Genomic DNA, 144,179 nt, shown 5'->3' on the forward strand with positions numbered 1-144,179 from the left:
TATATACAATGTCTCAATGCAGATGGTTGATGATCGGTTCAGTAAATCGATGCAACAAATCCTGCAGAAAGGAATTTTGTTGGATGCACTTACAAAGTATACGACGAGGAAGTCTAGGACCAATACCATGTCTGCGGTGTGGTACTGGAGTGCGAGGAAAAACAGAATTATGTGGAAAGTGCGGTGGAAAACGGTTCAGAGAACTTGAAAGATATTATGACAAAAAAAATAATAATGGTGAAAGCGCTATAAAATCCGTGGAGGATTATATATCAAGATTTCAGACAAACAATGATTCAAACAAATAATATTATTGTATATATGGAGCAAAATAAATTTGTCCCACATCCCACAATAACAAACTATGAATCAGATATTAATGGTGTCATCAGACACTGCAGGTTAAAAAAACCAGTTGGTTATATTAATAATCATGGTTATCTAATGTTCACATACTAGGGAGGAAAGAAACATTATCTGTGTCATCGATTCACGTATGAATGTCATAATGGGATGATCAATGACGGTCTTGTTATTGATCATATTGATGGGGATCCTCAAAACAATAATTTATCCAACCTTCGTGTTGTCACGCAAAGCGTGAACTCTGCATGTGGTAATACAGGAAGATGTAAAACAATCGGAAAGAGGGCGGTAAATTCCACAAACACAGAAACTGGCGAAGTAATTATATTTCGTTCGATGCATTCAGCTGCGAAATATTTTGATATTAACCCGCATTCAGTACAAAAAGTAGCAGAAAATATATATAAAACCGCTTTCTCGAAAAAATATAAACAGAGAATCACCTTCCGATATCAATAATTATCATTACCACCTCGAATTAATTTTTTTAATTTATGTCACAGAATTTCCCCCATACACTACTTATTTTTTGACTCATGAAAGGGAGGTAATTTTATGATCCTCGGTATATGGTCATAATTATCTACGATTTCTAACTTACAAAAATATGCAGTTCGTGTATTTTTCTGTTCTATTCGTGAAACATTTAGAACAACACAGCACATAGACAGCATATACGTTACATCTAAACTACAGAAAACCGACATTTATATTCCAGCTTACTGAGTGTAGAATCCAGCGTCTAGTCTGTATCGATTGTGGCGGGTTAATTTTAGATCTACAGTACAGGGATCCTGCATGTATTTACTCGATTACAGAAATACGTGTATATAGTGTTTGGAATTAAAAATCAGTTGCATTTTCCTTGTTCAGAGCAAAATATATTTGTGTATGTATTTGTGTGCGTATGTGTGGTTACTTTTTTATTGAGGAATATTAACAACTAAATACTCCCTTGACCATGTTTATGGATACAGATTTACGAGTGGGAAATATCGTAATATATATTTCTCCATAGAACAGATATAGAGAGGACTGAAAATCTCGTAATAGTCATAGGAAGGATGAAAACATCTAACAGTTATGTTATAGGAAGGATGAAAACATCTAACAGTTAGATGTTCTATCATAGATGGCGTGGTATAGTAAATAGGAAATTCCTTAATCCAGCTTTATAAATCTAACTTGTTTGGTGAAAACGTATTTCTTGAATTCAGAATTGTATTTTGAGCAAGTATATTTGAAATTAATTCCTTAGCTATATATTAACTTCCGAAACATATGTTTGTAACAAGATTCGATGGCTCAATCAGTATCGTATTGGACTGTGACGCTCGCGGTCCAGGATCGAACCCCCATGGCTGACAACTTGTCGGTGGTGCGCATAATTGCGATTTTTATAATAATTGGGGAACCGCAAAACCCCCGCTCAGCAAAATTCAACCATCATATCGACCGGTGGTTGATACATATTTTCGTATCACCCACGGGATTGATTATTGTGGGTGGGATTTTGCTGAGCGTATATGTTTGTACTGTCCTTGCATATATTCATTGTATATATCCATTTCATTGTATATATACATTTCCTTAATTAAGTTATATGTTTGTGCCGTCCAATGCATAATCTGAGCTCGCTAATACACTCGATAGGGGCTCTTCATTCATAATCTGAGCTCGCTAATACACTCGATAGGGGCTCTTCATTCATTGTATATGTTGTACTGTCCTTGAAACATCCCGACGAACTCGCTAAAGACTCGATAGGGGTTCTATAGGGATAAAAAAATTTATTTTAAAGATTTATATATTACATAATGAACCATGAAAATATCAATGATGTAATTGTTGCTATTAAAAAATTGAAAAAAGATGGAATTAATATATCCGATGAACTAAATCCTGAAAAAATAGTTTCTGATTTTGAGATTTTACAAGAACGTAAAAACCAAGGAACACACACACTATCATCTGAATACAAGCTCATGAAACGGATTCAGGCGGCAATGTTTCAGTCGCTAGCTACCGTAGAAGATAATCAGGTGAAGGAATTCGTTCCTCTCTCTGCCGCAGTAGAAAGAATTAGATCGCTGTTATCCCACGAGTACGTGGAAAAGAAAACAATTAGTACTCGCATAAGACTATTAAGAAAAATTATGTTAGCGAGTAACCCCGTTACTGGTGAAACGATCCAAAGTAATAATTCTGGTGAAAATGAAAATGAAAGTTTTGGTAACTGGGGTCCCTGTCAACGCTGACCACGTGCAGATCTTTGATCAGAAATTGATGGGCTGGAATTATGTAAAATGATCAAATTTTCAGAAGAAAAAAAAAATAAAATATTTCTGAATAAAAACATATTTCAGAATAATTTTTTTTGCAAGGCTGATTAATTTGTACCAAACACACAATCTGATTATTTTGTACCAATCACCATATCAGTAATAAAAAAATATTTTATTTATTTTGAAATATTATTTTTTTTTAAGTTGATCGAATTTAATACAGCAGTGAGTCTGATCTCTGTTACAAATGTTCTCGACGGAGCTCATCTAACTGTTAAGAAATCCTCGTGTCCGTGTTCATCAATAACTAAATTGATCCGTGTTTTCAAGTACTTCTTTGTCATGTATAAAAACCCTCACGTGTGGTACATTACATAATATTTAAGATTTCACATACAGATTTATCACAAGTTCTTCTCCACGTATGTCAATTAAGCGATTAAGGTGGTCTGTGAGCTTAACATTTATTCGTGTTAACATATTATTGTGACACCGCAGATACACAGGATTAGTTGGTTCCTGCACGATTAAACTCCCGGTGGAAACTTGTGGTGTAAATGTATATAAAATATATCCTTGTTGAGCCTGATTTGATCTTCCGAGATCTATTTGATAGCTGCCATCGACTACGTCACAAACCAGATTGACCACGATTGTCGATGTTATATCAACGATTCCAGGAGATACGTGTCTGCCGCCGCCATGTGGATCATTATCATATCTAAGAATAAACTCCGGTGGAGTTATTTTTTTCCATGCATCGATTATTTTAGGAAAGTTTTCGTTGATAAGATCCTTGAGTGATTTTGTCAAGTCGTCGGTGGCAAATCCTGGTAGTATAAAATCTAATAAATCCGCTTCAGTTATTTTATAATGATCAAGATAGGTTTGTCTAGTACTTTTACCCGTCTTAAGCGGAAGAATGCTTTCATTTATAACATCAATAAAATATCGATTAACGTATTTAAGATCTAATATAATTTGATTCAGATGTTGTATTTTTTCAATAATTTTTTCTTTCAGATTGTTATTAGGATACTCCAGGATATAATTTTTAAACAACTGTGTTAATGTCGTTAATGTATTTGTAAACTCGGCCTTAATTTCGTCGGATATAATCCTGACATATTTTTCACCAACAGTTGTGGTTGAAGCTGTCACATCAACAACAACAAAATGAGGAAATATTGATGTAATAAGTTTTCCACCACCAGCAGCAACAGAATCTCTCCATGCTGGATACTGGCGAGAAAATCGATATCCTGGAACTGTTATAAGTTTTGCTTCGTCCGTGAGAAATTCACCTAACTTCGGTTCTGATGGTCCATGATATTCTGGCGTAATATCAGGCCAACCTAGTACGGATCTTATCGTGGACTGATAAATATCAACGACGTAATCAGGCGAGTTTATTTCGATTGTAGAAGACAGGGTCGGTTCAAGAACATTAATTGATATTTTTGCTTCTTTTCCGGTTATTGATTTTATTCTACGCTGAAATTCCTCATTGATTTGTTCGACCTCATAACTGCCAGTTGGTATTCCAACAACAACCCAGTCAGGTGTTCCATCGGGTTTATTTTTATTAGCAAATACAAGCGAATTATTTGCTGGTGTACCATGAAATGATTTTGATCTGATATTTGGCCAGCTGTAATATACCCGTAATTGCGCTAGTGCTATTTCTTTTACTGGAAGTGCAGTAGGAAAGTTAACACTAAATTCAGGATTAGACGAACTTACCGAGATCATCGTTATCTTTGTCGGAGTTGTGTTGGTCACGATCTGCTGGAGTAATTCTGTCATTATTAATACTTGTATCTTTAATACCGATACCTTCGTCGTATATTTTAGTCATCATTGAAAACTCGAAATCAGATATAATTCCATCACTGAGACTCGCTGATAACAACGAGGATAATTTCGAGTATGCTACCGTCGCTGTGTGTAATTTTATTATGTAATCGGATAATTTTTCGTTCGTGCAAGTACATATTTTTTTTGCGATGATATTAAGCACACCTGCAATAGTTGTTGCTGCTGAAATACAAATAGTTACAGCTGCTGGTGCCATCATTGTCACCGCTGATAATATTACACCGGTTCCAGCAACAACAGCGGATACTGAATAAACAATTACATCAACGATAACTAATCGTCGTCGATATTTTTTTACTTTTACTGTATATTGATCGACTTGATCTTTTAGCGCCGCCTGCCATTCACGCGCTTGATTGTACCTGTATTGTGCACCATCCATATATTTTTATGCAGTAACCAATTGAGGTGTTTCAGCTACAAATTCCAAACACCACCAGTAAGATGTTGCGATTAATTTCTCATCAGCTACTTCCAGGATAAATATTTCTTCGGTTCCCTATTTAATATAACAGATACAACCCCGGAAAACCTATTCGTTGAATGACGCCATAGAAACGTTGTAAATATTTCAAATTTTGCAGCACTGAACACGGACAACCTGTACACGCCAGTGACTGTTGCGGTATATTTGATAGTTTTATTTTGCTGAGACCATGTTGCGAATCCGGATGATACAGTGTATACGATGTTTGTGATATGCCCGGGAGTTATTCCAGCTGGAATTTTAATCAAATTGGTTTTGTTGACGATCTCAGGAATTCCCGCTACGATGTCTTGCTGTGTTTGTTTGATCGTGTCTAGGTTAGTTTTGATATCAACGAGTTTTATGTCAATGGTGTGCGGAGTGCCGAAGAATTCTTCTGCGGTTTTTTGAAAATTTCTTCGAAATCTTGCAAAAGAGCCCACGTGAACATCATACTCGGCCCGCAGCGTGGATAGTTTTCCATCCACGTTGTCGACGTATTTTTTTGTTGCTGCGTCTTCGTCAGATGTTGGATCTCTTAAAACTACTATTTTATTTCCGTTCATGCTGAGTTCACCCGTCATTGTGTCGCCGGTGTTTTTCACGCGATTAGCAACGTTTCTTGCAATTTCATTTCTAATTGTTGCAAATGATACACTTGAATCTCTGATTCTACCACCGTCAGTGAACACGGGAATATTATCCGTAACTGCACCGAGTACTCGTCGAACTATATCATTCCATCTGATATTGCTCGTTTTTAGTTTACCATATCGATCTTGAAAAATAACAACCTCATCTGGGTCAACTCCAGCCAGGTTCATGATATCAGCAAGTTCATCTTTAGTCGCATACTTCGACAGATCAACGTCATCGAACTTTTTCTTAACGCGTGAGGATCTTCTTCCGTAAATATCAACCGTTATAATAAGACCTGTTGTTTAAAACGCTTTACGCGCAACGAATCGGTTACTTGTATAATCATGCACAACTTTATGTGGTGGTTTGGATGATTTTGATATAGCGTCGAGTACATTAATTACTTCACGGCCACATATTGGCGGATCTGTCATTGTTTGTGTGGGTAGCGTTGAATACCAAACTTTATAACCAGAGGTTCTTGCGTGAAGTGGTGCAACATACTTGATAAATTCAACGGGTGGAGCTAACCCGTACGAATCAAAATAAACGATTCCACGTGGATCAACCGCGTATGATACCCAATGAGTACCGGGTCCTGAATTCGAGTCTAGATTAATAATACCTGTTTCAAGTTTGTTTGGTTGTTTCGGTAATTGATCTCGCATAAAAACACCTCTAAAGGCTTTTATTTTTAATTTTTTAGCAGCATCAAGTAAATCAAAATTTGATGCTGGAACGTCTAACGTGGAAGCCTTAGGCCTCTCCCCCAACGAGATCCTGGCAATCTTCAGCTGCGTCCCTTTATTTTGTATCCATTTCCTGTTGCTTTCTTTAGAGCCATTCCAGCAGCTGTTCCAACAGCACCTAACGCGGCTGCTTTTGCTACGGCTGGAGCAGCAGCTATTAACGCTGGAATAGCCGCAAGAAGTGGAAATATACCACCTATTTTAACCATGTCTTTGATGGCGCTCGGGGAAAGATGAAATTGAACTCCAGTTTTTGATTCCAGGGCTTTATTGAAATGTTTAATCTGATTATTTGTCAACGATAATTTGTTTCGACCACCACTAATCTGATCTCGTTTTAGTGATATTTTAGTTCCGCATTTGTTGGCGGTTTTTGATTGATGCTTTTTTACCTGACCAGGAGTCAGAGTAACATTAACATGACTATACGACATTTTTATATAAATAATATTTTTCTGAATAATTAAAGATTTTCCACTGGTGCATCAACGACTCTCATTCGACCACTACCACCTTCAAGTAACATGGCTTTATCGCTGAGTATGACCGCGATTGCTCTGTAGAAGCCTCGAACAAGTGGTGGACCAGCTATATCAGGAGGAGGTCTAGTAACACGAGCTCGAAAGTGTATATCAACGACAGATTGCTTGGACAAATCAAGATGCTCCAGCGAAAAATAATAAATCGGATATAAACCTGTAAAATCTAATTGTGATATTTGCAAACCAGTATCTATATTTTGATCACGTCCCATGAATGACATCAAACGATGATATGCACGCGCTACATGATTTTGTTCAAAATTTAACAATATATCCTCAGCCGGTTCTTGATGTCATTTATCCGCAAGGAAACTTCATTAACTCCAAGGTTATCAAATATCATATGTGAATGTCTTTGTTTATTCATCCGAGCATTATCTTGCAGCGCAATAAAAATATGTCCTGGTGAAGAAACACCCTGTTGTGATGCTATATGCCATGTAAATAAACCATTAACATTGCTTTGAGCAGCATCTGTGGTTACTGTTAACCATGATATCAATGATTTACCGCCTTGACCCATAAAAGATAGTAATTTTTGTTCTTCAGTAATTGATGGTGTTATTACTGGCATCCACAATGAAAGTTTTGTTATATTTACTTTACCAGCATCAACATCAGCAGCAACACCAGCACCTCGCCAGATTGCATCATTATCATCACTTTTTCTTGCGAGCACAATTGTGTGTTTAGCTCCAAAGATTACCTTTCTAACATTTCTGCAAAATCCAAAGATGTGAGATAATGGAATTGCACATGAGAAATTTCTACTATTTCCCGACAACGCTGCTCAGCGTGTTGCAAATCCTAGGTTGAAAGTCGGGGCAATACCCTTTATAATTTCAAAATCACCATCTGGTCTAGTTTCACGATCGGGGTTGGCATTTTCTGCCTGATCAGCAACAGAAGTATTCCGTGGTGTGAGTAACTTGATATACTGATTATGGTTGGCGTTGTCGGTGGTATCCTTAGCAAACATCATTGTTGGACCGGCCGATCTTATAAAGTCGTCAGAATATCTCGCTAGACCAATTATTGTTGTAGCAACATCAACATCCTTCTGAACTGATTCAATATTTTTTCCATCAATCATGTATGTGGCGCTATCAAATAGTGCCATAATTCCGTTGTTGACAAAACCAACTCGTGCATTGGCAGCATATGCCGTATTATCCCCCCTTATAAGTTCACCTTCTACTTCAATAAACGCCTCAGCGGGTAAAAAATATCTACTTGTATCATGAACCTGTAATTCGATTCTCCCCCGCTGATCTGGTTGTTTTGCGTCATAGGAATAAAATTGATAATCAAGTACCGATTCATCTTTGAGGACCGGTGTATCCATGTCAAATGCTGGGTCGGATATGCGTTTAAACATTTTATTGTAATTATCATTTTTCCAAATGATGATCATCGTCGACGAAGACCACTTCCTGCCATTAAATTTGCTGTTATATTTTTTTCTGCTTCTTCAGATAATTCCGCTAGTTTTTGATTTGCAGCCTGATTTATTATTTTACTGACATTTGCTGGCATAACCTCAGTACTTGCCAGTTTCACTGGTGGTTGTTGTTTTCGTCGCAGTAATCGTGCTAGTCTTTCTTTGATCGCCGAGAACGCCTTACCAGCAACATTGACAATTGCACCAGGAGCTTTATCACGAACAGCCTCAATAGCCTTCATACCTAATTGTTTTGCAATCGGTATTGCTTTTGGAGCCATCCTTCTAAATAGACCCTGAATAACATCACCAAGTCCATCTTCGTAAATAACCCTGTGGATTGGTAATCGTGAGTTTACCGCTCTGACCTGTACAGGTTTGCGATGATTATTATGTATGATCATCTTATTTTTATTTACCATTTATCTAACAACTAGTCATCAGCAAGTTCATCGATAAGTTCTCGGTAAACGCCGATATCCATGATACCACCTTGAAATAATCGCCGACAAATATCAGATGCTTCATTAATTATTTCTGGTGAATTATTTCCGGCTCGTTTTCCTCCTATGAGAACTTCTAACCGTGACACGTCATTAATGATATTATCAGGACATAAACCAGATCCTGTTTTAGGTTCCTTTTGAGGTGTTTTAAATACTGGTGGTTGCATTACCGGAGCAAGCACTTCAGTGATGACCGGGTGTGTGTCAGGTAAGTCACTTCTTCGAAGTCCAGGTGGTGTATCTACCGGTGTAAATGTCATTTCCGGCGCAGGAATTTTTTTAAGTTGTAAAGGTGCAGGAAGTTTCCGCTGGGAGGGTTGTACTAGTCTCTCTCTGCGAAGTATTTCTACTTTTTTATAAAGATTTATATAATCCGAATCTTTATTTCCAGCTTGTCCTTTATTTGCATATATGCGATATATCCATTTAATAAAATTATCATCTTTTGTTCTTTCATGAGGGAAGTTTGAAACAGTAGATTTGTCAGATATATAATCTAATATTTTTTCGGGTAATTTTTCTACTTTAGTATCTCTAATATCTTCAACAACCCCCTCTTTGAATTTTACAATCAATTTTGGATTTGCTTCTACTAGTTTGGGTTTAGATACATGTTTTTTTCGCACGTCGGCGAGTTCAGTACGAAGTTCTCCAATTTCTTTAAGTATTTTCTCACCAACAGATGGAGGCTGAGCCGCAGCTATTCCCCTGGCTATGCCAGGTGGAAGATCTCGTAAAATCTCCCTTGTCTGTATAGTTCTTCTTGCTATCTCCTTAGTCTGCGCTGCAGTTTGTTTTGATACCGGAAGATCTTCTTTGATGACAGTTGTAACTTTCTCAGTAGCTGCAGTGACGGGTTTAAACAGTTTTTTAGTGTCCTCTTCGTATTCAACTTGTGCTTCTTGCTGCGCTTGTAGATTTTTCTGAATGAGTCTCTGACAGGAAGAAATTTTTTAATTGCTTCTAATCGTTCTCGAGCTATTCTTGCAGTATGATATTCCGAATGTACCATTTTATTATAACATAATGATTTAATTAATATCAGCAGAAGGGGTGTAAATTTAATTAAAAAGATATCATTCATATAATGAACAACTGTGCGTGGCTGCGTCAAGGAACCACTAACAAATGCAACAAAAAATGCCGTGGAGAATATTGCAAAAAACATAATTATCTTATAAAGAAAAATCCTCATGCTGGTCCACGAAGTTGTGTTGGTTGTAACAGCGGCGTTAGAGGATTATATCAGATTTGCAAAAATTGCGGTGGAGATCGATACAGAAGTTTGATGATATATTATAAACACAGAAAGAACATAAATCCAAAAATAGAAAAACCACCATCAGAACTTGAATATTACTTGAAACATAGAACAAATAAAGATGAAACAGATGAGGAGAAACGACAGCGAGAACGCGTTGAGAAATATTCATCAAACTTGGTATGGTGGTAAATTTACATAAATTAATAGCAGCAGAGAGGGTATCTACCAACGTTGGTCGTCAAAAAAATAAACAAAAAAAATAAATAAACACGTAGAGTACTTTATTTTTTCAGCTACTATTTCGAACTGAGGTTTTATTAGTATAATCGGCCATTACAGAAATAAAACATCTCAAGGAAACGTTAATTTGTAAAAATCTGGACCTTTCTACGAGATGATTTTATTTGTTTGTTTTATTTTGTTTTGTCGGAATTCTATGGTCTGTTCACCCTCTCTGCTGCTGTTCGTGTCCTGACCGATATTGTAATCAGATGTTTTATTTTACTTTGCATTTGCATTTGCATCCTATACTGTAATCACTTGTATTATTTTACTTTGTATTTGTGTCCTGTCCGATATTGTAATCACTGTTCGATATTGTAATCACATGTATTATTGTAGTTTCTATTTGTGTCTTGTCCGATATTGTAATCACATGTATTATTTACTTTATATTTGTGTCCTGTCTGTTACTGTAATAAAATGATTAAGATTAAATGTATCTGTGTTCATTTATAACTACAGGAAGCATGAGTATGTTATTTTTTTTTTAATATGACGGAAACGGTAATTATCATTTATCATACTATTGGCTGTGTTCGTATTTCAAAATGCACTGTCAGAATAAAATATTCTATGGGACTCTCTCCTTATGTGCTTGTACTTGCGATGCATACAAAATAAAATGTTCTTAAACTTAAAATGGGACCTGCTGTGTGGGTATTGGAAATATACAATACTTCTGCAGTCATTTTGAACTAGATGTCCGCTCCATACAGATCATATTTTTCAGAAATAAATATCAATCCAAGAAATGCAAGCAGACATTCTCGGAATTGTGAGAGTTGTGGAACAAACTTGTCACTGTGCCTTTCCTTTATCAGCGGTTCCCAAACATTGGAGTGGAAACATATGCGAATGAATACAATACAAAAGAAGTGGATCCGGGGAAGTTTATTGGATCTCGCATCGTCAACTGGTTTTAGGTTTGTCTTTATGCTTATTTGTTAGAACAAATCTGATTGGACAAATCATTAAAATCCGGTGAATCCAAATGTTTGATACATGGATGACTAATTTATTTACTTCCAACATGGAGGTGTTGACGATGACCCAGCGAAGTACAAAGTTTGCAGTTATTGCACTGGTTATTATATCCATTTTTGCAGAACATTGTGTGCATACGAAAATACACAAATTGAAAATTGAGGTAAAGAGTCACAAAGTGTTTCTTTCTTTCTCACCTTTAGCTAAAATTGCGAGTGTAACCGTGAACCTTGTGGCTTTGGACCCTGATTTCGATAACAACCATTACAAACAGATGGGTGGATAGTATAGGACTCGAGACAATATTAATAATATGGAACAAGGAAACTCTGTCTAGAAATGGGTGAACACAAAATATATATGGTTTTGGCTTGCCAGGATTGGTTGGTAATGACGGTGACAATTTAGTGAAGGGTCTTTGAATTTTTCCAAGTTGGAACAGGACAAAAATAGACAATGTTTTATTGATGGAATTTCAGTCCGTTTACAGACTTGATTTCGGAAATCTCATTACTGAAATCAGCACATGACTGTCTGGTATGGAATCGAAAACATGTTTCAGACTCTTGTTGATCAGAAAATGCAGCAGTTTATGTGGTTTTCTTTATGTGGTTGTGGCAAAGACCTGATCTGATAACTTACAATGGAGCAAACAGTACTAGAACAAAACTATTGTTAAAAACAAAAAAATGACTAGTTAAAATCTCCTTCCTATTATGAGTAAGTTTTTTATGAGTAAGTTGGCTAGTGATAAAGTTATTAAACTTATATTAAACTTAAATTATGATGGAATGTTTATACCTAGTCGACCATGATAAGCAGTAATTCTGGTACATGAGGAATATTTAATTTCTTTCAGTATATGTGAGGAACATGTTAAAAAAATTCTGTAATTGGCTGAAAAATGCCTGGTGTGATTCATACCTAGCTGCTTCATAGGCTTTTGTTAGTATCCATGAAGAAGCTGTCATCAAGGATGAGTCTCTGCTAATTTTTTGGTTTGATATGAGCATTCAGAAATGTAAGGTTACTGAATTTTTAATATAATGGCATTTGCATAGGTTTGCTATGTGAGTTGAATTAGTAAAGTTAGTAATTTTTACAGGTAATGATACCTCCCCTCCCTCAGAAAACTCAGAAAAGAATAAAAAACAACAAATACACTAAGACAAGATGCCAGGTTTTTAATTTTGGTTACATTTATTAATGCTCATAATGTTCCATAGATCAGCAGATAGTTTTACTTTGTTTTCTATGCTGGTCGATGACTGAGGTGCATTTCAGTGTGGTCATGTGTGTGCATTTACTCATTTAACGTAATAAAATTAAATATTTATTTTTCTAATATGTAATAATACTGTGGTTTAGCCAAAGTCTGTGATTTTCAAGGCAATTCAGTTTGAACTACACTGGGTAAAGTGACAATGAAAAGACCAAACTGAAGTTTTATGTATTTTATGTTTATCAAAAAGTAAACCACAAACTGAACTGTTCAGACAAAAGACTTAAATTGTAACTCTTTATTTCTGTGTTAGAATGAAACTAATGTACTGCATTTTATTCATTTTTCCAACTGTATTTTAATTATGTAATTAAATAATATTAACAGGGCTGAGCAAATTTTTTTTTAACGACTAGTCCAGGACAAGTGGTTTCAGAAAATTCACTAGTCCAACCTTTCTCTTCACTAGTCCCACCTTACTTTTCACTAGTCCCACCTTACTTTTCACTGGTCCCAAAATGGTAATTACTTGCCGAGATTTGATGAGACGTATGTACTTAATCCATAGAAGAAAAAAATAATAATAACATACAACATAATTATTTCTTAAAAGAATTTAATTTTTCAAAAACATTGGTTGTTAAAAATTTGGCTTCTTTAGGTTCATGTATATATGTTTTAGCTGATGGATTTGAAAATATGTCCATGTATATGTCTGCCACCTGCACCAGTACTAAGCCAGCAGTTGATAGTCGTCAAACTCTGGTTCATTTGCAGAAATGTTCATTAACATTTGTAAACTCTTTTGGTTTAAGGAATTTCTTAAAGAAGTCTTGATTAAGTTCATTGAACTAAATCCTTGTTCACACTCAGAAATAGCTACCGCACATTCGGTATCCGTCTTACGTTTTATCTCTCCATTTTCAAACAAATTTACCTTTGTCGAATTGCCATTGTTACCTTCCTTGCGAAAATAATTTAGCAAACTCATTTTATCCACAGAGTAAGTATCAGCTTGCTTGACAACTACTTCTAAAGAGATCATAACATAAATTTTCTCTTTTAAATACGAACTGAAACAGCTCATTAATTAGCGTAATTGTTTCGCTTCAAACACAATATTGCACGTGGAAGTTAATCATCTGTATAATCAATTATAAATTAAAGAATCATTACTGTCATTTAATCAGTTCATAAAGGAAACCAGCACTGATGTCGGTAAAGTACCTTTCATTAATTTAATTCCACTGACTCGCTGGATTAAAATCATAGTGAGCCGCTTGTTATGATCTAGATTGAGTAAACTTGTTGCAACAAAACCGCATACAACACTGCTAATTGATCATACTGGCTTTCTTTTATTTGACGTGTTTTGATTTGCCGATAATTTGGTTGCTTAGTCCAATATGCAGTCAAGCGGTAACAGGATGTAAATGTATACACGAAGAGGGGTAGAATCAAGTATTCAGTATGCCCAGAGGGCATGATTGGCCAAATAAAGGCAGATATAGTGATTAAAGCACGAAAATAAGGACTAGCCTGACATTTTTAAAAAGCACTTGTCCCGGTCTAGTGACTTGGAAAATTTTACTTGTCTGACTTCAAAAATGACTACCGGGTAGTCCGGGACGTCGGGCTATGGGATTTACTCAGCCCTGATTTTAAGTAATTTTTTGCAGTTTGCAGTCATTTTATTTCAATAAATTTTACAGTAATCTGTAATTTTTCTTAAATCAATATATTGCAATAATATTTCAATATTTCACTTAATATTGTAATGTAATGCAGCATGATTTTTAATAAAGTACCCACCCCTACCCATTACTAAAATAGTTGATACTGAATTACTATATGACTTGTTGCAGTTTCTATGTTTTATTTTTTTAAATTACACAGTAGTATTGTCACTCATGCACATGACATGGATTATAACTTGTATTTGAATGGTCTGATGTATTGGTATGTTGTCAGTTTGACCTATATGTTGGCAGTGTGACCTATATGTTGGCAGTTTAGTCTCTGATTTGACCGATTCATAAAATATTGCAATACTAAATATGTACTGTTTCTTAGGTTATGATAAGACCAAGTGGCCTTTTGGCAGCAGTATTGCATTTAGTTTTGATGTTTTATTACCTGTAACTCCATGTGAATTTTAATCTTTTTTTCAAATTATTGGTTAATTTAAAATAATGAAAACTCACTTTTAGCTTGATTTGAATGCATTAGGTGGGTATTGCATAAAGGTTGTTCCAGTAAAACATACATGGGACCGAGGGAAGCAGCAGAGAGGGCGAATTCCACAAACTATTTCGCTTAACAGAGCCTTCTATTGAGAACATTTTAGATCGAGTGGTTCTTTTCACAAAATAAACCCTCAAGTCAGTAAACATGACAAAATAGGCTTTCTCTGCTGACTTGAAGGGTTATCTCATGAAAATATCTACCTATACAACTATTTCTGCTAATACAAGGGTCTATCTTGCGAAAACACTCGGTATTGTTCAGCCCTCTCTGCTGCTCTGTGTTACATAAATCACGTCTGTGTCTGCCTCTGGAAAATATCCTGGCATGGTTTGCCTGTTGTGGCCCTTCTCTGCTGCTGTGAATTAAAAATTTAAGTTAACAATAATGGCCAACATTGGAGAAGCACATTCCGCTAGATTAGCTCGAGAGCGACTAGAAGCAATAAAAAAATTTTTTCCTGTGAGAGATTCTGTAAGACAAAAACTTCAAGAACGTCAGCAAGCACAAGTTGAATTTGCAACAGGTGCAGAAGAATTATTTAAACCCGTTACAACAGCTACTGAGAAAGCTGCGGAGATCACAGAAAGAGCTTTATTGGGAGATGAAAAGGGTATTCTTCCAGTGCTAAAACAAACCGCCGAGCAGACTGAAAAAATTGCTAGAAGAACCAAACAAACAAAAAAACTTTCACGAGATCTTCCAACTGATAGCTCAACCTCCACCCACCGCTGAAGAAGGCACTGAAGTCGCTGAAGCTACTGCACCCAAAGCCGTAAAAGAAAGTGTTGAACTGACTGCAAAATTTGATCCGGGTTTTATTAAACTCCTTAAGAGCGCACCAGAAGAAAAATTACCTGAATTGATATTAGCGAGTTTATATAACAAAGATAAAGTTTTAAACCCGAAATATATTTCCGTGACTGATGACAGTTTTGTTAGATGGGCGTATCGTGTATACTACAACAAAAAAGCGGTCAAATCTGATGATCTAAAATTTGCAAAACTTATAAAGGCAATGCAGGAGATTGACAAAGGTAAACAACCACAAGGGCCTCCACCTCCCTATTCACCATCTGAGCAAACTTCATCGATGCGGCAACGGCCCACACCTGTAGGATTTCTTACTCGTAAAGCTCTTAATGTTTTTACTGACGGGATAAATTACTCGATATTGCTGCACATGGTTATGATTCTAGAAAAAATTATCTAAACCCTCAATACGTTAAAAAAATAAAATCCGAAGACTGGGTCCCTTTATTATATTTTGCTTCTAAAAATTTACCTGTTGATGCAGAAGATCCCGGGTATAAAAAATTTGCAAAAGATATAGAAACCAAAAAACGACCACAATCTCCAGAAGAATTTTACGATGCCCCCGACATCAGCGCAACTGGCAGTGGTCTGGGGGGGGGCGATTTTATTCCCTGCCCTGATAATATCATCAATGACGTATCGCGGTTAGAAGTTCTCTTAGGAGGAGCGCGGGCTGGAAATAACTCACCAGAAATAATTAATGAAGCGGCTGATATCTGTCAGCGATTATTTCGCAGCGGCATCATGGATGCTCACATCTACCGAAAACTTATTGATGAACTCACAGACAGCGATTAGAGAAATAACTAATTAAATAAAATGATCGTACACAATTCCCATCATAGACCAGTTATGGTCAGGGTTGTAAATTCACGAGTACCCGTATACAGGATGACTTATGGAAATGGATTCAGCGATGTTGTTCGGGGTTTATTTGCGAGGATGGCTCCTAAAGCAATACCGATCGCAAAACAATTATCAATAAAAGCTATTGATGTTATCAAAGATAAAGCTACCGGCGCTGTTGGTAGCGCTGCCAGTAAAGCATTCTTGGCAATCAAGGATAGACTAGCGTGATTAATACACAGAAAACCTCCACCAGTAAAATTACAGCCACCGCAGACATGCCCGCAAATGTTAGTAAAGTAATAAATGAAGCTGCAAATCAAAAACTAGCAGCGCTGATAAATCCTGAACAAATAAACACAAGTTTGGTGGTGGGAAGTGGTCTTCGTTTTAGACGATAACTTCTATAATAAAATGTTTAAATGGGAATCCAACCCAGCATTCGACACAGACGAACCGGTCCTTAAAAATGAATCAGTGCGTGATGATCAGTATTATTCTTATGACGCACGAGAACCAAATAAACGAGGACGAATTGAATTGCAAGTTCAAGATACAGGTAGATATTTCCTGCCCGCTGAAGCATTTATTGAAGTAGAAGGTGAAATTATAAAAACAGATGATACAGTATACGGGGATGCGGTTAAAATTGGTTTTGTCAATAACGGAATTATGGCCTTGTTTGATAGTGCTATCTGCATGATTGATGGAAAAAATATTGAATCAATTCAGAGGGATGTCGATGTTGCTACAACAATAATTGGTCTAGCAAGATATTCTGATGATTATACAAGATCAGCTGGTCCATCAATGATGTTTGCTAAGGACACTTCTAATTTTCCTAACAGTGATCAGTACAATATTAGACAACCAAGAAACTTTGCCAACGCAGCTGATGCTGATGTGTGGCCGGTGGTTCATGGTGCTAATGAAGAATTTAATTTAGGTTTCGCTGCACGTAGACAAATGTTGAAAGGTAATCGCAGAAATTTTTCATGTGCCATTCCACTGTCGCACATCTTTGGATTTTGCAGAGGTGTCAAAAAGGTAATATTTGGAGCAAAACATACGGTCGTGCTTGTTAGAAAAGCCAACGACAATGATGCTATATGGCGACCTCTAGGTGACGAGGGTAAGGTAAACATAACAAAACTATCACTGTGGATGCCGGTAATGACTCCTGCAATTACTGAAGAACAGCGACTGCTTTCTTTTATGGATCAAGGTGGTAAAGTGTTGTTATCATGGCTTACAACAGCCACAGATAGTATTCAAAATACCAATAATGGTTTATTTACATGGCACATAGCATCACAGCAGGGAGTTTCCGCACCGCGACATATTTTTATTGCTCTTCAGGATGTTGCACGGGTGGGTAATGAAACACGTTCGCATATGATATTTGATCAACTTGGTATCACTGACGTTTCTCTGAGAATAAACGGACATCAAGAACCGTCTGAGAACATACTGTTAAATTTTGGTAATAATCATGTTGCACGTGCATATCAACGATTGACGAAATATCTAGCGCGTGATCTAAATATCGATACTGGCTTGCAAATATCACAATTGGATTTTATATCTCATTATCCAATCTATTACTTCTCGTTAGAGCATCTTGATTTAACCAGACAGTCTGTCGTTGATAAGCACTTTCGGGCTACCGTGAATAGACCCCTAGTAGGAGCAGGCGTTATAGATAATTACAGAGCAGTTGCTGTTATACTTTCTGATAAAACAATGTTACTTGAAGGTGCTGGCGGCCGAATGAGATTCGTTGATGCACCAGTGGAAAACGTAGTTTTCCGACATTGTTAAAACAATGTGTAGACAATTAGATCAATCGCAAAATTATAAGAAATGTCATACAGTCACGTTAGTGTCACTCTGACTCCTGGTCAGGTGAAAAAATTACAATCGAGAAACGCGAGCACATGTGGGACAACGATAACGCTAAAATATGATCAGCTAATGGGCAGTCCAAACGAACTGTCATTAACTAAAACCCAACTAAAACATTTCAATAAAGCAAAGCAGGCGAAAACTGGAACTCAACTTGATTTCTCTCCAGCCGCGGTCAAAGATATGGTTAAAACCGGCGGTATATTTCCTCTTCTTGCAGCAATACCGGCACTGATAGCTGCTGCTGCCCCAGCTGTTGCTAAAGCCACCATATTAGGAGCTGTTGGAACCGCTGCTGGAATGGCACTAAAGAAAACCACAGGGAAAGGATACAAAAAAAAGGGGAGATCCGCTTGCGGATCAGGTCTAAGACTTCCAGGAACTCCGGCGTCATGGTACCCAAAACGGTTCTAAAAAATGCTAGTATTTTCACACCAATGTCAAATTTTGATTTGCTCGATGCTGTTAAACAATTAAATATAAAAAATTTCAGAGGCGTCTTTATGCAAGATCAATTACCACAACAACCGAATAATCCAGAAGCCGGAATTATTAATCTTGATACCAGCGAACGCCCTGGAACTCACTGGGTTGCTTACGTGATCGATCCACGTGGAATTATCTATTTTGATTTGTATGGGTTAGCACCACCAGTTGAATTTCTCCGATATACAAAAAACATCTCCCTGTCAAAGACAACGACAAGAGTTTGGTACTCAACACTGCCAACACAAACACTGACCGATCCTCCGATATGTGGCAGTGAAGTATTGAATGTTCTTGATGCGATATCAGCGTCAACCAAACCACCTCACAAAGTCATGCACGAGTATACCATGGGTCGATTTAAACAGTTTCCTATCAAATAATGGTTGATATTTATGGAAGATCTCTTCTCGACAGAAAAGTGAAGCACGCCGATGTGGATTTATCAAAATATGCGACCAAAGATGAAATCGACAATCTTTTAAGTCTGACCAGAATAGACCCAGATGAGGTTGTTATTTTTCAGGACCGACACGGAAAACTAAAAACCAGCGATATCGAATGGCATGAAATAATTTGTAGGGTTATTGGAGCTACTCCGAATAACATCCCTATGTTCACTGAAAGAGGAAAAATCAGATTCGCTGATATCAATCGCGGCGTTGCGAGATGATACGCAAAAAGCTGCAGGGGAACGTGTAAAAAAGACCGGTGATACAATGACAGGTGAACTCAATCTCAACGGTAACAAAATAACTATGTTAGCGGATCCAACATCGTTGGAAGATGCTGCAAATAAACAATATGTTGACACAGGCACTAGCGCCATTGATGGTAAACTAACCATGTTGCGGGCCAAGTATGATGTTCATGTAAATGCGTTTACAAGATTTCGCAGAAACTTTCAAAAAACCGATGATGCCACGGATAAGTTCTTTGGAACCCCTCCCGTCATCGACATAAAACTTTCTGATATCAAGACCAACATTGACACAATCAAACAAACACAGCAAAACATTGTAGCGGGGATTCCTGAGATCATTAACAAAACCAGTTTGGTTAAAATACCATCTGGAGTTACTCCTGGGCATATCACCAACATAGTATACACGGTATCATCTGGATTTGCAACACGGTCTCGACAACATAATACTATTAAATATACAGCAACAGCCGCTGGAGTGTACAGGCTGTCTGTGTTCAGTGCCGCTAAATTTGAAATCTTCACAACATATCCCTGGAGACATTCCACCGACAAGTATTCCGGGGTTGTGACTATCATATTAAATAGCAGAACTGAAGAAACATTTATACTGGAATCCGCCGACAAGAAATTAACTGCAACATCTTACTGGTGGTGTTTGGAATTTGTAGCTGAAACGCCTCAATTGGTTACTGCGTAAAATAATAAAATGGCCTCATTGACGAAGTCAACGACGAAATCAACAGCGCAACAATACAGATATGATCAAGTACGCGAATGGCAGTCAGAGTTAAAAAATACTATTAACAAATACACAGCAAAGGTAAAAATATACAAGCAGCGTGTAACCGTGTTAGACACAATAGTATATTCGGTATCCGCGATAGTTGCATCTACGGGAGTATTATTATCAGCGCTGACACCAGTGACAACTGCAATCGCAGCTACAGCTGTGGCCGCAATTACAGTTTCAACATCAATGACAATTGCAGGAGTTGATAATATTATCGCGAAAAAAATATCCTCGTGTACGCTAACAAAATTGCACTTGTATGAAAAGTTAAACAGCGCAGCCACGAGCACCTACACGAAATTGTCGGCGCTGATATCATCCAGTCTTGACGATACAACAATATCAGATTCCGAATTCGCGCAAATGGCAAAGGTGTACAACGACTATACTCAGAGTACAAAGTACTTCGATTTGAAACAACAGCAGATAAATAACAACAATGTCATCGGAATTACTTCAGCAGATAGTCGCAAATACAAACCCGGCGCGAACATCTTTGTTAACAGTAACCTCAACTAAACCAAAATTTAGTATTAATTTTCCAACTGCGATTCCAGTAAACGAGATTGCGTTAGCACAATTACGAGTATATCACAGTTGGCCCAATATCAGATCAGTGTCGTTTGGTGGATTACCAGCAAATAATTCGTTTGTGTTTGCATACAAAAATAAACCCGATGGCACACCAGATTGAATGTCATTGGGTTACCAACCGGGTCTTATCAAATCGAAGAAATCAATGAGGAATTACAACATCGAATAAAAAACATCACAACAAAGGAATCAAAGATAACAATAACTGTTCATGAGCCAAGGCTGTCATCCGCGATCGAAATAAACACTCCAGACTATGCCATGGATATATACAATAGTTCGATCAGAACAGTGTTAGGATGGCCTGAAGTTGCTCCACCGATGCCACCAATACCACCAACACCTAAAAAGTCCGACTATGTCACTGATAGTAAGTCATATCTTGAAATTACCCCGTCATATATACACCATTTAAATGCTATAAAAAGTGCAGCATTGGGTAGCAGAATTGGCTTATACAGTGCGGACAATATTCGGTGGGATTTTAATTATGAACGAAGTCCTGGAAGGGCTAGATTCTATCCTATTGAGCTAAAAGATATTATTGAATTTTTTAGAACCATTAATCAAGAACATAAAACACAACTAATGCAGCTATGGCGGCTCTTCCAAGAACATCTTTTTTATATAACAAGTTCATGCAGCGAAATTATTATGTGGATTGAAATATTACGAGTTTGCCGCCGACATGGAATATATTAACCAGCGAGTAATTCAGGCAACAATTGATTTTACTGATGGCATAAATCATTATAAGCAACAATTTCTAGACCATTATTCACTGACGGAAGCCACATTGCCGGATTTTAAATTTCCTGGGTATAATGTTCCTGAGTTGAAAAAATCCGTCACTGACCTCATCAATGAGTCCTTCGACGACATACTCACACAACACAGGTGATCACTACTGGAGCCAACTGTCCTCAGACACAACAATAACCCCGAAGGGCAAGGCCGGCATGTATCCCCGGGCATCGTAAACATAACTGAAGTGGTCGCGGTCAATCTTGTGTGTGATGTCATTGATGGCAGTTACAGCACGGACACAACAGTATCAAATCAAGCCCAGCAAGGATTTATTCTTTATTCATTTACTCGAAAGAACCACCTGGATTTCTGATTGTGCAAGAGCCGATCAATCTGGTCTATCTACGATGTCATAATCCATGGCTGACCAGAATAAATTTCGCACTGACAGACCAACGTGGGAATCCTCTTGATTTGTGGAATGAAACACTACATTTTAGTCTGCTTGTGAAATCCTAGAAGTCTAAGACTTCCATAATTTTCCAGTAAAAATATGTTATTTTATATATATTTTCTGCAACACTGACAAATTCACTGAAATTTAGAGGGTATTTACTAGTAAAATTCACAGAAATCGTCCGATTTCTCAATTTGGAAAGGTAATTTACTAGTAAAAATCACAGAAATCGTCCAATTTGCTAATTTTGATAGGGTATTTACTAGTAAAAATCATAGAAATTAGTAAAAAAGTAAAATAAATATATATATTTTATTGAAATCTGCAGAAAAATATATTTCACAATTAATCATATAAGTATTATATTATGTATCACTGCGTGAAATGTTTCATACATAATAAAGAACTTCTTGCTGAAGCTGTCAAAACCGGAAAAGTTACCCCGGAAAAAATAATTGTTGATATATACGGTAATGACGATTTTATACTGACTGATGTGCAACTACGGCGACTAACAAAAGATCATGTTGTGATCGCGCATTGCGGTATACATCAAATCCTTGAATATATATGCGTATTTTGATCTTAGATCAATTTATATAAATCTATAAATCTCAAATATGTACCACCACACAGATGTTTTCATGTATGACAAACAAGTGCTCGAGCAAGCAGTTAAGGCTGCATTTACCCAAGAAGAAATTAAAGTTAAATTCATTATTGACGAATACAGAGACAAAGATTTCTTACTAACACAGCAACAGTTAGATAATCTCAGACGAGAGCATATTATTTCAATTGTATGCGACAGAGATTAAATTCTCAATTATGCACACTCCTGCATTAAACCCCACCAACTAAGGAAACTACTATCGTGCTGACGAGGAAGTAAAAAAAAGTGATATATTTTTTTACTTTCGATTTCATTTCCAAGTAAGTAAATCAAGGTGAGGTATTTACTTCCTTGGCAGCGCTGACTTCGTCATTGACTTTGTCATCCTTGACTTCGTCCTTGATTTCATCGTTGATTTCATCAGCGGACATACAATTTTTCAACTTTCTTACACGAGTATTTATTATCTTTTTCATTTCATACTCTTGAGCCAATGCCAACCTAATCTTTTCAATTGCACGAGACAATGAAACAAATTCATTTATTTGTGCTTCTTCTACTGTAGCCAGCGATTTATACAAATTATTTTGAATTTTTTTTATGAATTGATATTGAGCAGGAAGAATATAACGCCCTACGCATTTAGCTTCATGTAGTGATTCAAAATCAGACATAATTGTTTCAGAATTTAGTGATATATTAAATCCGCGCTCTTCTAATTTTTTAATAGCAACAATCACATTATTGATATTTTTGTAATTCATATTTATATATATAAATAAATATTATATATTTAAAAGAAAAAAATGTGGGTCGTTTGACCCTGAAGCATTGTATTTACACTATTTACAGTAGGACGGCACAGACATATAGTATTTACACTATTTACAATTCCATATATAACTTAATTCTAACTTATCCTAGGACGGTACAGACATATAGTATTTATAGTATTTACAGTAGGACGGTACAGTACATATAGAAGCATATTTACAGCATTGTATTTACACTATTTACAATCCCATACATGACTTAATTCTAACTTATCCTAGGACGATACAGTACATATAGAAGCATATTTACAGCATTGTATTTACACTATTTACAATCCCATATATAACTTATCCTAGGACGGTACAGACACATAGTATTTATAGTATTTATAGTAGGACGGTACAGTATTTACAGTAAGACGACTTATCCTAACGGAGTCATTTTCTACATTCAACAGCAGGTATACCATCCCCCCAAAATCAGCCCCTAGATGACGCAAAAAGCATCCGCCATGAGCGGATATGACGAGACGACATTGATTGCTGTTGAACTTTGAAGACTCCGTCTTCTAATAAGATCGTATCGTATTTAAGTTGACTGATACTTGGAAATTCAAAAATAGCTCACGCGAAGGGCGTGACTTGTTTAAAATGTTTTATTTGTTTTTTTCTTAAATATGATCGTGTGGAAAATACAGATGAACCATAAAACTGAACAAGTGTAATAAAATAAAGATTTTATCCACGAGAAAAATATTATACATCCGCCTGTGTTGACAGTTTTTGACAAAGTCACCTTGACGAAGTCACTTTGACTTTGCCAAAGGGGGAGTAATTGGAGATCGTGTTACCTGTACACGGAGAACCTTTTACCCGTCTGTAGTGTATATCGTTAACTGAACTAAATTTAAATTCTGATTTGAAAAATACCTGTATTTGTGAATGCGTAAGTGTTATAGACCAGCTGTAAAAAGTAATAATTGTATACCACTAAGTCGCGCTGGATAAATTTACCTGTAATGACATCTCAAGGAGTATTGCACAATCACATTGACAAAGGGAGTGAACTAATTGCATGATATATACTTAACGAAGTTATCTCCCATTAAAAATCCTCAGATTTTAGTGATAATGGAAAACAATCTTTTGTCCACGTGTTTTTGACAGAGCGGATTTGGTGATATTTTCTGCAACACGTTGGACTGACATTGGGTGAATACTGAAATACTTGGCAGCCGCGGCCATTGACCGAAAAATTCTCTCTTCACAGGTACTTATGTTGAAAGATCTAACAGCTCTGGGAATTTTTACAAATTTACCAGTACCACCTTGTGCAGAATTTTCGCTCTGTGTGATGGCCTTTAAATTTTGAAGAGAGTTATTAAGTTTTTGTCCATCAAGGTGACCAATTACAAGATCGTCTTTGATCTCTCCAAAGAAACACTCGAACACAAACCTGTGATTATGATAATTCTTTTTCCCAGTATTGAATCTAAGATAACCAGTATTACTAACAACACCAACTGGTTTTTTTCAACCTGCAATGTCTGACTATTCCCTCGCGATTCGCTTCATAATTTTTAATGGTTGGATGTGGGACAAATTCTTGGCTCATTTATATAATAATATATTTGTCTAATTTATGATTTGTCTGAAAACTTAGTTATATAATCACGCTTGGATTTCAGCGCAACGTCGTTATTTTTGTTGTTGTAATATCACTTGAGTTCACGGTATCGTTTTCCTCTGCAAATTGCACATAACTGTGTTTTACCCCTGACCCCAACACCACATCGCAGGCATGGTATTGGCCCTAAACTTCCCCTTCGGATGCTTTGGGAATGTGTCCCGCAGAATTCTTTTCTGCAGGATTTATTACAAGGAATTACGGACCCAACTTGAAGCCACTTGCATTTGTTCATTCTATATATAATATTTCTTATTTAAATATTTGTCTTAAATATAATATGGAGGAGTTTGAAAGATTATCTACCATTGACACCGGGAGATTCGATCTTGACAGATTGACCCCTGACTCGCGGAGACGGGCCCTGACTGATCTGTTTGATATTATCAGGAATGCCAAAAAAGAATTTATGTGTGGTCGTCATTTAAAATTATATGCGACACCAAAGGTGTCAATGTTGACTCTGTCATCGATGCTACAATGAATGATGCATGAGCAAAAACAGTTATTGATTACCTCTTTGATGAACATCAAGGCAGTCGGAAATATTTTTTCAGAATAAAATTTATTGTGCAAGCAGATTCTGATACATGGATTATCCATGACAAACTCGACCCTGTCCTTGCTAACAGAAAGACCATTCTGTTAAGTAAAAATTCCAAACCAGGAATGCTGACTGGGATTGATAAACCATATTACGCTCGAGCATATCCTGTGACCCCGGTCATTTATGGAATTTATCCGATAAAAAACCAAAAATTTATAAACTCACCCCGATGAGGACAACTTCGTCAATGACTACGTCATTGGGGCTGAATTGTGTAGCCGAGCGAGTAATGGAACATTTTAAAAATGTGATGCGGGGAAACGGTCTGACTGCGTTAAGACAGTCCAAGATAACAGCGTGGGCTGAGCGGGTCAAACACACAGGAGCATCAATAAGCGATGTTGCAGAGCTAGAAAAAGCATTAAGATTTCCCATAACCATAACAACGATAACAGAGGAAGTATTATACAAATCGAAATATAATCGATACGGAGCTCCAATAAATATCATTGATCATAATGCTTACGCTTGGACTAACACAGTTACGATATTTCAGCGGGATCGTGTTGTGAAATATTATCGTGGGAATATATTTGATTTTATTAAACAGATAAGTAAAACCGACCCTGTGTCAGTGTGGTTGTTTAAAAGTTCCGAAGATGGCAAGTATGATCAATTTGTAAAACCTAACGGCGACTTATACCGGACGGAATCTCTGCAACAACAAATGAAAAAACTCGCAGAGAAATATGTGAAATCGAAGAAAACACCGAGCATATATTAACTAATTGTGTTACAGTTCCGAGTGTTGTCGCCCACGCTGCAAGAGAAAGAAATTCATGGAGACCAACCCGAACTGAGTTTCTCTTGGATATACAATTGAGTTGTGTCGAGTATGGACATGACGGGTTGTAGAATACCTGGTTTGACTACCGGGGTATGATTTCCGTGGATATGATTGCATGCTATCCGGGAAGCTTCTCGGGATGGGTGAGTGTAACGAATATTTTAAGCGATTTGGACATCCCACGAACTCGATGACAGGAGTTGCTATAAATGGTCCGTTACCTGATTTTTCCCTGACAGGATTTGCTCGTGTGATTTCGTTTGAGTTCGTGGAAAAGCTTCATCCGTGCTGTTATGTTTGGTTTGGCAGACACTTTAGTGAAAGGCGTTGGGCACCAATAGTGTTATTGCGCTATATGCTTGACAGCCGAATACTGGTATCGTTGACGGTCAGTGCAGCAATCATATCATATCGACCGCAGACTTCAGTTTGGTTGCCAACTCCGGAGCGTATCAGTCTTGATTGATGTCATTGAAGAGTATACACAAGAGAGTCCAAATACTCCCATGGATGTCATTGTCGGTGAAGCTCCAAAAGTTCTCGAGATCAAACTCGGCAATAGTGAAAAAACAGCAAAAGATCTCGGACGAAGAATAATCGGTAAATTTACTCAAGGTGGCACATATGATCATAAACTACATCACTCGCGGCTGATTATCGATGACGCTGAATTGGATTTTATAATTGCTGACGCCGTTGCGAGAAATATATTTTGTAATCGGGAGGACGCGCGCTTGTCCGACGGGGAAAAGTTGGGCACAATTGTAAGTTATATTAGCGGAGAATCACCTCAATACACACATTTAAGATCTTCGATGCTGGCTTATGTTTCTATAAATTTGCTATCAATGATAAATAGATTTCCTGACACGGCAGTTAGAGTTGCAACAGATTCATTTTATATCAATAGAAAATATTTAGAATCACTGGCTCATTTTACAAGCAACAATGAATCATGGAGTTCGTGGAGAATAAAAGCGGAGATGTTACATGGATATTGTGAATCCGCTGATGTTATGATTAAGGATGATTATTGTAAATCAGAATTATCAGAAATGTCGAACGCACCATCTGTGTATGATCCAATCACTAGACACAAAACTGTTTATTTGAACGGACCCGGCGGGTCAGGTAAGACAACTTGAGCGATTGAATTATTTCGTGGAAAATCGAAGATTTTCGATTCAGATATGATTGTGCTAACACCTACACACAGGCTCGCCAGGGAGATGAAACAGTGAGGAGTCAATTCTTGTACTTATCACAGCTCTTTCAACTACAGCGGTGGTGTATGGACTCCAGATCGAATGGGAACAAAATATATTCCCGGGGAAAATAATTTGAGATGCGATATGTATGTTACCGTTAGATATATTAAAATTATTCCTGGATTGGCTGCTAACAGCGAATACTGCAGTGATAATGTGTGGCGATCACTAGGGCTGTCAAAAATCATGAAAAACCAACCTGGGTACCCGTTGCGAAATTTAACGGGTACCCGGCTACCGGTTAGCACATGAATGATATTATTTTGGAATTATAATTCTTAAGATAGTTATGACAAAAACGTAGTAGTATCGAAAGTAGAAATATCGGTATATGTATGATGGCTAACTTTCAAAATTAGCAGCGCTAGTCGACTAGAAAAACAACGAGCTGCTCAAAGATTACTTTGAGGCATTACGAAGATTTCAAGGTGTCTAGGTGATAATTGTTCATAATATAAATTGTGGGATTTCTTCGACATGTGTGTTCGGAAATCAAAGGTATCCATCTGGATTTCATTAAAAGAGCACGCAATGTACCGATCATTTAGCACCCACAATCAATAGTTATCATCTACAAAGAGGTTTATTACCTGTAGAACAATGCTATGTTTTAACCTTGGTATATAATGCCTCGGGGATAACGGTTTGTCCTGTTGCACAATGCCAATGAATTTTATTAATCCAAATAGACTCTCTGATGTATTGTTTATTTATATTAAGCAGGGATCTGGTTTCTAATTAAAGCCATAGCTGTCACACCTGTTTGAAGTGGTTGGCGAGTGTGGCGATTTTTTTTTATGGGTACCCGTGTTTACGTTTCAATACCCGGGTTTTTCAATACGGTCGGGTACCCGAGTACCCGTTGACAGCCCTAGCGATCACCGTCAGCCACTTCAGCTTGTTGGTCCATCTCCACATGATTGGTTAAAAGATTTTGTTGATTATTATGAAGAAGTGTCTGATGATCATAGAGCACTTGATGCAACATTGAAGGAATTTAAAACATTAATCAGATTACAACAGAATAAAATTCAGTGCGAAATTATGCGCGAGATGATTCCTGAAACTTCAATAAGCGACTTTTGGAAAACATGGAAACCAGACGATTTGATAGTGGCAAGTAAAAAGATAGTTAGAGACACACTTCAACAGCAGCTATTTCAATTACAACAAGAAAAGTTTCCAATGTTGCCAGTGCCGTTATGTTACAGACCAGCTGATATGCGGTTACAGAATATAGATGTTGATATTCCTGGGACAGAGTCAAGGAAACAGAATTTAGTATTAAATGATATTGTGCTAGTTGACATTGATGCTGTCAAAGACGCACTAAAAATTAACAAATCCCCGTGGACGCTAGGATACGCAATGACAATTCATTCATCTCAACGACTGACTATCAGTGATACAACTGTCTGGATTGTTGATGATCGAATCGAATATTCAAACTTTGTTTACTTAGCTGTGTCCAGAGTCAGAAGAATATCTCAACTGCGAAGAATTGTCTTGGAAGAGTCAAACGCAGACATTGAAAACAACAGCGACATAATAAAAAGAAAACTAGCCGGTTACAAACAGAGTGACAAAAAAAATAATGGCGATTTTAACCTCGACACTGATTTTATCAGCGCGTTAAAACAGCAGCAGAATAATCATTGCGCAGGTTGTAATTGTATAATGCTGTGGAGGTATTCGAATAAAAATTCAAGACAATTTACCATAGATAGAAAAGATAACAGTCGCGGTCATACACGCGAAAATGTGATGTTGACCTGTCTTGAATGTAATTGACGTAGAGGTGCCAGCGCCTTGGGTGCAGGCACCCTTGGTGCTAGTTAAGTGATCGGGGTGGTAATTGTGTGTCCTCGGGAATTACTTGTAATTGCTCACGTGTGAATCCACGTTGAGGAGCAGTCGAATCCAGCCTGTAGATTGCTAGTCTACCAGTGGATCTTGTTATGTTAGAAATCTTATGTGTAGTAACACTCCAGATAGGATCAGTCGCTCTCGCGCTACCACCTTCAGGTTCACCTGGTTCATATAAATATCTCACAGTGACATCACCCAGTATTGGCTGCGCTGAAGAATCACGTTGTACAGGTACATATGTTTTTGTGATCGCGATGGCAGGTTTCATGTTGGTTGTTCGAGTTATTTCATTATTTAGCGCAGCTATCACATTTGGTAATCTTGCAACCCATTCGCGCAATCTTTTATCTTGAATAAATTCCTTCGCATACTGATATCCAAATAACCGCTCAGCAAGTGTTCGATTAAATTGCTCAACAATTGCCTGATCACGATGAATTTCAGTATGCCCTTGTCTGATGGTAACGTTATGTTGTTTCATCAGTGATGATACTGCACCCTGAAATTCTTTGCCAGGATCAACTTGTAATAGATTTGGCCATCGCAGACCACTTTGTGGTCCACCACCTCGTTGATAAATTCATTCAAAAGCAGAAGCAACCTCAGATGCTGTTTTAGTCGCTAACGGCTCCACATCTTTGTATCTACTTGCAACATCAACTACAGTTAACGCGTACTTGTATGTGTTTTGACGTCTTCAGATTTTAATAGTATCGTGTGGCAGAAATAATATATCGGCTTCGTGAACTTCATTTGGTACACTAACATTAAAATGTGCAAAGTGAATTTGTTTAGGACGCGGTAGGTAAATTTGCCATGTTGCTTGTTTGGATAACCAATTTTTAGCAATAACTCGCGTAACTTTTGCTGCTTCAGCGAGTTTACTAATTGCTGCGCTACCTCTCCAATATCCTTTTGGGGAATAATAAATCGACTCCATTATAATTAATTACCAGTGGGAAGTTCCACTTCCAAATACAAGTTTAGATTTCATTGCAGATTTTATTAACCAGCTAGCTAACTTTTCTTTGAAAGATTTATCAGTGATGGCATTTAACGCGTGAATTAATTTCACATCCGCGAGATGGCGCTGTTGCAAATCCTTACTTCGGTAAGCTACATCATGCGCATGACACGCCTTATCGATAGCATTTATCGGATACTCACCTGGATTGGGCTGATCTAAGGCATCAAGTCTGATATCAAGTCGGGTTCCAGTACCACAGTAATTATATCCTGGAAGATGTTTTTCTCCTGGGTATTTAGCCCACGGAGCTCCTGGTAATTTTATGCAATATCACCTCCTTTTTTTTTTACCTGACGGAATAAATTTAAACTTTTTTGTGCCGCAACGTTCACACTTGCCTGTAAGCGCTTGTCGATTATTTTTTGTTGTAGTGGTTGTCATGTCCGCAGTTGGGGTACGTGTTCTACATTTCACACAATATAAATCCATATTATTTTATAATATATCTAATGGAGATCACTGACTTTTCTGCTACAAAACGACGAGAGCCAATCAAACATAACTCAGTGCTACCAAATTCAATTCGAATGATAATTATAGGCCCATCTGGGAGCGGTAAGACACAGTTGTTTCTTAATTTAATAATGAAGTGGGATAAGTTGTATTTGGTAGCTCCATCTGTGGACGATCAGCGATGCTACAGCGTATTAAAAGATTTTAATGAAAGTGTAAAGTTGCTAAACGATGGTGATGATGTTGTTGAATTTATTACTAGTATTGATGAATCACCAAGTATCAATGATATTGATGGGAGAATTAACAATTTAGTTGTGTACGATGATGTGATGTTGGACAAACAATCAAACCCTGCCAGGATATTTTCACGCGGCAGACATAAAAACGTGGATGTGATTTATGTAACTCAGTGATATACACAAATCCCGAAAGTGATCAGGGACAACTGTAACATTCTTGCGTTGTTTAACGGCATTGACACACACACGTTACGAAATATACATCAGACTTGGTGCAGCCGCGATATGGATATAAATAAGATTAAACATTTCTTTAGTCGTGCTCAGGCAAAACCACACGGATTTGTAACGATAAATTTACATGATCCTCGAACACGATATCGAGTTGGGTTAGATACAATTTTTAACTAGAGAGCAGCAGAGAAGGGCAACAACAGGCAAACCATGCCAGGATATTTTCCAGAGGCAGACACAGACGTGATTTATGTAACACAGAGCAGCAGAGAGGGCTGAACAATACTGAGTGTTTTCGCAAGATAGACCCTTGTATTAGCAGAAATAGTTGTATAGGTAGATATTTTCATGAGATAACCCTTCAAGTCAGCAGAGAAAGCCTATTTTTTCATGTTTACTGACTTGAGGGTTTATTTTGTGAAAAGAATCACTCTATCTAAAATGTTCTCGATAGAAGGCTCTGTTAAGCGAAATAGTTTGTGGGATTCACCCTCTCTGCTGCTAGGGAAGGCACTTTTAATATGTTAATGTGGGGTACTCATTTTAATAGGAACTCTTTGAAATCAAAGTACCCTGGCATATAGTTTTAAAGAACAGCCTTCTCTGTATACCATATATGTTTAAATGGAACAGCCCTAAGCATATACATGTAGGTGAAGCATACCTTTTAGGGGTAAAAATTGAACATTGCTCATTAAACATAAAACGTATTTGACAGCCTATAAGCTGATGTAGGGTAGAAGTCAAATTAGCTACTTTTCTAAATTTTCCATATTTCATCCATATATAATTTGATGCAGAGTATAATACAAAGCCTGATCATTTCACTGGTAACTTCCAGTTTCATGAATATTAATGGTATCACATTGTGCTATCTCAGATTACTGGAAATTGGGAAATTGCATCACTGATGCTAATATGTTAAATTTTTTCACAGTTTTGTTTTGAAGATCATATGATTGTTGATTCTTTTATTCAGCTATCAAATGATTGATTAGCCTGTAGTGATATCATTCACCCACATGCTCATTCAGTAAAATAACATCTTTTCATGTTTTCTTGAATCCTTTTTGATAGTTACCACTTTTAGGGTCTGCTCTAGACCTGAAAAGTAATGGGGTTGAATTTACTCCTCAATTTGAAAACAAAAAAGGGAAGAGTTTTATGAATATTGGATGGATTTAATGAAGAGTTAAAAGTAGGTAAAGATTTTCATGCATTTTGTTCATTTCAGCACAGAATTTTTAGAAATGGGTGCATACCCTTGCATGTTGGAGAAGTTAACACATAGGTGAAAAAGAAACATTGGGGAGATGCTTTTATGCTATAGGGTTATCAGCTGTTGCATTAGCATTCATCTTGATTGGAAAAAATAAAATAAAAACATGTTTGTTACTTTATAAGTGCAGTGATATAGGTAACTTGGTGTCCTGCCATGCATACTTGCTATCTCTGAGTGAAACTCTTTAACACATGTTTGCTGGGGTCTTAGATGGTAAACCATGGTGATCAATGGATGCATATCTGTGAGAAAGTATGTGGTGCATAGCAGTCTTTGTGTAAATTCGGTCAGGATGCATGTGGAGATGAAGAAATGACTTATTTTTCTTCTTCATTTTCTCCATACTCTCTCTGTACCCACTATGATGCATAAAGAAAAGAAACAGTTCTTAGCTGTACTGTATGTGTGTGTGTGCCTATACATACATATTTTATGTGTAAAACATTAAAAGAATTTTCAGGATGATATACTTTTTCTGTTTCAGCAAGATGCCAGGCAACAGTTTATATTGAGCACTTTCGGATTTCTGAAGGATGGTTGGTTAAATATCAACATAACTGAGTTTTCGGTTGTTTCCCACCAACTTTTTAACTATGCAGAAAATACGGTAAGTAAATATATGCACAGCATTTGATGCTTTCATCTGAAATAATAAGTGTTTGGAATTATTAGGAGTCCTTAAAAGTAGACCTGAATGCTGTATACTGTGGTTGGGAATCTTAATTTGACATATGGTATGCATTGTGAAGACTTGATGCTCATTCGTTCAGTGGATCAGGAGATGTGGCTGTTTAATTACCACTAAAATGTGATCTCTATGGACCATGACCCTGCCTTGAATTCATCTGTTGCTTTGGTTGTCTGTTTTTGGCTATTCTACATATTGGTCTCTACTGGTCTGTTTTTGGCTATTCTACATACAGGTCTCTACTGGTCATGTTGATAATCATCTTGTCATCACTACTAAACCTTGATGGATTTTCATACAAACATGTGGTTTTCACTAAAAGACTTTTTATAATCTCAGGTTGGCCTTAAATGAAAATGGTGCCAATCTGGTACCGATTATTGCTGTCATGCAGCCATCTTGAGAATCTTGTTATCACAACAGTCTGCTCCAGAATATAAAGTCATATTGACATTTGTTTTTCAACAGAGGAAGTTTTATGATGTCTGGTTGGTCCTAAATAAAATTGTACCCTGGCCAAAGCAAACGTGAAAGTTACTTTTAAAATCGCAGAATATGGCTGTCTTTGATAGAAAACAAATGTAACCTTGCAAATTTTAGAACTTGTCAGTTAGCTTAACTAGACAGTTTGTCAGTTTATTGTGAATGTCCAGATAGACTTCCCCCCTGTGAAGAAAACATCTTTTATTAGTCATTTTCTTATAAATGTATCCAACCTAATTTATTTTATATCATATAAAAATGAAAATGAGAAAAAGAGGTAAGTTCATATGCAGCTTTCTATTTATATGTGAAAATGAAATATTAAAATAAACTAGAGACAAACAGTCATACATATAATTATATTGTTATAAAGGATATGCAATATATCAATTTAAATTATACAATTTTATATAGTGCATTAGCATTAATTCCATTAGGATACAGAGTATCTAACTTATGAATCCAATAAGTTTCTTTTATGAGTCTATTCATGTCACCATGCACAATATCTATTGGCATGAAAGAAAAATCAAGTAGAGAGTGATTATTGGTGTTAAAGTGTGTTGAAACATAGAGGAAAACTGAGGATCTCTATAATTTTTTATATGAAAGCGATGATTATTCATTCTCTTAGAAAATTGTTGTAGTGTTTGTCCAACATATTGCATGCTACATTTTTTACAGGTTATTAAATAAATCACATCAGTTGATATGCAGTTAGTGTTATCGCGTAGAGAAAATACCTCTTTTGTATTAGCACTACTGAAAGAAGTACTTTCTGTTATGTTTGCACATTGAGAACACTGGTGTCTGTTACATTTAGATGACGAAAAGTGTATTTTTTATTTTCTGTCTGTTTAGTTTTGATTAAAAAATCTTGCAAATTCTTGGGTCTTCTATAAGCGAGAACTGGTTTAATTTTGAAAAGTGATTTGACGCTAGTTTTATTGGATAAATTTAGGAGACTATAATATTTATTAATTATACGACCTATATTAGGTAATGAAGGATTATATTGTATTGTGAAAGGAATTACATCTCTCTCTATTTTACATTCTGCTGTGTTTAAAGCCTCATGTTGAGTACGATTAAAGGCTTTGTTCATTGCAGAATCAATTATGTATGTAGGATAATTTCTATTTTGGAAATAAGTTCGTAATTTATTCAAAGAATTTTGTAATTGACAATCATCTGAAATAATGCGTTGGTATCTTTTAGCCTGGCTATATGGTATACCATTTTTACATGACATGGGATGACATGAAGAATATTCTACATATTGGTGGATATTGGTTTCTTTGATATGAATATTTGTAGAGATAGTGTTATCAATATTTTTTATTACATTTACATCTAAAAATGAAACATGCATACTTGATGCAACATAAGTAAATTTAATTGTCGGATGAAAATGATTCAGGCGATCAATAAATTTTTTTCAGTTCTTCATTTGAATGGTTCCAGATCATAAATATGTCATCTAAAAATCTAAACCAAACAGATGGATTAAACTTTTAGTTTTGAAGAAAATCTTTTTCTAATTTACCCATGAAAAGGGAAGCGTATGAAGGAGCCATGGGACTACCCATTGCTGTACCCATTATTTGTATGTAATTCATATTATTGAATTCAAAATAATTGTTTTCCAAGATAAGTTTTATTATTTTACATATATCTTCACTAGATAGTGTGCTGTTATTAAGATTGTTATCAATAAAATATTTACATGCTTCAATACCATCTGCATGCGGAATGTTGGTATATAGTGATGTTATGTCTAATGATACAAGGATTGAGTTATCAGATAGCTGTGGAATAGACTTCAACTTTTTAATGAAATCAGTGGTATCTTTAATGTATGAAGGAAGTGATTTCATTAAAGGTTGTAAAACACTATCAATAAATTTGGATATGTTTTCAGTATATGAATTATAGCCTGATATAATTGGTCGTCCTGGATAATTTAAAGGTAAATTATGGTCAGGATTTTTATGAGTTTTGGGTAATATGTAGAATTGAAGTGTACGTATGTTAAGAAGTATCAAATTCCTCAATTATGGAATTATTACTTTTAGCAATCTCATTAATGCATGTTGAAATATTTGATTTAATTTCTATTGACGGGTTTTTGTCAATATGTTTGTAGTATTTTTCATCATTTGACGTTCAACTTCTTTAACATAATCATCTTGATTCATAATAATAATAGTGTTTGATTTATCAGCCTTTTTAATAACTATACTGTCGTCATTCATTAGATTATATAAAGACTTAATTTTGTCCTTAGAAATATTACTATGATATTGCTTTTTATGATTATCAGTTAATATTTCTTTTGTGATCGCATCAATATAAAAATCTAAATATGAATCACGTCCACTAGCTGGTGTAAAAGATGATTTAATTGTGTTAAAATAACCCATTTTTTTAGAATGAAAAGAAATTGATTTACTGTCTGAATTCTTGTATGCTTTATCATAAAAAAATTCTTTTAATTTTAAGCGTCTAGAGAAATTAAAAATTTCTTCAGCTAATTTAATTTTATTGTGACATTTTGGTTTGGGACAAAATTTTAGCCCTTTGCCTAACAGTATATAGTCATTATCAGTTAATATTCTACATGAGAGGTTTAAGACTGTTTCTTTTCCTCTCTTAATTTGTTTTCTTCGCTTTGTTTCTTTTTTCCACTCTCTTCTACTTTTGAATCTGTGGAACCTCCTATTATTTTGTCTTGTGATGTCGTCTCTATAAGACCTTGTAAAATCTTTACCAGGTTTGTCAGTGTCTTTCTCATGGTCACTGTTTCTGATTCCCTCCGTTTTACGGCTTCTGCATATGTCTTCTTTGTTGTGCCCTGGGGAGTCAAGTTTTTTTCGCTGTTGTTCATCCTGTTGGTTCTTATTTGAATTTTCAAAATTCCTACTCATGTTGACTCTTTGGGTTACTGAAGTTTTGGGAGGTGCTATAGGAGTATTACACTCTTCCTTGCAGTAGTTTCTATGGGTTTAGAAAACTTCTTTTCTTGCTGTTTATTACTCTGTTGTTGTGTTGATTTGTTGTTTTTATGCTGCTGTTTATTCTTCTGTTGTGATAATTTGTTGTTTTTCTGCTGTGTTTTTTTCGGTTGTTAATGGATTATATGTTGTTCTCCACTTTTTTTGACTTTTTTATTTTTCTCTTCTTTACTCTTTTGTAAATTGTTCAGTTTTTCATTTTGCTTCAGAAGTATATCATTTTTCGTTGATTCTGTTTTTTGATATATTTCTTGGTCGAAACTGAAAAGTCTTTGCCCATCTATTTCCTTCCTCAGTTCATCCCTAACACTTTCCATCTGTTTTCCGATGTTTTGTGATATTTTTTGTTGTTCTTCTGCTAATCTCTCAACTATGTTTAGCGAGACTTTATGTAACAGTCTGTCGATAGAATCTTGGAAATCTTCATTTCTGCTTCCTATGTATATCTTCAGTTACAGTCATAAACCTGGTGGAACGATCCCCTCCTCAACACATTTGTTCGAGAAACTGCTGTGAAGGCTGCTTTTCATTTGTTTTTCAGATAGTTTCAATATTTGATATTTCAAAGACGTCATTACTCTCGGCGGATCATAATTTGATGCCATTATGTTGTTGAAAAATTTAAGAATTGTGATAAAAAAAAGACGTCATCCGTTACTTTCAAAACATTTCGTGCCTGAAGAAGCATACATTAAATGTGAAACTAGTTGCACAGAATTTTCGGCGTTTGTGTTGTTTTTTTATCACAATTATGTGAAAATGAGAAAAATAAGCAAGTACATTTTGCTGGTTGTAATATGTGCTACCAGTGATGTTGTTTTGGGCTTGATGCCATTTCTCAGTGCAAAATTGGCTATGCAGGGCCACCACTATAACTGGTGGATAAAAATCTTTGGGAAAACTCCAGTAAGATCCACATACCCACAGTAGCTGAGCCCAAGACTGAATCCATGTGGACTGAGGTGAGATGGCAGTGATTGCTGATGGCGAGCGTTTTAGTCCACTCTGATGCCTGGGGCACTGCTACCCATAATGAGAGATAACATTGCTAAAACAAAGCTACTACACTGATTGTTTACATTGTTTCACAGGAGAAAAGTTTGGTTAATTATCACCAATTCACATTATGTTCAGATTTTTTCTTCTTCAAAGTGCTGATGTATTTGTCCATGTCAATGACTTTTGACTTACAGGTAGTAAACAGTTTATACTGCTAAATCATCATCACTCAAAAACTCAGTTGTTTCGTGGTAATTACTTATTTCACAAACAGTGTCTTCATGGTCAAGCCAATTTTCATTTCAAATATTGGTATCACAGGTGCGACATTCTCACTATCAGAATTAAATAAAAATTAATCCATGAAATCAACATCCATCTTACCAGATGTCAGGGATCTTAGCAAGGGGAACATCATCAGCAGCATCACTCTCACCAGTAATGACATCTGTTTGTTTACTTAATCCTGCCTTTACAAAACACAAACAACAAATACAATGCCATTCATGATGAATGATATTGATTGCAGACAGTACATTTATTTCATGCTCAATTTGTCAAGACTTGCAGGGTATCTATGGGTACTTTGACTTCTGTTACTAATATTGTTTTTAATTTGTAGCTTCATTTGTAAAGAGACATTTTTAAAATCTTTTTTGGACATGATTTTTTGCCATTTTCACATTGGTCAGAATCCATATTACCACAAGAGATTTACTTTAAGCTGTACATAGTCAACATACATGTATAAAATGATAGCTAAAGGATATTTCTAACTTATTTAAACAAAAAAGTACAAAAACAGATAATTCTTTTCATTGCATTGAACCAGCAACCCATGATACCAAGATACTAATTATGAACAAGGTGTGATTATCATGCCCTTGTCATCTGACATGCTTGTAAGGCCTTTGTCATTTACTGATTATGAATGATTTAATTATTACTTTTTTGTTACCTGCTGCCTTTATTGTCAGACCAAGTTCATTTGAAAAATGGTCATTTTTTAAAAATCTGGTTAGCATGTTAGATAATAAAAACATTATATTTGAGGTAATCTTTTTCAGGTGGACCAGACAGATCAAACCAGTTAAACATTGCAACAAAGTAACATTATGATAAAACTATTGAAATACAGAGAAATTAGGAATTTGGCTAGGGAAATTAAAGTCATTCTTTTTAAGAGAGAAGATGTTATATCAAAGAATGTAATAAACAGTCATTACTATATTTGTCTTTAGTTTGTAGTAGTTTAGTAATGTGACTGTTTAAAAAAAAACACTTCAGAAATGACATATACTATTATCCCTTTGCTTTTACATGGGGCTGTTTTGATCCCATCTGTCTATTTTTCCACCTGCTCAGAATGCATTATTCTACTACACAGCTGGAAATTCCGAAAACTTCGTCCACAGGTTGCTCATGTAGTACTTATTGGTGTGAGTAATTTTTGTACCTTTCCCTTATGATCCTGGGGGGGGGGGGGGGTCAGGGGCCAAGTATGCAGAAAGTAATATTGTATTGATTCAGTCTGAAATGGAGGAGGGGATATGGAATAAAAAAGCATGGGGATTTACCCTGATGATCCATGAAAATAGCTCTAGTTATACTTTAGATGCAATCAGCAGCACTGTTAACTGATTCTCAATGATTTAAACATTTGTTTTTCTCTTTTTACAGTTTGGTTTTACGTTGGACAAAAGTGCAAGCTCTGGTATCACAGATTACATGGTAAGAGCAGACATTGAATGTGGGATCAAATCACATCCCATCCCCCCATCAAATAAGTAGTTGTGGTTCTTCCTCTTGATGTGATCAGTGCAAACAAAGGTACAGAATGCATCTGAAATAAAGCAGCTTTGGATTCAAGAGTTTCAGGGTCTGTAATTCAGTGAGTGATAGGAGATACATGTTTTGACTGCATTATTACAAAGCAAAACAATTTGTGTCACTCCTCCAGCTGGAGCCCTTGGGATGTTGAGTGACATCTCAGCCCTGTCTGTGTGCACAACAAGATCAACATCACTACTCCAGGGACTGTACGGTCAAAGTACAGAACTCTTTTGTGTTTGAGGATTTCTGCTTTTGTAAAACCAGCTATTGCTGTGCAGCTATAACTGATATGATCACCACATTCTGACACAGATACATGTATGATATCACCTGCTAGACTACATAAGCATATTCAGGCACAGTAAACTCAGGGATAGATCGGATGTAAAATACTATGGTTGCAGTTTCTTTCACATACTGTAATAATGAAATAAAAAAGAAAAACAGTTAAAGCAGTGATGTGAGAAAATGATAAAATCTTTGAAAAATATAAAAGATCTTTGGAAATCTTTAGTGATTAGTGACCTGGCATAATTGTCCATGATGGCTTTCTTGTCAGAAAAACAGATGCAATTTCAGTAATTGTTTCATGCTGAAAAATTCACCCATCAATATAGTTATCTTTGTGTGTTTGATAATAGGAGTATAAAATCTTCACCCTGTGCAAATTTGATAAATTATAAATTGCTTGTTCAGCTCTTTGTTTGCAGTGACCATTTCTTGGACTTACATGTAGTTGCTAAAGATTCAGTGTTTATACGTGTTAATGGCTTGGTTTAGTTTACTAACTGTATATGTTTATAAATTTGATAAACATGGAAATTAACATGCATGTGACTGTCAGTGACACAGTAATGACCTATTTCCACATCGCTGCTCAAGAGAATTGTTTTGAAGGATTTTGTGTATGTTCTCTAAAAGTATGAACGAGTTTGACATCAAATTATTGGATGACAGGATAAAATAAAAGCTGATGAGAATTGTTTGTAGTGCACATAACATTGATTGCTGAAAATGCTGATCAATATTTCTTTACAGTACATGTACATTTTAAACCAGTGTTAGTTAACAGCTGCTTCAAATTTATAAACCATAGTTTAGTTTCTTGGTCATTGTATTTTGGAGCCGAAAAGAAATCCAAAAGATATTTTACTAAAATTATCAATATATTCAACAACGATGTCATGAGGAAGTGAGATGAAGCGTGAGATCTTCTACTTCTTATGGTTTTTGGTTATCATTATGAGATGATTGACGACAGTGTTATTGCCTGGAGTGAGTAATTAATAATTATAGGTTACTGCATTTGTATGGGAAAATATGAATGAGTTTTGGGATGGAATACTGCATGACCTTGTTCATATTTTCCCATACAAATGCAGTAACCTTTTTATTATATGCTCATTTTTTTTATTCTACCTAAGGTTTAATTATATAAACACAATACACTACAAGAAACAACGTAAATGAATGTATGCTGCATTCCAAACTAAATACACAAGCGCATATTCATCATTACACAATTCAACATTATTACTGCGCACATAACTTAGTCGCGCGCTCAACATAACTTTCGAAAGAAAATGGCGTGTCCAGTTAAAATTGAAATTTGGAGTCATATTGTGAATGAATGTCCATTGCAACAACTTTTCCATTGATCTGGAATGAATAGATTTTGGTATTTTTCTCGATTCTAGGAAATTTCGTGATTATTGACTGGATTTGTATGTGACGATTCCACATGAAATACATGAGATTTAATAAGCTAGGGAGAAGTGTGTTGACATCTGCAAATGTGTTTCTGTTTCTGCCATTGAATGTTTGAAATCATAAAATGGGAAAAATATGAAGTCTTTCAATTGCAATTATCAAAAAGATGCTATGGAATTTAATGCTTATTTCATTTTGAGTGCAGTAAGGAGGATGCAGTTGCACTTATCATCGAAATTACAGCACAGTTTCTAAATGTGTAATCCAGATTGAAAACCTATGACATGGCTCATGTAATTCAGATTTGCAGAATTAAGAAAATACATTTTGAAGAAATTCAGGATGTAAAACTAAGTATATTTTATTTTGCCATTCTTATCAGCAGCTAAAGAAGAGAGTATATGACTTGTCACTTGTATGTTATTTGTAAGGACCTTATCTTGCGTCTGTTATATAATGTAGCTAGCCTAAATCCGTAACATTATCAATGCGGAATGTGCCAAAGCAGCTGGTATGTGGCAGTCCATGAAACATCTGTTTTAGTTCATTCAGAAACAAATTTAAACAACCACAACATAAAGAGCCTCTTACGCGAGTGTACATGATTTGTGTACAAATCAAAAGTGCTGGCGTTTGCGTCCATTGTTTGTTTACAATAGAAAGTAGTTCCTTTATGCACGTGAATGCTATATGTGTATTATCGTGCAAGTTCAGTATCAGGTAATACTGAAAAATTCTGACAATGTAAAGTTAACAGGGAAAAAAGGAGCACATAATAACATAAAATATGAAATTAATGGATGGAATAACAGAGATCTGTGCAGAGATATAGATCAGAACAAAAGAAGCCCCGATATATAAAATATAACAATTTAATCAGTTACATAAACAAAATGAACTCAGTCCTGACATTTAAATGGTTCTTTTTCTCCTTTATATAGTTATTAAAATTTATGCAAAATTCATTTAGCCTTTCTGTTATACTGATAGAACAGATTTCATCATATAATGAGTCACTGATTGAAATCAACTGCCAGCATGTGAGCACCACCTGGTGCTTCTGGTCTTTTCCAAATCACTGTTGGTGATAGGTAGGCATTTCTCTTTCTTTTCTTCTCTTGCTCTCTTCTTCTGCCTCTTTGGGTCATTAATCTCTTTTTGCAGACTGTGTTTTTCTCCCACTGTGCCACCAGTAGGGAGCTTTTTTTTATCCTTTGTGCCTTCCTGAACTATTGCTTGCTTATCATGAGAGAATTCGCTTCATCCCTTCTCTGGTTTCGGGTCTCTCAAATTCTCCCAGACCCCCTCGCATGGTTTAGATATGAGATAAATTAGTCATTAATTTTCCTCAGAGGCCCATCAGACTTTACCCCTCAGCAGATAGACTTGAACTGACTAAAACTTTGTTGTATAATACTTAAACCATAAAATTTAGTCTGTGGAACACACACCCTTATCTAAGTTTGCCAATCAGGATTACTTCTTCACCCGCCAAAAATTGTATTACTCCATCAAAGTCAGAGTACTCCTCTCTAGTCTGTCCTTATTAATAACCATTCTGGAAAATATCATTTCATGGCACCTGTTTCAAATGGCCCACAACTTCCCAAAATTTTCACTAGTTTGTCTCAACTATTGTACTAACATTTTACTCTGTTTCTAGCAGTTAACTGAGCAAGTCCTAATTAAAATTCAATTCATGCCCCAAACAGAGCAGATTCCCTCCTTCTCAGTCAACAATTTATTGCTAGACTAGCCATATGTCTAACTAAATGGGTATGTGTCACACCGACCCCGACAAAATGAACTGTGAAATTATCTCTACAAAATTTTGCACCATTACAAAAGACTTTTCTTAAAAACTTCATCCTCTCATAATAAGAAGTAAAAGAAATACCAGTATATTAAACAACCACAAACTAGGTGAGGTTCAGCATATAATAAAAATGAGTTGTTCATTGAGCCTGATTGGTTGAGTTTTCATTATTGTAAACCATATACATGTTCCGAGAGTTTGCATCCTTAATAGATGTGCTATAAGCTATACATTTTTATGTTATTTTGGGTTGCTAGCCCTCCTAAACTACTTAGAGAATTGCTACGAAACTTCACACACACATTCATTCCAAGGTCTAGTTGGTCCCAGCTGAAAATAGTATTGCTTAGTAATCCAATGTGGCCGCCAGAGCAGCCATTTTGAATGATTTTTATTGCTACCCTTTGTGAATGTTTGGTCATACCAATGTAGGGTTTTCACTGAAATACTTTTTGTGTCCAGTCTGTCCTAAAAGTAAATGTTGCCAATCTGATGTGTAAGATGCAGGCTATTGCATCCATTCTAAAGATCTTGTTATCACTAATAATTCTGAATGAACAAGTCATATCAACAATATGTTTTCACAAGAAGACTTCTTATGTTAGATTGGTCCTCAGTGCAAATGATTCAAATCTGACATTCAGTTTGACCACCAAAGTGGTCATATTCAAGCTCTTGTTATTGCTATACCTCCTTATATCCACATGAGGTTTTCACTAAAGGAGTATATATGGAGTCTAGTTGGGCCTAAATCAGAAGGGTGCCAATTGGATATACGGTATGACTACAGTGGTAGCCATCTTGAAAATCTTGTTATTGCTTCTCCTCCTGAGTGGAAAGATATAAAGTAAAACCTGTCTTGAAAAGCCACCCTTTTGGCCAAAAAAAATAATGATCTTTCAAGACAAATGGTCTCTTATCATATGTCACATTACCATGTTATCATCTCAAGACAGGTGGTCTCTCAGTACAGGTGTTATCTAATCTATCAAGGCAGGTTTTACAGTATTGACTTGGGGATTTCATAGGAAAACTTCTTTTGATGTCTAGTTGGTCCTAAATGAAAACATTTCTGTCTAGACATTCAGTATTGCCACCACAATGGCTGTCTTGAAAATTGTGTTATTGCTATTCCACCTGAATGGATGATCATATCAATATCAACCCTGCCAATCCTTATGATTTTGCATTAAGTCTTATGGACTTGTAGCATACAAGCAAAAACTACGGAAAAATGATTGTTGCCAAAAACGTTGAATAATTGGTTCATCGGTGTTTGATTTGGATCCGAGTTTCCTATTAGAATTAGTGAAATGAGTCAGGGAACCTGACTAACTTTACAGCAGCACCCCAGACGTTTTAAACTGCACCTATTTGTTCATGTGAAGCATCTGCATGATCAGACTGTTAATTATTGATTTTTTTTTAAATGGCGTCCAGAAAGCAATGCATGCTTAAGACAAATGGGAGAATAAGCTTCTAGAAAAATGTTAATAATCAACACAGAAATTAAGGAGTATTCGGATTCATGTGAATAAAAGCTGGACACAGTTACGTTTATGGGACATCATGTTCCAATTTGAGTATGTCTCGTGGCAGGAGATATGATTGCCATCATCATGTGAAATGGAAATAGAATTTCCAAGAATTACATCAAGTTGAGAGATAGCAACAAGCCATTGAGTTATGTAGGGTTTGGAACTAAAGTTTTTTCAACTGTACTAGTGGTAAATAAAGTCTACGTGTACTTAACAAACTTTTCAGTTGAACATAGTGTTAATTATGTTTTCCAGCTTTACAATAGCAGTTACATCAGTTCCATAAATGGACTTGCAAATTTGATTAAGCGTGCAGACCTGGGTCAGTTACATTAATGTAAATTATAGCTAAACATTTTGATGCAACTACAGCTATTGACTATGATTTCTCAAGGATTCTCAGATAGAAGGGAATTCTCTCTGGCATTTCCATATGATGCTTATATAAGATGGGTATCTGAATAGACCACTCATAATGTCAACACAGATGTAATTAACATGATAATACAAAGCAGATATACTTTTATTGATTAACAATACATCAAACATTTCTGCAAGCCTGGGATCAAACACTGTGTTGTTAATTAGGTCCTTATGTAATTGCTTTCAGGCATCACTTGGACATTTTTTGCATTTGAATATTTATAATGATTGCACTGAACAAAAATTTAAAGATCAAACTGAAATGCAAATTTCAGTGGACATTACTTACTTAATTAGTATTCATTTCTTAAAGTATTGCCATCAGTAGACATTACTGACATTTTAATTTAATTAGTATTCATTTCTTAAAATATTGCCACCAGTAGGCATTACTGACATTTTAATTTATTTTGACATATGTTGTTATTTCCAGTGTATTGATTTCATTTTGTTTGAAAAGTAAGATAGAATATATATCTTATTAAAAGTTAAACCTTTTTAGGCACTGACCACCATTTTTTATGGTAAAATGAGTGATACATCAGTTTCATGTACCAGTTTTGATCCTGATTTGGGGACCTATTTTAGGGATATTTTCTTTAATGAAAAATGGAATCTGCAGTTCGCTCGGCCTTAGAAGAGGATTTGCAACTTGTCCAGGCTAAAATTAGCAAACCGCCTTATAATCAATTACATGTACAAGATATAAATGATTTTACTATCACGTGATGAAATGGAATGTCTGCCTTAGAACAGGAACCAGGCCAAACAGTCCTAACACTGACCTCTTAATGCTGAGCACCAAGCAAGGCAGCTGCTGTTATGTATATTTGATTTAATTATATCTGATTTAATATATATTTATTTCAATTGAATTGTTTGTCAGTTTTATAAAAAAATATATTTTTCATTACATGATATTGTAATGTAAATTTATTAACTTGAGATGATACTTTCTTCTTAGGAAATAGTTTGACCTTGATTGTTAGTTTATAAACACCAGGTGTTGATCTAAATCCTGACCCTGTTTCAGAATTTGTAGCAACCTTCGTAATCAAGTTCTATTTTATGTTAAAATGATTGGTTGTTTCCAAGGTCATGACGGGACCTTGTTTTTAAGATTTAAACAATTTTTTAATTTTTTTTTATTTCTTAGAGTAAAAATGATTGGTTTTCATCAGGGTCACACTGGGTAAACGTGATCTGTAACAAGTATTTGCTTCTATAAACTTCCAGAAGATGATCATGTGACCCTTGTTTATGTTTTAGAAAGCCCATATAACCCATGTTTTGAGAAACAATCTCAGTAGAAACTGGGCTGTTAAACTGTTGTATGTTGTGCTGTTTGCAGTTATTTCAAATTGCTTGGTTTGGAGTTATTTCAAATTACTTGGATTCAAAATGATTAATTATGTTATTTTTCTGGAAAATACATGTGCTCATGTAATATTGTGGAACAAGCAGTTTTTTATATAAAAAATGTATTCAGCTATCAGAAACCGGAGTGATAATTCTTATTTCTACAAGGAACTGTAGACTTCAACACTACAGATTGCAGCATACGTTATCGTCTTCCATCTTGCATTCTTCGTTGGGATTCGAACATGAAATCAGTAGAACATTTTGTTACTAGGACTAGTTAAATTTTATTATCAGATTATTTTTGGATTCTAAAAAACTGCAAGTTCATATTTTTTTTAAATTTTTACAGAATTTTTCCAGGGAAATAAATTATTGTATTTTTAAAAGCTTGTTGTTTTCACTCTTTCTTGTGTTACTGTTTATTCAGGTCTAAACAAGTTTCATAAGACTGCTAGTACCATTTTTATAAGTCTTTGGTATAAATTAGTTGTGCTTCGAACCCATGACCTCCTGCAATGTTGTTGGTCTTTGGTAAGTCTAGTGAAACTCTCCCTTGGACTTTCAGTAATAGTTCATTTCAGCTGCACATGCTAGCATGTACACATGCAGATATTCAAAAACTGGATAACTTTAATGTTCTTTTTCAATAAACCATATTTCATAGGGTGCTTGTTGCACCTGTTATTGTCATAGTCGCAATTTAATTTCCATAATATTTTGAAGACCCTCTTTGAACAAATAATTGATAGCAGAGCTAGGTCAGTGAAGTTTAGAATCGGATCCCACTTTTAAGTAAGTACATGTACATAAAGAAATGCCCAATTTATGCGTATATTGTATTCCTGAGAAATTCATGTGACACAGATCCATCTGCACTTTATCTGTGTGGAGCCTATTCTTCATCTTGGTCGAACACATAAGATAATGGTAGTTCCTGCTTGTGAACCCATGCTGTATGTTTGTGTATATATGCGAATGATGCTCGTGTCTGGGTGTATTTTTCTGCTTGGATGTTAATATTGCATGTAATTCACATAATTCAGAGGTACTAGCAGCTGCCTCGCTTGGCCCTCAGCATTAAGAGGTTAGTGTTAGGACTGTTTGGCCTGGTTTCAGGATAATTTGACTGGGTGGGACATGATGCTACATATTTGCGGCGTGATGCCCCAGTGCTAGACATCACTGTAAACTGCCACACTGCAGACATTGTAGCGATATGACTTAAAAATTATTAAAGCTAAACTAAAAATCCATATCAGATGTATGTAATTGATTTGTTTTTTAATTTGCTATTATTACGTTTTTCTTATTTTCTTATTATTTCTAGTTTGGTCCTATTTCTTAAACATGGTCAAGATTAAAAAAACAATATAAAGGTTTTGAAAAAGTTAAGTTGCTGAAAGTTGAATGAGACATATTGATGCAATAATCAAAATGAACACTGACAGTATTTTATAACGACCCTTGAACTAATACCAGAAGTTCAAAATAAGCCAGAAATAATTCAGATTTACATTAATTGAAGTCAAATCTGTACCACATCTGGTTAAAATTGATAAATTTCACCAAAGGATACATATTTAAAAGCCATTTAAAAGTTTGAAGCTATATATTAAGAGTGATCGATGCTAGTGCAGTTAGAGATTGAATTGATTCAGGCTTAGTCATTTCAGGCAGTGACACCTCAAACACATTATAAGATGAATAAGATGATACATGAAATGTCCAAATGTTAGTGAAACCATGGTGCAGCAACTTGTTCCACATTACAGTGAATTGGAAATGGATTTACATGGGCTGGGGCCTTTCTCAAGTATAATAGCTATGATTTTGCCTTTATGGTCTTTGTACTGAATCCAAGAAGGTTACATTACAATGTCAATATATGCTATCACTATCACACGTAAATTCCCCTAACTTGAAAGATGAGAGTTGAGCACCCAAGATTACTAACAGTTCTCATTCTCAAACTAATTTAAGAATTATGGCATAATTATGTTAAATCACTCATCAATCAGATGTCTGAGTTTGAGTCAAGTCTTGGTGAATTAGAGGCAAGAGAATTTGAGAGTTTCACCTCCAAGAGCTATTAGCATTTTTGTGGTGGAGAGCATTAAAGTTCATTTATCTGCCTCAGAGTCTGTTACTTGTGTTTTTTATTTCCGTTTTAGGAGATGAATGATAGGACCTGCATTTTCAATCGCTCGGACAAAACAGATGAAGACAAACAGAAGACATTTTCCATTGTTTTCTTCAGATTTGACTTTAACAAAAATTTGTAAGTTGATTTGTGGTCATGTTTGACAATTTATAATCTATTACATTAAACCTGTTATGAGAGACCAACCCTTCAGCTAACAAAAAGTGGTCTCTCAAGACAGGTGGTCTCATAGCAGGTTTGTACAAAAAGACCAGTTTCCATGGTTCCATGTCAGAACAATTTCAAGAAAAATAACCACAATCACGGTACATACATTCTATTCTTTAAATAGTTCTTGCTAAAATATTGTATGCATTCATCTAAAAACAAAATTATATAGCAGTAAAGATATACTTCTATAATTAAACATGAAATCACATTTACATTTGAAGTCACATTTTAGCATATGAAATCATTTCTTATTTACTCCTTTTCATTTTTAACAGTCTAAATTTGTTTTACCGGTATTTAAACCGCTTTTTTGCGAGTGGTCTGCTCTTTATCAGTTCTTTTCGTTGCAGTAATTATTTTCTTCAGCCTTAAAATTTCTCTCTTTTTAGTTGGAGGTTCGTCCATTGTTATTAAGGTTCTGAGTGTTAAAATTATTAGTACTCAGTTGTAATATTGAATATAAAGAGAGTTTTGACTGGGCTGTGGGAAAATATGAAAAATCTATTCATGTACATTGCATATCTAACAATTAATAAATAAAAAGAAACAGTTATCTCATCCAGAAACAGAACCATTTACTCGGAGACAAAAGTCAACAGCTTCATTCAGAGATGATATATGGGGATTAACTCTAAAAGCAAAGTGTGTATCTTGGTCACACAAACTTGAATAGATGCTTATCTGTGATTGGGATGTAATCACTTAACATTGGGGGGAAAAACAACAAACATCACAAGTCTTGAACACTATCAATCAAATCCTGCAAACGATTCTCTCTTGCAGGTTTAATAGATGTTGACCTTATTCACCCCCAGCAATATGAATTAACTCTAAAGACAAATAATATACATGACCACTATGTCAACTTTGATGCTACAATGGCAATTTGTGACATGTACATTAGCCTGGATTACAGACTATAGCATCTATCACTGGTAGCAACAATCCCATTTTTTTAAATATTCCTTTTATGTTTGTTTTTGATCAGAACAATTGTTACTACTATATATATTTGCATATAAGCCGAATAAATGAGGGAAAAATAAAGGCCTGGTAGAAGGCGGGGGGGGGTGTCGGCTTTTCTACAGGCTAATGTCTAAGCTTGACAGTTTTTAGTCTTTTGTTGACTACTGTAATGGCTGTAAATCATGGGACACGAAACAAAAAAAAAATTTCTGTGTCCTATGACAGGCATGTAAAAGTAACTTTCAGTGATCCGACAATTATTAAACAGTGATAAAGTACTATGGCTGATTTTGTTATTATTTTGCATGTGTATATTTTCTGATTTCTCCAACACGAAGGTAAATAAAGGTAAATACAGACTTCATAATTTGCGGGCCGGTTGAGTTTACCAGGGAGACCATGCTGAACTATAATGTATAGTACTTACACAGTGCAAAGCATGCATAACATCACTTAAATCCTTTTTCCCAAACATATTAGATGCAGATTTTGCTTTATTCATTGTTTCGACCAAATTGCATTCTTCCAGATAACATTTCAGAACTCATTTGCTGTGTGGCATTTATTTGTATTCCTTCTTTTAATTTAACGGTGGTAAATAACATTGGTATATACGGTACAAAAATGCCAGGTGTTCACTCATGTAAGTTTCTTTCATGGGAATGGCGCAATAGCATATGGAGTTACAGCATTCGTAGTGATCATTCTTGGGGATTGAAATTAATTCTGGGCGATTTTATTATTATGGTTTACTTTTTTGTTCTGGTTTATTTATTTGTTTTTGTTTTATTGTAGAGGTAAAAAAAATCATTAAGTTACGTGAATAGTGTTTAAACTTAACATTCTATTTAGTGAAGAAGTGAATTCTTTATAGTAAAGTAATTATTTTGTCACAACAATAATTCACAGGTGATACAGCAGAACATATAGGACTTTTCTTGTTTAGAAGAAATAAAAATTGAAGACATAATGTAATAATCGGGAGTTCTCTGCAAAAGTGGAAAGATATTATGAAATGAGGAGGTAGGCGTGGATTTTTTTCTTCCTCCTGGCATGAAAGTTGACATGTATGGTGTAAGATTACTTACATTCAAGCAAACTACAACTCAGCTTTTACGGTATTAGCATCAAACCGTATGGTTTGTTCATTGCGTTGTCTTACTGGGATTTCATTTTATTGAGTTAGGTATTTACAATTTCAAAGCAAAGTAAAAACGTAATTGCCAGTACACTGATGTAAAATGTCTAATGCAATAATGCATAAGCAAATGAGACAGAAGGGAGAGGATAGTGTTACAGCAACTAGAGATTGCTAAATTCTTGTCATCGTTCGATCAAATTATATACAAATCTAAATTAGGCAGAAACATTAAGAAAATTAGATAAATTACTTTTCAAACAAGTTTATACCATTTCTTTTGAATAATCGTGCATGCCAACCTTGAGATAAGTATACATGTAATTTTATTTAATCTAAGTTTGTCTAAATAAACGCATTTAGAACTTACCTTATGCATCTTGAGATGTCTCAGAGTTGTAGGTCAGCTTATACCCGGGTCATGCACTTTTTAATCTTTATACCTGTTCAGTTTGGGGCTTGGCTTATATGTGAATGGGTTTATATGCGAATATATATGGTAATCAAGTGGTCATTATAGCAGTTGTTCACATATAGGTCACTGGTGTCTGTCTGTTCTGGCAATACGGTCATAGGGATGCTGGGTCCTACAATAATGCGGGTAAGCAGGATAAGTACGGTAATAATTAGTCTGGTTCCCAGAATTGTATGCTCCCTGCATTGCTTAGCCCTTTATGAATAGCGGAGAACAACACAGGGATCATACATAGCAGGGAACCAGACTAGGAAATAATCTACATATACTTTAGTCTGGTTTATGACACAAACTATAAAACACTAAAGCATAGCTAAAATAATTCAGACATTTGTAGCCCACCTATTTTTGTATAATTTTGTTTTTATTTAGAACGGTATGAGCAGTCGTTCTTACAGGGATTAAATAAAGGTCAGTGGAGTTTATCATCGTTTTTGTGATGCGGTCGTTCATAGCAGTGTTGAAATACATATTTTGCCAAGACATCATGGTTGCTGGCCACGTTCAGCAGGTGTTCGGTCATAACAGAGGGTGTATATAATAAAGACAATCTGTGCATTACGATTGTGGTTGGAAATGACAGGTGGTCGCTCATAGCATAGGTTGCTGATGGCAGTTTTTACTGCAATTGTTATGTTTACCTTGGAATGAACTCAGCATAGCGATTATTTTGGCATCTCTCAGTTTCTTTATGCCAGGCCTATGATTAACCTCTCTGCTTATTAATTTCTCTTTTATTTCAGTACCATTTATATGTTCTTTTGAGTTCTCTTTGGCAATTGATCTTATCATGATTTTCAAAAAATGAACATATTCTGAAATATAAATTAGCTGTGCAATCTTTTAGGCTTTATTGCCTTTCAAAACAAGTTTGGAAACCAGTACTCAACATCATCATGTATGCACATGTGATTTTTACAAAATGTCTTTCTGTCTAGTTGGTCCTAAAGGAAAATGGTGCTGATCTTTCATCAAGTATAGATGCCAGATTGTTTCAATACTTGGCTGTTAAATAAATAATCTATTCCTTGAAATCCTTTTAGGATGTTAGTCCCTTCTGGCACTTGATTTAAAGAGCCACTCTGGCTAAGTGGTTAGTGTACCTGACCTGCTATCAAAACGGTACAGTTTCAGTTCCTAACATCGGATCAGCCCAGTTTGGCTGCAGTGGTGTGTCACTAATCAAGGCACTTTAATTTTGCATTTTCCACAAAAAAATTATGAGAAAGGCACAATTATATCTCTAGTCAGGCAAACTATACAGCTTTCATCATGCTTCTGTGCAAGAAATTTTTATAGCCATGACAAAAGTGTGTATTATTAATGAGGTGCAAAATTATTTTTTTTACATATTTCAGAATTCTTATTGAAAGAAGAGGCAAGGATGTAAAAAATCTCATCATCACAAACCGAGTGGATGAACACAACAAAACCAAAAGAGATGCAGATCAAGATACATCCAGTATCACAAGTGATCAATACTTGTTTAACAGGGCTAGAAGAGCATTGGAAAAGCAAACTGCTGCAACTACAACTTCTGAGACAATGTCATCTTCCACAGCTATTCCTGGCACTAAAGCTTCCATTAGTACAACTTTACTACCTTTGATCATGCACACTTCAAATGGAAGCAGTAAAGCAGATGTTCCGAGCAATGAAACAGACAATAAGTTGCTGACATCCATACCTTTACTAAATAACAGTGGACATTACAGTGCTTATGTAAGACTAATCTAATTATGTTGTACACAGTATTGATTTCTTAGAAATGAATGAAGAGCTCAGTTATCTGTATTATTTGCAGTCTTTATTGTTTGAGGATATATTTCTTAATTGAGGGTTGCTCATATAATGTTGCAGGAATTTGAGGAAAATGCAAGCTATAATATTTAAGAACATTCATTGTTAAATTGGGTTATGTGTAAAGCAGGAATTTGAGGAAAATGCAAGATATAATATTTAAGAACATTCATTGTTAAATTGGGTTATGTGTAAAGTGCAAAATTATGTGAAGTTTTTTCTGTTTTTTTTTTTCTTTCAAAAACTGTCATCATTTTCTCACTGAATACTTTACCAGTCACATGAATATGATCAGGAAAATGAAGCTTGCTGCCTTATAACTGCAGTTTGTAAATTCGTTTGTTCTTCAAGGGTAAGTCACACATGTCAGCCATGCTTGAATGTGTATTTGTGATATCAAATAGTAGACACAGGAATTTATTCACATTTATCTGCAAGGTGTTTCTCTATACGAGGTTCACTTAGTTTGTGTTAATTTTTGCATTGTATTTTTTCTCTGCCTATTTTTTGAAGTGAAAAGGACATCCAAGTACAATGAGTGCAGAAATTTCAATGTCACTGAAGACATCACCCCCCCCCCCCCCACCACCACCAAAGATTCTACTTGAAATGATGGCTGTGGTCACTTCATGAACCATGGAAGTTGTTATTCTAGATACAGATAACTTGATGTTGGAGTCTCAGATGATCTGACTAATAGAACAGCATATATTATACTGCCTTCTGGTGAGTTGGTTTCAAGGTTGTCATCTGACTTTTTATAGGCAAGCTCAAGATCATGGGGAAAATATCCCTCCTTCTTGGCAATCCACTGGGTGTATGTCTCCCACATGACCATGCAGGGACATAATGACAGTAAGAAGACTGCATGGGTTACATAATATTGATGTGTCCCAGCCATCTTATGCCATAGGTTTGATTAGATATCAGTGCTGTTTAATGCTTGCATTGCAGTCCAGACACTAGAGCCATCTGAGTTGGCTGGAAATGGTTTCCTGACCACCCAGATCAGCTGTGCCAGCATGACATATCTTGTCTGCATTCCACATCATACTGGTTGAACACATTATGCCAGATGTCCCAGCTTGGTCGGCTACCTGATCTCAATCTGGTCCTTATTCCATTTTGGAGTCAACTTATCTAATAGGCAGGTTCCACAACACTTAAAGCATATGTGGCAGTGTCTTTTCCTTGTTTTATACTGTTCCCAACATGGATGGCTTAAAGGATGATAATAACACTCAGGTGAAGTCGGGGACAGCCTCTATTTAGTACCACACTCAGATCTAACAAATGGATGGTGTTGAAGCTCAAGGCAGCTAAAGGCTCCTGGTTCTCAACAGTTCCTGCTATTTACTAGTGACCTTTCTGTGTTCACCAGGCTTCTTCAGTTTTGGCAGACTTTGTTCCACATCTTTCTGCACAACGATTGTGTAATTGTTTCAGAGGGCTGCAGAACTCATTTGTGTAGCCTACACCCTTTTCAGGCAGTTGACCTCTTGCTCTCAAATTAGGTGGTGGAGATGATTTGGAAGCCAGCCTGGATTTTCACTCAAGTCTTTTTCAGGACTCTAAAAAGCAATGGCATACTGTGGCCAGGCTCTTTCAGGTCCTATTAACCAATGGCAGATTGAGGCCAGTGTCTTTCAGGTCCTATTTACCAATGACAGATTGAGGCCAGGGTCTTTCAAGTCCTAAAAGCCAATGGCAGACTGAGGCCAGGCTCTTTCAGGTCCTATAAACCAATGGCAGACTGAGGCCAGCCTCTTTCAGGTCCTAAAAACCAATGGCAGACTGAGGCTAGGCCCTTTCAGGTCCTAAAAACCAATGGCACACTTTCAACTTCTGCTCAGGTGTATCAGTTGGATAATTGATATATTGGAGTTGTTTTCCACACAGAATTTTATCTTTTGAAGAGTTTCTTCAAATCCTTGTCCTGCTCAGTGCGTTGGTGGACTTGGTTTGTCTCGGTGATCTCTATATGTCCCCAGCAGATGGCTCCTGGCACAGTGGTAACCTTTTGTGGGTCATAAGATCATCAGATTGTGATCTCTTTAAAAATTGGCAGCTTCAGGTGGCAAGATTGGGAATGGTTCATGGTGGGAATACCCTTGATACCTCTCTCCAATCCACTCCGGTCAGAGTTGAAATCAGTCTTAGTTTTTCAGGTTGGAGCTACCCACATTCTGTCCAACTTCATGACACCAATGAGTGGATGATAAAGTACTTCATATCAGTCTCTTGAAAATGAATGCAGTTTTCACACTTCTCATAATTGGAGAGACTGAACACATGGAAAGGCAGTTCTGATAATGTTGATCAGGTTCTGATAATGTTGGACATCATGTTAAGCATGGATGAAATCGCGAAATCAGTGTCATGATAGGGCAGTTACTATATATCTTTTAAAGTCTAGCACATTCAGGGCAGGCTGAACCTCCTTGTTGATCCTTTATCAAGGAGAAGTCAACTGCTTCATATGGATTAGATTCTCATGTCATCTGTCTTCATTTGGGTTTGCACCTTGTTGGACCACTCAGCTGCAAACTATAGACTTTTGTCACTCAATTCCTAGACCCAGAGGCATCTTAGTTTTCCTATCAGAGGAGAAGTTAGCACCTATTACTCTAATGGTTATCATTCTCTTTTTTCTGACATGTTCCAGAGATATTGGTCACAACAAAGATTGTTTTTACCTGTCCAGGCCCTGCTTGCTTGTATTGTTTACCAAAATGATCCACTTCTAGGTCTGGACATGACTTGGTTCACCCTAGTTTAAGCCCTTGTCTTCATTTTCTCTGCATTATAGTGCTTGATTCTCAGTGCATGGTCAGTGAGCTACATCCTTAGTCCATGAATCCGAATTAACCCCCAGTATATTCCAGCAGTTCAGTCACAATGAGGATGCAACCTGGTTTCACCTCCAAGAACAAGTTGACATCTACAGGCAATTAGAAAAGAAATTTTGCCATCTGTCTCTCTCAGTCTCTTTGATGCATCTTTCAGTAGAGGAGAGGTTGCAGGATCAGGTTGATGCATTTATATGCTATTGAGCTGTACTGAGAATGTCCACAGAGCCCACCAGTGTCTTTTTGCCTGATAAGACAGGAAAGCAGGATATAACCATTCAAGCACTGGCCTCGTGGCTCAGGTGGGTTCTTCGATCATCATATTATGAGCTCTCTTATGAAGATCTCAATTCAGGAAATTTGAGTGATTTTGACGGGTTTCACATTCGAATGTAATGTTTCCATTTGAGACATTATAGATTAATTTCAGTGGCATGTACAGTTTGCTTTCTTCAGCTTCAGTCTGCTTGAGATGGTGTCATAAACAGGAGAGTTAAATCTTATCTGTCCTTTGGTTGCTATCTACAAGATTTGCAGACCCCATGCAAAACTTCAGAATCTTTCATCCATGATGGGATTTGTAGCTCTCACTGGATTTACTAATTCAGCATTTTTTTTTTTTAGGATAGCATTAATGTTCAGCATCCCAAAGGGGATGTCTTGCACAGTACTAAGTTCATTCTTTTCTGGTTGTGCTGTTATCACATTAGGAGAAAGATCATCTTTTTTTAAGGGTGCAGGCATATTACTTCTGAGGGGTGATGATGATAGAGAATTTATGTTCTTGCATTTCCTTTACTTACCAATTTTCTAAATGTTAATGTGATTGGGTAATACATTCAATGAAGAATACATTGTTTTAGTACATTATGTTTGTCCAAGAACACATTGATCACATTACTTTCAGTTCGTCCCATCCTGCCCTACAGTGTGAGCATTCTGCTGTTTGCTTTGCCCAAACCTTAACTGAGATACATCTGGTTGTTGGGCAGTTACCTATGTTGGGTGAAGGCATTCGTTTGTTGGATCCAGTTGTGACAGCACAGCTTGTAGCCAAGTCATCTACCAGTTTGTGGTTGTGTACTCTCCTATTGTAAGAGTATCTGCATTGTTTTATCCATTTTCAGAGATGCTATTTGGATGCACAAATGTGTGAATTTTTTCATGTTTTGAAGTATGTAGGACTATTAAGGCTGTAAAGTGTTATTGGAAAAACCAGTGAGTGTTTCTGAGTCAAACAATGTTGAATGTGAGTCCAATCACAGCTCATATTGATGACAATTTACTGATATGGTATGTGTTTCCTTTATAGGTAAATTGTAAACAGTGGTATGAGCCCCTGTGGTCCAATATACTACTGGGATGGACAAAAACAGATGGGATGTTAGTCATCCCCCAAATTAGTTGGGTCGGGAAATTAAATGTAGAAAGACGGAATATCAAGTCTAAATAAAACACAGGCAGTTTGAAAGTAAATTGGTTTCCATTTCATTTTTCAAACAATTCAGCACTGAAGCATCTTGTGCAAAAAACTGTTTAGCACTCTAAAGGTTAAAATAAATTGAATAAATAAGTATTTAAAAAGAAATGTTAGGATATTTATTTGATTAAAATACCTATATCCGAACCAGACTATGGCATTGACTGTCGAAGAACCCTAATACATCATTCTGGAACAGATAAGAACATTGATCAAGTACATTTTTGTAAAAAAATAATCTTATTTTGTGGTAGAAGTATCCAAGAAATAATACGTACAGTTCTTGGCAAATTGTACATAACAGCCATAAACGACAGTTTCCAAACTTGTTCATGCTGGCTAAGTTAGCTATGTATGTGTACCCTCAGACTGTGAAAAGGGTTTACAACACAGAACAGTAGTCATACTCAGATAAGATTAACCTCAGAAACCATCAAGAGATTAATGCTTATACAACCAGAGGAGACATCTTTTGAGGATTTTGATTTCAGTAGAGCTTTTACAGATTGGAGCAGGCAGAAAAAGATGGATATTTGAGTGTTAAGTAAATATTGAACATTGACCACTTACTACTCCTGCTTTTTGTTCCTACTCCCCCTTAATTTGGTGACAAGGATGAGTTATCCCCTCCTTTGATGAAATCTTGGCACCATCTCTGCATTATTCATTTTGGGCCATCCTAACTGGTACATTCAGCAATGCAATAGTAACAGATAGTGTGTTTCTTTTATTAAAATGTACTCTTGTGGGCAGAGGATGGGTTGTAAACTAATTTTAATATGCATTACTTATCTGCTAATGTTGCAAACATTTCCTCCTTCTATATCCTGTGATGTTGGTCCAAGTCAAAAGAGGAAGGTATTCTGTATGTTGTTAGTTTTGCCCGTCACCCCTGCCGGGGTATAGGCTGCCCACAAAAGATCACCAGAGGCTTCTGTCCTGTGCCATCCCGTCAAGCTGACTCCAGGTGTGACCCATCTTAGTGATGTCCGCCTCAAGGTCGCGTCGCCAGGTGTTTCTTGGTCGTCCCCTTCTACGCTTGCCTTGAGGGTTCCATTTCAATGCCTGTCTGGTAATGTTGGTTGGCGGCTTACGTAGGGTGTGTCCTATCCAACCCCACCTTCTCTTCTTGATTTCGTCCTCTTCTGGAAGCTGGGAGGTTCTTTGCCACAGGTTGGTGTTGCTGATGGTGTCTGGCCAGCGGATCTGAAGAATTCTTCTTAGGCAGCTGTTGATGAAGGTCTGAACTCTCTTTACGGTCGACTTGGTGGTTCTCCAGGTCTCTGTTCCATACAGTAGGACTGACTTCACATTGGAGTTGAACAGTCTGATCTTGGTAGTTAAGGAAATTTCATTGGAACTCCAGATGTTCTTGAGCTGTATGAAAGCTGCTCTCGCCTTTCCGATCCTTGCCTTGACATCTGCATCTGTGCCACACTGCTGGTTGATAATGCTGCCCAGGTACGTGAAGGACTCCACCTCTTCCAGTGGACTTCCCTGCAGTGTGACTTTGAGGATGTTGAGGCCAATCTGTGCTGATGTGGCCACCAGTACGTCGGTCTTGTCCTGTCTTTGCTGCTTACTATGGGACAAGAGTGCTAGGTCATCAGCAAAATCCAGGTCCTCAAGTTGACTCCACAATGTCCACTGGATCCCATTTCTCCGCCCATTGGTGGGACGTCTTCATAATCCAGTCGATGGCGAGAAGGAAGAGAAACGGCGACAGCAAGAAGCCTTGCCTCATGCTAGTCTGCACTAGGAAGCTGTCTGTGTGCTGTCCTGCATGAATGACTCTGCAGGACATTCCATTGTAAGTGTTCTTGATCATGTTCACCAGCTTGGTTGGGATGCCATAGTGGCGAAGAAGTTTCCAGAGTGTCTCTCGGTCCACGCTGTCTAATGCCTTCTCATAATCGACAAAGTTGATGTAGAGTGAAGCATTCCACTCCAACGATTGCTTGACAATGATGCGAAGAGTAGCTATTTGGTCCATATACGATCTGTTCTGCCGGAAGCCCGCTTGCTCATCTCATAACTGTGGGTCAACAGCCTCCTTCATCCTCTCCAAGAGGAATCGGTTGAAGACTTTCCCTGGTACTGATAAAGAGTGTGATTCCTCTGTAATTGGAGCAGTTGCTGAGGTTGCCTTTCTTTGGGATCTTGATGAGGTGTCCCTCCTTCCAGTCAGTCGGTATTTCTTCTTCCTCCCAGATCTTCTCAAAGAGGTGGTATAGCAGTTCCACTGAAGCATCTAAGTCTGCTCTGAAGGCTTCTGCTGGGATGCCATCAGGTCCAGCTGCCTTGCCATTCTTCAGCTTGGTGATGGCTTTCCTGATCTCGTCACTGGTGGGATTGTCACAGCTTATGGGGAGATCTGCATTGGCCGGGGGGATTTAGTGGGGCTGGCCTGTTCAACAGTTCTTCAAAATGTTCTGCCCATCTCTTAATTTGGTGTTCTGTACTTGCTATGGTCTTTCCCTGCTTGTCCTTTATGGGTCTCTCTGTTTTGCTGTACTTGCCAGACAGCTTTTTGGTGATGTCGTACAGCTTCTTCATGTTTCCACTTCTTGTTGCTTCTTCTGCCTCTGCTGCCATTCCTTCAACATAGTTTCTCTTGTCTATCTTGATGCTTCTTTTGACTTCTCTGTGGGCATCAGTGTACTCTTTTTGTACCTTTACTTTTGTAGTTCTTGTCCTACTGCTATTTACTGCTGCTTTTTTCTATTTACGCTTCTGGATTTTGCACAATGTTTCAGCTGAAATCCATTCTTTCTGTTGGTGCTTCATGGAGCCTAGTACTTCTTGGCATGTTGATTTTATTGCCTCTTTAACTTTCTGCCATCTGTTGCTTGCATTGTCTTCCTCATCTTCAAGAAGTTCTTGTAGCACTTGGTACTTGTTGTTAAGTGTCAGTCTGTATTCTTCTTTAGTTTTTGCATCTTTCAACAGGCTGATGTTATACTTTGTTTTCTTCTCTTTTGTGCCCATCCACTTCTTCTTCAGCTTAAGTTACAGCCTTGCGACAACTAAGTGGTGGTCAGATGCCACATCTGCTCCCCTCTTCACCCTAACATCTTGCAGGGATCTTCTGAACTTCTTGACTATGCAGATGTGGTCAATCTGATTTTTTGTCACATGGTCTGGTGATGTCCATGTGTTCTTGTGGATTCTCTTGTGGGGAAAGATGGTACCCCCAATGACCAGGTTGTTCAGTGCACAAAGGTCTGCAAATCTCTCTCCATTTTCGTTAATCTTGCCCAGGCCGTGGATCCCCATGGTTTGTTCATACCCTGTGTTGTCTGACCCAACTTTGGCATTGAAGTCACCCATGAGGATGTTGATGTCTTTGTCTGGGAAGCTCTTTACTATATTCTGTAGTCTGTTGTACAATTGATCCTTATCTTTTTCTTCACTGTCATTTGTTGGGGCGTAGCACTGTATGATGTTCATCTTTATTTTCTCCTTCTTGGTCCTAAACTTTGCCGTGAGGATTCTGGGCCCATGTGGTTCCCATCCTATCAGTGCATTATATGTTTGCTTTGACAGCAAGAGCCCCACCCCCTGTGTATGAGGTGCATTATTTTCCTTATGTCCTGAATACAGTATCATCTCTCCAGTCATCAGTCTTCTTTGTCTGGATTGAGTCCATCTTGTCTGACTAATGCCCAGTAGGGATAGGTTGTAGTTCCTCATCTCTGCTGCTACCTGTGCTGTTTTTCCTGCCTCATACATTGTCCTCACATTCCATGTTGCGATGTTAATTCTCCTGTTTGATAGAAGGGTGGTCTGCTTTATGGCTTCGCAGGCTCGTGGCTTTCACCACATAGCATCATAAATCTTCCAGAAGACCCTTCCTCCCTCAGGCTTTCAGTTTCTGGTTTTTGTTTTGTTGGCGTTTTTGTAGCAAGTTGGGGTTTTACAGGGTCGGGTTGCTAGCCCCATGCCCAACCCTCCTCTTTTTACACCCGGGCTTGGGACCGGCCATGGCGGAGTTATTCTGTATGTTGGCCTAGACTAAAAAATCTGACTGAGATCATGTTCTTTTCAAGTCTGGGCCTCCAGTTACTAATTACTGTATGGAAGGGAAGTATTTAGCTTGGACTGGGACTTGCCACCTGGAAAATGGCATACGATAAAATATTATCAGGTATGTAATACAAAATTAAAATTAGTTTATCCCCCCTCCACCAAACTATATTTCTCTGATAATGCTTATCCAAACACATTGCTATCTATTCAACCCTCCCACCCATCCCCACAAATGGGAGTATCCTCATTGATGTATCACTCAGCTTATACTTTCTGGTAAATATCAAGTTGATGGCTAGTCACCTGCTTTGGGCTCAATTTTCTGAATCTAAGATGGATTTAATGAAGAGATTTAGGTATTGCACTCAATTTTCATTTATTTGGTTAATTCTCTGGCACAAGTTTTTCGAAATAAGAATGAACCCCATAAAAGTGCATTCAAGAAAAGACCCTGAATATTTTAAGATATCCATTTTATGATGGAAACCATGGTGTAAAGGGCAAATAGATGAAAATGTATGCTTACAGAAAACCTTACCCAGTTTCTTTACTTGGGTACACAAGTTATAGGAAGACTGCAAGTGGCACATGGCCTAAGGTCAGATATCCAGGTCATTTAGTAGAGTGACAGTAAATGTCGTCCAAAGCATAGGATTCATATTTTTGTTTTATAAAAAAATTTATTTCAGTTTTGGGTTTATATAAAGAGGGATGAAGAAGAAGGCATGTACAGCCTTTATTTTCACAATTGTCTTGGACAGAAGGAAGAGGAGGAATCATCAAGTATTAACCTAACTGTAAGTGTTCATTATTTGTGTATTGTGTGAGGGGTACATTTAACATACTTTATAGGTCATCTGCACTTGTGACATTCACTGGGTTTCAAAATGCTACTTGTTTTCCCATGACTACAGGGTTAAAAAGGTTAATGTGCCTATATTAATATTTTATATATGCATTGAATTGTTGAACCTCAAGACACTACAAATAATGTAAGTACAACACGTATGTCACGGGCATAGTGACCAAAGATTTGGAATATATTTCATAATAATTAAGAATATATTTCACAGTAGTTATCCTATGTTCTTTGGTTTTGTAGAATAAAATTGTTCTGTAGTTTCACATATATAAATATGTTTATGTATGTATCATATTGATGAACCTCCAAACACCTCATAAAATATAAGTATTACATGTAATGCATTTAAGAGTAATTTGGAATCTATTTCTGAGTAATTATCCTATGTTCTTTGGTTTTGTAGAATAAAATTAATATCTTTCATCATGTGGTAAATAATATACATTTCCAGGTGAAATTTATAAAGCATGATAATTTTATTTTGAAACGTGCACTCATGTATGATCATCTGAATTCTTGATGTGCAGTTGCTAATCTTTTCCTCTAATAGCACTGGGACATGGTTCCTGCAGTCATGGAAATCCTGGAAAAGTTTTTAAATTACAGAAAAGCAATTCAAGGGCCTTGAAAACTTTTGAAATTGTCATTAGTCATTAAAAGTCATGGAATTTGGTTATTTTGCATTTTTGTTTGATGATGCGAACGTTTTACCAACCTACCTACCTTCAGCAATGGATTTTGTTAGTTCCCCATAAGCTTCATTGTCAGACTATGTCCAGGGATCTTAACACAATTCAAATTCATTATACTCATGGCACTTAAAAGAGAATGTCCTATCCGATAGGATCAATATGCCCAAAGTCAGCAGTAAAATTTGTTTATGTGTTAAATTTAAGTGTTAGGTGAGTAATTTGAGGTCATACATTTACTTAGTAGGTACTCTTGAAATTGGTAAAACGGTCTTAGAAAAGTCTTGGAATTATATTTTTAAAGATTGCAGGAACCCTGCTGGGAATTGAACTTTGTATCATGGAGTTGATTTCAAGGTATTAATCCATTATTTGTCAGGATTATAATAGTTTTTGGCAGTTACAGTATAGCATAATACAAGGATAATACACACGTGTTTATGCCTCTGTGGAAGGATGACTGGTGTTGTTTTATTTCATGGATTTTTTTATCCTTATAACTGATATAATCCCCTAAAGGAATGTTTCTCCTTCAAATACGCTCCCCAATCAAAATACATTAGGAATGTTAGCCTGCTACCTTGCAAATCCAGCTCTAGTAAAAGACAAAAAATGTCTCATCTTGTCTATTGTTAGATAGACCGCTCTGGGGCCTAATGATTGGAGCATCCGCCTTGGATGCAGGAGGTTGCGGGTTCGAACCCCGACAGAGTCATACCAAAAACTTAATAACTTTGTACTAATAGCTGCTTCGCTTGGCACACAGTATTGAGGTTAGTGTTAGGACTGGTCTGTCTAGTATCAGGATAATATGACTGGGTGGGACATCGTGCTGCATGTCTTCGGCATGATACCCCAGTGCTACACATCACTATAAACTGCCACACTGCAGACGTTGTAGCGGTATGACTGAAAATTGTTAAAGCTACATTAAAAATTCAAATCACACACACACACACTATTGCTAGACAGACAAAGGGCAGTAACTCTTGCTCATTATATCCCCTTCATAGCACCAGGTGTCACCAGTTTTTAGCTTTGCTGTGGGCAGAGCACATGCAGTGCAATAGCCTCTGACAATCCAGCTCTTTTTCGTGTTCCTATGGGCCCATCCACGGTTCATTTTTGATTTATTGTGTGGATTTATTGATCTACTGCTAGTGATTTGTCACTTGGGTTTGAAAAGTACCATATATTGGCACAGACAGGTAATTCAGTTCCCATAGAGTGCAATGTTAAATCTTTGTCCAGATTGCTGTATTTTTATGGTAAGATTGGCAAATCACACAACTTACGAATGATCAGTCTAAGAAGAAAATTTTAAAACAATGAAAATGATATTAAGTCCAAGTAATAATTGACACAAACTCCCATGTAGATGCCCACTATAAATACTCAGCCTGGTTAGATCTCCCCATTTATATCCAGTAACTCCTGTGCAGCGACAGTTGTAAAATAAAAATTGATTTAGCTTGAAGCCTGCAAATGCACACAATTATGCATGTGCAGGATTCTCTTTCGACTTTGTTCTCTGGGTTATAAACCTGTTACATCCTGAATCCAGCCCCACTAAAAAGATGAAAATATGTCTTTTCTGTCTGTATCATATAGACAAAGGGCAATAACTTGGCCCATTACTTCCACCAAATGTCATTAGTTTCTAAACTTTGCTGTTGTACAGTATGAGTTCCCTTCTGTAAATCCATACCAATATCAGAGTGTAAAATACAATAAAATAACTATCTTTCCAGGAATTTGGATCTATATTGTGTATTGAACATTGCTGTGCAGGAGGCATACATTATTTTTTTAATATTTCTTCTGTCTTTTTGTGAATTTGTCACATTTTCAGACATTGTCTATTTGAACCATATGGTACAACATGTTGTGGTTCATGTTTATAGATGCATTGGGTGACATTGCTGGTACCTTCCTTGCCCCCTGCCCCATGCAACATACACAACCATCAACTAATATCACATCTGCAGATTTGGGAGCAAAACTCTGAAGTTTTGCTGCCACAGCTATCTATGCCATCCTTTGAATGACAGATGCATTGACTGGTATAGGAAACAATGATGCAGTTAGTAAGTTCTGATCAAATTTTTCCCCATTTATCCCTCTCTTATTTCCACAGGTAATTATAACTTAATAGGGGAGAGTCCCCCCTTCCCATCCTTAGGCAGCCTAGTGGGTGTAAGCCCTTCTCCCATCCTCTGCATATGAAAGCATGGCCTTTGGGCGGGTAAGTCCGTGTGCAAATTTTTTATGGATCCATACAAAATATTTTATTGCCATTTGGAGCCATCCACCCATCTCAGTCTTGGGGATCTGACTAATAGATCTGTCCATCTAGCCGTGCCTTCAGCTTCATCTCTCTACAGGTATGGGGATCCTAGTAACAGATGCATCCATCTAGCCGTGCCTTCAGCTTCATCTCTCTTCAGTATGGGGATCCTAGTGACAGATGCGTCCATCTAGCCAGGCTGATAGTGAAATACCTATCATGACATTGAATTTTGTGATCTTGTCTGTCCAGCCATATCACTGCTTTGGCTGATACTGGCCATACTGCCTGTCACATGACTTGTAGTTGTGCTGACCAGTATTCTGGCAAACCAGCTGTCCATGCTTTTATGTCAGATTAACCGCAGTTACCGTGGCTTATCAATGCTACCAGGGATGGTTTATCTGAATGTAGACACAGAACCTGAACAGGATCCTACACATAGTGTAGCAGACTCAAGTTCAGTTTTAAGGCTACCATTGAAGAGATATGTCAGGTATTGTAGGCTCTAGAATGCCCTCCACCATGTCCTCCACCTGTCATTAGGGACCAGTATGCTGTATTATTAGGGATCGGTATGCTATATTATTAGGGATTGTTATGCTATATTATTAGGGACCGGTATGCTATCATTACTGATCTGACCAATGCATACTTTCATGTCCCTTGGAGTCACACAAATTTCTTTGGTTTGTTTACTGTAACAAAGTTTACAGGTTTCAACTTCTTCCATTTGGACTAAACATCAGCCCTTGAGTCTTTACAAAATCGTGTTCAGTTGACTTCATCTACAGTGATGGAGGTGTACTTGGATGACATCCTTCAGAAAGGTATGGTGAGTTCTATTCTTCTCAAGGACAGAAATGATCTCCCTTTTGAATCATCTTGGTTTTCTGGTAAACTGGGAAAAGTTCAGTCTTTATCCATCCCAGTGTTTTGTTCATATTTATGTGAAGTTTATCACTGATCGCAATCTGTTATGGCTCACTCGTGTTCTGTAGTACATGTTATCATAGTCACAGTCTGTTTCTGACATTACTTAGATTTCATCAAAGTGAGTTCTTGCATCTCCTAGGGTTATTCATTCTGGCATCCCACTTTGAAGGCTTTTTATGCAGAGATGACTTTGCAGGTTCAGTGGTGCCCATTTTCTTGTCCATTCAATCAGGTCAGGATCTTTGAAGGAGGAAAGACCATCCATATGTCAGTGGCGCAACCATGGTTGACTCACGACAGGAATTCTTCAAGCAAAGCCCAATCCAGAAGTGACAATATGTACAGATGACTGTGTTGTGTGGGAGATAACCTGTAGCTGGGCTTTGATACAGTCAGAAGCACACATGGGGACAGGGGAACTGCCTCTCCACATCAACCCCTCAAAATGAAGGCTGTTATCAACACCTTTCAGTTCTGGAAGGACCAACTCTGGGAGAAAACAGTCTTCATTATGTCTGACAACTCTGTAGTAGTGACCTAGGGTGGAACCAAATCACCAGATCAGTGCATTCTGGCTTGGTAGTTTCTATGTTGGTGCTACCAATTTCATATCACTGTACTTATCAAATTCCTGGCAGATGTAATGTCCTTGCCAACACTCCAGAAAGTTTCAATTCATAGACTTTATAGTTGTGGAATCTTGTGAGCAAAAGGGTCCTCCACTCTGAAAGCATAATGAAAGTGGCTTCTTTGTAGGGACTGGTGCTGAGTCAATAAGATTGTCCTTTTGAGTGCTCCAGTCCCTCACCTGGTTGATTTATTTCCCTGACTTTACAAGGAGAAAACTTTGGCACAGTTATCATCAAAGGCTACTGATTCTTGGTATCTGACATACTCATGCATCATGGCAGAAGCATATCAGTCATGATAAAGATCTATGAGACATGCTCTTCAGTTTTTATTTTGATCAACCAGAATCCCTAGCCCTGTTTCCAAAACAGAATATGTCCTGGGTTTTAACATGGCTCAGTTAAAATAAATTTGAGTCTCTTGACCAAACCTCTTTGACTATCATACAGAACATAATTTCTTGATGCTTTAAGTTCAGCATGCCAGGTAAGTGACCCTACCAAACTGTAGTTCAGATTTTATGGTTAGGTTGTTTTCATGATGCAACCAGGCCCTTGTGGTCCAAAATATGTGGCTGTCTGGGGGCAATCAGCGAGTCATCACATGCTCCCTCTCTTTGATAGATGCATTGAGAGCTGCAGCCATGCAAGACCCTATCCATGCAGGGCCTTCCATGAGATTTAGACTTGAATTGCACAGAGACAAATTGTGGCATAAATGACTCTGTTACGCAGTGAAGGCCAGGTAACAGTATATTACCCCTTAAGCCCTATATTTGTGGCTAAAGTGGGTTATATGCTTGGTCGCAAAAGATCAGAGTAACTGCATGGGGATTTCGTCACATGAAAGTAAAATGCTCTTTGAAGCCTAGCGTTCAAATATAACATTTCCATCTGCATTCCCTCCTCCTATCACCTATTCTCATAACATTAACATGATCGGGAAATGTATTAGAAGGCAAGAGCAAATTTTTCAGTAAATTAAGTTTCTCTGATGTTACGAATCTATGCTCTTAAAATAAGTAACAAAAAAAGAGTGAAGACAACAAGTTTTGTAAAATTTAACAAATAATTTATTTCCCTAGAATACAAAATGGAAAAGGAGAAAAATGAACTTAAGGTTTTATGAAGTAAATCCAAAAATAATCCAAGAATTAAAAAACAAGTCCTTTCATTGTAAAGTTCTAAGTGAATCTCAGTTCAAATCCTCATGAAAATCCAAGATGGAAGGCGATGACATCAGTAATAACCTACAAAGTGCAGATGTGTCAACAGTCTCATTTTGAACCACAGAAAATATTATTCCAGTTTTGAATTCAGTATAAATTTCAATGAATGTCTTTGTCCAAGAATTATCAGAGCACTTTTTATTTCCAGGGAAAACAATCATTTGAATTTAATAATTAGAAGAAAATAAAAATTCAGCCCAAACTGTTCACAACATAATGCAACTTAATTTGTCAGATGTTAAAGCACAACTGATGGAATTCTTATCAAAATAACCAGTTATAGGTCTAACTAAGACGCAAAACAAATGCCCAGATGGGGGTCAAAAGTTCATCCTTCAGGAAAAAATAGACATTTGTTTACCATTTGACACGTGCTTTATATCACGTAGTACGGTTATGACCTTGAGTCAGTTTGATGATTCTTACTCTGAGAAAGATAAACAAATTTTTAAAAAAGTTGTTTACCAAAACTGTAACTGATTTTGAAGGTCAGCAACTAGTTACAATGCTTTACTTCTGGGCAATGTCAACTCCAGTAAACAGTTTTACATTACAATAGCATGTAATGGAATAAAAAAAAATTAAAATCTTACAAACAATTAATTTAAATATACATAACACCAAGAATACTTACCTGGTCATATTACTTAAAGGTCACCTGCCACCTATATTGTACAAACGTGTGATATTATTATAGTTATAAACAAAACACATTGGTTATGCATGCACACCATAAAAATGTTTAATTAGACTTAAAACTCTGCTTTATAAAATGAAAAAATTATTCAGCAATCTCCGTAAACAATCGGTAGTTTCCGCGTGCCAAAACGGAGATATGATGTACATTTATCCCTTCTATTCAACCTAGCCATTCAGGTGCTTAATTTCCCCATGTAAATGTCTATGTGATATAGCTTACGATCATGCCTTTGTACAGCAAATATGGTGCACAGTGTTGCAAATGGATGTAACCAAAAGAGTGATGATGGGAAAAAGCATTCTTTCTTTTTCCGAAAAACCATGTTTACCAGAAAAAGTATTTAATCTGTGGGATTGAATGGGGAGAGATGGGAAAGTTGTATCATTTATGCTGGATTATAGTGAATTTAGCCCAAAGATAATTTGGCCCAACTTGAAATACAATTCGGCCTAACTTACAATAGTTTGTATGTTCTTTTTCTTCAACAAAAAGTAGATGCTAGGTAAGATAGGTTTTAGGGGGGAAAAAACCTAAATTTAAACAAACTATTTTGATATTCTTTGAAAGAAAATAATCATACTTCATAATGTACATATTTATGAGAGAAAACACAAACTGACATATCTTGCTTGTTCTAATTAAAATATTTATATACATTTTTTATGCTAACAAATATATGCATCTGCACAATGACATTCTCAATTTAAGTCTTCCAGTCAAATTATCAATAATCATTTATAAAACAAAAATACGTAACAGATAATATTCTACATAATATGTATACATTTTGCTAAGGGTAGTGTACATGAGATATTATAACAAATATACATAATTTTAGGCTTCACGTTGTAACACAGCTGCATACAATACATACTAGATTACACATGAGAGAGAGAGAGAATAATGTTGTGCATTTTGTCAGTATTTAGTTGCTGCAATATGAAGCTCTTACCAGTTAATTTTATTGTTTTTATTTTTCAAGCTGTCTTAGTGTTTGCATGCGTAAATTGAAAGCTTGTCATTACTGGTAAATATCATCAATCATATTTGCTCCATTATTGCGTACAAATTAGAAAGGAAATAATTTTGTGTTTAATTTGTGCCCCCCCCCCAGTACAAAATAAATTGATAAACAAACGCTTGTTTGAAAATAAAATGAAACAAATTAACCTTGCATTGTTATCAGATATTCCTTCTTTGTTCATCATGCAAAAATTATTTTTGAAAAATATATATCCAAGAAACCCGTATATGTAGCGGATGCTGGCTTGCGTATGCATCCTTAGTGTAGTGTGTATCGCTTATGTCAAATAACAAAAGTGCAAATGAGACGAAAGTATCACCCGATTGCTTGAAGGCACCTGCCATTTACGCATAAGTTACTTATTGCAAACTGATCCAGATTGTATTGTATCCAGATTAACTTTAAGTAGGTATCTCGTGCAAAAAAAACCATTATTTTAAAATACATTCATTGTGAGTGCAAATGATAATCTTTTTGCTAGCATGGGTTACAGAAGTATTATTAAAGCAAGTTATTATTGTGTATAATATTTGCCCTTCAAACATCAATTATGATTACATTACATATGGCAAACAAGTAGAAGCCCAGGTGATAAACACAACTGGCATGGAGCAATAAACTCATTGTTTAAACTTACCGACAGGATATCAAATACATGGGTTATTTTATAACAATGCAAATCAACCCCGGAAAATTGACTTTGGTATCTTTTTAGTGTGTCGATTTGTTCTTCTGAAGTCAGCCGACAAAAGGAAGTCAGGTTTGGTTCCTTTTGATTCTTTAAGTGTTCTGATTTCTTTCATCTTTTTTTTTTATAAAGTCTGATGACACAGGGAAGCCAGCATTGATTCTTTTTACCTGTATTAATGGGAATTTTCAAAATAAATTGAAACAATGGAACAGTTTTGAAAGGGACACAATCTAGTGCGTCGTGCATGCATATCTATATAAGGCTGAACAGTAAATTAGTTTTCATTAGTTTCATCTAAAATATTACCTATCCATAGTTTATAGTGTTTTATTTTTCGTCAACAAGAAGCATGTACTTTGTCTTGTAGGGATAAATGTACGTCATTTCTGGTTGTGTCCTCTTTAGGTGGGAAATTGTTACTAAGGGGAAGTAACAGCATTGTTTACTTCTATTTCGACTAATTATTATTTCTTACACTTGATAAAAAAATTTATTTTTTTGTGTGCGAGTATAACTATTTTTAATCATGTAATGCAAATCTGATATAAATAGGAAAATGTTGGAGTATGGCCGGTGACCTTTAAAACACTTCCAGCCACCCCACCATGCAACATCATCATTGCTATATTGCTTAGCTCAAAAACTAGTGACACTTTGTAGTGGCAGTGGGAGGAAATGGGCAAAGAGCTATTGCCTTTTATCTATATGAATATATGATAATGATGGGCTGAATTTTGTCTTTTAATAGGGCTCGATTCAGGAAGTAACAGGTTTATATCCCTAAAGTTGATATGATCTGGGTAAGTATCCTTTGCGAAATATAACTTATCGAAAATGTTGCTTTTTTTCTCCTAAAAAATGCGTTGATTTTTTCCAGGAATTGTTTTCAGACAGATAGCAACCTTCATTCTTTAAGATGCATTATTTAATATGCCACCACAGATTGGCTGGTTCTCTAACATATAAAACAATTTGATTCTGTGACCATATTGCACTGAGTCAGTTAATGTAGATCCTTTGTAATGGATGATTAGTAAGCAAGCTAGTTAACAGATTTGATTTCACTTGTTCATAATTTGTTCCAGGTGAAACTTGTGGAGTACAACCCTGGAAATTTCCTTTCTGCAGGAGAGATGCCCATTCCGTATCTTTTCTTTGTCTTCACAGCTGTATATTTGGCAGCTGCTTTTCTGTGGGCATCTGTACTTCACAGATGCAGGCAAGTACTGAGGTCCTATTTAGGACAGTAATTTACCTGTGTTAATCAAAGGCTGGCAGAGGTTATATAATTACGCAAACTTTGTACTCTGCAGTTCTGCTTTATAGGCAGTTCCTTATAATTTTTACTCCTCCTATATTACTATTTGGGGCAGTTCATTAATCTTTACATACACAGTGATCTTCATTAAGTCTTGGACTTGAATAAAAAAAGATTGCTGCACCTTATGTATCTAATATTACTTTTTGAAATCCTTTGGCATTTCTCCATAACCATTGCGAGAATTGTCATTAAATGTAACATAATTAATTTTAACTCTGTTGTATTATTAAAACCCTGTTTTAGGGGTTCTGTGCATTATGGGTGCTGAATTGACTCTCCATTTTTTTTCCCAGGTTGACCCCCTCTCTTTCTGTTTTAGAACTTTAAGGGGGGACATTGTCCAGATTTGGTTGGTACAACATAGCCATAGCGTGCTGTAGTGTCACATATTACTTCTACATACATATTCTCCACATATGGTACTTTTTTACTGCATGTTATAGAACCTAAAAGGTATCGTGGAAAAGGATTAAGAATTTGTTCATTATTTGAGAGTTTGAATAGGATCAGATGTGTATAAATGTATGTTACATCCAGATCTCCAAAATAAGACCATTAGTAACACTGGGAATAACAGCAATTCTCAGTACATCTTGAATCTTTTGGAAATAGCATTCTGAGACCTATTAACCAAATTTCTTTACCAAAGCAAGTGTATTTTTTCTAGAGAAACAGTGCAAAAATACCAAAATAAATTCATTGTAAAATTTGATGAATAACATGATATTTAGACTACTGTCATTTTTGGATTTTGTTACTTTAAACACCTTAGAAGTATATTTGGCCATTGTTAACTAGTAAAGTTGAAATTATATTACCTTCTTTCTTCACAGGTTGATGAAACAGAAGTAATTTATATAAGTTATTTCAGCCTTTATTGTTAGTAATAAAAATGTGTAAGTGGTACAGTGTCTGAAAGTTGAGGTCTACAACAGACATTTTTTTAAAGACCTGTCATATGTTTTTAGCACTAACTCATCAGACCTTTATGATTTCTTGTTCCAGTAAAGTGAAGGAAATGTGCATTTTAATCCTTAAATATCTTAAAAGAGTCATACAAGTGCACTAATGCAAGTGGTCGATCAAAAGAGACTAATGATGCAAATTATTAAAAAATATGAGAAACATGTTTTGGTGTGACGTTTTATAGACTTGGAATCTCTTGATAGAAAAAAATGAACCCATGGGTGCCTGCACATAGGGGCAAAGAGGGGCACTTCCACCCCAACCTGATTTCACTTATAAACATGTTTTTGATTTACATCTATGAAATTTAATAGCTGACACATACGTCTTTTCCCCCCCCCCCCAATAATTCTGTTTGCTTCCCTGAATGTATCTCAAACAAGAAAAGATCCTAATAAAAATGAACTTCTGGATAAACACATTAGGCAGGATAAAATGTGTACCCATCATATATAAATTAAATGATCTACATATATCATTGATATCCTTACATACAGGGATTACGTTTTCTGAATTTTATAATTGTTTACACCATATTAAAAATTATTATTAAATAAAGTTATCTGCATATTTTTAGTACAGTAGATAAAAGGAAATATCTCACTGAATTTTTAACTCAATATTTTTTACTGCAAAAAGCTTTGATTTGTATCTCTATTCTGCATCAGTTTGATTAACCACTGCGTGGCCAAGTGGTCTAAAGCGCTGTCCGTTACGGATCGTTGCCATCTCACCTCTGTCTGCGTGAGTTCGAGTCTCCGATTCGGCCAGTGTGGCTATGTGAGAAAGCTTGCCATTAGCTTCTTGTGGGTTGGTGGTTCTTTCCGGGGTTTTTCCAGGTTCTTCCTCCACCATTAATACTAGCCGCCATGTATAGCCTATCGTGTGTTGAAAAATGGCATTAAACCCTACAACAACAACAATTAACCACTGCATTCTACACTGATAAAAAGAAATTCCAAAATTTTACAATAATTTTAAGGCATCAACTTTTTAAAAATGTAGACAGTAGATATAATCTTCATATTTTCTATTTTGTCAAATAAATCAATCTTTTCTTACTAAAATGAAGAGAGTTTTATTTTTGTTAACGTAATTTTTGCATGGATTGTTAGAGTGAACATTGCTTGGGTGGGGGTATTGTAGAAACATGACATGATGGTTCAACAGACTTAAGGATGTAACATCATTAAACATGATTTTAATTGTTGTAAGATTTATTTATTTTTATTTTTTTTTTCTGCAGTCAGATCAGAATTTTTGTATGTTTGCAAGCTTACAGTTTCTTGTGTAATAGATGCTGCACCCAAAAATTTTGACTGCTACTTTATTTCAGTTCGCAGTCAACACTAATCAATGCCTGATTTCTCCATTGTATTCCGACCTGATTATGATTGTGATTACAGTTAAAATTGTTACTTAACCAATTCTATTAATCTATGTAAACAAGAGTTTTTCTTAGAAATGTGTACTCTTTGTCATTGAGTGTAATGGGCTGTATGGGTGACACATAGTATCGAATAGCAACAGGTCATGTTAGTGACAATTTGCAAAATTCATGTGGAAGACTAATTATAAAAAAAGTTGATACATGAAGCCTGCTTTTTGTTATTTGGGTTTCATTTTTAAGGCATTTTTGATGGCCCCATTCTGATTGATTACATAAATTTATGCTAGAGGGTCAACAGTCTTGACACATTTTAAGATCTATTCATCCTGATGGGGAGAGAGAGAAGATGGGTGGGAGACAGAGAGAAAGAAAAGAAGTAGAAGAAAAGGCCTAAATATGGAAATACAGGTCAAAATAATACACAAGGGCAGATATATTTTCTAAAAATAAAATGAAAGTAGTTTGAAAATTGATACTGCTACTGTGGCCAGAAAACATAATTTTTCTATTAGTTACATATTTCAGTATTTTATCATGAAATATATAGTAAAGTGCAGACTCTGCCTAAATTGGTCCTATGATGACTAAAAAGTATTAAAAACACTACATTGAGTCAGATATGTAGTTTATCTTTATTTAAATGTATATTCTATAAGTAATATATGATATTTTTTCAAAGGTAATCAGACACATCCTTGTACTTCTCTCTCTCTGTCTCTCTGCTTATTTCAGGCAGTTTGCATATTATATTTAATAATAATTTTTACATGTACACAGTAGTATGTAAATTGACATAAAATCCAACTAACAATAACAAATAAATTTCCAACAGATTTTCAGACAAATCTTTCTGTTTCATATATACCCAAAATACATAAATTACATGAATATAAGAAAAAAACTTCTTTATCTATTCTATTTGGACACAGAATATTGGAATAAAATTTAAATGAGATTAAAGAAGAAGAACAAGGAAAAAGGACATATCAAACATTTTGTCCAGATATAGGTCATGGTTAGTGAAGATTTAAAAAAAACCTGACTGGGAAGATACTATCTTTTGCATAATTGAAGGTGTACATAAAGAAAAATTAAATGGACAAAAAGAGCATCATTTCATTTGTGTAAAGATGTACGTCAATATTTTAAAGTAAAGGTGTTAAGAAAAGGAGTAAAGGAGAAAAAAATATAATTTCTCTAATGAACCTATCACTTTTCTGATTTATTAAAGCAAAATGCATAACTTAGAATTACCTCAATAACTTTTGCATTATAATTTGCATAGATTTTATGATGGGTGTATTTATCTTGGTGGCTACTGCTTATCAGGGTACAAAAGTAGGCCATTGTGACCTACTTTTCCTGTTCAATAATTATGATAAGTTTTGGCATTCAGCTTGGTTTATCTCACATTGTTGTATGTAAAGTCGTGAAACTTACATGGTGTATTCAACATCTTGAGAAAATTATGTCACATTGATATTTTTTGTGTTCCTACATTTATCTTTTTACGTTTGAGCTCAGTCAGTTCCTGATGTAAAATTATGAAATTTTATTTTTGCATTCAAATTAGGAATATTAATCACATCACTGACCAATTGTTAAGTTCACTGTGATTTTCTTAAATCATCAGTGACTATGCAAGACTTCTTGGATTATGCCACCACAGAACATTCTGCCGAATTCTTGTTTTTGGTGTTTTTTAAAGCGAGGATGCTAAAAGTTAGGAAATGAAAGCGTTTGTGTTGTCTTAACTAAAATGGGATGTCTTCATATCAGTATGTGGATTTAGAAGTTTGTAAAATCAGGAAGTTTGGCAAAAATCACTTTAATAAATTTCACCAACTGCAAAGTTTTATTACCACTTCAGAAGAATGTAAGAAATCTTAGACATTTTAGATCTCATGATGCTTTCAAGTATATACATGTACATTTTGTATTCTTTGAGGTATATAGTTGTGTTTATTTTATATGTTAACATCATGATTCCTTAATTGTCAGTTGTTAATTTCATTGTTGATTGAAGTATTCATTACAATCATCTTATATTTCTAAAGGGAAGATGTGTACAAGATTCACTACCTGATGTTATCAGTGGTGGTTGTAAAGGTGCTGGCTTGCTTTTTTCATGCTGTAAGTTTTATGTAGCATTTTATTCTTTGTATCATGTTGTAAGTTTTATATAATATTTGTACTCTTGATATCATTTCCTTTTAACCACTTGCATAATTATTTTGCATACAGTCTCTGACTATAGTTATCTTTGGTATAAAATTTGCTAAAGGTGATGTTCTACAGTTTTGTATTTTTTTTACATATGCTTAGATATTTAAAAAAAAAATTCCCCCGTTTTTTTCACTTGTTATACTGGCTGTTTAAAAAAGACCTTGTATATCTTAGGTATTATGAAAAGAGCTTTTAATTCCCTTTATTTTGGTGTATGATTGATGGGTTTAATTTGGGCTATAGAGATACAGCTTGGACTTACTTCAAATGTGCACCTGTCAAAAAACTGCTATGCTATGCTTTCAGAAGCTGGTATTGTCTAGTCTGGCAAAATGTGTTTTCCCTATTTTAATAACTGCACAAGATAGTGTACTTTAGACTAATTCAGTCAGATTATTTGAGCACATGAGCAGTCACTTCGATTAGCTGTCTGCTTAGTTCGTGTACAGTTTCCACAAGTGCAATATCCAAAGACATTTAATCAACAGTACTTGAAAGTAACATAGAGGTATGCCAACATTCTCTCCACTGTGCATGTTGCAAATGTAAACATCACCTTACAGCTGTCACTCAGTCAGAAGTTCATAATATCTTTAGAGTGCCCCCAAATCAGTCTTACAGAAACTGACTTTTGCCTTCATCTGATTGTGTGTGTTTAATGTAATTTTTAAAAAATCCATGACATAATGAAGTTGCCAGTTGAGTCTGAAATCATCTTTTCTAGCCAGGTGTTTAATTACACAACATGCAGATATCAACAAGTTGTCATTCAGGTTTGGCATATTGGTATATACTGAATAATAATAACAGCTTTTCCATAATGTAGTCCATGTCCATTCCACATGCTGCAATAGGAGCAATAAACCATTTAACTGTTTTCTGTTTTAACAGTTTGAATTATCTTGAGTTGTGATGGTAATTTTGATTGGTATTACTCTCACAAGGATCAACTTCTACAGCTTCTTTGTTGGAAATCTTTCATTTCTTTTGCACAAGAACTTGATATAAATGTTTTGTGGTTGTTTTATGCTGTTCCTGTCACATGGTGTCATGTGGGTAGTAATGTAATTTTTTAAGTGAGTTTGTCTGAAATGAAGTGTGTACAATTCTTATTGCATGTGTAGATATTAAATACATTAAATACAATATTGTCAGGAGAAGAGGCAGTTCATTTCAACAAGCATTAGATGATATTGATAGTTTTCTTATTACATTAAAGAAAAGTGGCTTTTTGCTTGCGTATTTGACTGATTAATTGTGTTTGCATAGAATAATGAATGTTTTCAGATAATCATTTATAATTTTTTCAATAGGTTAACATGTATTACATTGGAAAAGATGGTCATCACGAGGAAGCTTGGGCAGTCCTGTACTATATTGCATATTTGTAAGTGCTTCTATTAACTTCTCATGGTTTCATGATTTATATTTTTTAATTTGACAAGGAAGAACACTAAAAAGGAATCATGAAATTCTCCAACAGTTCTTCTTTTAATACTAGGTTTTTAACATAAGATGTTTCAAAGATTTGATAAAAGACAGACCCTTTTTCAGTGGCAAAAGTGCTTTTGCTTTTATTGTCATCTTTACAAGCTATATATGTTGTCAAACTCTTATCAAATACAGATAAAACCAGTCAGGAGACTACCTGGATATAGCACCAGCTGCTGGTAAGAACCATCATTATTCAGTCCCTTCAAAATTGCCTACATAGTTCGGTATAGTGACCACCCATGCAAGCCAACCATAGATTACCACATTTTGGCCCCTTAGACCCCCAAGTACTGCATGTGGTGACTGATGATTATATGGGGTGAATATCTGCTTTATCAAATGTGCTATTTCTTATAATCTTTTGCCTATCCATGGATCTGATTCCCCATCTGTCTTTCCTTCTATTGCAGTCTCTTTCATCATTAGCTTACCTGATCATTAGGCCATATGAGCTTATTGTATGAGAACATGGATATCTGTTGATAATTGCTATTTTGAATATCTTACAAACCTCTACACCAGTTTAAACCAAATTTGGCAGACAGCTTCGTGGCATCAGGATTTTTTAAAGTGTCTACAAATGATGCCCTTCCGTCCTTAAATTGAGCTGACATTACTAAAAATAGATGTGGCCTGGGGTGATTGAGTGGTCTGAGGTACTCACCTTTACAGATCACTGATAGGTCACTTCTGTCCTCATAGGTTCAAGTGCGCTGCGAAAAGCTTTCCTGTAGATTCCCTGGGTCTTCCAGAGATCTTTTTCCACCAAAACATTCTGGCTGCCATGTACAGCCAGCCTATCATTGGTAAATAATGGCACTAAACCCACAGAAACCAAACCAAACTAAAACTAGATGAATCCTTAAGTGACTTCTGAAAAATTGCTGAACAAGTTTAACTGAACACATAGTTGCATGAATGCCCTTCAGGTTCGTACAGATTATGCCAATCTGCCATCAAAACTGGTACCATTACTAGAATAGAAAAACTGTTAATGATTTGTTCTGAAAAAAACACTTTGCAGAATTTGACCAAATTTGATAGCATCGTGGCATTATGGGCTTCTGGATTTATATAAAAATGATGTCAATCTGCCTGGATTTATATAAAAATGATGTGAATCTGACATCAGATTTGGCTGTCATTATGAGAGTTTCAGCCAGGACATGTCAAAATAGACACCAAGTCCCACAAAGAGATATTTAATGTGGCAAAAATGGTGCAAAAATGAACATGGAGCAGATTTTTATACTTTGGATCTGAAACAGATGCACCAACCAGTCATTAAATGTCTGAATTGCTCAATTATTCTTTTTACGAAAATGAACATAACCCATCAAACAATCTTTTTCAGTTGCACTGGTCACTACGCTTGGACTATATTCAGTCCCATTCTTCCAGTCTCATACAAGGCAAATAAAAGGGTCTTTTTGTAGAAATCGTTTACTCAGTATATCCCATAATATTTCTTGGTTGCCTGGTTAAGAGTAAGCTTGGCAAATGACTGGATTGCACTAGTTTTAATGAAATAATTTGATACAAATTCAAGTAACGCTTTGAGGTGACTGTCACATGTGTTTTATCAACATTCGTATCTTAAAGAAAAATGTGTAGGCTTGGTGATTCTCCTAAGCACATGCTTCCTGTCACATTATTTGAGGCACATTTATCATTTGTAAACTCTGTGAAGTTTTGCTGAGAGTTAGAAATGGTACAATGATTAAACTAATTTCTGTACCCGAGTATCAAGTTCAGATCATGAAGGTGATACAAATTATTGCTTATACTATGACTCTAGTGAACAAGCAGGTAAACATCTGCTAAATCTGAGATGAAAGTCAAACAGAAAATGAAATTTCTGACAAATTGTTGGAGTCCACAATGACAGAAAAAGAAGACAAATATTATGACACCCTGAACAAATTGCTTGAAAGGTGAAACTTCACAAAAGTTGATGACAATTATTGTTGGAGGGGCCTAAAATTGGAGGTATCAACTTTGCCAGCGATGTTAAGAGTACAGTCTGAGGCATCAGAGAGCAGGAACTTAAAGGACAAATGGCTGTATATCTGGTTTTCCGTGCAGTCACACCATGGCTCCACTTTTTCAAATGATGGGTACCTAATGGACCTATTTTTGGCAAACCCATCAGAAACACTGCATTAACAAAAATATATACAAAAATTAAACTACTTAAATAAAAGCTCCATAGACTTTGACAAAATTTTACATTGCCTTATGGCTTAAAAGTTTTTATCAAATTTGTACAGATGATTTTTATCCATGGTCAGTTATGTCCACCATAAATAAAAACAAAATTTTAAAGAACTTTTCAGAAAGTACTCAAAATAATTTGAGCAATTATGACTTAAAGAATTCTGACATAAAGGGCATTAAAATTGGTACAAATAATGCAAATTTACGTAAAATATAGGAGTCATTACAAAAAATAGCCCCAAAAACCTTTAATCAACTTCTCAAAAAGCACTAAATGGACTTGGACAAGATTTAACAGAAAGCACATTGGCCAGAAGCCATTTCATGTTTGTATAAATGATGCTGCTTAGCCATCAAATATGGCTGCCACTGATAAAAATGAAAAGAAACATCAAATGACCTTTTCTTAAAAATCACAGATTACAGTTGAATTCTAAAGAAAGCATCCTGGCATAAAGTGATTTCAAATGTATACAAACGATGCTGATTTTACCAAACGAAAAAGTTAAAACTACAGTGCAAATCTGCCATTACAAAAAGTAGTAAATTTGTGATCCTTACCTCTGTTTTAATCACAAACTGGTTGTTTTGGGCTGGGTGTCTCTTGTCCATTTTCATTTGACAGTTGGGTAACTTAATAATATAGTAATACTCATTACTCAATGTTAGCAATGTTAAAAATGACTTTCATATTTTCAGTTAATGCAAGTCAGTAATGTGACAAGTGCAGATAGGATTAATTCAGTTTTGGTTTGATAAACAGATGGGTGAACAAAATAATGTAGGTTGGCATCAGGATGGAACAGTCTCAGATATACGTGCTGTCATAGTCATACATACATACACTTACTTGCTTACTGAAACATTCATGTTATTGATCGTGCCAATTTTTGTTGTAGGATGCGAGGAGCTCTGTTTTTCATCACCATATTGCTGATAGGAGCTGGCTTTGCATTCATTAAGTATGTTCTGTCTGACAGAGAGAAAACATTGTTCCTGATTGTCATACCTCTACAGGTAAATGGTCAGTAGTATATATTGAACACAAATTCCTCTATGATACGTTCAGAGGACCTTGCCTGGTACAGTATTTCACAGATGTGGATGTGGTATTGTAATTGGATAAAGCTAAAAATAGAGTTGCCAATATTTTTTAAGGTAGGGATGTGAGTCAACAAACAGTATATGTGTGTGTTCATGTGATAGAGCAAATTAAAACCAGCAAAGTCATTTTATTTTTTTGAATTTTGCAACAAGTTGCATTAACTTGTATGAATTCTTCTGGAGACACAAGCATTCCTGGCATTACAGGAGTTGAGAGTAAACAAAGAAAATAAAATTAAATGTGTTGGTTATTGCATTTTTGAACTTGAAAACAAAGAGAATCATGCCCAGAACAACATAGGTTGCAAGCAGATGCTTTCAGTAATGATCACCAGATGTTTAGTCCTGTGTATACTTGTACACTTCTTTCAGTAATGATCACCAGATGTTTAGTCCTGTGTATACTTGTACACTTCTTCAGTAATGATCACCAGATGTTTAGTCCTGTGTATACTTGTACACTTCTTCAGTGATGTGTCATGAGAAATGTAATAGTATTAATTCACATGCATTTGAAATAAATTATTGTTGTTGTTGATGATAGTCATTGTATAGGAGGATGACATGATGGGGTGGTGCCAGAAGACATGATGGGGGGAGGGGTGCCAGCAGGGGGTGGGGAGAGAGAAGTTTAGAAAGGAGGTGAATCTGAATTAAGAGAAAAACCACTATTTATCCATTCTTTCACAACCAGGTACTGGATTACATAGCCTGGGTACTGGTGGAGGAGAGTGAAGAAGGGCAATCTCATTATGACATCTGGAGGGGAATTTTTGTCCTTGTGGACCTCCTTTGTTGTGGAGCCATTCTTTTTCCTGTAGTGTGGTGAGTTTTGTATTCCACTGGATTCTCCAAAAGTCTGTTACCATTGAATTTGCATTCTACATAAAAATCTGTCAAGAATAATTAAATTATATCTTATGATATTATTTATGAGTTTGAAGCTCGAGACTGAAATCAGAGAAAGCAATGAAGTTTTAAGGCATATTTTTTCTCAGAATTGATGAAAACTCCAGTCTTCTTCAGAGTTGGTCCCTTATGTGATTTTTTTTATTTTGTGCAAAAGTTATATCTACTGACCAAGATAATTAGCAAAAAATATTTTTTTCCCATTTTATTTCATTAAATGTTTTAATGTTCAATTAATGTGTGTGTGTGGATATATATATATATATATATATATATATATATATATATATATATTCATTGTTTTTCTTCACCCAGGTCAATACGACACCTAACAGAGGGCTCCATGGCTGATGGAAAAGCAGCAATAAGCCTCTTAAAGCTGAAGTTATTTAGACAGTTTTACATTATGGTAAGTTATATTTCACCACATGTTCAAAAATGGATTGTGTATGTCATTATGGTCATATGTGTGAATTTACTCAGGTTAAATTAAATATTATTGTTCTATAATTTAATACTAAGACAGTATAGCCAAAGCCTATTCACTCCTGATTGTTGAATGCTCCACACTTTAAATGTCATTGAAAAAACTTAAATGAAAATTATTGATTGTTATAGACTTTCACAGTGGTAGTAAGGAACTAATTTGTTTAGAAGAGGATGTTGGGTCAGTTATAACAAAGAATAGGGAAATACAAATTTATTTCAACATCTGCTGGTTTAATTGTGACCTTACAGCAAGTGTTATTTAATCAGGTTTGTTTGGACTAAATTACACCTTTATGTTGACCTCATCTCAAAATGGCAGTGTAATTTGAAATTGAATGTTCTATTTGTATTTCGGGGTGGCATGTAAATAATAGCCTTTGAAAGGATTATGGGTGTATGAGGATAAAGTGAATAATTGCCATATAAAACTGTGTTTAATCAATCCAAAAATATTACACCCATTGCAGAAATAGTACTGAATGCCCACAAGACTTACATGAATTCTGCTATATAGTAAAACAGTAAAGATGTTACCTCATTATTATTGGGTAAAAATGAACTTATATAGTTCTTTATGAAAATTTAGTATTCAGTACTATAAATTGCTTATTCTTGCAAAGTTCTTTAATGAATGAAAAAATTACAAAATGAAAATAGTCCTCATCTATAGTTTTACACTTTACTGCAGTTAAATTTTTATCATAAAATTGGCTATTTTTTGTATTTGCATTTACAGTTTTGTTCTAAATAAGCAAACATGAAAGGAATCTTTAGTTAGAAGTGATCACAAAATCAGAATGCATTTGTGACCATAAACAAAAAAATGGCAAGGTGATGGACAGATGCAAGCAAAATGCAGATTTAATCAAATTAACCTCTTCAGGGATTGAGCCTCAAATTATAACAATGGAAATTTGACCTTTCTCCAGAATATACACCAGGGTTTGCTCCTCCTGACATTTATGTTTAGCAGTGTGCATGCATTTTGTATGACCATTATCTTCTTTCCTTATCATTTTGCATGACCATTACCATCTTTCCTGCTGCTGTCTGATTGGGTGGAATTGTATAAAACTGATCCAATCAGATTGCTCATTACATTTATATGATGGTGTGTCCTTTTGCAAAGCACTTTACTTGAATTGCCACAACACTAATTAACTTTTTTGCATTGCTCTGGCATAAAACAACAAACACCTTTCATCAGCAAGATGGTATTTATTCAGAACACTGTTTTTGGTGAGATATATATATGCCAATGTTTAATCAGTAAAGATGTGTATTGACTAGGAAGCTCATTAAAACAAAGGAGACTAAACACTTGCAGACCATTTTTAAAGTTTCTTGAATCCTATTATCTGTGGTAATAACAAAGAATACCAGCATACATGTACAGCAGAAAAGTTACTGCATCCTAGGTCACCATATTAATGACAGAAAGGTAGCAGTGACCTACATGAACCATTTGGTTGGTCGCTACTTTTACTCAGTGTTGTTCATCCTGGGCTTTGACATATTCAAACCTTTTATGTCTAAATAAATATGTGCATATTAGCTTTGCTGTCTTCTGACACCTTTTATGACTTATTAAACACACTTTCATGAGTAAAATACCTTTTTCACTGATGTACAGTCCATTTGCATTAAGCAAATTTGTTCAACCGTGGACATTCCACCCACTTTATTGCTTTGCAGTATAACCATGGCGTGGGAAAATAAAAACCAAAGTGAAAAAAGGTGCCCAAAAAATTCTGTGCTAGATGGTGCTTATAACATTATTGATGGATTACATGAAAAGATTGAATAAAACAACAAATAGAAACAAAAGTCTTATTCTCACAAAAAATTATTTACAATGAATTTAAATGCTGATCTTTAATGACATCATGATCATTTGAGAAGTTTTGATGATATAAGCTCTTTCTCAAGAGTTGAAATTGAATAGACATTTAAAGTGAACAGTCAAAAATAGGTGCACTTTTCATTGGCAGACCAGTATGCAAAATTCCTTGAGAAATTCATCTGAGGCAGATGAGGACTAACTCCTTTATCCAATTTTCATAATAGGGACAAACTATTATCTTATCTGTTGATCCGATATCTTATGAAACAGATGATTTTGAGGCAGAGTTGTTTACATCTATATTTTTTGCCAATTTTACTATAACAAGGTTTATAAACATGTTGACCTGATTTTAAGGTATAGATTTCATGGGCAGTGTCTTCTTTTGCAATTATGTTGTATGCCAGAGTTCTGCCACATTTGTCTGTCACTGAATATCTATAAAGGTCATTATTGCTGTCAGTCATCAAAATCAGATGTCTAGGTGAAAACAAGTGACCATTATTATTGATCATTTTAAGCATACAAGTTTTGATTTTTGTAGTACTTTTGAGTAAATTCAGGCAGTGGAATTCATGATCACTTTAAGTAATTCTCATGTTCCATAAATGCAGAACATTTTTGTATTGCAGCTATTCATACAATTCTTTCTATGGATTGCCATTAGAACCTTAAAAATATTATTGTCATCATCTGAAGATGGTCATATCAACAAGTTACTTTACTGAAGCAAATAATTTTTGAGTTATTCCCATTTACATCTATTAGCTTAATGCAGTATATGATACAATCTCATTAGTGCAGTTAGTCTAGCAGTTTTATAAGAGTTATTGCCCTTTTTGGTCTGCAATAGGATGCAGTGTATGACAGAATCTTGTGAATACAACTGATTTAACAGATTTCAGCGAATTGCAATGAATGTTATGGTCATCAACTGGAGATTCACAAATCAACTAATCATTACACTACTGCAGTTTTTGTTAGAGTTTTTGCCCATTTTGACTGGGAGCCTGTTTTAGAGTATGACAGTGGTGTGAATGAAACTAGTCTCACAGTTTTCAGCAGTGTATCTTGAAACTGTTCATCTTGTGGTCAACATTTGAAGATACACATGTACAAATTACTGCTCATGCAAGTTTTGTTCGAGTTATTGCCAATTTGTCTTGCTGGATGCAGTGTAAAACAAAACCTTATGAATTTAATCAGTCCCCCAGTTTTCTCACTGTCAAAACTTGGCACATATTATAGTTATTGTGTGATGACAGATTGCTGTTGTGATTTTTGTTAGAATTGCTGCTCTTTATGGAAGTAGTATATGACAGACTCCTGTGAACATGTACTAGTCTCATTGTTTTTAGTGGGTAGCCATGAAATCTTTTACATTCTATGGTGATCATCTCGAAATGTGTATATTGACATGTCAATGTGATCTTGCGTGTTTTGTTAGAGTTACTGCCCTTAGCATCCTACAGTTGAATTTAATGTAAGTTTGACCCCTGTAAAAGCAACTTGCATAGTTTTCATTGTGAAATCATACATATAATGTTCATCATCTAAAGGTGCACATATTGACCAATTTTTTTGTTCCACTAACTGTTTTAATAACTGGATACAATGAATGACATCATTTTGTGAACAAGGTTACTCTTGCTGTTTTTAATGGATTTCTGTAAAGCTTAGTACATATTATGGTCACCATCAGAAGTTATGCATTTTGACTAGTCATTTTACTGACTGTTTTCAGAAGTGTATACCTTTATTTGACTTCAGACCCATCTTCCTCATTGGATTGGATTGTATTTATGTGGACAAAGTGCTCACCATTCCTCTTAATTTACAATGAAGTGTAATCTTGCAGTTAAATAACTTTTTACTAAGATTGTAAGGTGTTTGCTGATGTAGATAATAGTTAGAGATATACTATAGGAAAATGCTGCAGAAATTTAGATTTTGTTATGATTATGACTATGTCAGGACTTTGTCAAACTACTGTTTGTCTGACATAAACAGGTCTATTCTGCAAAAAGGTTTATATCAAGTTAATATGATTGACATAATACCTTATCCTTTTATGTGTACATTTTCTTGTTTCAGATTGTTTGTTACATATACTTCACAAGGATTATAGTGTACTTAGTCAAGGTAAGCGTTCTTTGCAGATGAACAGAAACATTTTTGCCTTGGAAAGATTTTGTTTTCTCCAGTACCTATTGTATAGTGTCCAATCTCTTTTACAAAAAATATAGTTTATACTGCTGTTGTTAGTAACAATTTTAGAATCTTACATTATATTGCTAACATGATATAGTTACACTTTTCATATCAATATGTCAATTGAGACAACTCAGAGCTAGGTAAATGATTATACCTAAGTAGTAATCTCCCTTGGATATTCCACTTATGGAGATGTTATAGGGTTTAATGCCATTTTTCAGCACAAGATAGGCTATACATGGCAGCCAGTATAAATGGTGGAGGAAGAACCCTAGAAAACCCTTGAAAGAACCACCGACTCACGAGAAGCTACTGGCAAGCTTTCTCGCGTACCCACACTGGCCGAGCCTGAGACTCGAACCCACGCAGACAGAGGTGAGATGCCGGTAATCCTTAATGGTGAGCGCTTTAGACTCATGGAGATACCTGAAACAACAGTAATAGTTACTTTTGACAGGAAATCACTGCAGTAATTCTTATGATAGTGTTTCAAATGTTAATATACATTCTTTACTGACGTATAAAGAAAAAAAAATGTAGAAAATGTATTAAGACTTTTTAAAACAATTTGCTTTCAAAATAGCATCAAGAACCATTAATAGCGACATGTCTGGAGTTATGTTCAGCCATCTGATCTTTAGATTCATCATCCAGACAAGTGCTTTCATAAAATCCTGCTATATAATGATCAGGTAAAAGACTTAATGAGATCTCAGCCTTATGAAGATCTGTAAATGCTTCATGAGATCTCTGCCATAGGAAGATCAGGTAAAATACTTCATGAGATCTCTGTCATATTAAGATCTGTAAATGCTACATGAGATGTAGAAGAGGATCTGGCAAAACTCTTCATGAGATCTCTGCCATATGAAGATCTGTAAATGCTCCATGAGATCTGTGCCACATGAGGGTCTGTTAAAATGATTCATGAGATATCTGCTGTAAGAAGTTCTATAATGCTTCATGAGATCTGTGCCATATGAGGATCTGTAAATGCTCCATGAGATCTGTGCCACATGAGGATCTGGTAAAATGCATCATGAGATATCTGTCATAAGAAGATCTGTAATACTTCTTGAGATTTCTGTCATATGAGGATCTGTAAATGCTCCATGAGATCTGTGCCATATGAGGATATGGCAAAATGATCCACTTATTGCTGTTACTGATAGAAGGATCTTTGGATACACTATTTGAAGCAACACTGCAAAGACATACATCACTATCTTGAAATTTATACATTATGCAATCGTTCTGCCTATATTCTGTTGTGGTCTTAAAGGGATATCATTCAACATCTTTTTGTAAACAGTTGCACAGTCTTTATATCTCACTAAGGTAAAGAAAACTCTGCATTGTTTTATGCAAAATGTGACATCTTGTCATCAGGACATTGTATCATATTATTTATTCATCTATTTCAAAAGCATTTCCAAATTTTGGTAAAACAGCATTCTCACATTGCAAGGAAATCTTTATTTTATTTTTTTACCAGATCCTATTTTCAGTGCTTGCTCATGGGCAAATGAAGGTGATAAGCACTTGATTACTGACAGATGGGGGGGGGGGTATAATCAAATGCTTACTGACAGATACCAGGGCTTTAAGCAGTTGTTCACTGACAGATGGGGTGATAAGTATTTGTTTACTGACAGATGGTGACCATAAGCACATGCTTACTGAAAGATGGTTGCATAAGCACCTGTTTGCTGGCAGGTTGATATGGTGATAAATTTGTAAAAATATTAAAGTGGATTTGCCAACATATTTATAATGCAGTAGTAAAGTGATAAAATGATTTTGGAATATCTTTTATTATTCTACTTGCATTTTGTTTGCACAAAGTGATTTTGCAAGTGATTTCACAGACATTTTATTATCCATCTTCTCGACACCTGACGGTAGAATTAGAATGAAAAAAATTATTGGCATTTTCTCATGTCTCTCAAAGTTGTCATTGTGCTAAGTAAGGGCTGTTCCAGTAAAACATATATCTTCCCCCCCCCCTGGGGGGGGATGGCACTTCCAAAAAACTTCTGTAGAAGGTTGTGTTTCAAACTATTTTGATTCTGGCAGTGGAAGGTTGGTTAGGAAAATCACTTCTGTTGTGGGTTGTGTTAACAAAATGAGAAATCGCTGTTGGGGTTGTAAAAAAAAAAACCATGAATATATATTTAAAATCACATCTAACCCCCTCCTAGTGGTCCAACGTGGATAAAACATTGGTTCAGAAAATCATGCCAGTACAAGCGAGTGCACGTAATTTGTATGAATTCATGTACTTTTAAAGCAGTGATACACGTTCAGCAAATTAAGACAACGTCGCAGATATAAAATGTGCTTTATGCAGTATGCAACTTTTATTAAACTTTTAACTTTAAAGGTGCATTTTGCGATGTAATTTGCGCTGCCGCATCTGTCTCACAGCATTTGATGTGACATCCAGATATCTGGATGCTTCGGTTGGACAGGAATGGCGGTTAAACTATATTTGATTGGTTCATTTGGCCCTTGGAAAAAGCATTTTATGATAATTTTAGCCTTACTTTCATCATGGAAGTTTTACAAAAGCGTGTTTCGAATAATGGCCACACAGGAAACCAAAATGGCTGAATCACAACATGGTTTTTCTTCAGACGACGTTTTTAGTGGTGATGGCTATGATGACAATGAATTTCATGTATATCGGTCTGTTGGACATTGGGAAAATGTCACTGGAAATACCAGTGTGTGATTTTGAGCCCAAAATTGATATTGAATGTGAGTCCGATGTACGTGTTGGATGGACAATATGCCGGTTATATTTATTCAAGATACCCATGTCTGAGCAAGTAGACTATGGGAATGTTGGACTTAAAACCCTAATACAGCATTATGGAAGAGAAAAATCTGGCATAAGAGGCAGCAAAGCACTGATTCAAGGAAGTGAATCTTCGGCAGAGTTCATGTTAGTGAAAACTGAAAGAGGTCTCGGAAACGCTTATAATCATGCGTATTTGGATGCCAATTTTTTATTTATTTAGGTGGGCAGTAAAATTCAAAGACTTGCCAGTCCTGCTTCAGTCACCTGCATAGTGGGAAAATGTGTTGATCCGTTAGCTGTGCTGATATTTACAATGACAGAATTTAGTGGCTGAAAGCCCCCCCCCCCTCAAGTCGCCACCATTATAAGAGTACATCAAAAGATCATGCTGCAGTAGCTGAGCGGCAAGATCAAAGGTTTTGACTGGCAGATGGGTGGGAAAATATACTTATATTTACATTGCTTGAATTCAGAGGCAGAAAGACCCAGAGATGTACATGTGGTCATTTATAACAGTACATCAAATAAACAACTTTAGCTTTCATTATTGTGTTCATTTGGGGGCCCTGAGTGGCCGAGTGGTCTAAAGTGCTCTCCGTTATGGATCACTGCCATCTCACCTCTGTCTGCAGCAGTTCGAGTCTCTCATTCAGCCAATGTAGGTATGTGAGAAAGCTTGCCAGTAGCTTCTTGTGGGTTGTGGTTCTTTCCAGGGTTTTCGCGGGTTCTTCCTTCACCATTAAAACTGGCCACCATGTATAGCCTATCGTGTGCTGAAAAATGATGTTAAACTCCACAACAACAACAATTGTGTTCATTTCCGATTGTAATGGAATAGGCAGTGCATGTGACCTCGGAATCATGACATGTTGAGACCTAGACTTGAATGAGTATTTTGGGTTTCAACGGCAAACTGACGAAGATTGTAATGAAATTCAGGAGAATGCTAAAGTTGCTAAACTGATAGTTTGGAAGGGACAGTAGCCAAGTGTAAGAAAGTGTGTGATGCCTAGCTTAGTGCTTTGAATAAGACCTTCCTTGGATCTAAAAAATTCAGACTCACTCTGATGGACAAACATGAGCTATGTCCATGTTATAAAGAACGTCGAAATTAAACTATGTCAACCAATAGTTCTTATAATTTGCATAGTTTTCTTGGAGGGGACTGCAACTTTTGCTGGTAGGACTCATATTTTCACAAAAATGGGAGCCATGGACTCTTAGTTTTAAAATCTGAACGAGACCTCTGGTTCAAAACTTTTCTTTTTGGAACAGAGATATCCAAGAGAGAATACCCATGGGGCCATACCTGTGAGATGTTGAAAATTGCACAACCATAAAGAACAATAACTTGTTCAAGCTCGTTATCATATGCGTTTCAGACAGCAGGCAATGAAAGGAGTTCACAGCACAGAATAATATTCGTACACAGAGGAGGAGGATCATATTAAATTCAGAAACATAATTAAGCGTGTGTAGATCTCTAGTTGGCATAATCACTATGGCAACAAAAGATAAAGAGACAAACTTTTATATCATGCAGATGTATGACCAAATGAAGTACATGCTCTCTATGTGCAAAAATTAAATGACATTAAACATAAGAGACTGACTGGTCTGTGTAAACTCAAAGCAAGATAGATAAAATTTGTCCTGTTTGTGTTCGGTTCTTCCTATATATATTTTGATCATGGTGGTATCTTCTGCAGACCTATTGGCACTTAGTTCCAAGCCATCATTTGGTATTTGTATTACAAATTGGATAACTAAAAAAGTCTGTTATCTAGTACACTACATTTTTAAGCAGTATCATTAACTAATGATGAAATTGATGAAAAAATAATTGATGTCATTCTGATATATGGATCCTTTAGTGCACTTTTAATCTGTTCATCCTGATTCTTTTTTTTACCATCTCCTTTAGTCTTACTGGTACCAGTGCTTTTAATAAAATTGTAACTTTTATTTTCTTGGAATCTAAATATTTGTAATGATATGTTATTGTCAAAAGGTAAAATGTGCTTAGTGTTGTAAAATCTAAAACTATTAATTAGCAAGGGACTAAAGTAAAAAGTGGGCAGAAATTATTGCCATATTACAGTGTTGTTAGAAACAACAGAATAGTTGTACAAGATGTATTTTGTAAAGTTGTAGAACTAGTGCTTGTATTGTCACCACATATTCTACTTATATAATATCATTATTTCTGTATATTTCTATCAACTTTTTCCCAGTGGTAGTAATTTTCTGATCTGATATTGTTCATTTCTTGTGCAATTTTTACACATCAAGAATTCTCACATTATCATTAAAAAAAACCCAATGTAATCTGCACCAAATTGAGTTGTTTAAGAAATTAATTTTTGTAACCCAAAAATCACTGAAGCTATGAGTTCTTGCATTAAAGTCTCACATTAAATAATATTTGAAGTAGCCATGATAGTAGTTTAGGATGCAACTGTACTAATTTCACCTTCGGTATGTCCAGATCTTGAATGTGATGGAGGAACATAGCTCCAAAATAAACACATCAGTTTTAGAACCTATTCATTGACTATGAATCAAGTATCCGAGTCCAACTGAATTGTTATAAAAGTATTAATTCTTTTGACAACATCATAATTAGCTGTCATGTATGGAGTAAGCCTATGGTCTTTCTGCCATCCCAACCAAGACCCCACTACAACCACGTGACCATCCCCAATGACATCACAATAATAATTGCTATACAACTAGAGATGACATCTCTTTGAGAATTTTGATTTCAGTAGTCTTAACAGAGTGGAACAGTAAGAAAGATATTTAAATGTTAGGGAGATATTTAACGATGGCTATTCATCCTGCCACCACTTCCTCATTGGAGATCACACACACACACACAAAGTAAATCCTGAAATCCTGGCAGCATCCATGCAGGGGAGATAACTTGACTATTCGATTTTATTGGTCTCTGGTTATCCCGTGGTATTTCTGTTACTTGAACATTATCTTACAGTGTGTTCAGGCAGCATGGTTGAAAAAGGCTTACAACCATTGAGAGTTGTTAAAGGACTCACATTACTACAGATGTGAAAGAACGAGAACCATACTATAAATCAGTGAAGATAAAATAGAGTATGTATGGGTTTGACTGTCCCTGATTGGTTGATAATGAAAGTAAGATTTTAGTATTAAAAAAATCTTTTGAGAGCTTGTCTTACTTGTAACTGAAAAAAGGGAGGGACATTGTTTTATTAACATAATTTATGTCCCTTTACAAACCTGAGCTTGGACGACTCATTACTGAAATCAGCAGCTGACTTTTTGGTGCAGTATTGAAAGCACACATTTCAAATTTGTATAGATCCAGAAAATGGTGCAGCTATTATGGTTTTCTTTTCACAAAAGCTGTCGTCATAGATGTGTCTGTACCGATACAAATTTGATCATGAGCACTCAAAATTTTAAGTTATTGAATATTAATATCATGGTGTTTGCACAGGTTTACAGTGGGAACCGAATTAGTACAGAGAGCCTGAACTCTTTAGTTTTGTGCAGAAATATGGAATCCAAGCAAAATACATCCAGAAATGTAGAGGTTTTCAATCTTGGATTTAGTCTCCCTGTTGCGTTTCACACTGATATACATATTCACAGAACATCTGTATAGTAGTAGGAAAAGTGAAAAATTTAGATACATATCATAAACTAGACAAACAGTATGTGGGGGGACAAGATCATAAGAACTTGCTGAAATGGAGAAGTATAATTAAAACAATGAGTAGAAGTGTGTCTCTTTTTTATGTGTGCAACATTATTTTCTCAGCTTCAGTGAGAAATTTCATCAAAAGGAAGACAATAAAGGGTGTACAGTTAACTAAACCAATATAAATTTAGCTGCTTAAAAGATGTATCAAATTGATTTTAACCTTCTGGTCTGTTTCTGTCCATTTTGGTGATATGTCCACTGAATCAGTATGGATGGAAAAATATTTGGCAAATTTAAAAATTGAAAAACCTTTTGTCAGATTATGATTATACACTACTTCTGCCTGAGAGATGTGAATAATTTTATTTATTGGTTTGTTGATTGTGGCTTTTGCTCAATTCAAATGCATCATTGAAAAACATTGATGCATTCTCATACTTTGTTACAAATATTTATTACAGATGCATATCTCCAGATATTGGTGAATATAGCTTGAATAAGTTATAACAGTTCTAGTTGGAACAATGAACACTGTTAGAGAAAATTAAAGTGAGCTGAAATTTAAACTTTTCAGTAGTGTGTGATGCAGGATTGCTCGACTTTTCCATCTCATATGCTCACCATGAAAAATCCATTTGTACCAACTGATGATGACTTTGAGGTAGCTGTCAGAAAGGCATAATTGACGATATTCAAAGGTCTACAAAAAATTACTCGAGTCAAAAGTTATAAACTCATACAGCTCTGGCAAAAGTGATTGACTAGTGCCTTTGCTGCTGTTGCCACAGTTGATTAGTTGGTTGATTTAGTTTGATTTTTTGTTGTTGATTTTTTAACTTTATATTAGGTGGAGGAAGAACCCTGAAAGACCACCAACCTAAATTGGTTGATCAGTGATGCAAACTCACTCTGTGAGATGTGCAAGTGATGTAAAAGTAAGCACCTTAGTACACTTGGGCACATGGAGCCTCTGTTGATTTGACATTTATCTCCAACAGCTGAAGTCGTTTAGACACGAGATCTCGGGTATCGGTAGATCATTATGGCCTTTGCACCATTTTCAGGTGAAGAGAATCAATATAGGGCAGCCAGTTTTACTGCTGAAGAAAATCCAAGTCCTTTTGAGACACCAAACACCACTTATGTAGAACCACTGACCTTCCACAAGTAACTGGCAACATTCTCATTTACACATTGGAGGCAAGTAATCACATGACAAGCATTTTGTACCACTGCCATGGAAGCCCCTCAGATCTGTATCACAAGACAAGCATCTTATACTACTCTGCTTTGAAAGCCCCTCAGGCCATAGGTATAAGTCTCATATGAAAGACTAGAAGTGGGAGATAGAACCTGTGACAACTGGATTGAAAGTGCAGAATGTTACTGCTAGGTCATCAGTGATGATGATGCCGTTGTTGACAATAAGTTAACTGCAATGAAACTGATTTTATGAGTACTCTGGGAAAAATGATTCCTTGACTTTCATCCATTTTTAAAAATCTAACTTATGATATAAAAATGTTTGACTTGCTATATTTTTTTTTTATTACTTTATATTAGTCTTGCAACAAGGCATAACAATCAGACATTCATAACTGAAAAAGATGTTCTTAAAAAAAATGATATAGTGTAAAAGTAGACAGAAATAATACAACATCATTTCCACAGGCATCAGTGTTTCTTCTTCTGACAAATCATGTATTATAAGTTTACTAAAACATTTATTGAAAAAAAACAAAAACAAGGAATCTTAGAATTTGACCACATTTAAAGCAATACAAGATTTAACTATTATTCTAATTAAAAGCAGCATGCCTGAGAGCAAAGAAAAATAGCAAGACATAGTGATCACTTTAGTAAACACACAGTTTAGTAAGGATACAAATTCATGATTTCTGTATTAGAATAGAAATATCTATTATAAAATCTGTATTCATGGATGTTAAGTTAGTAGGTATTAAGGGACTGATCAAAGACATCTACAAATTATTTGTGATTTCACATTATCAGAGACATACTTGGCTAACAGACAAACAAACAAAAGGACGAAAGATTGATTATAATGAATGAATACAAATAAAAATATGGAATAGATTATATGATCTATAAGAATTCAGTACATTACCTCCAGACGTCATTTAAATCGCTTCTGTCCCCAACCCAATATTAAAATTGCTTCTACCGCCCACTAACCCATAGCCAGAAATTATGTTTAAAAAATATGCTTCTATAGGGGGCAGTGTTTTTCGATTAAAACACATCTGACGGTGGATCATAATTTTTTAAAATTGCTTCTGTTGTGGGTTGGTTGAATTTGAAAGTGCCTTCCCCCCGGGGGTATATGTTTTACTGGAACAGCTCTAACTGTAAATATTGCATTCATGTATGTATAGATGGCAGGAGTTTTAAGGTGGCCAAAATTTTACTGGCTGAAATTGGTATTTTTTAATAAAAATATGCATTACTGTTTGTCTTTTCTTTTTTGGCTCTGTTGAATATGTACTGATATTGTTACCAATATTTTCATTACAGATTGCAGTACCATTCCGTTATGAGTGGCTGAATGAGCTGTTGAAAGAGATTGCCACAGCAGTGTTTTTTTTTGTGACAGGTTACAAGTTCCGTCCAGCCCCTGATAATCCATATCTTCAGGTGCCTCAGGAAAGTGATGATGAGATGGAAATGGATGAAGTGTAGGTCATTGATCTTATGTAATTATACACATGTAACTCCCCCTTGCCACAACAAATGTTTATACATGCAACATGTAGAGGCAAACTGTGTCATTAAATAAACAGTCTTGCAGTGACAATATTAGCCATTATTCTGAAGAAAATCTTTGTGCTTGCAAGTCACCATGAGATAAACAGATCAGTTCTGAACTAGATTGCTATATTTTTTTTTTGCCAATGACATATTCCATCGAGAAAGATGGCATTTGGTACTGTCTGCTGTTGGTCTTTCTGTCTATCCATCTTTGTCGCTTTCTTTCTCTCCAGCATTCAGTTTGCATCAACTTAATAATACCAAACATTTCTATAATATTTTCATTACTGGATTTCATTAGACATATTACAGGGATTCAGAAAGGAAGAAATGAAATTGATCACTTTGCTTCTTTCAGGATAACTAAAACAGGAGCTACGGATACTGTCACGAGAGTGAATAGGCATAAAGGAGATTCTGAATCGAAGACATCCTCAAATCAGTGTGAAAATAGTCATGAGTATGACTAACCAGGCATATATAGAACTGATTTTGCTATCTACCAAAGCTGTCAGTTAAAATTTCACATTTGTAGTGAGTTTGTTCCTGAATCAGTGTTCACTGTCGAGCTCCTGTGAAATTATTCTGATAGCTTGAAATAACTAATGAAGTAAATTTTTGTAGTTTCATGTTTCTGACCTCATGGTTTTGAAATACTGATTTGATTTTTGTAAAATTCTGTTGTAGAAATTATTGTTTTGGATACATTATGATACTGTCTAAAGTATGGTATAAGTTAATATTGAAGCAGGATTTTTGTCAGGGGCAAATTTTAGATCACTAATTTAAAAATGTTAAGTAATTTGTTTGAAATCATTACATGGAACAAATTCAGACTCATAATGTTTGCAGTTGTAAAAATTAAAATAGCATGAGGGTTGTGGAGCAGTTTACCGTAAACATTCATACAGGGACACACATTTGGTAACTTCGGATGAACACATCACCTAAATAAAAAAAAATAATAAAGAAATGTGAAGTGTGTTCATACACAAACATACAGTTGAACATTGGTAATTTGTACGAATGGTGTATATTAGAGTGGACTTTTCATTAAGTTTGTCGCTTTACAATGAAAATCAATAGAAAAATATTCAGACACAAAATTTTTTAAAATAATAAAACTATAAAGTTTCTTTCTTAAATATGCCCAACAGTCACATAAATTTACACACATTTTGAAAAAAGCAACCAGAGGTTTTTTTAAAATAAGTAGAGAGGATCTAACACTGTTAAGGATAAGATGCCTCTATTTTTCTTATTTACTTCCAACAGAACATTTTAAAAAATAATACAAGCTTATGAGTGTGTGCTTTATAGGAGACATCAGTTTACCCCACCTCCAGTTTAAATTCAAGTATGGGTATTGCAGTATGTACTGTAAATGTATGCAATACAGTGAAATACTGATTACCTGCATCCACCACTGGGCTTGGATTTCATCTGGATAGATTTGACTATGGAAGATTTAATTATAGTCAACAAAACGTATTAATTAAGGTAAATTCAGCTAACACGCTTATTTTCTCACCTATACTGGTAGGTGATGACGTTTTTTTTTATACCGTAAGTGGCCATTAATCATAGATCAACAGTTAATTATGTAGGCTTGTACTACACAATACCTTTGATTGGACCATTATGAGTCTTTGATCCTGCTTGATTAGTCTGTATGAATTACATTTTGTCACAGCAGTACTCACTTAGTGATAATCAGGTATAAGAATGAACATTCTTACCCCCTTTCTGTCTTATTACTTTTAGCTTTACTTTAAAACATAATTAGTTGTTCATATTGCCATTGTAATAATAACTGTACAAGATTATATTCAGTCATGTTGTTTTTGTATAGGTTACTCGGTTCTATTTTGGCATAACAATCAGGAAATAAATTAATAGATACATTGTAATAAGTAAACACTTTTGGGACAGATAGTGAATAACCCAGCTAAACAGCATCTGGATAATCAGTGTTTTAGTGTACAAGGTGGATTCATTGTTATCTGTGTAATGTGAGTTATAATTTGATTTCCTGTGTCAGATAATTTTTGAAAAGTTTATACCCTAACTGAAATATGTTTTAGAGTAAAAAACGTGAACATTTTTATTATTCTCTTGCGTAAATGTGAAAGTTCAGTCTGTGTTTGCTCAGCCTGTTAAACTTTAATGTTTGAAAGCAATTTAAGCATAAAGGCCTTTCATGATACATAGGCTGATTTTTATTTTTGTGTGTGTTTTTTTTTTGTAATTTGTGTTTTTTGGAGTGTAGGCATCTCTGTGGCTAGAGAAAGATAAAATCACATTATTACCATATGAATCACTTGTAAAAAAAGTTCACATACTTTGTAATTGAAATAAACGGTTAATTAATAAGCTGATGATATGCATACATAATGATGTTTTCTTTGTTTAAAAAAAGTATATTTTGCCTTTACATCATATGAATTTTAGATTGACATATACTAGAATGTCAACCATGGGTGGAATGTTTGCTCCTTGGTCTATCTTTTGTACTGTATTATCTGACGAGACTGTCTATACTTGCTTATAATTCAAGTTCAGTTGCAGATAACATAGACAATGCATTGGCAGATTAGGGTCTGTGTTGTTTGTTCTTTGGATTACTTCTAAGAAACTGCATCCACCAAGATCTGAATGTGTATTATGAGATGGCATATCTGGGTATGTACATTTTGAAATTGGGGCCCCAAGTGGCCGAGTGGTCTAAAGCGCTCTCCGTTATGGATCACTGCCATCTCACCTCTGTCTGCGTGGGTTTGAGTCTAGGATTCAGCCAATGTGAGTATGTGAGAAAGCTTGCCAGTAGCTTCTCATACTTCCCCTATTTTTGAAAAATTTATAAGGCTTACTTCCTGGTCTTGTCAGTGAATATACGCTGTAAATACAGTATTTTTACACCACACTCTTTAGAAACCTAACCAAAGGCCAGACACTTTTGACTTCTGTGAAAATTGGCAACAATATGGAACTAACTTTGTAATTACAGTACTTTTACTTTTGAGCTAAGTACAGTTATTGAAAGTTTATATATTTATATCTTTATCTAATGATTTCTGACTTCATACCTGGTATGGTATATTACGATAGGGTATGACTGGACTTGATACAAAACAATGTAGTGTCAATAGTAAGGTATATTTACTTAATCAGTTCATGTAACTCTCATGCCAAGGCACAAAATAAATCACTGATATATATTACACACCATGTATACTTTCAAATATAAATTATCATTTCTTCTGTGTTTAATAAAAAATGGCACTGAAGATATTTGCTATCTAAATACAAATTCTGTTTACCAAAACGACACCCCAAACCCACTATATACACAATATGATTTTTTTACCCTTTGTCCTTTCACATCTTTCACAACAAAGGGTTGTTTTGTTTTGAAACTCATAATTTCAGTTTGGTATAGTAAAAAAAATGGGAAAATATCACATGGATTTAATCCTACAAGTGAAGTTTTCTGAGGCTATCCCTTGACATCATATAGCTTTAGGAACTGACACTTATGTGAAAAAAACTGAGTAAATATACCTGCAGATGCTGCAAGATGCATTTGCTGCTGGTGCAACACAGTATGGTGGCAGCTGCTGCTGCACAGTACAGTTGCTACTGGTGCAACACATTGCTATGGTAGCTAGTCCTGTATAGTGTGATAGTTGATGATACTGCACAATGTATTGGCTGTTGGTGCTGCACAGTGTCATCTTTGCTACTGCCGCATTGTGTAGTGGCTGCTGCACAGTATCTTTGCATACTGCAGTGGCTGCTATACAGTATCTTTGCATACTGCAGTGGCTGCTATACAGTATCTTTGCATACTGCAGTCAGTGCTGCTATACAGTATCTTTGTGTACTGCAGTGGCTGCTGTACAGTATCTTTGTGTACTGTAGTGGCTGCTGTACAGTATATATGTGTACTGCAGTGGCTGCTATACAGTATCTTTGTGTACTGCAGTGGCTGCTATACAGTATCTTTGTGTACTGCATTGGCTGCTGTACAGTATCTTTGTGTACTGTAGTGGCTGCTATACAGTATCTTTGTGTACTGCAGTGGCTGCTGTACAGTATCTTTGTGTACTGCAGTGGCTGCTGTACAGTATCTTTGTGTATTGCAGTGGCTGCAGGTGTTACACAGTGCAGTGACTGGGTGCTGCACAATGCAAAGGTAGTTTGTGTTCCATATTGTGATGGCAGCTAGTATTGCAGTGTCATCTCTGATGGTCTGTACAGTGTGCTTGCTGGTTCTGCACAATTTGATGGCTGCTGGTGCTTGTCAATGGGTCTTTTTTTTTATAGAGGCACATTTTATTAAAAGACATCTGATATGCCAGACCAGCAGTAATCACTGGGCGTGAATGACAAATGAGCTGAAATGACTGTTTTCCATGTTGAACGTGGAACATAATTATCTGATGCAGTTACTTGGCCCTTAGGCTTTCCTAGTTATTAAGCTATTAGGCTTTCCAGCTGCTTGGCTATTAGGCTTTCCCAGCTATTTGGACATTATGCTTTCCCATTTATTTGGACATTAGGCTTTCCCTTTTGTTCAAACACTTTGCAGCCACAAAGCACAGACAATGTAAGTATCAAAGCCTATACACTTGTGCCCTGATAACTTGTGAACCGGCTTATAACGCAGGGACAGGTGTGGATCCCATTTTTGAAGGCAGAAAATGTCAACAAAATTTATCCCTACCTGTTGAACTTGATGAAAATCGCTATCAAAATCGGTAACGGAAACTTAGATATATTGCTCGTTTTATTGTCGAAAACGGTAGATAGGACCTGGATTTTTTTTCAACATTATGAAACATCAACTTTTAATAAGAAGTCATATAATTTGTTACATTTTCTTTCCAAACTACATTGTTAGTACACCATAGTTAATGATATTCAAGGTTATTTCGATCAATGAAAATGTCATGCCCAGTGAGGCAGTACTTTAATAAATAAATACCAATTATATATTCTTTTTTGTTAACTGAAATTTGTGTCCTAGTTCTTTTAGTTCCTTTTAAGTGTAAACATCATAGGTGCAATATGGGCTGTTGTAATTAAACATAAAACATGTCATCTACTGTAACAGCTATGTCCGTGAGCGTTTCTCTGAGAACCAAATTAAGTGCTGATCGTGTTTTTATATCAGACTTGTGGAAGAATTTGGTGTATTGTTGCACTAAATAAAAAGCTGGCCTCCTTGTCTATTATCACATTAGTTACATCTTTTGAATCAAATAAAGGAGGTGGAGTAAAAAATTTTATAAAGAAAAAACCATTTAAAGGCATACAAATCCTACATGCTTTAGAACTAGCGGCCCCGGTTGTATGTCACTTACCTCATTTCAGTTGATCAATCGAACAGTTATAAATGTTATTGTGTACGTAATCTAATTAAACTAATTTAAAATAACCGACTCATTCATAACTGTGATCAAAGAAAACATGGCAAACAAGCTAATGAGAACATTCCTAAAATAAAGAACATTGTTTCACAGATACGGACTATTGTGGGGAAAACAAGTTTCAGAGAATTCCTGAATTTGCAAATACAGATATCTTTAAGGATGATAAGATATTTCACTATTGCTGGCAATGAAATCACTGCATCATATTTTACTAAGTGAACAATTCAAAAATTGCATTTCCACGTATACAGTTGTCTCACAAAATATATATTGCATGTTTTTGATAAAAAGGAATCTTGTTTGGTAGTGTATCAATGGTTAGTCTGGTTCCCTGCTTAGTAAAAAATAAATAACACACCACTCCAGAACCCGGACTATTTAGCAAAACAAAAAGGCATGACATAATACACAAAAACATTCGTGTACTGTGTTGGTTGTTGAAACCAGGTGGAATCATGTTATCGATCTTTCAGATGTTGGACATTTTCAAAATAAATGTAATTTATACAGAATAACAAACTTCAGAAAAAACCCTCTTCATTGACAGTTATTCTCGACACGACTATAAAATGAGGATTCAATCATTAAACAGCCCAGTCCCCTCCTTCCCCAACCCTGCAGTTCTCTGGATGTATAGCGGATTTTTTGGAAGTCCCTTAGTAACTTTTGCCCTCGCTTATAGTGTAGTCTATATTTATGGCCCCCGATGTGCACGAGTTATCGAGAAGTGTACTGGCCTTGTCAAGGCTCAGTAATTGAAAGATTGTCCCAAGGCCTGTTCTATAGACATTACATTTTGTCCCTCATACCATTTGATTTTTAAGTATATTTGGTGTGACATTTTGTCAGAATATATCAACATTTAGAACAAAATAGGCATAGCAGTAATTCAAAATAAATACTAGCAGTAATGAAAAATCACATTATTATCATCTGCTGAACACATGTTGACCTGATCAAGTAAGGGCTGTTCCATTTAAACATACATGGTACCGAGGAAAGGCAGTTTTAAAAAAAATATATACCAGGGCACTTTGATTTCAAAGAGTTCATATTAAAATGGTAAGAAAATTCTAAATTGTGTCGATGGGTGAGTACCCCACATTAAAAATACCTTCCCTAGGTCCCATGTATGTCTTACTGCCCAAATTGACAAGAAGTTCTGTTTTAGAGGCAGTCAGCTGTGCTTGTTGTCAACTCCTAATTGTCAGAATTTTCAAACCAGTACAGCGGCATAAAAAGCTGTTTTGGGGTTGAACTTGTATGGTTAAGTTTTCAGAAGAAAACAAAAGTAATAATAGCCTTTATTTATTCAAAATGACATAATTGGCTAACAGCTAGTTTACATTATGACCCTGCCATTAAAACAAATATACTTGTAATTAGTAAAGTATCTACAAGGTTAACATCTCTTGCATACAAGCATATAAATACAACAGAAGTTAATGCAACTTATACAATGTAGTCATAGTTAGGATAGATGTATCACTGCTGCCATATACAAATGTTGTGTAACCATAAAATCAGAATATCTATAGAGACATGTTCCAGTGTAGTTGGATCAGGATAAAAGTATTATTTATAAAGATACCTAAACGCTTGGCATATTTAATAGAATCAGTCTTTGTGTCATTTACTTCTGAGTACAATTCTTTATATTTGTTGTGATGAGGAGATAAGCATTAGCAGGATTTTAAGTAAATTTCAGTTAAGGTTATCTTTGTTCATCATTTTCATAGCACATTGTAAATCTTCATTTAGTTTTCTCTCTCAGCATTGCTAATATTTTTTTCACTAACCTGTTATGATGTATCATCTTTATGCATTGACAATGTTTGCAACAATTAGTAAAGTCATATGTAAATTGGTAAAGAGGGTGTCTACATTTGATCACTGTGATCAATTTTCCTTAAAATCCATGAGTACCTTGTAATCTACTGTGGAGATAGAATGAAAACCATGACTTGGAGGGTTTTGTAACATACTCTATGCTGATAATTTTTGTATTAAAACCAAATGATTATTGAAAACTAAATTTTTTATTTCCTCATCGGTATTCCTTAATTACTGACCACTCAGATCAGCTTGTGTTCTTTTGCAGGAATGATATGGATGAAAGACATGCAATTTATCTCCCTATGTACAAATATGGGGTAACTCTAGCTTTTCTACCAATCGTCTGCAAGAATATTGTTCCTACATACGTACTAAACATGTACATCTGTGGTTCAAGAGTGTACTCAGTTGGCACTGTTAAGAGTTTTTCGAGCAGCCTTTGAATGAAACATGTTTATAATTTCCTTTCTGACAAAATCTTCAGTAATATTTGGTATCTGAATGAAACTTTCATTGGACATGTATTCAGTATCCATTAGTAATGAATAAAAATGTCCTTACTAATATCTTACCAAATGCTACCAAAAATGATTGAAGTTATCTTCGATTTTAGTAAAGTGATGAATGACTTCTCCATAAACAGTGAGAAGGTTTGTACATGAATGTGTTTTCAATGAAAGTTGAAACTCTTTAAAAATAATTCCACATTTCCTTAGGTTTATTTGATGCTGACAAACTTCATATAACTAATCACATTATTTACCTAAATTTTACAGGAATATTTTGATTTAAGATCTTTAAAATAGTCCAGTCATCTTTACATTTACTTTTTTCTTGCTCTTTCATGTAGTAAATCATAGTACTATAACTAAATAGTTTGAGAGAGAATTTTTGTTGGACAGTACGAACTAAAGTCAGACCAAATCTGGAATAAAAGCGAGACAGTGTCTGATATATTTAGGGCTTTTCCATTTAAACATACATGGTACCCAGGAAAGTAATTTTTAAAAATCCCATATGTCAGGGTAGTTTGATAGCACAGAGTTCATATTAAAATTATAAGCAAATTCTAAACTGCATCTATAGGTGAGTACCTCACATCAACAGTGCCTTCCTGGGTCCCAGGTATGCTTTACTGGAACAGCCTTTATTAATTATATCTCTCAATATGTTCTTATTTACTTCAACTTTTTCTACCTCTTTTTGATGCTTTTTTATTAAGTGTTACAAATATTTGATGGCCATCTTAATTTTTTTCAGGAAAAAGGTTTTGCAAAAGCTGTTACATTTCAGACTTCTGATTAGGATTCATTATTGATATGTCTGCACTTCTTTGGATTTGGATAATTCATTTAAATTCACTTTATTACATTTATGACCAGTGTATGTTAATACTGTTGATATTAATTTATATTTCTCATCATGAATATTGCAAAGAATAATGAAGCATGTGTAATATCACTCTTATAATGAAAGAAAAGAAGAATGAGTTGAATAACATTTTGATGTTTATTGTAGAAATAATAGAACCTGTATTAGGTTGTATGATATGATGCAAATTGTTTTTCTTTCAACGTATCACTGGAATACTTTGTTATTATTTATAAAGTTATTGTACTGTTTATAGAGTTATTGTACTGTAAAATGTTGAGTTATTTTGCAAGTGGTCCTTTTTCATACTTGTCATTTTTATGCTTGCATAATAAAAGCAAATATCATTGTGTTTTGTGATGTTTAAATATACATTCTGGTTAACAGTAGACATTTTCTGTAGGTGTCAGTTGATATTATATTTATCATCAGTTTCTAGGGATTGACCTATGACGGACTTATTGGCAAAAAGGTGGGATAGCAAAATCCCAAACTTTCTTTAACCAGTACCAAATCTTAAAGGCCTGTATAATCAATGCTCTTTATTGGAATGGACAAATGTATACACTTATCCAACACCCAGGTTCTGAAGGTGATACAGAATCAAAAGAAGCGGAGTATCTCATCATGATTACTCCACTCAGATGGGAATCTTGGATCAGCCTCATCAATCTCACAACAGAATTGATAGGAATCTAGATATTCCCTCATCTGCATTAACTCATTCGGCCCCAGAGGTTTTTGTCATTTTCACCTGAAATGCAAGTAGGAAAGGCATTTCCTAGTTGTATTAAAAACATAGTTTTTCATTGGTTAATTTGCTTGCACGTGAGCAGAAGGGTAAAAAATTTCATATGGAGACCACTCTTTATTCCAAATGCCCACCTTATCCTAGTTTTTGCAAAGGTTCACCTGTCTGTGTGCAGTTCAGACCAGTTTGCCTTATATCTGAGGCCAAAAGGTCTAAAACCCAGACACAAAATTGCATCCCAACCAGGAGCGAATTTTGGGTGAAAAAAAAGGGTCCAAAAATTAGGTTTTTCCCTCCATATTTTCTAGTGCAACTAGAACTTCCAGATTTTTTGCTATCATTGTAGAGCTATATCTGTCCACTTTTTTGTAATACCACCCATTTTGGTGTATCTTAAATGACCTTGGTGCTGCAGAGGTCAGAAATAGATTACAGCCTCATCACGCCTACAGACAGGATTGGGGCCGAATGAGTTAAACAACCATGGTGGCGGGTGTTTCATCCCAACCCGGTTACAGAACCTGTATGTCTGGATCTTATTAAAATATGCCCTTATGAACAAACATTTCTCACAACAAGTGGTGGAGAATATCATGAGTGAGATGGCCATTCACCTCAGATGTGTATGAAGGCAGTGGAATATATTCTCACTGGAGCGCACAAGAGCTAACTTCCAATGACTCTTTGCTGAGAAACAGTTAACTCCAATCACAGCTAAACCTACTACTCCACAATGATTGGTACACTATTTTCATGGAAGAAAGTCTGTTGGACAAACCAAAGACATGTCCAATCTTCTATTCATTTTGGAATTTACATTTCCAATGGCACGGGATTCTCTGGCAGAGTTTATCATGGGTATTAACCTAGCTGAACAAAACACCATTTGAACTGCTTTAAAGAACTTAATTTGTTCACCTCTCATATAATGTCCTGCCTCCTCACTGCTTTGTTGATTGGCAGACAAAGTCAGTGAATACATTTCCTACTAGGAAAAAATTAGTTTTTCAAAGTTTAATATAAGCTTTGTATTTCATTTTGAAATGAACAGGTAGACATTAAACAAAAGCATTTTCCACATGGAATGTTCAGGAGGTGATTTCTGATGATATATAAATTTAATTCATATGGGTGAAAATTTATGCGCATTTGATATTAAAGACCACTAGAAGTGACAAAATTGTTTTCCTAGGATTTGCAACCTGTAATTATGCTGTAAATATGTAATGCTGCTACAATGAAATGGGGTGCAAGCATTCAACAGCCTGCTTTAAGCTGTGGGTTAGGTAATGCGGATTGTGTTCTGGTGCATGCTAGCCTTTTTGATTATATGGGTCTCTATATATTAATTTATTTTATGTGATCATGCATCCAAACATATAGCATGGTATCCAGAAATAATCATGTCCACGCTTTTTCGTGTATGTATGTATGCATGTATATATATATAGAGAGAGAGAGAGAGAGAGAGAGAGACAGACAGACAGACAGACAGACAGACAGATGTCCTGATACATTTTATTTTGGACCGTTCCGGTGGTCTAGTGGTTTGAGAGTCTGCCTAGGATACGGGAGGTCACGGGTTCTAACCCCGGCCGAGTCATACCAAAGACTGATAAAATGGCACCTACAGCTGCCTCGCTGTGCGCTCAGCATTGAGTTGTTAGTGCTAGGACAGGTCGGCCTGCTGTCAGGTTAATGTAACCAGGTGGGACATGATACATGTATGCGGCATGATGCCCCAATGCTATACATCACTATAAACTATCACAGTGCACAGGCATCGTAGCGCTTTGACTTAAAAAGTATTGAAGGTACATTAAAAATCTAAATTACACACATTTTATTTGCAGTGGGTTTGTAGGTGACAGTAGCATTTTGTTTGTAGTCGGATTGAAAACGCAATGAACCACAGGTTAGGAAAATCAGTTATTGCCAACTCTTTATCGGTTTACATTCTCTATCTGTTAAATTGAAGAAACATTAGCAGAAATCAACAAAACATAAAGATCTTACCAGATCGTAATAATCGATATGGATAAATCTAACCGCGAAGGTTTTCGGAAAGAGATAATCAAATAATATAAAAATAAAGTAGGTCATTTAAGGATCGTAAGCACATATGTTTTTGTATTAGCATTTTAAAAACATTTATTAATCGAAATAATTCATAATTGCTGATTCCCAAGTTGTTGATCCAGTCTTCGATATAGATATTTCACCAGAAGAAAGAAAAATATACTTGTTAAATAATTGCAACGATTCAGGATCAACAGGGATCGACATTATATTGTTCGAAATAACTGTAAACTTCCTTTGATGTTATCCTTAATTGTCTTGCAGATCTTTTATTATTTTCCGAAGTCGTCAATACCTTGATTTTAGAATAATGGTGTTATATTACCTGTTCGTATGACAGGTAATGTTGCTGAAGTCGGTAACTATCGTCATATTGCACTTATTTTCAGACCCAAATTTTATTTTAACATACTGGATGTAAGACTATGCAAACGGGCTGACAAATATGAAAAATATAATAATCGACCTCCAGTCTTGATCAATCATTTTGATATTGTGATTAAAGTGAATGAAATCAGAGATTAAAATCGCTATAAATAAAAATGGATATAACTTATGAGGTATTAAACAAGCTAGAGTATTATTCATTACATAAGGGCCTTCCATTTAGTACGTACGCATGGGGATGGGGGTGGCAACCTAAATGCATATGCTTGCGTATGGGACGGGTCTACTGATAATGTACGTAAGCATAGGAAACGGGGTGGGGGGGTGCGGGTGAAACCTCGATAATAATTTGTCTAATACGTAACCTGTTCGACTAGGTTCAGTAGGTGTTGGAATTTTTGCGGACACTAGACCAACTTTTTAAAGTTACACAGCTTGTTTCTTTGATACAGCCAGACATTCAACGCCAGTGGACTATCTGTTTTATTAAACACGTTAGCAGCAGAGAGGGTGAACAGACCCTATGCTGAAACGTCATTTTTGGAAAATAAAGCTTCCTACGAAAATGAAAGATATAAGCATAATAACACCAAACCGAAGCCTCTAACTTTACAGAGATTTTCTCTAATGGGTTTAGTTTTTTGTTACTTTATTTTTGTCGTTAGTGTTTTTCTAAATTTGTATGTGCGTTCGTTTGCCCATCGGATGTTTCACTGAGGTCGCACCCTCTCTGCTGCTATAATTAGATCATTATTATATCAATAATGGCGCCATCTATGGAATCTTATTCAGCTAGATTAGCTAGAGAAAGATTAGAAGTAATCAAAAAGTTTTTGCCTGTTCGTGATTCTCTTAAACAAAAACTTAAAGAACGTCAAAAATCTCAAGTTGAATATGCAGAAGGTACAGAAAAATATATAAACCTATTACAAAGGTTGCTGAAAGAGTTGCAGAAGCTACTGAAGGCATTTTTCCAGCAGTAAGACAAACTGCTGAACAAACTGAAAAGATAGCAAGAAGAACTAAACAAACAAATTTTTTTAAAGAGATCTTCCAGCTGGAGTAGCTGCTGCTCCCTCCCCCCCCCCCCCCCCCCCCCAGGAAGAAATACTTGAAGATATTTGCAAAGTTCGTACTGAAATAGCCGATGTAAAAATGATCTCGCACCTAAACCTAAAGTAAGAAAAGAAAATGTTGAATTGATTAATAAGTTTGAAGAAGGTGTTATTGAAGAACTTAAAGACGCTGAATAGGAAGATTTGCCTCGTGTTGCATTTAATAGTTATTTTCAAAGGTCTGAAGTTTTAAAACCTAAGTATGTTGAAATAAGTGCTGAAAGTTATTTTAAATGGTTATATCTTGTGTATTATTAAGTTTATAATAAATACAATGACGACGTAAAGAAATTTTATTGGAGTCACAATATCAACAACAACAACCACAATCTTTCCAGCAAGAACCACAATCTCCTGAGTAAGAACCTTCCAATCAACTTCCTCCACCGCAGCAACAAATTGAACAACAACAACAATCTCCCAGGTCATAAATTCCTCGACCAAAAAAACAAAAATCACAATCGCCTAAAGAACCTCGGAAACTAATTAGTGTTAAAAATAGATTTACAATTGAAGGTATTGATCTTATCAGACAAAATTATGATGATGCAGTAAAAATTGCCGCAAGGGGTATAATGAAATGGTAAAATAAGTAGAACCTACTTTTGCTGGATATTGGCAAGATGAAGATGGTAGGATTAAAGATTTATATTTTATACTTAAAAATAGACCTTTCAGATATGACCATGATTATCGTAAATTTTTCCGTGATGTAAAAAGACAAAAATAAGACGATGAACTTGACTCATTAACTAAAGAATTTATTAAAGAGGAAGATATTCCTGCATCATTAAGCTGTACTTTTAAAACCAGTGCTACTGGAGGTGGTTTTTACTCGATCATGCCAGATGGAAGTGGTTTAGGAATTTGTCCTGACAGTGTTCTTGCCGATGTTAATCGCTTATTAGTTTTGATCAGAGGAAAACGCTCAGGAAATAATTCTCCAGAAATTATTAATGAAATATGGATCGTAACATTTATCACTCTCTTATTAATGACATTGCTGATGATTATTACAGTGACTGAAAACAATTAATTAATCAGCGTGTAATTTAAAAAATGATTATACACAATGCTCAACGTGGGCCTGTAATTGTCAGAGTAGTAAATTCACGATTACCAGCTTACAAAGCAATTTACGGAGATGGACTTGGTGATGTTTTTATGTTTTTTAAAAGAGAGAATAGCTCCAAAAGCAATACCGATTGCAAAACAATTAGGGATGAAGGCTATTGAGGATGTTCGCGATAAAGGTATTAGTATTGTTGGTAATGGTGCCGGTAAAGCATTTTCATCGATCAAAATATGATTAGCTCGATTAGTACGAAGAAAACCACAGCCAGTTAAATTAACCAGTACTGAAATTATGCCTGCAAAAATTAGTAAAATAATACACGAAGCTGCAAATGAAAAACTAGAAGAATTGGCTGTTAATAAAGTTGTTTCTACAAAGTTGACTAATGAAATTATGCCGACAAATAGTTTTATTTCAGGAAGTGGTCTTCGTATTAGATGAAGATAGATATAATAAAACAATAAAAAACAGGCGTTAAACCCAATCCTTCTTCTGGTGCTGTTAAAGACTCAATTAAAACAGGTGGTATATTTCCACTTCTTGCGGCTACACCAGCGCTAATAGCAGCTGGAGCTCCAGCTGTAGCAAAAGCAGCTACACTTGGTGTTATTGGAACTGCTGCTGTTATAGCTTTAAAGGAAGCAACAGGAAAAGGATTTAAAAGAGAGGAAGAGGCCTGAGACTTACAGGAACTCCTTATCGATAAGGAAAAGGTCTGAGACTTCCAGGAACGCTTCGTTAATCGGTCCAACATCTAATTATGATTTAATCGATTTAGCTAATAAACTGAAAATAAAGAATTTTAGAGGAGTTTTTATGCGTGATCAATTACCAGAACAACCAAATAATATTGAAACGGGAATTATTAATCTTGATAATAATTCTGGGCCTGGTACCCATTTAGTTGCATTCGCGTTTGATCCGCGCGGTTTTTGATTCATACGGGCTTCCTCCGCCAAGATAATTTTTAAAATACGCCAAAAAATTCCATTTTGGTATTCATCATTGCCAACACAAAAGCTAACTGATCCGTCAATGTGTGGTCGTGATGTATTTAATATATAAAATGCTGTTTCAAAATCTGATCTTCCTATAAATAAAATTGTTAGTTTACACACTAGCAGTAAATATAATGGTTGATATTTATGTGTAGATCTTCTTCTATCAAAGACAAGAAGAAGAAAAAAGATAATGAATTATCAAATTACGCGACTAAAGATGAACTTGCCGATATTATGGAGTTGACCGAGATAAAGTTGTTATTTTTTTGTGGCTAAATATGATGTTTTAAAGACGAGTAATTTCAAATGGAAAGACATATTTCGTAGAGTTCTTGGTGCTACTGAGGATAAGATTCCAGTATTTACTGACAGTGGTAGAGTCAGAGATTCAGTTATATCAATCGCAAGTATTAGAAATGAAATTGCAAAAAATGTTGCTAATCGTGCACGATCTATCGGTGATATAATAACAGGTGAACTTAGCATGAATGGAAATAAAATAGTTGTTTTAAGAGATACAACATCTGATGAAGATGCCCCAACAACAAATATTTAGACAATGGCTATAATACAGCAGATACTAAATTAACCACGCGGAGAGCTGAATGTGACGTTCACATAAATGTTTTCAAATCTTCTTAGAAACTTTCAAAGACTCAATAAAATCGCAGATGATTTCTTTGGAAGTCCGTTGACTGCTGATGTAAAACTCTGAAATTAACACAAAACTCTGCGATATTAAAACAGCTATGTCAGACATTGAAACGATTGTTAAACGATTAGGTGTTATCAGAGATCCTAAATCATTTTCAGAGTTAATCACGATAGCGCAGAGTAATATCGATGGTATTAGAAAAAGACTAGAAGATGTTATAAGTGGAATTCTTGATATCGTTCAAAGATTAATCTGATTAAAATTCCCCACAAGCCGATTATCAACGTGGTATATACGGTAGCGTCTGACCAAGCATTATGGTCACCACACAATAAGACCATTAAAAATCGCGCTGAGGTTACCGGTATGTACAGGCTTTCAGTACTTCGTGTTGTAACGTTTATAATATCTACCATGATTTCATGGCGTTATCCACTGACTCCGTCAGGTGGGTCTCCTGGATCTATGTTAGTGATGTTATATCAAAACGACGAGGAAATATTTACTGTGGAACCCGAAGAAGAAAAAAGTCTCGGCTTGATTTATTATTTGTGTGTTGAATTAGCTAAATACAGCAGCAGGGAAGTTCTACAGACCAGACTGTACAGACAAAATAAACCTTCCTACGCAAACTTTCTCCGTAGAAGCCTCAGATTTCAAAAATAAGCCTTCCTGCGAGAATTAATTTGCGTAAATTCACTCCCGACTGCAATTTTTTGTGTACAAATTCAGTGATTTCAGACAATGATTTTTTTTTTGGGGGGGGGGGTAGGAGAAATTTGAAGTTTACAAAGTTTGGCTGCTAATCCTAATTTTACCTCGCATTAAAACAATATATTTGAAAATAATACGAGTCCGAAAGCTAGTACAGTTGGAGAGCCTCATTCTGCCAGATTAGCGCGAGAGCAATTAGCGGCATTAAAGAAGCTTATCCCGACAAAACAATTATTTAAGAGAAATGTTCGTGGTTACGAAGATGTACAACATGGAATTGCCGAGGTATCATCGAAATGGTTGAAGCCAGTTACCGGAACAATCGAGCAAGTTGTATTTGGCGACGAAAAAGATCCAGATACTAAGAAAAAGGGAATTTTTCCCATGTTGAAAGGTATTGAGGAACAATCACGAACATTACCCGAGCGATTAGCAATAGCAGCAGCAGCACAAGGGCGACAACCTGCAATTGCTTATAAAACAGGTAGTAAGGGAAAAACCGTAGTAGGAAAACCGGGAGTAAAAAAAGGGAAGTTTAATATCGAGAATTTAAGAGAAAATTTCACCGATGAGGGATGGGAAATAATATCACGACCGCTCTCGACACTGTATACCATAGATCGAATTGGTCAATTTGCGGAAGATATGTTTAGTACTCGAAATGAATATTTGACTGAAATAGGAAAGGGAAAATATAAAACCCGTAATAGTTGGTATGGTATGTTATATAAAGTTTATGCGGAAAAAACACAGGCGAGTGAAAGGGATCCATTTTTTAGAAGATTTTTAGAAGCAGCAGACGATAGATATAATTATAATAAGCAACTAGCGGAAGATATAAAACAGCAAGCGAAGGAAAGAAAACAACAGGAGAAGGAAGAAAAAGCTAAAACATGAAGGAGAAAAGTAATACCACAGGAACCAATAATTCAACTACAGGAAGAAGATATTCAACCACAGGAATTAGGAGCTAGACCAAAAGAAAAAATTCCACCTCAGAAAAGGGAGAGAAAATCAAAAAAGAAAAAAGATCAGAGTGATCAAGAACAAGTAACTCAACCAAGCGAATATAAACCATCTGCGGGTAATGGTTCGTTTGCAATTGATCCTAAAATATCCGCTGATAATTATTTGAACAAGAATTTGTTGCATTTACTCAGTAACGATGGTTCAAGAATTCAGATGGCTGCGGATAATTCTCCGGAAAATAAAAGATTTTTTTTGAATAATAAGGATATTGCCGATAAAATTGAAGAAATTGATTGGCTAGCGATAATTTATTTTGGTGGTTTAGGAAAACCAGTAAAATATAATGATGAAAATTTTGGAAAATTTTCATCAGATGTTATTAAATACAGATTTACGAGTATGAAAAAGACAATTTCGTCATCTAAGAGTGATAGTCCTTCTTCCACCTCTTTTGATCTTCACCATCCCTCCCTTTCTCATACAATATATCCAAGGGGGAGTCTTGAAGGGCCCCCCTTCTGGATCTACTCACCTCGAGAACCAACATCGACAAATTGGAAACCACAGGAACTTTCACCCCCAGAAAAATGGAATGTTCCGAAAGATGAGGCTTGGCCACTTGGTAGACGCAATACTCCACCAGAATATTATTCGCCACTAACGTCGTCAGGGACATCGTCAGGAGAAGTATTCGAGGACACGCCATCGTCACCTTCAAAACCAAAAACAGGAAGCGGATATACCGTTTGCCCTGACAGTGTTGTCAACGATGTGTCTCGCCTCGAGGTATTAATCGGAGGAAAACGAGCAGGAAATAACTCTCGCGAAGTAATTAACGAAGCCTCAGATATTTGTCAGCGGTTATTCCGTGGTGGCATCATTAATTCTCACATTTACAAGGAACTCGTCGATGAGCTCATCGATTAAAACAACACAATTGAAATAACATGATTGTTCACAAACATCAGCGCAGACCTAAACAAGTCCGCATAGTAAACTCTAGATTGCCTGTGTACAAATATATCCACGGCAATGGATTCGGCGATATCATTGGAAGTCTCGTTACGCGAGTAATACCTAAAATCGGACCCGTGATCAAACAGTTCGGGTTAAAAGCAATAGGAAAGATCGGCGAGACTGCCATTTCTGGTATCGGTAATTTGGCAAGTAAAGGCTTCAATGCTGTCAAAAATAAAATATTAAATTTAATGCGTAAAAAACAACCCGTCAAATTACCTAGCACCAGAGAAATGCCACCCGAAGTCAGCAAAGCCATAAACGACGCAGCAAATAAAAAAATAAATGATCTCGCAAAGGAAGTTGCTAACGCAAATCTAGCAAGGTAAGTTGCTAACACAAGCTTCATTTCAGGCAGTGGTCTTCGTTTTAGATGAGAATCTTATTAATAATGTTCGCACAAGTGTCAAACGAAGTATTTGACATGGACGAGCCTGTAGGTAGGGATACATCAATGCGAGATTTTCAGTATTTCTCGTACGATGTAGTTGAGCCAAATACACCTGGTCGCAAGGAAATTCAAGTCCACGATACAACAAGATATTTTCTTCCATCTGAGGCGTATATCGAATTTGTTGGGAAAATTATTAGGACGGACAATACCAATTTTGAAAGAAATTATGAAGTTGGGTTTGTCAACAACGGCATCATGGCATTATTCAAGAGCGCCACTTACATGATCGATGGAAGAGAAATCGAATCAATCACGGACAACGTTGATATAGCAACGACGATTGTGGGCCTAGCGAGATACTCGGATGATTTTACCAGGTCAGCCGGTCCTGGTATGATGTTCGCCAAGGATAATTCCGACTCTCCTGATTCCTCCCCATATGTAAAAAGACCACCTGTTAATCGCGCTGTTCCTCCTGTTGTTGTTGCTGCTTTCGAGGATATAATAGTTGGCAACAATCCCGATTACAACCTTGGATTTGCCACGCGAAAGGCTATGCTAACTCCAGATAATCGAAGATTTTCCTGTGCAATTCCGCTATCTCACATTTTTGGATTTTGCAGACATTTCAGAAAAGTTATTTACGGAGCAAAACACACGATAACTTTCGTTCGAGACGACGCGGGTAATGACAGAGCTATCTGGCGAGAAGTGAGTGCGGATCCTGTTAATGTTGGTAAGGTTCTCTTGACCAAAATTACCTTGTGGATGCCAGCAATAACACCATCGATACTCGAGGAAGAAAAATTATTATCATTCATGAATCAAGGCGGAAAATCCGTCATGTCCTGGTTGACAACGATGACTGACTCCTTCGATGTTGGTAATATCAACGGAATATTTACTTGGCGAATTGCGTCACAACAGGGCGCTTCGGCACCTAGACACATCTTTATTGCTTTTCAAGGCGAAGATAGATTTAATCAAAATCGTAGTCATATGATATTTGATCACATTGAAGCAACAAACGTATCATTGAGAATAAACGGTCAACAAGAACCATCCGAGGAAATATCAATTGATTTTGACAATTATTCGACGGCCCGCGCGTATCATCGATTGTTAAGTTTCATGGGTCGCGATCAAAATATCGATACAGGATTGCAAATATCACAGTTGGATTTTAATACTCGCTATCCCATCTATTACTTTTCCTTGGAACATCTCGATTTGGTAAAACAATCCGTTGTCGATATTCATTTCAAAGCTAGAATTACAGGTGGAAATGCAACAAGAGTCTTCGCGGTGATCCTCAGCGATAGAACAATGATCCTGGAAGGCATCAGCGGCAGAATGAGAATCATCGACGCTCCTGTAGAGAACATGTGACAAATTCCAAATTTAGATTAAGCGATTATTAATATGCCATACGAACACGTCAGTGTAACTCTGACCCCGGGTCAGATGAAAAAACTCCAAACAGCGATATCAAAGCGATGCGGTATGAAATTAACACTGAAAAACGATCAGATTCACGGTGGACCTAACAAACTGTCGCTAACTAGAGGTCAACGTGAACGATTTACCAAGGCCAAATCAGCAAATTCTGGCGTTCATGTGAGCCTTTCTATAGGCGCCATCAGAGACATGGTCAAAACGGGCGGCATTTTCCCTCTGTTAGCTGCTCTTCCAGCGTTATTAACTGGGATTCTTCCGGCAGCCGCAAAAGCAATAGGAGTAGGTGCGCTCGGAGGTATAGGTTCCAAATTAGCACAAAAAGTGATGGGAGGGAGATACGGTAAAAAAAAAGGGGAACGGCCTTTATCTAAGACGCCCCCCGTACGGATCCGGCCTAAGATTAGCACGGCCTATTCAAATTTAGATCTACTTAGCGAAGCAAAGAATAAAAAAATAAAATTTTTTAGAGGCGTATTTATGCGAGATCAACTACCAGAAAAACCAAACCCTACCGAGACGGGAATAATAAATCTCGATAAAAATACCGGCCCTGGCACGCACTGGGTTGCCTACGCGATTAATCCTCGCGAAGTCGTTTATTTTGACTCATATGGATTAGCACCACCAAATGAATTTATCAACTACGTGTCAAAACTAAAACTTCCGATTTGGTATTCGACTCTTCCAACACAAACATTAGCGGATCCACCAATATGCGGTCCAGAGTCAATTAATGTTCTTGACGCAATTTCAAAATCATCCGGCCCTTATAACAAAATTGTATTTGAATACGCCGTAGATAAATATCATGGTTGATATTTACGGTAGATTTATCTACAGGAAGGAAAAGGCAGAAGTGACTGACGTCGATCTATCAAAGTTCGCAACCAAGAGCGATATTAACAATCTTCTATCGCTGTCAGAGGTGGACCCTGGCGAAGTTGCTGTTTTTCAAAATACCGAAGGAAGATTACAAACCAGCAACGTCAAAATAACTGATATAATCAAGCGAGACGAATACCGCGATCATATTAGTCAATTTACTCGTCAATCGGAGATGGTATTAAAATCTATTGCTGATATTACCGATATTATCGCGAAGTTACCCCTGAAGGCTGATATCGCGGATGTAGAAAAATCCGACAAAGAGCTATCAGCGGCGATGCTTCTAAAGGTCGATAAAGCATTACACGACGATCTTCAGGATAGAGTGACAAAAAGACTTAACAGGTTAAATAACGACCTTAAAAAACTCGAGGAGGTATCAAAAAATCTCAATAAAAAACTCGACGAGGATATAAAAAAATTCATCGATACCTCCTCAATTACACACGACGATCTCATCGAGAAAACAAAGAAAATAAACGAAGATATCGCCCAAATCAACAAAGATATTGAATCAGCGCGTGCATTAATATTTCAAAAAGCCGATAGAACATCACATAACGATCTCAGCGAGAAAGTAAAATCCATCAACGAGGAAATTACCAAAATAAATACCGCGATGGGTCAGAAAATCGATAAAACATCAATCGACGACCTCAGCGAGAAAACAAAGAAAATAAACGAAGATATCGCCCAAATCAACAAAGATATTGAATCGGCACGTGCATTAATATTTCAAAAAGCCGATAGAACATCACATAACGATCTTACCGAGAAAACAAAGAAAATAAACGAAGATATCGCCCAAATCAACAAAGATATTGAAGCGGCACGTGCATTAATATTTCAAAAAGCCGATAGAACATCACATAACGATCTTACCGAGAAAACAAGAAAAATCAACGAAGATATCGCCCAAATCAACAAAGATATTGAATCGGCACGTGCACTAATATTTCAAAAAGCCGATAGAACATCACACAGCGATCTCATCGAGAGAGTAAAATCCATTAACGAGGAAATTACCAAAATAAATATCTCGTTAGGTCAGAGAGCAACAATCGACGATCTCAACAAAAAAATTAGCGAGGAAATTAATAAACTCAACGATCTTGTTGTTCCCGAATTTACCAAGGGGTTTAACGCGATACGTGAATCGACAGATGAGAAAACAAGAAAAATCGACGAGGATATTACTAAAATTAACGATGAAATTAACGCGGTACGTGAATTAGCGCGTCAAAAGGTTGATACATCAGCGAACGATGGAAAAATTCAAGAAATCAACGCGAAACTTCTCGCCGTAACAACAAGCGTCGACGAAATCAAAGAAGAAATATTACCGTTGGATATTCCTATGTTGGGGCTTATTATGGGACCAGAGGAGGTATATACAAAAAATCTTCCTCTCTATATACCATTTATGCTGAGGGCAGAATATTTTACATGGACACCTGATAATGATTCTTTTAACTTTACCGCGCCATTTCATGCTGTATATCGAGTGTATATTATTTCGAAGTCATTAATAAAATTTAACGTGACGGCTCTTCTTCGTGAAATTTATGAATACCATCCTGGATTTTTCGTTATTTCTATAAGCGAGAATAAAACTGAAACTTTGAAATTAACACCACTGGATAGAACCAACATGGGACCAGTGCATTATTTTGTAATTTTCGAATATTTAGCTGGTTGGGGCACAACCAGTCCCTCCAAGACTGTCAACGTTGCCGAGATAGAGGATCCCGAGCCGTTTAAAGTTGCCGAGATAGAGAATCCCCAATCAATTGGCTAGATAAATAACTTATAAATGACCGCATCTGACTACCGTTATAATCAGGCGCGATCATGGCAGGATTCACTAAAAAAACTCCTCGACGAGTATCAAACAAAAATAAAAAAATACCAGCGTAGATTAGTTATCATTGACGTCGCCGTGTACGCGGTATCTGCGGTAGTTGCCGGCGCGGGAATAATTTTATCCGCGGTAACAACAATCGCGCCGATCGTTGCAACAATAATAATCTCGTCAACAACGACAATCGCTGGTGTTCTCAATATCGTAGCAAAAAAAATCTCATCATGCGCGAATGAGAAATTATCATTGTACAAGAATAAATTATCCCAGGTCAACGACGCGTATTCGAAATTATCATCGTTGCTTTCGGAAAGTCTCAATGATGGTGTTATCTCCGATCTAGAATTTTCGGTAATGATCGGTATTTACTCGGAGATTGAACAAATAAATATTAATAATGTCCGAGCTAGCTCAGATCGTGACAAACACGACACCGCCGACAACAACGTTAATATCGTTAAGCTCAACTAAGCCAGAATTTAGCATCAATTTTCCAACACCAATCAGGGTCAAAGAAATTGCGTTAACACAATTGCGTGTCTACAACAGCTGGCCTAATGTTAGATCGAAATCATTTGGCAGATTATTATCAAATAATTCGCTTGTTTTTGCCAACAAAAACAAACCCGATGGAACGCCAGATTGGATCGTCGTTGGCATACCAACAGGCAGTTACGAAATTGATCAGCTGGATAAGGAATTTACCACCAGAATATCAAATATAACCGGCGATGCTACTCCGGGAATAAAGATATCTGCGCATGAACCAACACTGTCATCGATGATAGAGGTGAAATCGCCGTACATGGTAGATATTTACCAATCATCGATTAGGACCATATTAGGTTGGCCTGAAATCGCACCTCTAGCAAAACCAAAAAAATCAGATTTTATTATTCCAGGTTGGTACGAGGAAGCTCCTCCAGAACTACCGGAACCAAAAAAAGAAGATTTTACCACCGACGAAGGATGGTATGGAGATATCAAACACAAGCCTCTGATTGATAGCGCCATCAACCTCATAAACAACCACAAAATTAACCTGGTAATATTCGCTTTTACTTTTATTAACGAAAGAATTCTCTCGTGGTTGCCTCTTCCTAAAATCCCCCCGGCGTGGAAATCTTCGACGCTACCCACATTAACATAAGAATATTCCCCATAGACGGTATCATGGTAAGAAGAACACTCGACGAATTTATTCAAGAACATAAATTACAATTAAATTTATTGCGGGAATCCTTTCATGAATGCATCCTAAATAAATCAGGCTCATGTAGCGAAATTATCGGACGCGTGAAAATTTTAAATCAACTCGCGAATGATGTTGAATATTATCATGGTATGTTTATTCAGGCGATAGTCGACGATATATCAATTGCCGATTATGTTCTTCCTATTAGCAAATTCGAGTTGATCAGAAATTCAGGAGAAAAACAAAAATTCATGAGAGTATTTGGTTTAACCGAGGAAACGCTACCAAATTTCAAATTTCCCGATTATGATGTTGATAAACTGAGAAAATCCGTCACTGATACCATCGATGATTTATTTCCGAAATTACATGCCGCGTGGACTAAAAAAGTACAATTGGAATTGATTCTCAAACACAATAACGATCCCGCCGGGCAAGGGCGGCATATCTCGCAAGGTATCGTTAATATAACGGAAGTTATCGCGATTTATCTTCACGCGGATGTTGTCGAGGGCAGTTACAATGTTGATTCGTCAGAGTCAAATCAAGCACAGCAGGGATTTATTTTGTATTCGTTTTCACCTAGCGCATCTCCTGGTTATTTGATAATAAAAGAACCAGTGAATCCGTTTTACCTGCGATGCCACAATCGATTATTGTCGAGGATAAATTTCAAACTAACAGATCAGAAGGGAAATTTGCTTGATATCCGAGGGGAAACTGTTAGTATCAATCTGCTGGTGAAATCGTGAGAATCTGTCTGCCAGGGAAAAACAGGCCAAAAAAATAAATAAAAACCGGGGAAATTTTCAAAATTGGAAGATTTTTTTAATTTTTGTTTTTTTTTTGTTTGCAGAAATCTTCAGGAAAATTCAAGGATCAGAAATTTCCTTGGCCTTGCTCTCATCGACAAGTTTTTTCAGTTGTCTGACACGCGAGCTTGTAATTTTTTTTGATTCATATGCATCCGATAAAATCAACCTAGCTTTTTCCACTAGCGTAGATAATTTAACAAAATCCTCGACGCGATCATCGCTGACTGTCGAAAGTGATTGATACATCGCGATTTGGATTTTCTTTATTAATTTGTATTCGGATGGTAGCGTGTATTTGTATTCGAGTTTCCCTTGAACAATCGTCTCGAATTCGGATCGGATTTTATTCGCGTCCAACTCCGAGGGAAGATTTATATTTTTCTTTCTCAGATCATCGATGGCTTCGATAATATTGCTTATGGTTTGTTCGTCCATGTTATATTAATTTTGTAATATTCAATTAATTTTCATCTTCATTTTTCCGAATCGAATATTATCGGAATATAGGAAAACTCGATCCACGCACCGAGGTCATATGAAAATGTCGCGTTGATTATTCTTTCTGCCACTCGCCACACCGAGGCATGATTGACACTGAAATACTTTGCAGCTGCATGCATCGACGTGAATATAATTTCTTCATTTGTTTCTCGATTTATTGATTTAACCGCCCTGGAATATTTTGGAAATCTACCAACGTTACTACTGCGAAGTAAATTTTCACTCGGAGTTACCGCGTGAAGATTGGTTATTTTATTGTTGAGTTTATTTCCGTCAATATGATCGATAACAAGACCATCCCCGATAGGTCCTTTGTGACATTCGAACACGAATCTGTGACATAAATAATTTGTGCATCTTCGTTTCTTGTTTTTACTGATGGAGAACATAAGATAACCCGAATTACCAACTCTACCAACATTTTTCTTTGTTCTGGTATTTCTGACAACACCATCCGATGATGCCTCGTATCCCTCGATGGTTGGGTGAGATTTAAACTCGTATGTGATTTTCATTGCAGGAATCGTCGATTTCAGTTCCATATACAATATTCTGTTTGTTTAAATCGTAATTTGCCTTGAATCGATTAATATAATCTTCTTCGCATGTTATTATCGAGGAAGATTTCTTTTTGTAATATCTGAGCAATTCTCGATAATTTTTCCCTCCACAGGATAAACACAATCGAGTCTTTCCTCGAGTGCCAACTTGGCAAACTAAACACCGTTGTGGTCCTTTACTGCCTCGTCGAATCGCATATATGTGAGCACCACAATAATCGCCTCTGCAGGATTTGTCGCATGATTTTGTTGATCCGATTGGTATCCATTTGCATTGCATTATATAATTTAAACATTTGTCTAAAATATAATAATGGATGCATTTGATCTTGATGAGGCAGAATATATTATACCTGAGGTCGATCGCGCCAAGAAGGAATTCTTCGATGATGGAGCGATTCATGTTTGGTCGACATGGAAAACTAACTCCGTTGATGCCATGATGAACCTGGAGCGGGCCAAGAAGATAATCGAGCACATAAAAAACGAACACAAAGAAGAACGATTTATCTTTGGAATAAAATTTATTGTACAAATACCTGACGACACTTGGATTATTCGCGATAAACGAGATCCAATACGTGGCAGTAAGAAAAATGTTGTTCTTGATAAAAATTCGAAGCCAGGATTATTATTGGGAATTGACGGTCCTTATTATGCCAGGGCGTATCCATCTAGCGCTGTTGTTTATGGAATTTATCGGCTAAATAATAATCCTGACATGAAAAATCTACCTGCGATGAAAGAATCGCCGATGATAAACTGCGTGGCTGAGCGCATTATCGAGCATATGAAAAACGCTCGTCGTGGATCTGGATTGACTCAGTTGAGATTGAATAAAATTAACGCGTGGGCGAAGACAGTTGTTGATGGCGCATCGATTGACGATGTTGCTGTGTTGAGCAAGAAACTTAAATTTCCTATTACCGTGAAAACGCTATCAGGAGAAATATTATATTCGTCGCCGTATAGATCTCGAGGAGTACCAATCGAAATTGTTGATCATAATTCACATGCGTGGTCGCAGTCGGTAATGATATTCCCGCGAGATCGTGTTGTTAAATTTTATCCCGTGGAAGGCGCAAAAGACAATTCCGATGCCATGTTCAGATATATCAAAATATTAGCCGCGTCTGATCCGATATCGGTTTGGTTATTCTCGAGCGAAGAAAAATACGATCAGTTTATATTGCCGCGAGGAGATATTTACCGTGATGAAAAATTACATGAATCTATGAAAAATATCGCGGTGAAATATTCGTCAAATCCTGATCAGTTATTAACGAATTGTTTTACTGTTCCGTCTGTTGCTGCTCACGCTGCCAGAGAAAGAAATTCGTGGAAACCTACGAGAAACGAATACCTCACTGATATTCAACTTAGTTGTATCGAATACGGCCATGGCGGATTGTGGAATACCAAATATTATTTCGAAGATATGATATCCGTTGACATGAGCGCGTGCTATCCTGGAAGTTTCCTTGGATATGGTGATTGTGCGGATTATTTTGCTAAATTTGGCCATCCCACCAACGAAATGACAAGGGTAGCAATTAACGGACCGTTGCCTGATTTTGTCATGACGGGATTCGCTTATGTTACTTCATTCGAGTTTGCTGAAAATTTACATAAAATTTGTTATATTTGGTTTGGTCGGCATTTATCTCAACGCAGATGGGTCCCTACGGTGTTGTTGAGATATATGCTGGATTCGTCAATGTTAGTATCGTTGACGGTGAGTGAGGCGATTATATCATACAGGAAACAAACCGAAGTGTGGTTGCCGACGGATTGTGAAAACGCGAAAGATATTGGAAGAAAAATAATTGGCAAATTTACTCAAGGAGGATCCGTTGATCATAAACACCGACACGCTAGGTTATTTATCAACGACGCCGAAATGGACTTTATTATTGCCGATACGGTATCGCGAGGAATATTCTGCAACAGAGAGAATATTATCATTGACGGAGAAAAATTAGGTACCGTAATTAGCTATCTCGATGGAGAATCAGCGCAGTATACGCATTTGAGATCATCGATGCTCGCTTATGTGAGTATAAATTTACTGTCGATGATAAATAAATTTTCTGATATCGCGGTAAGGGTCGCAACGGACTCGTTTTATATCGATAAGAAATACCAGTATAGGCTGGATAATTTAATCGCCGATGGTTCTTGGGGAACTTGGAGGATAAAAAACGAGGATATTCTAGATTATTGTGAGGACGCCGATGTCGAAGATTGCGATAAATTTCATCAAGATAAATGCGAGGAAATATCGATGGCTGCATCTGCATTTGACCCAATTTCACGTAACAAATTCGTTTACATGAATGGTCCTGGTGGTAGCGGTAAAACAACGCGAGCGATAAATTTATTTGCGAAATCTGATATGATCGTGTTGACTCCAACTCACAGATTAGCGCGAGAAATAAGGCAACGCGGCGTTGATTCTTGCACGTATCACAGTTATTTCAAATACAGCGGTGGATTATGGGATTCGGCTCGTATGGGAAATAAATATATCAACAGAATTATAATATTTGATGAAATTTGCACAGTAAATTTAGTTGTATTAAAATCGTTTCTGACCTGGTTGGAGGAGAAAAATACAGCCGTGATAATGTGCGGAGATCATGGTCAGCCTGATCCGATTGATGGTGAATCTCCTCACGAATGGCTCAGAAGCTTCGTTGACTATTATGAGGAAATCGACGCCGATTATAGATCCGATGATATTTTACTGACCGAATTTAAGAAAATAATTCGATTACAACCGAATAAGTTTCAATGCGATGTAATGAGAAGAATAATCGACGAAACTCCGATGGATATTTTTCTAAATTTATGGCGTCCCGATCATCTGATCGTTGCTAGTAGGAAAATTGTTCGTGATGTTATTGAGGGAATATTATTCAAACTTCATTACGAGAAATTTCCAACGCTGCAGGTGCCGTTGTGTTACAGGCCAGCTGATACCAGGAAACAAAATATCAGTGTTACTTTACCCTGCGGAGAGGAAAAGATCTTGGTACTGAACGATATTATTCTTGTTGATATTAATCTTGTCAATGACGCGATAAACGCAGAAAGATCGCCATGGAAACTAGGATATGCAACAACGATACATTCATCGCAGGGATTAACCGTCGATGGCCAAGTTTGGATCGTCGATGATAGAATTTCATGGTCAAATTTAGTGTATTTGGCCGTGTCGAGAGTAAGAAAATTATCTCAGTTAGGTAGAATTCGATTTCACATTAATGACGCTGGCGGTAGTTGAGTATCTTTCGGTATTATTTGTAATTCCTCCTTGGTAAATCCGCGTTGTGGCGCTAGCGAATCTAGGAAATAAATTGCTGGTCTTCCCGATGATCTTGTTACGGCTGATATTTTGTGTGTCGTAACGCTCCAATTTGGATCGGTTGCTCTTTTTCTTCCTCCTTCGGCCTCGCCTTCTTTATATAAATACCTGACCGTGACGCTACCTAGCACAGGCGGAATTGTGGAATCTCGCTTTAGGGGTATATTCGATTTTGTAATTGCAATTGCAGGCTTCATTGCTATTGTTCGAGTTGTCTCGTTATTTAGTGCGTTAATCACGTGAGGTAATCTTGTTACCCAATCATGAGATCGATTATCCTGAATAAATTCGCGCGCGTATTGGTATCCGAATAATCTTTCCGCGAGAGTTTTATTGAATCTTTCAACGATAGCTTGATTGTGATGAACACCTACAATACCGCGACGGATTTTAACATTATTCTTTTTCATCAGTGAAGTAACCGCGCCAAGAAATTCTCGACCTGGATCAACCTGAAGAAGATTTGGCCATGTCAACGGGGATCGTGAATAAATTTCGCTAAACGCCTTAGCGATCTCCGTTGCTGTTTTATTCGATAACGGCTCGGCTTCTTTATACCTGCTAGCGATATCAACGACTGTCAGGACATATTTGTATGTGACGCCGTCAACGGTATCGTAAGGAAGAAACATAAGATCAGCCTGATGGACCTCATTAGGGACACTGACAGTGAAACTTGCATATGGTATTTTCTTAGGCGGAGGAAGATATATTTGCCAAATTGCCTGTTTCGATAACCACGATTCAGCGGTGGATTGTTTTACTTTAGCGGCTTTAGCGAGTTTGGCTATTGCTGATTTTCCTCGCCAGAATCCTCGCGGAGAATAATATATCTGCTCCATTATTATTTACCAGCGCCGAGTACTAATTTACCTTTCATTGCGCCTTTTATCAACCAGGTTGCCAATTTTTCTTTGAAACTTTTGTCAGGAATCGCGTTTAGTGCGTGAATTAGCCTAATATCAGCGAGATGTCTTTGTTGTAAATCCCCGCTGCGATACGCAAGATCATGATAGTAACACGCGTTATCGATGGCGTTTACTGGATCTTCGCCGGGATTTGGTTGATTATTATCGTTGAGTCTTATATCGAGCCTTGTGCCGGGTCCGCAGTAATTGTATCCTGGCAGATGCTTTTCTCCGGGATATTTTGCCCAAGGCGGCCCAGGTAGATTTTTCATGGAGGCGGTAATATCTCCTACGGTTCTTCTATTTTTTTTTTTACAAATTTGAATTTGCGTGTCTTACAAACTTCGCATTCCCCTGCAATTGCGTTCCTGTTATTGCGTGTGACGATTTCGGTTGGATTTATCGTAGCTGTGCGCGTGCGACACTTAACACAATATAGATCCATAATATTCTAGTAACATGAATGTAATTGATTTTTCCGCCACGAAGAAACGCGAACAAGCGAAACACAACGCGGTGTTACCGAATTCGATTAGGATGATAATTATTGGCCCGTCCGGTTCTGGAAAGACGCAATTGTTGCTAAATTTGATAATGCGATGGCTAAAATGGGATAAGTTGTATTTGGTTGCACCGTCCGTTGATGATCAGCGTTGTTATCAAGTGCTAAAGGAATTTAGCGACAATACCGACGAAGGCACAATCGAATTCATCACAGACATCAATGAAACCCCATCCGTGGAAAATTTAGATGGCGATGTTAATAATCTTGTCGTATTCGATGATGTTATGCTGGATAAGCAAACTAATCCGGCTAGGATATTCTCGCGTGGCCGACACAAGAACACCGATGTGATTTACGTGACGCAGCGATATACGCAAATTCCAAAGGTAATTAGGGACAATTGTAATATTTTGTCGGTGTTCAATGGCGTCGATACTCACACGCTAAGAAATATTCATCAGACTTGGTGCAACGGCGATATGGACATAAACAAATTCAAAAATTTCTTCAGCCGCGCCCAGGCAACACCGCACGGTTTTATCACGATTAATCTTCATGATCCGCGTAGTAGATATCGAATCGGTCTTGATCAAATTTATTCATAAATTAGCACCCAAACTTTGCAAACTTCAAAATTCTCCTACCCCCCCAAAAAAATCATTGTCTGAAATCACTGAATTTGTACACAAAAAATTGCAGTCGGGAGTGAATTTACGCAAATTAATTCTCGCAGGAAGGCTTATTTTTGAAATCTGAGGCTTCTACGGAGAAAGTTTGCGTAGGAAGGTTTATTTTGTCTGTACAGTCTGGTCTGTAGAACTTCCCTGCTGCTCTAAATACTCACCGGATTAAAATATAATGAGCATTGCGACCAACGTTCAACGTTTTAGATACAGTCGAGCACGTGAATGGCAAACAAAACTAAAAATTATCGTTGACAAGTATACAGTAAAAGTAAAAAAAATATCGCAGACGTGTAGTTGTTGTTGACATAATTGTTCATTCAGCGTCTGATGTTATTGCTGGACCCGGTGTATTATTACCAACAATAACAACATGGGTAGTGATAGCACCAGCAGTTGTAACAATTTGTGTTTCAGCTGCAACAACGATTGCCGGTATTCTTAATATCATTGCAAAAAAATATGTACATGCACAAACACGTAATTACATGATTATATAATAAAATTACATACAACGACGTTAGCATACTCCAAATTATCCTCGTTATTATCACAAGTCTTAGTGATGGAAAAAATATCAGATTTTGAGTTCACAGCGATAATTAAAATCTACAAAGAAAGAATAACTGATAGATTCCACACCTCATTTAGAAAATCGGGATTTAAATAATGACAACTCTGAACGAATTACTTCAACACATTGTAAGGAACACGGCTGAAACAAAAAAACAATGGTGTCAGTAAGCTCAACTAATCCTCAATTTAATGTTGATTTTCCAACTGCAATTCCAGCGAAAGAAATAGCGCTAGCACAATTACGAGTATCCATAGTTAGCCAAATTTCAGGTCAAAATCATTCGGTGGATTACATGCGAGGAAGTCGCTTGTATTTGCAAATACAATTAAAGATGATGGAACTCCTGATTGGCAATTTGTCAGAATTTCAACAGGTAATTATCAAATTGACAAATCAACGACGAATTCCAGCGCAGACACAAATCTATTACTGGAAGAGAATCCAAAATAGCTATAACATTTCACGAACCAACTTTATCATCTGCAATTGAAATATAGTCTCCAGATTACGTTGTAGATATTTATCAATAGTCAATTATATCTGTTTTAGGTTGGCCTGAAATTCCACCAGAGTATAAAAGACCGCCAAAACCTCAACCAGATGATTTCTCTATTAATGATTTTTTTAATACATAAATGAACAATATCGAGATGGATATCCATGGTGTCATTATACAGATAATCGTATTAACTTTTCTGAAGGAAGAATATTTCCTAAAACACTGTTTTCAATAATCTATTTTGATAGAAAAACTTGCGATCATATTGTTTATGAAAAAGGTTTCAGATCATTCGCTGATGAAATTAATACTGAATATATAACTACATTCACGAAATTAGTGCAATTATTTAAAAATTATACCCTGGAGTATCCTAATAACGATCTAAAGAAGAAAATTATTGAAACGATAAAACATTTAAATCAAATTGTATCAGATCTTGAATTTATTAATCGAGTCATTATTGAAATAGTAAATGCTAGTACTTATGATATAGGAAGTAAAAAAAATAACAAGCATCCGGCAATTATATATTAATTAATATAAAATAGCTGAAGTAAATTTATTAAAATTTGTATTACCGGGATTTGAAACTGTCGAATTAAAAAAATCAGTCAGTCATGTTATCAACGAAAACTTTCCTAAAATACTTAAAGCATGGAGAAAAACATCACCACCAGCATCTCTTCTTAGATATAACAATGATTCATAGGGTGGCGGCAGGCATATTTCACCAGGAATTGTAAATATAACTTCACCGATTGCAGTAAAACTTGTATGTGATGCAATTGATGGCAGTTATCAGATAGCTCTTGAAAAATATAGTCAAGCTCAATAAGGGTATATTTTATATACATTTACATCGCAAGTACCTCCTGGACATTTGATTGTACAAGATCATATTAACCCTGTTTATTTGCGTTGTCATAATCCGTTATTATCAAGAATACATTTCAAGCTCACTGACCAATCCTGACACTTAATTGATTTAAGAAATTAAAATCTGAATATAAATTTATATGTAAGATCTTATCGATTTTTGATCATGCAGTGTTTTACAATCAATTATTTAATCAAGAGGTATTATATTATGTACCAACATGTGAGAGATTTTATACACGACAAAAAGAGGTACATGAAAACGCCATCAGAACAATAATGACACCACATCAAGTCAACATAACAATTTAGTGTTAATATAATTATTGACGAATACGGCAATGAAAACTTTTTGTTGACGCAGGAACAATTAAATGAACTGCAAAGAGAACATATTTTATTATGATTACGTGCGATAGAGATCAGTTTATGAATTATACACATTCCTGTATTGAATTAGATCAGCTTAATACATATTGTATAATTCTTCAGATTCATGGGTATATTACCATCAACTAAGATAAAAGAAATTGTACAAGTCAAGTCAAAATATTTTTCAGGTAGAATAAAAGTCAACCACGACATTGCAAGTTACTTTCATTTTCATCAGTGACGTCAATACTTTCAAAATCCTCTTTACTATTTTCACTTTAGTCACTACTTTGAAAATCTTATTTACTATTTTCATTTTCACGATCTGACATAAACATTTTTAACTGCCTCACACGCGTGTTAATAATTTTTTTCATTTTGTACTCGTGAGCTAATTTTGATCTATTTTTTTTGATCACGCTTGAGAGAGTTACGAATTTTTAAACTTCCGTATCTTTTACAGTAGCCAAAGATTCGAAAATATCTTGCTGGATAATCTTTATAAATCTGTACTTTGCTGGTAGTGTATATCTATCTTCATATATATATATATATATATATATATATATATATATATATATATATATATATATAAACCGTAGCATGATGAGCGGTTATCATTCATGGGACCATTGACCTTTGTGCCTTCCATAAGGTCCTTTTGTGAGATCTTTCTTATGATCGGCACTCCACGAGGCTTTTTCACGAAGCTTTTCCTTTCTGCCGATATTTTTTTCTGAATGTTTTTGTGTGATTTGTTGTTGTTGTTGTTGTTGTGGGGTTTAACGCCATTTTTCAGCACACGATAGGCTATACATGGCGGCCAGTATTAATGGTGGAGGAAGAACCCGGGAAAACCCCGGAAAGCACCACCGACCCACGAGAAGCTACTGGCAAGCTTTCTCACATACCCACATTGGCTGAATCCGAGACTCGAACCGGTGCAGACAGAGGTGAGATGGCAGTGATCCGTAATGGAGAGCGCTTTAGACCACTCGGCCACTCGGGGCCCCCGTTTTTGTGTGAGATTGAGAGCTTACTGTCCACGGAAAAATACTGTCACGTGTATACTGCATGGTTTTCTCTGAGCTCAATGGAAAATTACTGGTACTGGTTACTCTCCATTTTGACCTCAATGGAAAATTACTTGGCAGTAATCGGTATACGCTCACTTGAAATTGTGTACATGTCATCCGCTTTACAGACAGTCTGTGCTGAAGGTGTCGCGGTAGGGAATATACAACAGAAATAAATTACAGCAAAGATATCAGCGGTGATCACATATAATTTTACCAGTATAGACATATAATTTTATCGGCACAAAGCCGTACGTTCAATCACGGGTTTCGAACCCCCAAGTATTAGAATCAACCCCGCTAACACTGCGCTATGTTCTAATCTTACTAGTTTCAGAAATTATTATAAAGTTACTTATGTCGGATTTTCCAACAAATAACAACGGTGCGGATTCATGTTCCACATCGTATATTGTATATATTTCAGCCTTTGACAAAGTCAGATTTAAAATATTTCTGCATAACGGAAAGATCTAGAAATAACTGAACTGTATTGTACATGTAACGGCGTTTTGACCTGTTTTCTGCCTTAAGTTAGAAAGTACAAATAACCTTCTACTAATTTGAACTATCATAAAATTATGTTACTCCACTGATATTAATTATAACACAGATGGTTAATAATTAATTAAAATGATAAAAAATTAAGCTCTACCAGAGAAAGATATGCTACAGAGTTATATCCCTTCTTGAGATCAATACGTAGCAACAAGGGAGGTAACTATTGAATTACTCTGTCGGAGAGTTTTAACTTGACAGAGTTATCTCTCTTCAACAATACAAATCTCACAATCAGTATAATAACAGTTGTATTATGACATTTTAGACACACAAAAATACCTATACACTTTGCAACTGAGGAAACGGGACAAATATTATCACAGATAATGGTCCATTTTTCTCACCAACGATAGAAGATTCAGACTGATAAATTAACAGTTGTATCATGACATGTTACCAGATACAAAAATACCAAACATCATTGCAACTATGGAAACTATCCAAAATATTATATTACATAGTAATTTGGATGGTTTCCACATCAATAGTGGAAGTCTCAGATTGATGAAATAACTGTTCTAACTATGAGTATAATGACAATGAGTATAATAACACAAAAAATTAAATTAAAAAATAGTAATATAGTATTAGTTGCCAATGCTACCGGACATATCTTAGCTTGACAGAGTCTCCCTTCAATAATAATGAAATGTAATTTTTTGTTTATATTTCTTAGAGAAAGTAGATCTGGTTATATTATTTGCGGCATAATGTAATGAACTCTTGTAAATATCAACATTTTTGCAGGCTGTGTATATCGATGGAAATATTATTTCTCCGCCAGTCTATGTATTTACATACACAATTGATATTGAACTCTTATCATGATAACCAGTATTCCCAGATCTGCAATTCTGACTTTGTGTAACAGCTCGTAAATTACATAAATTATTATTTTTCTTATTGAATCAATATGTTCGATCACAAGACCTTTTTCGATTAATCCGTTGAAACATTCGAATATAAATTTATGAGAGTAATACTTTTTCTTTCCATCAACACCAAGCATTAGATAACCAGTATTGGTGACAAAACCGACTGTATTTTTAGTCGACAATTTCTGATTACACCATCACGGGATACTTCATAATTCTTAATTCTTTGATCCGTTTTATCTCAATGGGCCTGGATTCTGTGGTAAAACAACTCGTGTGATCGAATTATTCTTGAACAGTTGTTCAGAAATAGTTGTATTACCACCTACACACACACTCGCAAGAAGGGAGATAAATGGAGTCCTGAACGAATGGACACACACACACACATACATACACACACACACACACACACATATATATATATATATATATATATATATATATATATATATATATATATATATATATATATATATATATATATATATATATATATATATATATATATATATATATATATATATAGTCCAAGGATTATTGCTGGGATGAAATATGCACCGTTTCGTTAGAAACGTTAAAAATATTGCTTGATTGGTTATTGAAAAAAATACTGCTGTAATATTGTGTGGCGATCATGGTCAAACACCGCCCTTTGTTGGATGGTCTCCACAAGAATGGCTGAGGAATTTTGTAGATTATTATGAAGACATAACTGATAATAATAGAGCGTTTGATCCAGAATTAAGAGAGTTTAAAAAAATTAATGAGACTACAACCGAATAAAATTCATTGTGAAATAATGCGTGAAATAATTTTTAGAAATGCCTATTAATAATTTTTGGAATTTATGGAGACCAAGTGATTTGAAAGTGGCAAGTAGAAAGATAGTTCGTGATACACTTCAACAGCAATTATATCAGTTATTGTATCAGTTACATAAAGAAAGTTTTCAAATCTACCCATATCATTGTGTAATCGACCGGTTGATACGCGACGGCAGAATATCGACGTTGATATACGAGGATCGTCAGAAAAATAAAATCTTGTATTAAATGATATTATTTTAGTGCCTGTCAATGTTGTTGAAAGCGCATTAATCATGGACAAAACTCCATGGACGCTAGGATACGTAGTGATAATTCACTCATCACTAGGATTAACCATCTCTGATACAAATGTTTAGATTGTCGATGATCGTATCGAATGGTCAAATGTAGTTTATCTCGCAGTGTCATGAGTCAGAAGAATATCTCAGCTGAGGAGTCTTGTCATAGACTTCACAGAAACTACAGTAATAGCGATGTTATTGACAATGATATAGGCTGAATTTATAATGACATTGAAACAACAGCAAAATAATCACTGTGCGAGCTGTAACAGTAATGTTGTGGTAGTATTAAAACAATAATCCAAAACAATTTACTGCAGACAGAATTAATAGTAATTTTGATCATACACGCGAAACTGTAATATTTACCTGACCTGAATGTAATCGACGTCGAGGTGCTGCTTTACGAAAGTAAATGCGGTGGTAATTGCGTGTCTTCAGGAATTACTTGTAATTGCTCGCGTACAAATCCACGTTGCGGAGCAGTTGAATCTAATCTGTAGATTGCAGGTCTTACCACGCTAGAAATTTTATGTGTTGCAATACTTGAAATAAGATCAGTCGCTCTTTTTTTTTTTACTGCGTTCAAGTTCACTGGGTTCATGTAAATATCTTAGCGTCACATTACCTAATACTGGTCGTTTTGAAAATTCTTGTCGTTGTATTGGTATATGTTTTTTTTTGTAATTGCATTAACGGGTTTCATGGCAGTTGTTTGAGTAAGTTCATTATTTAACGCAGCTATCACACTTGGTAATCTTGCAACCTATTAGCGGGATCTTATATTTTTCTGAATTATTTCCTTCGCATATTGATATCCAAATAACATTTCAGTTAGTGTTCGATTAAATCAGAGATGATACTGCACCTAGAAATGCTTTGCCAGGATAAACCTGTAATAGCTGTGTCCATCGCAAGGGTTCTCGCTGATAAATTCGTTCAAAAGCAGAAGAAACTTCAGTTGCTGTTTTAGTTGATAACGGCTCTGTTTCCTTATATCTACTTGTAACGTCAACGACATTCTACGCGTATTTGTATGCTAATTGACGTATATCTATTTAATAGTATCATGTGGTAAAAATAAAATATCTGCTTGATGAACTTCATTAGGAATGCTCACATTGAAATGTGCATGCTGAAATGTTTTCGGTGGTGGTATATAAATTTGCCATATTGCCTGTCGTGCTAACCATTTTTCAGCAACAGAACGTGTAACATTTGCTGCATCAAAGAGTTTACTAATCGCTGATCTACCTTTCCAATATCCTTTTGGGCTATAATAAATCGATTCCATTATTTTATAATAATCGGTTGATTAATTACCGGCTCCGAATGATAATTTTTCCTTTCATAGCATATCTTAACAACCAATTAGCTAATGATTTTTTGAAATAATTTTTTTTAATGGAATTTAATGCATGAAATAGTTTTACGTCTGCAATATGTCGTTGTTGCAGATCTTTACTTTTATAAGCGACATCATGAGCGTGACATGCTCAATCAATATCATTTATAGGATACTCACCAGGTCTTGGTTGATCTTGTTTATAAAGTCAGATATCAAGTCGGGTACCAGGACCACAATGATTATATCCAGGAAGATGTTTTTCTCCTTGGTATTTAGCCCATGTAGTTCCTGGTAATATTCCTAACGAAGCAGCATATCACCACCGATGTTATTATTAGAAATACGTTTATATTTATTTGTACCACAATTTACACATTTACATGTAATTGCACGCTTTTATTTCTTGTTATTATTGTTGTTATTCCACTGGTGGACGTGGATGGTCTACATCGAAAACAATATAGATTCATATTATTTATTATATTTCTACAACATGGATGTCATTGATTTCTCAGTAACACGAAAACAAGAGTCAGTAAAACATATTTCAGCATTACCAAATTCTATCAGAATGATAATAATAGGTCCATCTGGGTCTGGTGAAACGCAGTTATTACTTAATTTGATAATGGATGGCTCAAATGGGATAGGTTATATTTAGTGGCTCCGTCAGGTGATGATCAGAGATGTTACGATGTACTTAAATTTTTTAATGAAAATACAAAGCTATTAAATGAAGATGGAGATGATATTATTAATTTTATTACAGATATTAATGAAGCACAGTCTGTAGATAAATTAGACGGATTTATGAATAATTTAGTTGTTTATGATGATGTAATGTTAGAGAAACAAACAAATCCAGCAAGAACATTTTCCCGAGGCAGGCATAAAAATACAGATATTATCTATGTTACTCAGCGATATACACAACTAACGAAAGTGATCAGAGATAGCTGCAATATTTTAGTTGTGTTTAATGGAGTTGACATACATACTCTGCGTAACATTCATCATACTTGGTGTTGTGGTGATATGGACATGATTAAGTTCAGAAATTTCTTTTCAAAAGCACAATTTGCTCCGCACGGATCCCAGAACACGATATCGTGTAGGTTTTGACAAATATTTGGTTCATGCAATAATGATATAATTATAGCAGCAGTGAGGGTGCGACCTCATTGAAACGTCCGGTGAGTAAACGAGCGCACATACAAATTTAGAAAAACATTAACGACAAAAATAAAGAAACAAAAAACTAACCCAATTAGAGAAACTCTCGGTACAGTTAGAGGCTTCGGTTTGGCGTTATTACGTTTATATTTTTCATTTTCGTAGGAAGCTTTTTGTTTCAAAAATGACGTTTCAGCAAAAGGTCTGTTCACCCTCTCTGCCGCTATGTTAATAGTATTAATCCTTGATAGTTACTGCGTGGATTTAATATAGGCCGTTCTATATAATTCGAGGTGGGTGGGTGGCGCGTCAAGCGTACGTACGCAGGTGGGGGTGGTAGTGTAAAAAAAGTACGCATGTGTACAGGGAGGAGAGGAGGGGTCAAGCTTTGCCAGATTTTTGCGTGCGTACTAAATGAATGGCCCCTAAGGTATATTTATCATTTTAAAGGTACTTGTGATTAATGCAGATAGTTTTAACATTGCACTGACTAAATTTACATCAGTATCGTATAAATTGAATATTGACAAGTGTCGTTGCAAGGGTGCATCAAGGAATATGTAAAATGAACAATGAAGGAATGTTGCAAACTTTGATTGTGTGTCCACCGTACAGAGAATTCACAACAAAATATTTACCACAATATTATTTCTTATGAAAAGCCTGTACATTTAAAAAATCAAAATGCATTTTCTAAATCTATATATGATTAAACTGCATTTAATACTAAAGGAATTAACTATAACTTGGTCTTTATATTTTGTGCTAATGGATTGGTATTTTTGCATCGAAAACATTTGTTTAAACTACTCAGTGAAAAATAATGTTTCCATTTCCATTTTATTTCACTAAATGTTTTAATATTCACTTAGTATATGTGTCCTCTCTCTGTAGATATAATTTGCTTTTAAAGTTTAATGTTCAATAAATTTTGTGTTTTTTTCTTCTTCTGTATTTTTCTCAGTCATAATCATTCATGTGACCGTTTTATGTAGACATGACAGACCTAATCTTTACGTATGCATAAAGGCCCAGTCGTGGATAAAATGGGATTTCGCATTCTTGATGAGGGAGCTGAGTTCGATTAATGTGATGTGATCCAGGGCGTACAGTTAAAAATTTGGATGTATGGATTCTATGGCGAGGAAATGTCGTGCCTATTTTTTGTCTTCAGAAAGTACATAAATAGGTCTCCGTCACGGATCACTGCCATCTCACCTCTGTCTGCGTGGGTTCGAGTCTCGGGCTTGGCCAATGTGGATATGTGAGAAAGCTTGCCGGTAGCTTCTCGTGGGTCGGTGGTTCTATCCGGGGTTTTCCCGGGTTCTTCCTCCACCATTAATACTGGTCGCCATCTATAGCCTATCTAGTGCTGAAAATGGCGTTAACCCTATAACAACAACAACAACAACAACAACATAAATAGGTATAAAAACAAATGTGTGCAAATCTATTGTGTTTCGTTTTTATCAACAAACCCAAAATTTAAATGGAATTCATTAATACACACAAAATTCGATAGAGCCATAATGTGAATATTTTTTGGTGTTACTTCGTGGTGTTCAACCTACTGAAAAGAATAAAAATGCGTTCATTATAATACGTAATGAAACTGGCATTATCACTTAAGACTGGAGATAACCGGGTATAAATAAATACAGGAATGTGATTGGATATGCATTTCTTTGGTGGCACTGAAATTATTGCCATCATTCATACATACATACATACATACATACACACACATGCATACCTACCTACCTACCTACCTACATACATACATAACGAAGAAGTGACCCTTTTGAATTGTCATGCGCAGTTTCTTGAACGTAGACGTCCTAGTTTTTAAAGTGATCGGGACGATCTTGTGTTTTGCATCGAAAATATATCCGATTGCATTCAATTGATATCCAGATATCAAAAAGGTAGTTTTTTGTTTCAATATGACGAAGTGATATCCATACAAAAGTATTTGCCTTATGTAAGAGAATGTTTTACAAGTTCCATATATGTTAATTATTTTCTAAATAAATACAAAATTGTTAGAAAGCATAAAGCGGTTTAACATATCTACGGAAATTTTCAAATGGTAGGTAAACTTCGATTTATATTACATTTGTTTCTTCCGATTCATGTACAAAATTAAAAAATGACACTGAGAGATTTAAAATAAATTGTGTGCAAAACGTGATTTGTTTCCGACAGTTGATTTTGCTCCCATCACATACATGAACTCCCATGTACTTACCAAAGTTAAGATGGAGATGGGAAACATTTAATTAATTAATGGTGGCAATGACAGATGTCATTATGGTCACAATGCCCTTCGGAACCATATGAGCATGTACAGGTGTCATCAGCGGTGCAACCTGTCTGCCGAGCTAAATCAAAACATGAAATATGAATTCTGTGTGCGTGTGTGTGTGTGTGTTATTTATTGTATTAGCTATGTTACTATTAAGGACGAAAATACATTCTATATAGGTAATTATGCATGCATGCATTGTCATCTAATTTAACAGACAAAATATCTTAATAATCGGATCATTTTTCGAAGACGTACGTTTATATTCGCTGTATTAAAGGCCATGATATTTAAACAAACGTACCCTGAAGGTGAAGGCAGTGGCACCTAAAGTCAATACAAACACTAGAACGAGGCTGGCAGTGTGAAACACAATCTGCACTGTATATGCATGGCGCCTGTCTCAATGTCAGGGCTGCAAAAATGATATAATACAATGATGTTGAAATATATAAAATGAAAACGTACTCTTGCATCTTAGTCCTTAACATTTGTTAGTGAAAGAGTTATATGTTGTTATGGTGGTAGACAGAGAGACAGCAGAATGAAAAATGCTGTGATTTGTTATGTTTACACCTGGGTTAGCGGTAAAACCATTGTTTTGAATTTTTTTGGTCCCCAGTTAGAATCAGGTTCTGGATCATTTAATGGTATTGAATTATCCAGTGCTGTATCATTGGTACCCGGGTTCTTTGGTTTCTCCAGCATTAACAAATACTTTATTCCTTTATGCATGAGACCTCAGAAGGAGGTGGTATGAGTTGTTCTATCCATCTTGTACATGCCCTAGAAATAATTAAATTCTTAACGTACTTCTCTGAGGCCCTATCTTTGACACCTGATGTCGACAGTTCGTTGCTTCGATAGTCTTCTATAGAATCACTTTCCAATGTCTCATAGATTACTCCACATCAAAGAAACCTGACCTTGTATTATTTTAGATCAAGATATGTGACCCAAGCCGCATGTTTGGAGACATGCATCTAGAATATATTAGGTTATCGAGTTAGAATTATAATTGAACTGTACTAATCTTTACAACTTCTGTTTCATACTTTCAAAGACAAAGATGTGCCTCAAACAAAACCATTGACTTTAGGGCTAGGACACTCGGTTTCACTTTCATGTTTAAAATAAATACAAAATTTCGATAATACTTGGCCATAATACGTCCGAATCTAAGATGGCGAGAGCACGTGACATGAAGTTTTACAACTTTTCTTACGGTACAATAAAGCATTTATTATATTTTACATACTCACCAACTAGAGCCAGTAGAATAAAAGCCAATATAACCTTCATTTCCTAGTGGTTGTTGACACAATTTATCATATGTACGTTATCGTCCCATTTATCAGCACACGTCTTGTAAACATGTTATTTTCACAATTATAGTCATGAGCCGATACACGACATCATGACCTCGGACGTAAATGGGTAACTAGAGAATTATCAGTTCCAAAAAGGGCATATTGGTGAAGGTCATAACATACACCTACCTCCCAAGTTTTGGAAATATAAAGGAACTGACTTACACGAGAATGCAAGACAAACCGAGTTGGATATTCAACTATATGCACAAACTCAGTCGATACCCCTCTCGCTATATACGTTACACATTATATAGCAAGCAACATATGTTTCAAATGCACCTGATCATTGAGAGGTTATTTTTGCCAGGGGAGAATACCCGAAGAAACAAGCACGGTGCAACAAGTATGACGTACATGATCATTTAGCAAATAACAATCTTTCTAAATGCAACGGAGCTTTGAAAGATCGACTTTTCCTTGAGACTTTCTGCTTTGGAGTGTTTGTTTCCTCCTCCATTTTCCTCCCCATCTCATGTAGTTCGTTCGTTTTTAAATTGCACTAACAAGATATAAAGCAGGATTGCTTAAATTATATATAGAACGGTCGTTACAGCGGAGTACCAAGTATCGAATATGTGCTACATACAGTTTAAGAGCTGTCGAAATACCATTTTTAGTAGCATGAGCATAGTTTACGCCTATCCAGGTCAAAAGAAAGCCTTACCAGAATTCAATATAAAAAAGAAATTATCAGGCACCTTAAATCGATGGCCACTACCAAATGCGTGTTGTTTTTGGATTTTTGTTTTATTTCTTATTTTTAAACTAACCCATTTCCATTCATATTACAAACTTTTGTTTGACAAGATGCTTGCCGTGTCACGTTATAACCACAAACAACACATTTTTTAATTTATTAATTATTGGGCCCCTGGCATCATGCCAGTTTCTTTATGCCAGTTTCTTTTAAACTTACTCTCTTAAGGCCGTAACCAACAAGGTTATGAAATGTAACAAGCATTATTCTTTTTGTTTAAGTACAATATCGGGCATTAATTTTAACAACATAACTATACAAATTAAATATTAACTTTGAACAATATCATTCTTAAATGATAAATGTCTACCAGCAATTATTATATATCTTTAATTTTTTTAAAAATAGTTTGAGCGCAGATACGATATCGCTATGCTAAAGGATCACTGTAATATGTATACAGTCATACTGGTAAACAAGCAGGCATAATGATAAACAAGCAGTCATACTGGTGAACAAGCAGTCATACTGGTAAACAAGGATAAATAGCTTCTAGACTAATATATTATGTACACAGAGCTATATTCAGTAAAGAAGAAAACATGCTACCCATATTCCTTATTTAAGGTTAGTTTCAGTTTCATAAACTAAATTTATTAAAATTTGTACAGAGATTTTCAAATTATATAAAATAATGGTGATATTAAATATTAATGACAAAAATAACTTTATTTATTTGATCGAATTTGTCTAACTTAAACTCACGTTGTTTTTAAGACCTGTGTTACGAAGTCTCTATAATCTAATTGTAGCGTGTTGAATTCTGAGCCTCAATAAAATAAAAAATACATTTTTGAATCTCACCAAATATGCACATTTGCATCGTATAATTTCTGTTTAAACAGCGATGAAAGAAAAGGTAAATTATTAAACGAATATAGTAAGACAAAAGGTAAACGAATAGAACTGGAAGTTAAAGATATAACACCAATTTAGTAATCAGCAATGAATAGAAATGTATGAATGTGACATAATCCTTCAGCAGCAGGGAAGTTCTACAGACCAGACGTTCCAGACCAAATAAAGCCTCCTACGAGAACTTTCTCCGTAGAAGCCTCAGATTTCAAAAATAAGCCTTCCTACGAAAAATAATTTGCGTAAATTCGTCACCGATTGCAATTTTTGTGTGCAAAAATCATTGATTTTGGACAACGATTTTAGGGGGGGGGGGGAATTTATTCTGGTGTCGACGAAGTTTGCAAAGTTTGGCTGTGAGTCTCATGAATAAATTTGATCAAGACCGATTCGATATCTACTACGCGGATCATGAAGATTAATCGTGATGAAACCATGCGGTGTTGCCTGGGCGCGGCTGAAGAAAATTTTGAATTTGTTTATGTCCATATCGCCGTTGCACCAAGTCTGATGAATATTTCTCAGCGTGTGAGTATCAACGCCATTGAACACCGACAAAATGTTACAATTGTCCCTAATTACCTTTGGAATTTGCGTATATCGCTGCGTCACGTAAATCACATCGGTGTTCTTGTGTCGGCCACGCGAGAATATCCTAGCCGGATTAGTTTGCTTATCCAGCATAACATCATCGAATACGACAAGATTATTAACATCGCCATCTAAATTTTCCACGGATGGGGTTTCATTGATGTCTGTGATGAATTCTATCGTGCCTTCGTCGGTATTGTCGCTAAATTCTTTTAGTACTTGATAGCAACGCTGATCATCAACGGACGGTGCAACCAAATACAATTTGTCCCATTTTAGCCATCGCATTATCAAATTTAGCAACAACTGCGTCTTTCCAGAACCGGACGGGCCAATAATTATCATCCTTATCGAATTCGGTAACACCGCGTTGTGTTTCACCTGCTCGCGTCGCTTCGTGGCTGAAAAATCAATTACATTCATGTTACTAGAATACATGGATCTATATTGTGTTAAGTGTCGCACGCGCACAGCTACGATAAATCCAACCGAAATCGTCACACGCAACAACAGGAACGCAATTGCAGGGGAATGCGAAGTTTGTAATACACGCAAATTCAGATTTGTAAAAAAAAAAATAGAAGAATCGGAGGAGACATTACCGCCTCCATGAAAAATCTACCTGGGCTGCCCTGGGCGAAATATCCCGGAGAAAAACATCTGCCAGGATACAATTACTGCGGACCTGGTACGAGGCTCGATATCAGACTCAACGATAATAATCAACCAAATCCCGGCGAAGATCCAGTAAACGCCATCGATAACGCGTGTTACTATCACGATCTTGCGTATCGTAGCGGGGATTTACAACAAAGACATCTCGCTGATATTAGGCTAATTCATGCAATAGACGCGATTCCTGACAAAAGTTTCAAAGAAAAATTGGCAACTTGGTTGATAAAAGGCGCAATGAAAGGTAAATTAGTATTCGGTGCTGGTAAATAATAATGGAGCAAATATATTATTCTCCGCGAGGATTCTGGCGAGGAAAATCAGCAATAGCCAAACTCGCCAAGGCAGCAAAAGTAAAACAGTCCGTTGCTGAATCGTGGCTATCGAAACAGGCAGTCTGGCAAATATATCTTCCTCCGCCTAAGAAAATACCGTATGCGAGTTTCACCGTCAGTGTCCCTAATGAAGTTCATCAGGCTGATCTTATGTTTCTTCCTTACGATACCGTCGACGGAGTCACATATAAATACGTGTTAACGGTTGTTGATATCGCAAGCAGATACAAGGAAGCGGAGCCGTTATCGAATAAAACAGCAACGGAGATCGCTAAGGCGTTTAGCGAAATTTATTCACGATCTCCATTAACATGGCCGAAGCTTCTCCAGGTTGATCCAGGTCGAGAATTTCTCGGCGCGGTTACTTCATTGATGAAAAAGAATAATGTTAAAATCCGTCGCGGTATTGTAGGTATTCATCACAATCAGGCTATCGTCGAAAGATTCAATAAAACGCTTGCAGAACGATTATTCGGATACCAGTACGCGCGTGAATTTATTCAAGATAATCGATCTCATGATTGGGTAACAAGATTACCTCACGTGATTAACGCGCTAAATAACGAAGTAACTCGAACAATAGCAATGAAACCCGCAATTGCAATTACAAAATCGAATATACCACTAAAGCGAGATTCCACAATTCCGCCTGTGCTAGGTAGCGTCACGGTCAGGTATTTATATAAAGAAGGCGAGGCCGAAGGAGGAAGAAAAAGAGCAACCGACCCAACCTGGAGCGTTACGACACACAAAATATCAGCCGTAACAAGAT

General features: G+C 36.0%; 1 protein-coding gene across 1 annotated transcript; it reads left to right on the forward strand.

Annotated features, from left to right (window-relative positions):
* The first annotated feature begins 11,442 nt into the window (after positions 1 to 11,442).
* LOC149778333 (protein GPR107-like) lies at positions 11,443 to 105,503 on the forward strand. The gene is made up of 15 exons (XM_089939147.1): positions 11,443 to 11,565; positions 33,542 to 33,664; positions 39,922 to 39,972; positions 49,095 to 49,201; positions 53,232 to 53,595; positions 62,721 to 62,828; positions 72,164 to 72,297; positions 76,813 to 76,888; positions 78,295 to 78,368; positions 81,592 to 81,709; positions 82,491 to 82,621; positions 83,021 to 83,114; positions 87,132 to 87,179; positions 96,278 to 96,438; positions 96,870 to 105,503. Exons 1-15 carry the CDS (start codon positions 11,449 to 11,451, stop codon positions 96,979 to 96,981), a joined length of 1,818 nt encoding a protein of 605 aa, XP_089795273.1. The 5' UTR covers positions 11,443 to 11,448; the 3' UTR covers positions 96,982 to 105,503.
* The last annotated feature ends 38,676 nt before the right edge of the window (positions 105,504 to 144,179 follow it).

The sequence above is a fragment of the Sinohyriopsis cumingii genome, chromosome 17 (genome assembly GCF_028554795.1).
Source record: "Sinohyriopsis cumingii isolate HCF-2022 chromosome 17, ASM2855479v2, whole genome shotgun sequence".
Lineage (NCBI taxonomy): Eukaryota > Metazoa > Mollusca > Bivalvia > Unionida > Unionidae > Sinohyriopsis > Sinohyriopsis cumingii.

What these genes read in the sequence shown, in the direction of transcription:
- LOC149778333 (XM_089939147.1), top strand. Translation starts at nt 11,449, where the DNA reads ATGGAGGTGTTGACGATGACCCAGCGAAGTACAAAGTTTGCAGTTATT. An exon ending in TACACAAATTGAAAATTGAG is followed by an intron (nt 11,566 to 33,541) that starts GTAAAGAGTCAC and finishes TTTCTGTTTCAG; the next exon opens with CAAGATGCCAGGCAACAGTT. An exon ending in TGGCTTGCTTTTTTCATGCT is followed by an intron (nt 76,889 to 78,294) that starts GTAAGTTTTATG and finishes TTTTTTCAATAG; the next exon opens with GTTAACATGTATTACATTGG.